The sequence below is a fragment of the Dendrobates tinctorius genome, unplaced genomic scaffold, assembly GCF_039654945.1.
Source record: "Dendrobates tinctorius isolate UK_male_01 unplaced genomic scaffold, ASM3965494v1 ptg000083l, whole genome shotgun sequence".
NCBI classification, from domain to species: domain Eukaryota; kingdom Metazoa; phylum Chordata; class Amphibia; order Anura; family Dendrobatidae; genus Dendrobates; species Dendrobates tinctorius.
Window position 1 is genome coordinate 313,741 of NW_027361751.1, and position 102,957 is coordinate 416,697.

A 102,957-nucleotide genomic window follows, 5' to 3' on the forward strand; every position below is an offset into this window, starting at 1 on the left:
TGACCTGCAGATTTTTCAAAATCCGCGCAGAAAAATCCACAGCACTTCCAACTACGTGTGCACATAGCCTTAGAGGTCTGGTTCAACAGACTTTTGGTAACTTTTTTATCTTTATTTATCTTCATGTCTTCCCCTGTGGTGCCAATGATATATTCTTAAGTGGGAAAGACAGTAGAATTGTGTATATATGCATTATATCTATAGTCTAATATGGTCTGATCCTGCAGATTACTGGTAATTCTTTTCTTGTTTTTTTTGTGCGGTAAGGATTTATGTGCTTTTTTAGAAATTCACTATTAAACATTACGGTAGTTTTTTTAAAGGGTTATATGTACTCACTTGTTTGTCCCTTGAAAATAATATTTACATTAATTGTAATACTGCTTTCAGGGATCTTCTGCGCAGGCAAGTCACTGTGACCTACGGCTTGCACGACAATAAGGTGCTCTTCCCACTTCCTCCCTGCATAGTCATTGCTAGGAACCATGTGTGCATAGCGATGACTATGCAGGGACAAAATTGGGAGAGCATCTTATTGTCGTGTCAAGGGTCCCCTGCTTAGCCAGTGTAGGTGACAAAACCCCCGGTTTTGAGCAGAGGAGGGAATATGTGAAAAAGTCAGTGATAAAGTGCTGGAGGGGAGATATGTTTCACTACATCTAATGGCATCAGTGATACAAAACCCAGGGTTTTGAGGGTTAAGCTAAGTTGCATAATGGGCTGGTTTTTATGTGGACATCCATAGAGTGGGTGGGAGGATATCCACCTTATCTCCATCTGCAGAGCCGGCACCATCATGTGCGGCAGGACCTGCTTGGTGTCCCAGTCATGTAATCAATCGCATGGGGAGGAGTTACATAGTCTGGGGCTTATGGAGCTGGCCTCCAAAGGCAGCCGGGTTCAGTGTCTGGAGAGGAAGTACTCCAGGGAAGTGTTTGTGCCTATATCAAAGGACCTGAACCGTGGACATTGCTATCCCTGAAAGGGCTGATCCTCACTAGGAGAAGGATTGTGTTTTGTTTTGTTAGTCTGTTTTAACCAGAGGGCCGTGTTTAATTTTTACAGTTTGGTTTATGCTGCAATTAATTAAAAAAGCACGTTCTTAAAGAGAACATGTTCCATTTCTACTTCTGTGTCCAGCCGAGTGAGTTGATCTACCACACAGTCCTTATAATTATTTCCTGGCTTTGTACTTTGTGCAAAGTCTTTGAGTGTAGGAGTATGGCAAATACACTTTTAAAATATTTGAATGAGGCCCGCCAGTTGTTGCCTACTTTACAGGGGTCTTTGGATGGCCGTCCTTATAATTTTTTCCTGGCTTTGTACTTTGTGCAAAGCCTTTAAGAGTGTAGGAGTACAGCAACTACACTTTAAAAATATTTAAATGAGGCCTGGCAGTTGCTGCCTTTCAGAGGTCTATGGATGACCCTACTTATAATTTTTTGAAGATTTGCTCTTTCTGCAAAGCCTTTATGAGTGTAGAAGTACATCAACTATACTTTCAAAATATTTACATCAGATACATTTTTATGGATTATATTAATCATCCATACAGTTGAATGCGGTTGTTGTTACAATATGGTGGTATGTTAAATTACAAAAAAGCGTTGAAAAATATTTATTGATTCATTTATTCATTCATAGAATATTACATGCTCTGTGGTAAATTTTGGTGGTATACAACCCTCAAAAAGTGTTCAAAAATTAATCTGGATTCAATTACTCATCTATATATTATTACATCCTCTGGGGTACATTGCAGTGGTATATAACCCTCCAAAAAGTGTTCAAAAATTTTTTGGTATTCAATTACTCATCCATATACTATTATGTGCTCTGCGTTATACTGTGGTGGTATATAACCCTCAAAAAAAAATTCAAAAACTTATCTGATTCAATTACTCATCCGTAGACTATTACAGATTGTAAGGTACATTTCAGTGGTATATAACCCTCAAAAAAAAGCATTAAAAATGTTTCTGGATTCAATTACTCATCCGGGTGGTATATAACCCTTCAAAAAAGCATTAACATTTTTTCCCGCCTTCAATTACTCATCCATATAGTATTATGTGCTCTGGGGTACATTGCGGTTGTATATATCGTCCAAAAAAAAATTGGAAAATGTATCTGGCTTCAATTACTCATCTATGTACTATTACATGTTCTTATCATGATCCAGTTTGGGTTTTGAGTCCTGTCTGCCCTTTTCCTGGTCTGATCATGTCAAGGGTTAACTTTGCCTGGCCTCATTTTGGATTCAGGTTTGCTATTTATTCCTGCTGCGTCCTGCAGGCCATGTCAGTTATACTTTCTGCCTACGGCGTGAGTATCTGACTCTGGTAGTACCCTGATTTGTCCTCTTGCTGTTGCTGACTTTGCCCATGTCTGTTTGTCCCCCACTCCCCGTCCCGACTCAGTGTTTCCCTTTCATGTTTAGGACTCCCTGGTATCTGACTCGGCTTGGACCCTGACCTGCTGCTTGTCTCTTGTCTTTGGCATATCTATTCCTGACCAGTACTGACCCATTTGGTTTGCTTCTGACTCTGTGTTTCTTTATTCCTTTGGTACTGTGCTACAGACTAATATCAACTCGGCTTGTTTGACTATTCCGCTGCCCACCTGGTGGCAGCATCGCTGCTGCACTGCAGGTCTGCTCTTGCTGTGTGCAGTACTCCCTCCACTCTATTGCCATCTAGTGGAGCTTGCATCTACCTGCATAGCAGCAGCGTGACAGTTCTGGGGTACATTGCGGTTGTATATAACCCTCCAAAAAAGCGTTGAAAAAATTATCTGGATTCAATTACTCATCCATATACTATTACGTGCTCTGGGGAACATTGCGGTGGTGTATAACCCTACAAAAAAGCTTTCCAAAATCTATTTGGATTCAATTACTCATCCATATACTATTACATGCTCTGGGGTACATTGCGGTGATATTTAGTTATTACTCGAGTATTACGGTGCTGGGATGTACTTGTTACTCGGTGAGAAATTGGTGGTACTCTAAGGAAAACTCAAATCTCCACCCCTGATTTTTGGAGCCTGTTACCCAGTCAATAAGCATGCGGGGATTGCCTGCGCATCACTGTAATGCCAAAGCCATCTTGTTTGTGGCATTACTGTGATTGGCTGGCCGTGTGACATCATCATGGGTTATAATAGGACAGGCGCTGCCTGACTCAGCACGCTGACGCCATTGCACAGCTCCTTCGTAACGGAGTGAGAGCTTGCTTATTTAGGCCTGTGTGCACAGTATAATGAATCAGAGACCTGTAGTATTGATGTTGGTACTGAAATTCAACCATCATATTAACAGTCCCTTCTAAGGGCTAATCGTTTGCTTTGCTGTTTGTATCACATACAATATGCATTTAGCCTAAGTAGGGAGAGTCGCAGGAGCAGAGAGAGTGGTAGAATATAGTCTGTAGACAGGGATTTGGGCTGCGCAGTTTGTTGGCAAATATATAGCTGCAACTTTTTTGGGGAGTTGAAAAAATTTAATATATTTTGATCCCCTGAGTATTACGTGATTTGTGTTACTATTTGTTTGTTATACAACAAAGCAAAAAAGCATTAAATAATTTCCCTGGGTTAAACTTCTTACCTATACACTAACCTGTTTTCTGGATTATTTTTTTTTATATATAAGAGTATGTGCGCACGTTGAGTATTTGCTTGCAGAAGTTTCTGCATCTCTTGGCAGCAAAAACGCTGCGGAAAATACAAGTTGATTTGGTGCCTTTTTACATGCGTTTTTGCCCTGCATTTTAGCCCTGTGTTTTTGACTGAGGGCAAAAACGCACAAAGAATTGACATGCTGCAGATATAAACGCACATCAAATCCTGAAAGGAAAATTTACTGCTTATGTGCACAGCACTTCAGGATTGTCATAGACTTTGCTGACATAAGGATTCACTAGCGTTTTTGGGCCAATTCTGAACTGAAAAAACGCATCAACTATGCAGGTCTGGATGTAGTGACATTTCTTTAGGGTCGATCCGTCTCTTGTTCGAGCAACCAAGCCCTGTCTCACTCACCTCTCAAAATAAGTCCTGGATCATGCTGATCCCGTGAGACTCAGTACCTTAGGCCATTTCAATGTCCATTCTGGCCACGGAATAGTCTTCGTAATCCCTGTAAATGCAATGGACAACAACCTTCTTTCCAGGGATCAGCTGTAGAGGAAGTGTGGCCCTCTGAGTGTCACCAAACTCCCTGAGTCTAGCAGTTCAGTCACTTGCCAACCATTCATCTTTATGGGACAGGCTTGTGGCCCCTCACTTAGTGGACCGTTGACACTGTAGGCCGGATATGCATAGCATCAACAGCGGCATCCCAGGATACAGTCCATCTGCTCAGAGGTCAGGGGAAAATGGGAGGCTATATGGCCTGGGCTGTGCCATTTCCAGCATATAATGTCGCAGGTTGGAACCTTCGGCATTACCTCCCACGGCACTTTGGACATCCAACCCCGTTTTGGGCCTCCTCCCTATATTGAGACCCCTAGGATCGAGTGGGCTGCCTCCCCAAGGAACCCTCGACCCCCTGATACCTCTCGACCATTCCAACCAGGTCATCAGCGTTTCGAGGATCACCCTGGGCATCCCAAGTCTGTATTGGCCTCAGAAGAGAATGCATGATTCCATCCATCACCACTTGCTCTACAATCTGCGCAGGGCTACAGGACTTTGTCTGCAACCATTTTTGAACCAGGTGCAGTAGATCAAATATTTGGGATTGAGGGGGCTTGTCATGGTGATAAGCCCAGCGGTGGACCCGCTGCGCCATGACAGTCATCGTCACTCCCAAACGCGCCTTGGCGTATTGTAAGCCTAGGCCATAGTAAGACTTCTGGGGCTCGCCAGTTAAGTATGGCACCAACACTTCTACCCATTTCTCTGGTGGAAGGTTCTCCCTCTTGGTTATCATTTCAAAAATGGTCAAAAAGGCTATCCTCAGTCATTTTCTGCAGTGCTCCTCTTACCGCCTTGGAAAAATCATCAGTCGATCTTGCATTCGGAGCTGCCGCTGTGCCATGAACAACCTCTGCAAGTAGATCAAACTGCTGCTGCTGTTGGCAGTGCTGCTACTGTTGAATCTGTTGCTGAAGCAGTTTATTTGCTCTTGTTGCGCCAGCTGTTGTTGTTGGTGCTGCTGCAGCTGGGCTTGCACCAGGTATTTTACCAGGTCCCCCAAGCTGTCTGACATTATTTGCTGGCTTATGGCCACTTTCACCCAGAACATGCAGTACCCTGTAGCCGTCACACGTGTTCCCTTGGAATGCTGCCTGCACTTCTAACACAGTTGTGGGATTGCTACTTGGGTGCATTGTGAGGCAACACAGGAAGCATTTCCATTTAAATGTCCATGCTGGTTTATTGGCGCTTCATATACCAGCCACAAGCAAAGGAAAAATAAACAACCTGTCAGTGCTGGCAAAACAAAGTAAGCAATCCTTGACAATGTCTCTTTAGAGCCAGTCCAGATCATCCAGACTGGATAGCACCCAGTATACACGCCCCCCCGAAGAAGCTAAGTAGCGAAATGCGCATTGGAGTCCCGCTCTCCAAATCACAGTAAGGTTGGTTCTTGGCTTTATCTCATGATTATTATTTATATTGCATATATCTATCTCTCTGGCCAAATCATTATTGGCAGCTGCCATACCTGATATTGGATTAAGGCCCCTTTGTCTGAGGTTCATATTATAGATCTGAATTCAGGGTCGCTTCATTTTCTACAGGCTTATGGACTTATTATGGTAGCAGTCACATTTGAAATCAGGCTATAATTTCTCCTCTCTTGGTTCATTCTGTAGGTCCTTATTTTGGATCACTGAATTATGCACTACTGCACTTTATTGAGAGAAATTTGCACTTTTTCTACATATTTGCAATCATGCACTATTGCACTTTATATGATTACTGAGAGATATCCGCGGTTTCTCATATATATGGTATGTTTTGCACTTTTTTTGTCCCATATTTTTGGTGGGTAATAATTTTTGATTATTTCTTTTTGTGCATCATACAAGGCCCATTCATTGATATATGCAATTGTTTCTATATTGCCAACTGTTTACCTTCCCTTACCTATGTGTGGAAACTAAGGGTACGTGCACACGCTGCGGATTCTGCTGCGGATTGATCCGCGCGGATTTTGCAAAATCCGCAGGTAAATCCGCAGGTCAAAAGACCTGCGGTTTATCTGCGGATTAGCCTGCGGTTTTGCCCTGCGGTTTATCATCTCAACAATGGACATGTCAATTCTTTCTGCGGTTTAGAAACCGCAGCAAATCCGCGCGGAAAAATCCGCACCGTCTGCACAGCAGTTTTTGATTTCCATAGGTTATAATGGTACTGTACACCGCAGCAGTTTCTGCTGCGGATCCGCAGCAGAATCCGCAGCGTGTGCACACACCCTAAGTGTCGCTGATTCCCTTTTGTATTCAACTTTTTGATTTATCTACTATAAATCTGAATTTTATCAATTTTTAGATAAACAATAGAATTACATGTTTTACTTATTGCTCCTGGCTCCACTTTGAGCTTTGATAATATTAGCCTTTTTTCCGGTTTCAGTATACTGGCTGAGTCTAGATATAAAATTAAGGTGGTGCTGGGCTATATACCATATGTGGCTGGGCTATATATACCATGTGGTGCTGTGCTATATACCATGGTGGTGATGGGCTATATACCATATGTGGCTGGGCTATATACCATGTGTAGCTGGGATATATACCATGTGTGCTGGGCTGTATACCATGTTTAACTGGGCTATATACCATGTGGTGCTGGGCTATATATACCATGTGTGGCTGGGCTATATACCATGGTGCTGGGCTGTATACCATGTGTGGCTGGGCTATATATTACCATGTGTGGCTGGGCTATATACCATGGTGCTGGGCTGTATATCATGTGTGGCTGGGCTATATGCCATGTGGTGCTGGGCTATATACCATGTGGTGCTGGGCTATATATACCATGTGTGGCTGGGCTATATATATCATGTGCGGCTGGGTTATATACCATGTGGTGCTGGGCTATATATACCATGTGTGGCTTGGCTATATACCATAGTGCTGGTCTGTATACCATGTGTGGCTGTGCTATATACCATGTGGTGCTGGGCTATATACCATGTGTGGCTGTGCTATATACCATGTGGTGCTGGGCTATATATACCATGTGGTGTGGGCTACATATACCATGTGGTGCTGGGCTATATATACCATGTGGTGCTGGGCTATATACCATATGTGGCTGGGCTATATATACCATGTGGTGATGTGCTATATATCATGGTGGTGATGGGCTATATACCATATGTGGCTGGGCTATATACCATGGTGCTGGGCTGTATACCATGTTTATCTGGGCTATATACCATGTGGTGCTGGGCTATATGCCATGTGGTGCTGGGCTATATACCATGTGGTGCTGGGCTATATACCATGTGTGGCTGGGCTATATACCATGGTGCTGGGCTGTATACCATATGTGGCTGGGCTATATATTACCATGTGTATCTAGGCTATATACCATGGTGCTGGGCTGTATATCATAGTTGTGCTGGGCTATATGCCATATGTGGTTGGGTTATATATACCATGTGGTGCTGTGCTATATACCATGGTGGTGATGTGCTATATACCATATGTGGCTGGGCTATATACCATGTGGGCTGGGCTATATACCATGGTGATGGGCTGTATACCATGTTTATCTGGGCTGTATACCATGTTTATCTGGGCTATATACCATGTGGTGCTGGGCTATATGCCATGTGTGGCTGGGCTATATACCATGTGTGGCTGGGCTATATACCATGTGGTGCTGGGCTATATATACCATGTGGTGCTGGGCTATATATACCATGTGGTGCTGGGCTATATACCATGGTGGTGCTGGGCTATATGCCATATGTGGCTGGGCTATATATACCATGTGGTGCTGTGCTATATACCATGGTGGTGCTGGGCTATATGCCATATGTGGCTGGGCTGTATACCATGTGTGGCTGGGCTATATACCATGTGGGCTGGGCTATATACCATGGTGCTGAGCTGTATACCATGTTTATCTGGGCTATATACCATGTGGTGCTGGGCTATATGCCTTGTGGTGCTGGGCTATATACCATGTGGTGCTGGGCTATATATACCATGTGTCGCTGGGCTATATACCATTTGTGACTGGGCTATATACCATGTGTGGCTGGGCTATATATACCATGTGGTGCTGGGCTCTATATACCATGTGGTGCTCGGCTATATACCATGTGGTGCTGGGCTATATACCATGTGGGGCTGGGCCATACATGTGGGGCTGTGCTGTATACCATGTAGTGCTGAGCTACAGTATATACCATGTGGTGCTGGGCTACATACTATACGGCTGTTATATACCATGGGGGTACATTTTACATTATATTCTATGGGGGAGGCTGTGTTATATAATATGGGGGGCTTCATTATATTCTATGTGGAAGTGGGCTGTATTATATTCTATTTGGGGCTACATTACATTCTATGGGGGCTGCATTAAATTTATTATATTCTATGGGTGGTGATTGCATCATATTCTATGAGGGGGCTACATTATACTATATGAAGAGGCTACATTGTATTCTATGGGGGGCTGCATTATATTGTATGGGGGCTAGATTATATTGTATGGGGGCTTCATTATACTTTATGAGGGGGGCTACATTATATTCAATGGGGGCTGCATTATACTATATGAGGAGGGCTACATTGTATTCTATGGAGGGGCTACATTATACTATATAAGGGGCTGCATTATATTCTATGGGGGGCTGCAGTATACTCTGAGGGGCCTGCCATATATTCTATGGAGGGGCTGCATTATACTATATGAGGGGGGCTGCATTATTTTCTATGGGGGGTTACATTATGTTCTGTGGAGTGGCTGCATTATACTCTGTGGGGTAGCTGCATTATGCTCTAAGGGGTGGCTGCATTATACTATAAGAGGGGTGCTGCATTACATTATATGGGGGGTTACATTATATTATATGGTGGGGCTGCATTTACTCTGTGGGGTGGCTGCATTATACTATATGTAGGCTGCATTATACTGTATTGAGGACCATGGGGAATACAATACATGTACTTCATGGATGTCTATGGCAGTGCATTATACTATATGGAGCACTATGAGGAGTGTATTATACTATATGGAGGACTGGGCAGTGTATTTTAATATATGGAAGGCTATGAGGAGTGTATTATACTATATGGAGGACTATGAGGAGTGTATTATACTATATGGAGGACTGAGGAGTGTATAATACTATATGGAGGACTATGAGGCACATTATATTATATGGAGGACTATGGGGCACATTATATTATATGGAGGACTATGGGGTGTAAACTGTAGATGTGCTGCTGATAACATGATACTGTATGGTGATCTGCTAGGGAACCATTAATGATTGTTCTGTCCCCATCATTCTTTCTCAGACGGTGGAAAGAGGCCGGGAAACAAGTGTTGAACGACTTCAATATTGTCGATCACACTCATTTAGTGGCCTGAACTCAGCGCATGTAAATACAATCAAAATGCTTCTGTGTGATGTGCAATATGTTAGTATTTGGGGCCCCATTTTAAACTTTGCCTAGGGCTCCACTTTGCCTAAAACCGGCCCTGACTCCAAGTTTACATCACAGATGACAACAACCTCTGTGATACATACTTGCCATCAACTATGTGTCCGGTAGCCACCTTACAATAGATACAGATTGTACTAGGGCAAAAACAATTTCTAATATCCCTACCAAAGATATGAAGGAATCACCCAAATAAAACTATCTTGGTGAACCTCACTCTATAGCTTACTGCAATGAAAATCATAAACGCTATTACTCTTAGCAAAGACACAGCTATTGTGTCATGAATTCCTACATGCAGAGGATACCAAAATACTACTAATATTAAGGGAATAGAAGAATCCAGGATATCTATAAACAGGAAGATAGTGAGGAAACACTTAGCTAACCTAAATGAATTCAAGTCTCCAGGTCCAGATGAATTACACCCCAGAGTACTGAAGGAGATAGCAGAAGAAATTTTTGAACCCCGCTCCATAATCTTTGAAAATTCTTGGAGAACAGGAGAAGTCCCAGAAGACTGGAGAAGAGCAAATGTTGTTCCTATCTTCAAAAAGGGGAAGAAGGTGGACCCAGGCAACTATAGACTGGTGAGTCTGACTTCTATACCAGGAAAGATCTTTGAGCAAATTATGAAACAACATGTATGTCAGTACCTGGATAAGAATGAAGTGATTAAACAGAGTCAGCATGGGTTTGTAACTAATAAGTCATGTCAGACTAACTTAATTTCCTTCTATGACGGAATCACTGATTGGGTGGATCAAGGAAATGCTGTAGATATAGTATATCTTGACTTCAGCAAAGCATTTGACAAAGTATCTCATACAATCCTTATTGAAAAAATGACTAAGTATGGAATGGACAAGGCAACTGTTAGGTGGATTCATAACTGGCTTAGTGATCGGACCCAAAAAGTGGTCGTAAATGGCTGCATGTCCAGTTGGAAGAATGTCTCAAGTGGGGTACCACAGGGCTCTGTCCTGGGCCCTGTATTGTTCAACATCTTTATCAACGATTTAGATGAAGGAATTGAGGGTAAACTAATTAAATTTGCTGATGACACAAAGCTAGGAGGGAAAGCTAATACTAGAGAAGAGAGAGAGGATTCAAAAAGATATAAATAAACTGGAGCAGTGGGCAGCAACTAACAGAATGGTTTTTAACAGGGAAAAATGCAAAGTACTACATCTGGGCAATAAAAATGAAAAAAGCATATACAGAATGGGAGGAATAGTGCTAAGCAACAGCACATGTGAAAAAGACTTGGGTATACTAATAGATCACAGACTGAATATGAGTCAACAGTGTGATGCAGCAACAAAAAAGGCAAATGAAATTCTAGGATGTATTAACAGAAGCATACAGTCTTGATCACGTGAAGTCATTATTTCCCTCTACTCCTCTTTGGTCAGACCTCATCTGGAATACTGTGTCCAGTTTTGGGTGCCACATTTTAAAAAAGACATCAACAAACTAGAGCAAGTTCAGAAAAGAGCGACCAGAATGGTGACCGGTCTGCAAAACCTGTCTTATGAGAAAAGGTTGCAGGATTTGGGAATATTTAGTTTGCAAAAGAGAAGACTGAGAGGAGACTTAATAGCTGTCTACAAATATCTCAAGGGCTGTCACATTGTAGAAGGATCAACTTTATTCTCATTTGCACAAGGAAAGACTAGAAGCAATGGGATGAAACTGAATGGGAGGAGACACAAATTAGATATCAGAAAAAACTTTTTGACAGTTAGAGTGATCAATGAGTGGAACAGGCTGCCACGAGAAGTGGTGAGTTCTCCTTCAATGGAAGTCTTCAAACAGAGGCTGGACAGATATCTGACTGGGATGATTTAGCGAATCCTGCTTTGAGCAGGGGGTTGGACCAGATGGCCCAGGAGGTCCCTTCCAACTCTACGATTCTATGATTCTATGATTCTATACTAAACCAAGGTAAGGTGTACATGTGTTTCTATTCCTGTACAGTTACAAAGATCAATATCCCTATATATACAGTATATAGATAAATAAGAGTAACGTACACCTCTAAAACATATTCAATAACCCAATGTGCATATTACCATCCAAGTATGCATATTCTTGACACGTTTCCCCTCAAATAGGTTAATCAGAAGAACCTACTTAGTTTTCAATATGGCAAAAGAAATATGCAAAACTACAGTAGACTTAGCTTAAAATATGGTACAGTCGTTCAGAGTCCAAACAGTCAGAGGGAGTGTACGTCCACGCCTGTCAAAGGATCAGTGTTCCCACTAGCACAAAGTGTGTCATTGGAAACCATTTTATGTGCTGCCCAAATCCTACTGACAGTGCATTACATGTTTAGAAGCAACAGCATGAAGGACATTATATAGCACAATTAAGCAGTGTAGCTGTGAATTCTACTTAGAGGTGATAAGTAACACTTATACTAGCATGCAGTAACAAGAGCTGTGTCTCAGCAACTGACAGCTGCATCAAAGTGGGTAAACGCCAGCAATCAAGTAAACTCCAGTCACTGCTCTGTATTACAGCAGGCACTTGCATTGTATGGCACAGGCTCAGCTCCTGAGCCAGCTCCAAAGAACCCCTGGCCCCCATTACATATATTTACATGATAGCAAATGGTAAAATCTAAATTTTTGGTCTCATCACAGCAAGTCAAAATTCATTGTCAAATACATTTTTGTTCGTCTATTTTAAAGCTGTAAAAATAACAGGCAAATGGTTGGCAAGTAGTAACTACTGAGCCTGGTAGTCACATGGGCCTTTTTGTCTGAATTGAGGAGTTCTTTTGGTGCCAAATCACTTCTTTCTTGTACAGTTCCCCTCTCAGCCTCTTGTGTACAGAATACAACATATCAGACTGCACTACTTGTATGTTACTGGTAACATCTTCTGCACCAGAGCGGACACCAGAGGGCGCGAGTGAGCAGCCAGCACTACACCCAGTGCAGAAGGTGAGTCAGGGTCCAGCCCAGCTACCTGCAGAGGGGGCGGGGCCGGCCATGACGTCAGTCTTGGATAGGAAGCGAGTCATGTGACCGAGAGAGAGGAAGCTGTCCCGGGAGAGAGTGCAGCCTGCAGGTGAGAGTGCTGTGTATGGAGACCGTCACTAATTCCGGGATCAGAGAGGGGCAGAGAGTGTAAAGAGCAAGGTGCGAGTTATAGCGTGAGAGAGAGAAGAGCTGAGGAACTGTCCCAAAGACATGACAGACTGCAGCTTCTGACCTGCCGCACGGCACCCAGAGGTGAGGGCTCTCCAGTCTCTGCTGCGTTATCCAGTCCTTGTCCTGATGGTAATGATGAGTTTCTATTGCGCAGTGGTCTGCAACCTGTGGCACCACAACTCCCAGCATGCCCAGTATTGTAGTAAGACCAGAGCCGCAGACCTCGTGCAGACCGATCAGTCGTCATTGTTTGGGTCACTTCATGTTGAGGAGCGGTGGGCTTAGTATGGCAGATGTGTATTGGGGGCCAACAAAAGTGTCCCCTAAATGACCGGTTAAGTTTTTCTTTCTTCTTTTTTTTCCTTGCGTCTTTGCTTTTCAGCGGCCATTTCTTTTTTCACTTATACAGCTGTATGAGGCGTCGTTGTGAGACTAAATGGGGGGTATTTTTTAGCGCTGCTTTGGGGTACATATAAAATGCTGTCATTTTATGTATTTTTTTTTTACTGTTCACATTGTAGACCAAATAAATGGTTATTACGGTCACGTAGCTAAACAATATGCAAAGCTCTGCTCTGCTGGCAGAAACGCTGTTATCATCCGGTCCGAGACAAGAATTGGCTCTGCCGTGGCTCCTATTCACTACGTAATGCTCCCTCAGGTCCGAGAGAAGTGGTCATACGTCTCTGAAGTCTTCTCCAGGGTCCTCAGCAGTGTCTGGAGAGTTTGGCACTTGACCTGCTCCTGCTAGATTAAAGGGAGGTCCGAAGGCAAAGTAACTTTCATATTAATTCCCTATTTTCTGCTGTAATCTAAACTGTTTCTAATCTACTTGAACTAGAAATTCCCTATTATTCCCTAACTACACTATCTGCTTTTTTTTTCCTATTTCCTTTTTGATGACGCTTCATTTGAGAATTCCATTGCATGTTGGGATACTCAGGCAGTGTCATCAGGGAGCAGAGGGGGCAGTTACTGTCAAAACTACTGCCCTTTCCCTGAAACGAAGCATCATCAGTGATGCTCACTTTAGGGCCTGTGCTCTCCCTGTGCAATGTGCACAATGACAGCGCGCTCTCTGTTGTTGGCTCAGAACTAGAGATGAGCGACTGTTCCGATGTTCACCGAACGGTTTGTCGAGGGTACCCGAACCCCACTGAATTCAATCTGAGGCAGAACCAATTGCGTAGAGAACACCTTAAGGGGGGACAAAAAGCTTCCCAAACAGCTTAAATTAGGGGCAGACACCAGATGAATTACACCCCAGAGTACTGAAGGAGATAGCAGAAGAAATTTTTGAACCCCTCTCCATAATCTTTGAAAATTCTTGGAGAACAGGAGAAGTCCTAAAAGACTGGAGAAGAGCAAATGTTGTTCCTATCTTCAAAAAGGGGAAGAAGGTGGACCCAGGCAACTATAGGCCGGTGAGTCTGACTTCTATACCAGGAAAGATCTTTGAACAAATTATTAAACAACATGTATGTAAGTACCTGGATAAGAATGAAGTGATTAAACAGAGTCAGCATGGGTTTGTAACTAATAAGTCATGTCAGACTAACTTAATTTCCTTTTATGACGGAATCACTGATTGGGTGGATCAGGGAAATGCTGTAGATATAGTATATCTTGACTTCAGCAAAGCATTTGACAATGTATCTCACACAATCCTTATTGAAAAAATGACTAAGTATGGAATGGACAAGGCAACTGTTAGGTGGATTCATAACTGGCTTAGTGATCCGACCCAAAGAGTGGTCGTAAATGGCTGCACATCCAGTTGGAAGAATGTCTCAAGTTGGGTACCACAGGGCTCTGTCCTGGGCCCTGTCTGGTTCAACATCTTTATCAACGATTTAGATGAAGGGATTGAGGGTAAACTGATTAAATTTGCTGATGACACAAAGCTAGGAGGGATATCTAATACTAGAGAAGAGAGAGAGAGGATTCAAAAAGATATAAATGAACTGGAGCACTGGGCAGCAACTAACAGAATGGTTTTTAACAGGGAAAAATGCAAAGTACTACATCTGGGCAATAAAAATGAAAAAAGCATATACAGAATGGGAGGGATAGGGCTAAGTGACAGCACATGTGAAAAAGACTTGGGTATACTAATAGATCACAGACTGAATATGAGTCAACAGTGTGATGCAGCAGCAAAAAAGGCAAATGCAATTCTAGGATGTATTAACAGAAGCATACAGTCTAGATCATGTGAAGTCATTATTGCCCTCTACTCCTCTTTGGTCAGACCTCATCTGGAATACTGTGTCCAGTTTTGGGCGCCACATTTTAAAAAAGACATCAACAAACTAGAGCAAGTTCAGAAAAGAGCGACCAGAATGATGACTGGTCTGCAAACTCTGTCTTATGAGGAAAGGTTGCAGGATTTCGGAATGTTTAGCTTGCAAAAGAGAAGACTGAGAGGAGACTTAATAGCTGTCTACAAATATCTCAAGGGCTGTCACATTGTAGAAGGATCATCTTTATTCTCATTTTCACAAGGAAAGACTAGAAGCAATGGGATGAAACTGAATGGGAGGAGACACAGATTAGATAATAGAAAAAACTTTTTGACAGAGTGATCAATGAGTGGAACACGCTGCCACGAGAAGTGGTGAGTTCTCCTTCAAAGGAAGTCTTCAGACAGAGGCTGGGCAGACATCTGGGATGATTTAGCGAATCCTGCTTTGAGCAGGGGGTTGTACAAGATGGTCCAGGAGGTCCCTTCCAACTCTACGATTCTATGATTCTAAGTGTCCTCAACTGACCCAGAGTACAAATAGTATAATTGTGCAGCATGGGACAGGGCTTGGACCAGCATTTCTATCTGAAACATTGATCAGTAACAGATGGATGAGTGACAGGTCTAGGCCTGGTGCTCTGGTAGGCCTGTCAGATTCAGGCAACACATATGAAGGAGACCAAACTTGGAGTAAAAACATTTCCAAAAATGAGGAGCAACACCAGCAAAAGTGGTATGAATTGACCCTCAGTAGAAATTTGATAATGGCACAGCAGCAGCCAGTCATGGGCCATGCATGAGGTATTAAGGTCTGGGACAACATTTAGAGGGAGGAATTGAAGTTTCAATTAAGATGAGGTGAGTGAGGGATCAGTGTAAGCCTTTGTTTGGAGCCCTGATACCTCATGGTGCCTGTTCTTCTGGTGCACTGGCTGGTCTTGAAAATGTTAATGTTTTTGCATAGACGCCTTGACGTTTCCGGGGTTGGAAGTCTAGAACTGGGATGCACACTGTGTGCCTCATTGCTGTCTTGGGGAAAACCACTCTTAAAATTGTCTACAAGCGTGTTTCGATACTCCAGCATGCGATTGTCCCTTTCAAGGGGGGGAAGCATCTGGTAAAATTTACTCTTGTACCGTGGATCTAACGGAGTGGCAACCCAGTAGTCAGCCCTATTTGTAATCCTAACAATATGGGCATCATGTTGCAGATAGTGCAGCAATAAGACGCTCATGTGTCGGGCTCTTCTATGAGGTCCAAGTGCATGGTGTGTTGGTGGTGGGGTAACACTCAAGTTTGCTTCCTCTGTCCCTCCCACCATCCACGGACAACAGAGAGGGGATTATTACTCTTCTTAATCTCCTGGCTGTTGCACGCCCATCACCTCTTTCTCCTCGTTCTCCTCCATTTGTTCCTCGGCTCCTGCACCTTCACTAACAGTTTGTTACCATGAGCTCCCCTCGATCACTGTAATCCCACCCTCCCATGGCACCCGCCTGTGCGATGACAATCCAGAACTTAGAAATATTGTTAACTCTTTCACATCCTCCTCTGCTTCCACCTCTTCCTCTTGGACCATCACCTCCTCCCGTAGACTAGTCAAAGTGTGTTACAGTATGAAGATGACCGGAATAGTGTTGCTGATGTTGGCATTGTCAGCACTAACCATCTTAGTAGCCATTTTGAAACTGTGCAAAAGGGTGCAGAGGTCCTTTATCTATGCCCACTCTGCACACTTTTCATCACGTCCGTACTTTATTGACCCAGGCTATGCAAAAGGATGTACTGCACAAGGGCTCGTCACTGCTGCCACAGTCACTGCAACATGTGCAGAGTGGAATTTCAACGTGTTGGCACATCGCACATCAAACGGTTAACCGGTAGGCTGAAAGACTTCTGTGGCGATTCAAGTCAATGAGCTACTGGGTGAGATCGGCGGAAGCGAGCACACAGCAACTGTGCTTTCTGCAGCAGCACATTTAGGCTAGAATAGTGCCTGAGAAATTGCTGTACCACCAGGTTGACGACGTGAGGCATGCAAGGCACATGTGTGAGGTTGCCCTGTCATAGGACTGCCACCAGGTTCGCATAGTTATCGCACACGGCCTTCCCTGTCTCCAGGTTCATTGCTCAAACTTGGCCTGGATAGCTATCCACAACTCTTGAGCTGTGTGACTGTGATCTCCAAGGCATATTAATTTAAACATTGCTTGATTGCGGTGAGCCCTGGCTGTGCACTACGGAGGTAGGGGGGTCTCTCTGCACTGTTGAAACGTGTGGCTCATTAAGGGTGAGGTTGAGGGGCACAGGTGGAGGTCGTAGAGGTGGTGGAGTAAGTTAAGTGTTAGATACAGAGGTTTGTCCCGCAAGCCTTGATGATTGCAAGACTTGTGGAGCTGTCCCTTGACTGCCTGCCCTCCCAGCCACTAGAGTCACCCAGTGCCCAGTGAGCAAGATGTAATGCCCCTGCCCGTGTTTGCTCATTCAGGTGCCAATGGTTAAATGAATCCTGACAGACAACAGATTGGAGATGGTGGAGTTCAAGCTCTTAGGCATGTGAAGAAGGAAACATTCTTTTAGAAGACCACAACTGCGGGACCGAGGCTGGCTGCTGTGCTGACCGAGGGTGGAGTAGGGTGTACAAGTCAAAATGTTGGACTGTGAGTGAGATGCAGGCGGAGATGTTACTATGGATTGTGAAAGATGTGTTGTGCTTGGTGAAACAAAAACAGCAGGCATCTCCACTTCCAGAACAGCTAACAGGCTCTCACTCACCCCCACTATAGAGGGTAAACAACTGGAAGTTCTGCGACCGGAGACCTGCCGGTGGTGATGGAGGAGGAAGAAGCAGCAGATGCGGTTGATGGGATGGCCGGTGTTTGGCAAGGCCCCAAGTTCACATTTTAGCGCAGTGTGGTTCCCAGACTAATGCATGTTGATCACACATGTTCATGCATGTAGTAGTCAAATTATTGCAATTTTTGCCTTTATTAAGTCGTTTTTGTTTACAAAGTTGGCAGATAATGTGAGTTGAGTCATCCTTTGTGGTCTCAAAAAAGGCGCAGGCTAGGCAAACCTTGTCGCCATGCAAACTGCAGACTCGCCAACTGTGCTGGCCACAGCCACAGTTGTGCCTGGGGATGCAGTGCTTGTCATGGTTGCATCACTCTTTGTCTATGCGGCGAGCTGCAACATAACCTCCTAGTCTTCCTCCTCCATCCCCTCTGCTGAGCTACTCTGCTGCATTCCTCTGGGTTCACACCAAGTGGGATTTGCACCCTCATCGCCATCCTCTCTGGTCTCCCACTCCTCGCCTTGAGTCACTCGCCTCCTCTTCTTGCCCTGACAGCACAGCACAGTCCGCGTGTGCCTCTGGTATCTGAGTGTCATCAGTATCACCTCCACCCCCAGTGGTTACCGTATGGTGACGAGGGTCTGGATTCTTCTCGGACCCTACTTCGTCTAGCCCCAGATCCAACAGGGAAAACTTTTTGGCATCAGTGCAGATGCTTTTCTCCTCTGGATTCTTTGACTCTTTGGAGCAGACCTCTGATGCCAATGGAATAAAATGTGTGAACAGATCTGCAGACTCTCCCATCTGTGGTTCCCGACAGTCGGGCGGTTGGAAAGCTGTGATGCAGGGGGAAACAAGGGTGATTGAGGTCCCACCTCTGAGGATTGTGCTGTGTGTGATGTTAAGGTGAAGGAAGAGGAGGAGAGGCCACTTGATGCAGCACTTGCCATCCACTGGAGTACATACTCTTTCTGACCCTCATCTACAAGGCATACCGCTGTGCCAAAGAAAGGGACTTGAGTGTCCCATTCATTAACAGATGTTCTCAGTTGTCTTTGGATAGGACAAGACTGTGTTTGTTCAGTAGAGCTTTCAGTAACATTACCACCTAACCCGCATACACCAAGCCTATCCCCCCTTCCACCATGACCTCGCTTTTTCCCCACTCATGTTTTATGTATCCTTCTCCCTCTTTTAGCCAGCTGTTTCACAACCTTAGGCCGACACCTGTCAGTCACCTGTTACCAAATGAACAATTAATTATGTAACCAAAGACAAAAGTGGTCAATATTAACCCCTTCATGACCCAGCCTATTTTGACCTTAATGACCTGGCCATTTTTTGCAATTCTGACCAGTGTCCCTTTATGAGGTAATAACTCTGGAACACTTCAACGCATCTTAGCGATTCTGAGACTGTTTTTTCGTGACATATTGGGCTTCATGTTAGTGGTAAACTTAGGTCGATAATTTTTGCGTTTATTTGTGAAAAAAACAGAAATTTGGCGAAAATTTTGAAAATTTCACAATTTTCAAATTTTGAATTTTTATTCTGTTAAACCAGAGAGTGATGTGACACAAAATAGTTACTAAATAACATTTCCCACATGTCTACTTTACATCAGCACAATTTTGGAAACAATATTTTTTTTTTTTGTTAGGAAGTTATAAGGGTTAAAAGTTGACCAGCGATTTCTCACTTTTACAACAATATTTACAAAACCATTTTTTTTAGGGACCACCTCACATTTGAAGTCACTTTGAGGGGTCTATATGGCAGAAAATACCCAAAAGTGACACCATTCTAAAAACTGCACCCCTCAAGCTACTCAAAACTACATTCTAGGAGATTATTAACCCTTCAGGTGCTTCACAGGAACTAAAGCAACGTGGAAGGAAAAAATGGACATTTTATTTTTTGCACCACAAATTTTCTTTTATCATTAATTTTTTTCATTTTCACATGGGCTACAGGATAAAATGGATTCTAAAATTTGTTGGGCAATTTCTCCTGAGTACACTGATACCTCATATGTGGTCATAAACCACTGTTTGGGCGCACGGCAGGGCTCGGAAGGGAAGGAGCACATTTGACTTTTTGAATGGAAAATATGCTGGAATATTTAGCACTTGCCATGTCGCGTTTGGAGAGCCCCTGTGGGCCTAAGCACTGGAGATTCCCCCCAAGTGACCCCACTTTGGAAACTAGACCCCCCAAGGAACTTATCTACATGCATAGTGATCACTTTGAACCCCCCCAGGTGCTTCACAAATTGATCGGTAAAAAAAAAAGTACTTTTTTTTCACAAAAATTTTCTTTTGGTCTCAGTTTTTTCATTTTCACATGGGCAACAGGATAAAATGGATCCTAAAATGTGTTGGGCAATTTCTCCTGAGTGCACAGATACCTTATATGTGGTCATAAACCACTCTTTGGGCGCACGGCAGGGTCCGTAAGTGAAGGAGCGCTATTTGACTTTTTGAATGGAAAATTCGCTCCAATCGTTATCGGACACCATGTCGCGTTTGGAGAGCCCCTGTGTACCTAAACATTGGAGCTCCCCCACAAGTGACACCATTTTGGAAACTAGACCCCTTAAGGAACTTATCTAGATGTGTAGGGAGCACTTTGAACCCCCAAGTGCTTCACAAAAGTTTATAACGTAGAGCAGTGAAAATAAAAAATCATTTTTTTTCCTCAAAAAAGATTTTTTAGCACGCTATTTTTTATTTTCACAAGGGTAACAGGAGAAATTGGACCACAAAAGTTGTTGTACAGTTAGTCCTGAGTACACTGGTACCCCATATGTGGGGGGGGACCACTGTTTGGGCACATGTCGGGGCTCAGCAGGGAGGTAGTGACATTTTGAAATGCTGACTTTGATGGCATGGTCTGAGGGTGTCATGTTACATTTGCAGAGCCCCTGTGTGCCTAAACAGTAGAACCCCCCCGGCATGTGACCTCATTTTGGAAACTAGACCCCCCAAGGAACTTATCTAGATGTGTGGTGAGCACCTTGAACCCCCAAGTGCTTCACAGAAGTTTATAACACAGAGCCATGAAAATAAAAAATCATTTTTTTTCCTCAAAAAAAAAAAAGATTTTTAGCCCGCAATTTTTTTTCACAACAGTAACAGGATGAATTGGACCCCAAAAGTTGTTGTACAGTTTGTCCTGAGTACGCTGGTACCCCATATGTGGGGGGGACCCACTGTTTGGGCACACGTCAGGGCTCGGAAGGGAAGTAGTGACATTTTGAAATGCTGACTTTGCTGGCATGGTCTGCGGGCATCATGTTATATTTGCAGAGCCCTTGATGTACCTAAACTGTGGAAACCCCCCCACAAGTGACCCCATTTTGGTAACTAGACCCCATAAGGAAGTTGCCTAGATGTGTGGTGAGCACACTGAACCCCAAAGTGCTTCACAGAAGATTATAACGCAGAGCCATGAAAATAAAAAAAAAAATTTTCCTCAAAAAATGATTTTTTAGCTCGCAATTTTTTATTTTCACAAGGGTAACAGGAGAAATTGGACCCCGAAAGTTGTTGTACAGTTTGTCCTGAGTACGCTGATACCCCATATGTGTGGGGGGAAAACCACTGTATGGGCACACGTCAGGGCTCGGAAGGGAAGTAGTGACATTTTGAAATGCTGACTTTGATGGCATGGTCTGCGGGCGTCATGTTACATTTGCAGAGCCCTTGATGTACCTAAACTGTTGAAACCCCCCTCAAGTGACCCCATTTTGGAAACTATACCCCATAAGGAAGTTGCCTAGATGTGTTGTGAGCACACTGAACCCGCAAGTGCTTCACAGAAGATTATAACGCAGAGCCATGAAAATAAAAAAAAAATTTTTCCTCAAAAAAATGATTTTTTAGCTTGCAATTTTTTATTTTCACAAGGTTAACAGGAGAAATTGGACCCCAAAAGTTGTTGTCCAGTTTGTCCTGAGTACGCTGGTACCCCATAAGTGGGGGGGGAACCATTGTTTGGGCACACGTCAGGGCTCGGAATGGAAGTAGTGACGTTTTGAAATGCAGACTTTGATGGAATAGTCTGCGGTCGTAATTACGTTTGCAGAGCCCCTGATGTGCCTAAACAGTGGAAACCCCCCACAAGTGACCCCATTTTGAAAACTAGACCTTCCAAGGAACGTATGTAAGATGTGATGTGAGCACTTTGAGCCCCAAAGTGCTTCACAGAGGTTTATAATGCAGAGACGTGAAAATGAAAAAATAATTTTTTTCCACAAAAATAATTTTTTGGCCCCCAATTTTTTATTTTCCCAAGGGTAACACGGGAAATTAGTCCCCAAAAGTTGTTGTGCAATTTTTCCTGAGTACGCTGATACCCCATATGTTGAGGTAAACCACTGTTTGGGCACATGTCAGGGCTTGGAAGGGAGGGTACACCGTTTGACTTTTTGAACGCAAAATTGGCTGGAATCAATGGTTGCACCATGTCGCGTTTGGAGACCCCCTGATGTGCCTAAACAGTGGAAACCCCTCAATTCTAACTCCAACCCTAACCCCAACACACCCCTAACCACAGCCCTAACCCTAACACATCCCTAACCACAAGCCTAACCCTAATTCCAACGCTAACCCTAACCCTCTTTCCAACCCTAACCCTCTTTCCAACCCTAACCCTCTTTCCAACCCTAACCCTCTTTCCAACCCTAACCCTAATGGAAAAATAAAAATAAAAATATTTTCTTTACTTTATTAGTTGTGCCTACCTATGGGGGTGATAATCGGGGGGTTTATTTACTTTTTCTTTCATTTTGATCACTGTGAGAGTGATCAAAATGAAAGAATGGAATCTGCAGCCGGCAGATGCGGGCGCACTGCGCATGCGCCCGCCATTTTCAAGATGGCGTCGCCCATGAACCGGACCCGCCGGACACCGGGAGCGACAGGGGGACTTAGAAGGTGCCGGGGGAGGTGAGATGGGGTGAGGGGGTTATCGGAAGCTGGCGGGGAGCAGAGGGAATGGGAGGGGGGCAGATGATGACAGCGGCGGCAGATCGCCGCTGTCATTCAGTTGCGGGGGGGGGATCACCGGTGGGGGGGGTGGAATCGGTGTTTCCAGCCATGTCCAATGCTACAGCAGCATCGGCCATGGCTGGATTGTAATATTTCATCAATTTTCATTGATGAAATATTACTATCGCTCTGATTGGCTGTTTCACTTTTAACAGCCAATCAGAGCGATCGTAGCCATGTGGGGGCGAAGCCACGCCCCCTGTGGCGAAGAACAAAGCCCCCTGTATCTGCGGGTCGGATGACCTTTCAGTGACCCCGGTCACCCGACCCGCAGGGGGGCTTTAAAGTCATGACGCCACATAGGCGTCATGGGTCGTTCTGGCACGACTTTTCATGACGCCTATGTGGCATCAAAGGTCGTGAAGGGGTTAAATCGCATTTCCTATCTAGGCCATTAACCCCAAAAAAAGAAGTAAAAAGTGAGCAGTTACGGTATATGCAATAAAAAATAAATTTTATTTGAATAGATAATGAGCATAAAAATAAGGAGAAGAATCAAGAGTGTCACATAACATGTGAGCAGACCACAATAATCAGGGAGAAAAGTTTAATAGTACAAAATAAATCGTGGAGTGAATAAACCCTGGGACAGATGAGCTAGTGTAGCAGAAGTATAGTAGTGAAATACCACAGTCTAAACATTCTAACAGTGTGAGGAGACACCCTAAATAAAGTAATAGCCCTGTGACCATATACTCCAACAGTTCATTGTATCCAATACTATCAGTAAACCCCCAAGTTAGTAAAGAACAAATCCATCATGTGGATTCTAATCCCTCAAAATACAAAAAAGTGCACATGAATGTAAAAATAGACAAGTAAAGACAAAGTGCTAAGTACATATACCTGACAATGAGATGCGGCAACCCCGACGCGCGTTTCGTGCCAGCTTCCTCGGGGCGGTTATTTTGAGTAGGAAATGTAGAGTATAGACTGCACAACCCTATTAGCACAAACTAGTTAGATGCTGGAAGGTCGATTTCACAAAGAACTAGGTCTTCTCTAACTATATGACAAGTTAAATTACAGCATGAGCAGCCTCTCTGTACTGTTACACTGAGAAAATGGCGCCAGCAAAACAACATGTCTGCTTTTCATATGGAGAGGTGTATGTGACTTTGGTAGCCAATGATAGAAGTCCTTGTGTCATGACATTGTGGATGGTTTATGCACCCTGATTGACTGCCAGAATGTACACACATTAAGTTACATATATAAAAAAAAAAGTACACTCCCTCCCCTCATAGAACACGTCCACCCCACTCATCATACAGAACCACTATTCTCACCAAAGTAATAACAACAAAAGTGTTAGTGGAAACACAATCTTTTACCGAACTGTGACCAAGTTTTGCCAACTTTGAGGAAAAATGATTGTGAAAGCGAACATGAATCCGAATGTGCTACGTTCATGCCGAATTTGAGATTGGCAAATATTTTCCTAACAAGTTTGCTCATCTCTACTCAGAACAGCAGTAACGAGCTGGCAACAGAGCGGTGTCCGAATACTCAGAGTGCAGAGACCAACGCCACCCCTGCCATGATGTCTCTGCATGCTGCGTATTGTGACACCACTCTGTGTTTGGCTTGTTACTACAGAGAGCGCACTGTCATTATGCACCGCACAGGGACTAGCCCAGCCTGTGAAACAGGGCACATTGCACAGAGACTAGCTCAGCCCCTGAAACGAGTATGACTGGTGACTCTTCGTCTCCGGGAGGGGGGCAGGGGCTGCTGCGGTGACTGCAGCCTCAGTCCCCCGATGACTCTTAGTTTGACTATATCAGCATGCACTGGGATTCTCAAACGAAGCATCATCCAAAAGGAAGCATAAATAAAAGAAAGGAAAGCAGTTAGTGAAGTCAGGGAGTGATAGAGAATTTTTAATGCAAGTATATTAGAAAATAGTTTAGATTATGGTACTAAGTAGGGATTTAGAATGAAAATTACTTTGCCTTCGGACCACCCCTTTAATCCCATGCTGTAAATTTACACAGGCGCTTTGTCGTTATGAGGTTATTTCCTAATAAAGGTATTATATACTGACCTATGTCTGTCTTATACTCCTGGCTAACTGCACGGATGGGAATTAGGCCGGTTTCACATTAGCGCATTTTCAGCGCGCGCACGGCCGGGGGTAGCTCCGCCCCCGATCCGGCTCTCTGCCCGGCGTGCCCGCCCCTTCCTTGTAGCGCCGCCTCCTAGCGGACAGCGGCGCCTGCGATCGGCGCACCCTATCTTTAGCATAGGGTGCGCCGATCGTGCGCAGGCCGTGCGCTAGTTGCGCTTTGACCTGCGCTGCGCACTTTTGACGGTGCGCCGTGCGCGCCAAAATCAAACTTTTCGGATTTTGGCGCGCACGGCGCACCGTCAAAAGTGCGCAGCGCAGGTCAAAGCGCAACTAGCGCACGGCCTGCGCACGATCGGCGCACCCTATGCTAAAGATAGGGTGCGCCGATCGCAGGCGCCGCTGTCCGCTAGGAGGCGGCGCTACAAGGAAGGGGCGGGCACGCCGGGCAGAGAGCCGGCTCGGGGGCGGAGCTACCCCCGGCCGTGCGCGCGCTGAAAAAGCGCTAATGTGAAACCGGCCTTAGTGTGAAGTTTATCATTTCCTTTCTTTAGATATGTTCTATTTATATTTATAATTTATTTAAAAAGTGAAATGCTGAAGTTTAATAGATTATCTGGATATAGTGTCATGGACTGAATTGATGAACCACCTAGTAAATGTCAGCTTGTAGCTGCCACTTACCCTTTTTCAGACTGTATGAGGTTGTCGCGGGGCTTAATAATATAGTTCTATTTGCAGTAGAAGACAGCAGTAATTACAATAACAGAAAAATGTACAAATAATAAAAACATTTTTACAAACATGTATTTTTTTAAAGTAACAAAAGGTAAAACTATATAAAATTGGACTCCTACAAAGTCCTTATACAACCTGTACAATGGTGTTAATTACGGTATATTAATATTTTTATGGCTCCTCAAATATGATGACAAAGCAAAAAAAAACAAAAAACATTGTTTTGGCAATTAAAGACCAAATAGGTGTGGTCCTTAAAGTGAACCAGTCGGCAGGCCGCACAAACATGTTCTTCATAATAGAGACAGACTGTGCTTCGGGCGGCCTGTGGGCAGGTGTCTTCTTGGTTTCTCTGGCTTGGAGCAGGAAGATAAGACTCTACCTACAGTCCCGCCTTGGAGCCCGGGTATATCATTAGCTGCAAACTTCTAACACCGATTACACAAGACGGATTTCTGCACCCCAGGTATTATTTTAATCAGTTTAGCACTGCCAACCTGACAGTGTCTGTAGGTTACTTAGCAAAATCCTGCTGACAGGTTCTCTGTAAATGCAACCTGTCAGCTGTGGCATTTTCATAGAATACTTAAAGGGAATCTGATTTTTGCCACCTAATCTGACAGCAGCATAATGTAGAGCCATAGACCCTGATTCCAGCGATGTATCATGTACTGGGCGGATATGAGGAATGCGTGCCGTCACCATCTCATTGCCACATACATACTTGTATGTGTGAATGACCGAAGAAGCCAAATGGGGGTAACTCCTGATGCACGCCAAAAAGAATCACACAGTGAAATGGAGTATATAGCATTAAATGGGTCGCACTTACTGTCCCTTAAAATTCTTCTTCTTTATTGAAAAATAGTTAAAACAGCGAATTGCAGGGATGGACGGAATACATCATGGATGACAGCCATTTCTCACCAAATAGGGCTTCAATGGGTCCTGGCAAGAAGAAGAGTTTTAAGGGACAGTGAGTGCGACCCATTTCAGCACTTATTGGGCTGCTTGCTGTAGCTTAGATAAAATCTCTGTTTAATCAGCAGGTTATCACTAGAAGACCAGTAAAAATAATTCCAAGTAGTCCCCCTTATTCATTAGCTCTGTATAACCCTGCACACACCATTGACTACAGCTTTCTGTTCATGTATAGTGTACCCAGAAAACTGCCAATCAGTGGTGTAGGAGGGGTTATACAGAGCTCACCAATCAGGTAACTGCTAGATCTGCAGCATAGAAAACAGTGAATTTATCAAAATGACAGCAAGCAGCTCAGTAAGTGATCTCTAAGAAGATGGAAGTGTTACCTCTGAAAGACACATGTATTGTTGCAACGTATTTTATGTATGACATGTTAAGTAATATGTGTTATTAGGGATGGGTTGTGTTGTGCCCAGTAGCAGGGAGTTAATAGTTGGGGCAAGCCCGGAGTGGGAAGGGGCAGAGACAGTTTCCTGTCAGGAAGTCATATAAGGCCCAGCCTGCAGCTGAAGCAGACCTACTGTCTGATAAATAAGCTGACCCGCATGACTTGGGCTTGCCTTGGGTGAGTGCAGACCAAGCAAATGTATAGCGAGTGTGGTGTAGTAACCACTGTGTCCGCTAGGGGGCGCTGTGTGGATGTCCCAGGAGAAAGGATGAATGGCTTATGTGTTGATCAGCAGTGATACTGCTGAGGTGCTGCTTTAATGTGTCAGGGGAGAAGTCTCCAGGTAACTAGGGAGATGGGTGGGCCTGGTTACCTACAAACCCACCCAGGGGGTATGTTTAAAGAACACTGTTGTAAAGAGTGTGAGTGGTTGAAGGACCTGTGATGAGGTCATAGTCATGTGACCCGGTGGGCGTGGCTATGGACCATATAATGTGGCCAGGGTAGGTCACATGTGGTGAATGCAGGGACCCGATTGGTCCGTTTGGAAGGTCTCGTGTGGTTACCTTCCTGACAGCATGTGGATGCTGTGGTTTAATGGCTGCAAGTGCCTGAGAGTTCCCTGGAGGGAATGAACATCTGCAGTAAGCTGAAGCAGCCATGAGGAAACCCGGACGTGGGTGAGATAAGTGAGGCTAAGAGAGCCTGTATGCTGGACATTGTACAACCTGTGTGAACACAGGGTTTACAGAGTGAAGCTTTGTCATGGACGCTCTGCTGTTTATATGCAGTTTTCAGTTGCTGCTGTAGGTTTATGATGTTGAATAAACCGCATGGACTATGCTTGTTTTGTGGAAAACCCGTGCTAGATCTACTTTTGTGGCTGCCAAGCGAGTATCCCCTACCCAAATGACAGCGCTACCTCGCAATTGGAGAAAGCTATGGGCATTGTTGTAGCCTTGTTGCTAGGAGCAACGGAAGAGGACTGCAAGGTCGGTTGCTAATGGCAACGCTGAGCCAGGAGGGCTGATGGTTGGGGAAGCCACTGCCCAGCTGTGGTTCTGGAACTGTGGGGCGGCCTAGTGAGTAAGGCACTGTCCGGATCGGTGAGCCCAGTGCGGCCGTTTCCCCAGGAGAAAGAGACTTATAGGATACCTCTGCGGTAGAGGGGTCCGAGAACCTGTGCGGCCAGCAGGCGACGGTCGTGAAAACCATGTTGTACTGACCGGGGTCAGTGAGAAAGAGACTGGTGATTGCTACAGGGTGCCTCTGTGGAGAGGAGGTATCCGAGGACCTGTGTGGCCGACACAGCTAACGGACAGGTGTTCGTGTTGTACTGACCTTGGTCAGTGGGAAAGACTGTGTACCTGGAGGGTTCAGTGAGCAAGGTCCTGGAGGGTCAGTGTTGGGAGATTCTAGGAGAAGTATCGGATCCCTGGAGCATGTGGTATGACCTTGGACCTGGTGAGGCATGAGTGTTGGGCAGTCTCAGGCGGAGACTGATGTCCTGAAGAGCACCCGCTAAGCCCCTGGACCTGGTAAGGCCGGTGTGTTGGGAAACCCTGGGAGGAGGGTCGGCTCCCTGAATAGCACCCGTGCGCCCTGTGTGTTGGACGGTCTCAGGCGGAGACGGTGCGTCCTGAATAGCACACAGACAGGACACGTGAGTTTTTTGTGTGGTGTGTTTTCTTTTCTTTTCTCAACTCAGCCTGCGGTGGCTCAGTGGGAGTCAAGAAGGTGACAAGTGGCTTCCTGTAACTCGGGGTTACGAAGGGGACAAGCGGCTTCCGGTAACTCGACAGGGTTATGAAGGGACAAGCGGCTTCCTGTAACTCGGCGGGGTTACGAAGAGGACACCAGCCGCTGTGTGTGTGAACAGCAGCCGGTGGTGTCTGTGATCGGTGACAGCAGGAGCTGTGGTGGTGCCAACAAAGACATGTGTGGTATCGTAAAAGAGACAAACTGTACTGTGTGAACTGTGGCATAAGAAGTTCTGCAGAACGGACATGGGGAAATCCCGAAAGGGGGCGGTGGCCCAAATCGGGGTGGTAGCCCAAAAGGGGGTGGAGTCCCAGAGGGGGTGGTGACCCAAATTGGGGTGGTAGCCCAAAAGGGGGTGGTGACCCAAATTGAAGTGGTAACCCAAAAGGGGGTGGGGTCCCAGAGGGGGCGGTGACCCAAATTGGGGTGGTAACCCAAAAAGGGGTGGAGTCCCAGGAGGGGGCAGTGACCCAAATTGGGGTGGTTCAGGAAATGGCAGCACTGGTTGCCTCACTGGGTATGTCTGGGGAACCGCAGTGTGTCTGTATGAGTTTTGAGGAGTGCGGCATGTATTTTCCAGATAATGACGGGCCTCAGGTGTGTACCGTGATGCTGCACCGGGAAGGAGTCTTTGGTAGACTGGACTCAGAGAGTCCAGGTGACTCTGACAGGAACTCCTCTCGTTTTATCTCTGACTGAGAAAAACGCCAGGGTTTGCTGTAAACATGGTGTCACGGTGAACTATGCAGTTGACCGAGTAATGTTCGAGGGGACCAAAGGTGGTGCGTGCCAAGGGGGCGGGATACTACGGGACTTAGTCTATGCCTTGGAGAGGGGCCGGGACTTTGTCGTGTTTGATGACATATGGCAGGAGGGTGGAGACGTTTCTACTGTTGGCCTAACACGTATTGAGATGGTGACTGCTCCTGACGTGGACAGGTCAGAGGTAGTGTTGAGCATTCCGATACCGCAAGTATCGGGTATCGGCCGATACTTGCTGTATCGGAATTCCGATACCGACTTCCGATATTTTTTCAATATCGGAATTCGGAATCGGAAGTTCAGTTGATTGACGGCCTGACGTCATCATGATGCGCGGTGTGTGCGCATCATGATGCGCCGTCATTTCGGGCCTTCCGGGGGTCTCTGCCGGCCTGCCGGGGGGCTGTGCCGGCCTGCCGGGGGGCTGTGTGGACTGCCCGGGGTCTCTGCCGGCCTGCCGGGGGGCTGTGCCGGCCTGCCGGTGGTCTGTGCACCCTGTGGGGGTCTGTACCGGCCTGCCGGGGGGCTGTGCCGGCCTGCCGGGGGGCTGTGCTGATGTCCGGGGGTCTGTGCAAGCATCGTCCGATGGGACTACAAGTCCCATCGGGCGATGCCTGCTACCATGACAGTGATTGACACATTAGCCAATGATGGGACAGTAGTAGTCCCATCATCCGGCTAATGTGTTAAATGTTAAAAAAAAAAAAAAAAAAAAAAAAAAATACTACATACATACTACATGCATGCTACATACATACTACATATATACTACATACATACTACATACATGCTACATACATACTGCATGCTACATACATACTACATGCATGCTACATACATACTACATGCATGCTACATACATACTACATGCATGCTACATACATACTACATGCATGCTACATGCATGCTACATACATACTACATGCTACATACATACCACATACATACTACATACATACTACATACTACATATATACTACATGCATGCTACATACATACTACATGCTACATACATACCACATACATACTACATACATACTACATACTACATATATACTACATGCATGCTACATACATACTACATGCTACATACATACCACATACATACTACATACATACTACATGCTACATACATACTACATATATACTACATGCATGCTACATACATACTACATGCTACATACATACCACATACATACTACATACATGCTACATATATACTACATGCATGCTACATACATACTACATATATACTACATGCATGCTACATACATACTACATGCTACATACATACTACATACATACTACATGCTACATACATACCACATATATACTACATACATACAATACATTCATACAATACATACATAGACATACAGTACATATAACATAGAGTAACATACTTACCAATACTTGTCACATTGTTCCCCGAAGCCATTGTCTTTCCGGAATAAATATTAACATAACAAACCACAAAAATACTCACCCACGATCCGAAGCAGTCCACGAGTGTGTCCCACGACGATCTTGGGTAGAGAACTGCAGCATCAGATGATGCTGCCGTTCTCTACGGGCTGCAGGAATCCAATGACGGAAGGTAGGTATCCTTCCGCACTGTATTCCTCCGCCACTTAAAAAAAAAAAAAAAGTCCCTAGTCTCACTTTATGCCATTGCTGCGTGGGAATTTCCCACACAGCAATGGCATAAAGTGAGACTAGGGACTTTTTTTTTTTTTAAGTGGCGGAGGAATACAGTGCGGAAGGATACCTACCTTCCGTCATTGGATTCCTGCAGCCCGTAGAGAACGGCAGCATCATCTGATGCTGCCGTTCTCTACCCAAGATCGTCGTGGGACACACTCGTGGACTGCTTCGGATCGTGGGTGAGTATTTTTGTGGTTTGTTATGTTAATATTTATTCCGGAAAGACAATGGCTTCGGGGAACAATGTGACAAGTATTGGTAAGTATGTTACTCTATGTTATATGTACTGTATGTCTATGTATGTATTGTATGAATGTATTGTATATATGTGGTATGTATGTAGTATGTATGTAGCATGCATGTAGCATGCAGTATGTATGTAGCATGCATGTAGTATATATGTAGTATGTATGTTGCATGTATGTAGTATGTAGTATGAATGTAGCATGTATGTAGTATGCATGTTGTATGTATGTAGCATGTAATTTTTTTTTTTATTTTTTTTTTACATTTAACACATTAGCCGGATGATGGGACTACTACTGTCCCATCATTGGCTAATGTGTCAATCACTGTCATGGTAGCAGGCATCGCCCGATGGGACTTGTAGTCCCATCGGACGATGCCTGCACAGACCCCCGGAGCCTGCACAGCCCCCCGGCAGGCCGGCACAGCCCCCCGGCAGGCCGGCACAGCCCCCCGGCAGGCCGGCACAGCCCCCCGGCAGGCCGGCACAGCCCCCCGGCAGGCCTGCACAGCCCCCCCGGAGCCTGCACAGCCCCCCCGGAGCCTGCACAGCCCCCCCGGAGCCTGCACAGCCCCCCGGCAGGCCGGCACAGACCACCGGAGCCTGCACAGACCCCCTGGCAGGCCGGCACAGCCCCCCGAAAGGCCCGTACAGACCCCAGAGAGGCTGTACAAGGGCAGGAAAGGGTTTTTCTTATTCCGATACCGGAAGTCCCATAGACTTGAATGGGACTTCCGGTATCGGAATCGGCGATACCGATACTTTTTTTAAAGATCGGCCGATACCATCCGATACGATACTTTGAAGTATCGGACGGTATCGCTCAACTCTAGTCAGAGGTAGAACTGACCGGAAGAAGTACATCTGCCCAACTGACGGACCTGACGTCTTGTGACAAGACAGATGGTGGTCTGGGAGATGAGGTGACTGGAGTGGACACACGGTCAGAGAGTAACTGGAGGGTTGACTTGGATGATCGGCGTGACTCAGACTCTAGGGGTGACTGTGGCTCTGAGAGAGAAAGGGAGCACAGACTAGATGACCTAGAGAAAGAAGTCTTCGAGCTCAAAGGTCACCTGGCATCGTGGCAAGGTCTGAATAAGTCCCTCAGAGAAGAGGTAGGAGAACTAACAGAAACTGTAAGAGGTCTTCTGCGGGAGAAGAAGTGGGACGAAGACTTACAGCGGCCAGGCCTGAATGAGGAACAGTGTGAAGACAAAAAGAAACTGAAAAGTATGGAAGCAGAGGTGATTCGTTTGCAGACGGAGCTTGCTGCTGCAGAGTGTGCTAAAAGACAAGCACAGCAGGAAAGAGATGAACTGGCTGATGAGATTGCCAACAACAGAGGTGAAGGTGCTCTGGCTTTGGAAGAAAAGAGGCGGTTAGTGTCTCGCATTGTTCAGCTTGAAGAAGAAGTGGAGGAAGAACACGGCAACGTTGAATTAGCCAATGACAAGCTGAGAAAGGCCACACTTCAGGTTGTCCAGATGGATGCTGATCTGAAGACATAACGTAGTAATGCTCAGAAGAATGAGAGTGCCCCTAAGCAATTAGTTCGCCAGAATAAGGACTTAGAAGCAAAGGTTGCACTATTGGAGGAACAGCTTGATGCAGAAATTAAAGTGCGACAATCTGCTAGCAAACAAGTACGTCATACGAAGGAAAAACTGAGGGTTGTACTAAGGCAAATGGATGATGAAAGGCATAATTCTGAGCAGTACAAAGGTCTGGCGGAGGGAAATGATGTGCGTGTGAAACAGTTGAAATGCCAGGTGGAAGAAGCAGAGAAAGAGACTCAACATGCCAATACGTTACACCGTAGGTTACAGTGTGAACTGGAGGTTGCTATAGAGACAGCAGATGCAAAGAACTGTGAGGTTAATGCACTGAAAAGTAAACTTAGATGTGGTGGGGTACCATTTCTTACAAGACACTTAGAGAAAGGATGGTGACTAACCAGTGTCTGACGACGCAGACAGCCCGTGACTGGAGGGTCAAAGCCAATGACCGATGTTCTGACCGCTGGGAGCGGGGGAGGTCTAATGTAGGAACGAGGCCGTATGACAGATGGAGACGGTTCTCTCGACCTTTGGGGCAAGGTGTAGTGAGTGCCCGGTCGCGAGACCCTGGTGTAATGTTGTGTGTTCAACCCCACAAGTTTGAACAGAGGGGGGAGGTATGTGGTGTAGTAACCATTGTGTCCGCTAGGGGGTGCTGTGTGGATGTCCCAGGAGAAAGGATGAATGGCAGAATACTGAATGGCCGTTATGTATCTTAAAGTGGGTTGCTTTGAGATGGAGACTTATGTGTTGATCAGCAGTGTTACTGCTGAGGTGCTGCTTTAATGTGTCAGGGGAGAAGTCTCCAGGTAACTAGGGAGATGGGCGGTCCTGGTTACCTACAAACCCACCCAGGGGGTATGTTTAAAGAACACTGTTGTGAAGAGTGTGAGTGGTTGAAGGACCTGTGATGAGGTCATAGTCATGTGACGTGGTGGGCGTGGCTATGGACCATATAATGTGGCCAGGGTAGGTCATATGTGGTGAATGCAGGGACCCGATTGGTCCGTTTGGAAGGTCTCATGTGGCTACCTTCCTGACAGCATGTGGACGCTGTGGTTTAATGGCTGCAAGTGCCTGAGAGTTCCCTGGAGGGAATGAACGTCTGCAGTAAGCTGAAGCAGCCATGAGGAAACCCGGATGTGGGTGAGATAAGTGAGGCTTAGAGAGGCTGTATGCTGGACATTGTACAACCTGTGTGAACACAGCGTTTACAGAGTGAAGCTTTGTCATGGACGCTCTGCTGTTTATATGCTGTTTCCAGTTGCTGCTGTAGTTTTATGATGTTGAGTACACCGCATGGACTATGCTTGTTTTGTGGTAAACCCGTGCTAGATCTAGTTTTGTGGCTAACAAGCGAGTATCCCCTACCCGAATGACAGCGCTACCTCGCACGAGATACAGGAAATGAAAGAATGTGTGAGTGATTCTCAAGAGATGGGATTTTGGGGCAGGAAACCTAGCAACACAATACTGAGCTTGAAAGTCCAGAAGGTAATGGGACGGATCAGAGCAGGGAACGTGAGAAGAAGAGTGCCCCAGGTGGTAGTTCCAAGACTTCATCAAGCTGAGAAGTTGACTAACGACCATAGTGGAAAAGTAGCTTCCCTAAGGGGAAAAAGGACCCCGAACCACAAGTTGAAGTACAGGGCTCTCACTTACTGACTGTAGCATCGTTATTGGGGTAAGAGAAGTTCCTGAAGTATTGTGCTGGGTTATGGTGAGGACCGAGGACTAGGCAAGGCAGAGCTGTGCATTTATGGGAAGGACGGAGAGCATGTGTATAAAGATGTTCCATGTACTAAGAGAAACATTCATGAAGTTATTCACTCACTATCTGTATTATATCATTCCCACCACCAAGCTATTGTTCCGTAAAAGGCAGTTACCGCCCGCATCTTGTAACAGACGCATTGCTGGATTCCGGCTCTCTGTCCCTATATCATGCTTCTCTCAGATGGTTTAGCAAAAAAATTGTGACAGATTCCTTTTAATTAGAAATGACAGTGGCAAACAATAATACAAGGATGGCTAGTCTTAGATGCAGGTCTCCAGTGCCATCTCCTATTCTATTCTTGACTGATAGGTTTCCCCCTATACACCTGTCTGTCTAGGGGACTGGATGAGAAGCACCCAGGAACTGGCCTTTTGTTGTAGTTAACCTAGTGGCATCATCCATGGTAGTAGTTTTAGACTATGATCAGTTTTAGGCTAATGTTGAGTTTTTGCGGCTTTTTTAATGCAAATTTTAAAGTGTGTTTTACAGTACCAGCCAAACTGTCTTGTTTTTTCCTGACTGAATTGGAAAACTGCTGCGTTTTTTTAAACTGCAGAATGTCACTTCTTTCAGCATATTTGCAGCATTTTTTCACCTATAGAAAGCAATGAGTAAGTGCAAAAACACAGCAACAAACACAGCTATCAGTTTTTGCTGCGTTTTTGGTGCGAAAACCTAAAGAAGTTTTTTTGGGGCACTAAACTTTATCAGCATGCACAAGAGACAATAAAAATGCTGCATATACGCAGCACAACCTGCTTTTTGTAATCTGCTTCTTTACTGCCAAGACAGCAGGCTTCGCCTGCAGAAAAAAAAAAACCGCAGCAAAAACGCAACTTGTGAACATAGCCTAAAACTATGTTTTCTATGGAACACTGCAGCAAAACCAAAGCCAGTGTCTGAATCATGCTACCCTTGGTTTGGACAGCATGAATCCTCTTAACAGGTTCCCTTTAACCGTTAAGCCTCTGGCTGTAAACTAGAAAGTATGCATTCACTGACACCAAGTAGAGATCTGCTATACTGAAACACTAAGTATATTAAAAAGTTATATACACTCGTTTTATGAAATTTTAAATAAATAATTTTTATACATTGTAAAAATGAAAGTTGGATGAATTTCTAAGCGAACATGTTTCGATTTCTAATGATTTGAGGATCTTCTATACATAGCTGGTCTTGATATCCACTTGTTATATCCAGTCTGGAGCTGCTAAGCAGCCTGGACTCCAGACTGATACATTGTAGCAAATTCCCAGACATGTTTGTGTAGCTTCTGTTGTATCTATTGGACAAAGTAAAAGGTAGCTTTTGACTGAGATATTTCCTCTTTGTTGGTTTTCATACTGTCATTTTGTGTTCTTCAAGCATACACAAATGTCTGGAGGAGAATCGTCTTCAGCACCAAGATCCAAACACAGAGCTACAAATGGCCGTGGTGTCCAATATGACCAAGTGCCAGTTGAGTCGTATGAGCCAGGAGGTAATCTGCAGACGTTACAGGACTGCCAGTTGGCTCTGAGCGCAGATCCATTGCCACCACCTCCACTGCCACTGAGTCCTCCATTTGGGACGGACTTCTTTCCAAGCGACAGTGAGGAACCAGTTACTGCACTTGAACTGAGACCTGTACGACGTTTTATTCCAGATTCCTGGAAAAACATTTTCAAGAGTAAAAGAGAAACTGCATGGGAAGAGCCCATTTCTGATATTAACTACATTTCTGGAGGAGAACGTTGTTCACCCCCTCGTTCACCGTCCCTCCCCGCTTCTGGACCTCATGGAAAAAGCTCAGTTGTGGATTCAAAATTGGTTGGAAACTCGTACCGAGACCCATACGGAGGTTCTGGTGGTAGCTACAACTCTAAGAAAGAAGCTGATGCCATGATTGCTGATGATCCATACGCGTCTCTAGGTCGCCAGACGCAGACTGTGAAAACCTATAGTGAGATGGTAGAAGAGTACAACTTGCGATACTCTTACATGAAGTCGTGGGCCGGATTGCTGAGAATCCTGGGCGTTGTGGAACTCTTGCTCGGAGCTGGTGTTTTTGCCTGTGTTACAGCTTATATTCACAAGGACAATGAATGGTACAATATGTTTGGTTATTCGCAGCCATATTCATATTCAGCTAGTTTACAAGGGGGATACTACTATAGTGGCCCCAAGACTCCCTTTGTACTAGTGGTGGCAGGCTTGGCATGGCTGACTACTATAATCCTCCTGGTGCTCGGCATGTCCATGTATTACAGGACAATTCTCCTGGATTCTAACTGGTGGCCACTAACAGAGTTTGGCATTAACATCTGCCTGTTTGTTCTCTATTTGGCGGCAGCCATTGTGTATGTCAATGACACAAACCGAGGAGGACTGTGCTACTATTCCTTTTTCAACAACCCCTTATATTCCACATTCTGTCGGGTGGAAGGGGGTCAGACGGCAGCCATAATCTTCTTGTTTGTCCTTATGTTAGTCTATTTGATCAGTGGACTTGTTTCTTTGAAGCTTTGGCGACATGAGAGTGCCCGCAAGAGACGAGAATATCTTGAACGTGAGGTAAGTTATTTTAGTATTTATTTAGGTATACTGTATTAGGTTAGTGGGTTATTTCCTAAACATTAAATTTTGCGGATTTCTAGGGGTCTGACCACCTGGATCCACAGCAGTCTTTAATGGAGCAGAGGTGCAGATGCCCTGCCTCCTTTACTTTGTCTTTAGAGCTGCCAAGATCAGGTCAACTTTATTCATAGACCATGAATGGAGTGGAAGCTGAGCATGTACACTGTCACTCCATTTCTAGGGGTTGCAGAGTTCCATGATCTGACCTCAGGATTGCTTGGTTCTCTGCAGCTGACCCCCCTGCAATCAGCAAGTCATCCCTTGTCCAAATGGATGAGAATCTTCCTTTCATTTGCTTGGATCAGTGGGTCTCTGCTTTTTCTGCTTCTTTTCTTTTTGGGATATTTTTCATTTTTTAATACTTGATGCAGGGACGTTCTAAAACAACTGCATCATAGGAGTTGTCCAGCCTTAGGCTACAAATCGGACGGCGTGGTTTGCCAGGATTCTTTGGCACCGGTAGCGGGCGGTCTCATGGCCACAAGTAGACTTGCTTTCAGCGATGCCGCACTCATCTAGTTGGCACATGACCGCATGTATGCAAATCACATACTTGCCGTCACATGCCCACTGTTCCCAGAGAATCCTCAGTGCGCACGACGTGCGGATTCACAAGTCTATAGTCACCTTGTCACGCTTTTACCCTAATGCCGGCAACCCCTTTGAAAGTGAATGGATCAATGCTTCCCGAACATAGGAGAGCAGGAATTCAATCGCTGTCTGTGCAACTGCAGCCAGGTATATCTTTCTCTGAAACCCTCTTTCCCCAATTCAGTTGAATGATGGGTTTCTCCTTAGGTGTACACATGTGAGAGACCTGTCAATGAAATCGTGGTGTTGATAAAAGCCGTCCGGGAGCTGCATCGAACCACTCGTATCCCTTCATATGGACCCCGGCTGGTTTGTAAAAAGAAAGATATGCCTGACTGCAGTTGTGCAGCCATGCACTATTTTATGCTTTCTGTGGCTTGGGCAACATGACTCTGACAGGTTCCATTTTAACTTGATGATACATGCCAGTGTACTCTGTTTCCCAATGCAGTGCTTCTACCCTGCATTCTTACTATGATAACCCCTTCTCATACCCCACGCTTGGCCCCGATAAAATAAAAAAAGCTTATACTCCCCACCCATGCTGGCGCCGTTCCAACACTAATATTCCCGGGGCTCTCTCCTGTGGTTGTCTTGACACGTGAGCCTGGCGCCCAAACAGCGCTGGTGTCACTGTCCCCACCTTCATACCGATAAGTGATGAAGTCAGAGCTGCAGCTGCGCTCACATCCTCTTCACTACCTAACTGTATGAAGGTCGGGACAGCGATGCCAGCGCTGATTGGGCGCCAGGCTAATGTGTTACAAGAACCGCACCAGAGCCCTGCGACAATGAGTGCTGATATTGCCGAAACGGCGTTGGTACGGGAGGTGAGTAAAAGCTTTATTTTATCGGGGGCAGACATTTAGATCAAGAAAGGGTTGTCCTAGTAGTGACCAACTCCTTTAAGTGTTAGTTTCTTGGGCTGCGGGGGAGTGATCCAAATCAAATGAGTATACCTTTACAGCTTTTCCTCCTGACTCCCCTCTTATACATGCATGCTTGCCGGGCCCCACCTGCCTGAGTGACACCCACATTTTGGCAAGTTGGAAAAGCTGGCTGAGACACTCCAAAAGCCACAATTTTTTTGCTCAACTTTGGATTTTGAAAAAAAGAAAGGGATATTTCAACCAGTTTTACACCAGAAAACTGCTTGATGAATCTGGCCTTAGTGATGTGTTATCAGAACAGTGAATTGTTACTATTACTTTTATATTAATGATGAATTTTTTTGTGTTCTATTTGGCAGATGAAGTCGCAAGAGTCACATGATTACCCACACAAAGTCTTAGTAAGTATAAAATATAAAAAAAAATTGTCCAGATTATTGGCCTTACTATCTGAACTGGCAGAAATGTTGGATATGTTAATGTGGGTGGCTGTGAGCGCTGCTGTGCAGGAAAAGTGATTGACTAGGATCATAGGACTTGGATCCCAGTAACTTAAAACGTGATGGCGTATCCTGGCCATATTGTCTTCTTAAGTAAGCAATAGTGATGAGCGAATGTTCTTGGATAAGGTGTTATCAGAGCATGCTTGGGTGCTAACTGAGTGTCTTCGGCATGCTCGAATAAGAAGTTTGAGTTCCCGCACCTGCATGTCTCGTGTCTCACCTTATTATTTATTTATATAGCACCATTAATTCCATGGTGCTGTACATGAGAAGGGGGTTACATACAAAGTTGTAGATATCGTTAACAGTAAACAAATTTACAATGACAGACTGGTGCAGAGGAGAGAGGACCCTGTCCTTGTGGACTTGCATTCTACGGGATAGTGGGGAAGAGACAGAAGGTCAGGGGTGCAGCAGCTCTGGTGGTGATGAGGCGGCAGCTCGGGCGGTGGTGAGGCGGCAGAATGGTTATTGCAGGCTGTAGGCTTTCCTGAAAAGATGGGTTTTCAGGTTCCGTTTGAAGGATCCGAGGGTGGTAGATAACCAGACATGTTGAGGCATGGAGTTCCAGAGGATGGGGGATATTGGGGAGAAATCTTGGAGGCGGTCGTATGAGGAACAAATAAGTGTGGAGGAGAGAAGGAGGTCTTGGGAGGATCGAATATTACGTGAGGGAAGATATTGGGAGATTAGTTCAGAGATATAGGGAGGGGACAGGTTGTGGATGGCTCTGTAGGTCAGTGTTAGTAGTTTGAACTGGATTCATTGGAGAATTGGGAGCCAGTGGAGGGATTTGCAGAGGAGAGAGGTGGATTAGTCAGGCAGCAGAGTTGAGGACAGACTGGAGTGGTGCAAGAGAGTTAGCAGGGAGCCAACAGAGGTGAGTGTTGCAGTAGTCAAGGCAGGAGATGATGGCATGTACAAGAGTTTTAGTAGATTGAGGGCTGAAGAAGGGATGGATTCTGGAAATATTTTTGAGTTGGAGGCGACAGGAGGTGGCAAGAGTTTGGACGTGTGGTTTGAAGGACAGGGAAGAGTCGAGAGTTACTCAAAGGCAGCGGATTTCTGGTGCGGGAGAGAGTGTGATGCTGATTACCATAATAGATAGATCGGGTAGGGAAGATATGTGAGATGGAGGAAAGATAATGAGTTTAGTTTTGTCTACATTGAGTTTTAGAAAGCGAGAGGTGAAAAAGGAGGATATGGCTGATGGACACTCCAGGATTCTGGGCAGCAGAGAGGTGACATCTGGGCCAGAGAGGTAGATCTGAGTGTCGTCCGCATACAGGTGGTACTGGAAGCCATTGGACTTTGAGTTGTCGTAGGCCAAGGGTATAGATGAAAAAAAGTAAGGGCCCCAGGACAGAGCCTTGGGGGACTCCTACAGAGAGAGGGTGGGATGAGGAGGTAGTGTGGGAGTGGGAAATGTTAAATGTGTGGTCAGAAAGGAATGAGGCAATCCAGGACAGGGCAAGGTCTTCGATGCCAAGGGAAGAAAGAATCTGTAGCAGTGGGCAATGGTCAACTGTGTTGAAGGCAGAGGACAGGTCGAGAAGGAGGAGGATGGAGAACTGCCTGTTAGCGTTGGCTGTGAATAAGTCATTAGTGATTTTGGTCAGGGCAGTTACAGTGGAGTGGTGGGGGCGGAAGCCAGATTTGGGGATGTCAAGGAGGGAGTTAGATGAGAGGTGGGAGGAAAGTTGAGCATGGACGTGCTGCTCAAGGAGTTTGGAAGCAAATGGGAGCAGTGATATGGGGCGATAGCTGGGCATAGTAGTTAGGTCAAGGTTTGTTTTTTTGAGGATGGGTGTAATGGTGGCATGTTTGACGGCAGAGGAGAAGGTACCAGAAGATAGTGATAGGTTGAAGAGATGGGTTAGGCCTGGGATGAGCGTGTTAGTGAGGTTGGGGAGCAGGTGGCAAAGGATGGGGTCAAGTGCACAGGTGGTGAGGTGTGATTTGGAAAGGAGATGAGTAAGCTCTCCTTCAGTGATGTTGGAGAGGAAGTTTATTAGGGAAGGGGTCTGGTATGTGGCGTGGTATGTGGCGTGGTTGGGGTGGAGGAACAGCAAAGGTTTGTCTTGTTTGGTCGATCTTGTTTTTGAAGTAGGTGGCAAAGTCCTCAGCAGAGATGAGGGGAGTTGGAGGTGGCAGTGGTGGGCGGAGGAGAGAGTTAAATGTGCTGAACAGTTGTTTTGGGTTGTGGGATAATGAAGATACAAGGTTTGTGAAATAGGTCTGTTTAGCAGAGGTGAGGGCTGATTTTAAGGCAAGTGTAGCTTGTTTGAAAGCAGTGAAGTCGTCTGGCAGGCGTGCTTTCTTCCAAAGCTGCTCCGTGACCCTGGATGCTTGTCGAAGTTTTTTAGTGAGGTTGTTGTGCCAGGGTTTCCTATTGACTCGTCGCACTTTGCCATGTATGAGAGGGGCGACTGAGTCTATGGCTGATGTGAGGGAAGCGTTGTAGAAAGTGGTGGCGGTGTCCGTATCATAGAGTGAAGATATGGAGGACAGTGCTAGAAGATAGTCTGAGAGTCTGTGAGTGTCAAGGTGTGCAAGGTTTCTGCGAGGATGTGCTAGTGACTGGACATGGGGGGCAGGTGAGGAGGACAAGGATGAGAAGTTGAGTAGATGGTGTTCAGATAGGGGGAAGGGAGAGGTTGTGAGATTAGATAGGGAACAGAGGCAGGTGAAGATGAGGTCTAATGTATGTCCATCTGTGTGCGTGACTGTGGAGGACCACTGAGTAAGTCCAAAGGATGAGGTAAGTGACAGGAGTTTGGAGTCTGCTGGCTGGTGGGTGTCAATGGGGATGTTGAAATCCCCCATGATGATGGTGAGGATGTCAGCAGAGAGAAAGTGGAGGAGCCAGGTGGAGAATTGGTCAATGAAGGCAGTGGCTGAGCCCGGTGGTCAATATATGACAGCCATTTGGAGGTTAGAGTGAGAATAGATATGGACAGAGTGAACCTCTAAAGAAGGGAGGGTGGGGGGTGGATAGGGTTAAAGGAGCAGTTTTTAGAAAGAAGGAATCCCATTCCTCCACCATGTCTGTTGCCAGGGTGAGGAGTGTTATGAATGAGTCACCTAGGAGGAAAAAACAAAAAGCAAGCTAAGCCCAGAAAACCGGAGAGGTTGGTAACTAGCGGATTGCAGACCCCTGATCCTATCCACACAACTAGCAGTAGCCGTGGAGCGTGCCTACGGTGGTCCTAGACGCCTCGTCACGGCCGGAGAACTAAATAAGCTTAAAGAAAGAAAAGGGAAAATCTAAACTGCCCCAGAGCAGACCCCAAAGCAATAGACAGCCCCCAACATGTATTGTCGGTGAAACCAGATGAAAACACAAACACAGATAGAAAGATAGGCTGAGCAAACGATGGGGCCCTCACTAATTAGAAAGGACAGGAAAGAAAAGCTGCTGTCTGCAATCACGCAAAAAACCCTGCCAAAAAGAATGTCCAACACGTCTGATAGAAAAAGGCCCTGAAGTCGCTAGACTTCAAATCACTATATCAGCACTCAGGTATATTCTGAAGACAGAGCAAAAGAGATCAACTGATCAGAGACAAAAATGGGGATTCAGCCCAGTCCCAGCCAGGGCTGGCTGAACACAAAAGCTAAGTAAACCAGACCCAAAACTCATATGAACAATAGCAGAGAAAACTTAGCTTTAAGAAGGCAGGAACCAAACTGGAAACCAGAAGCCACAGTCAGGAAAAATCACCAGCAAGAAACTAGGGAGTCGGCTGCCTTAAATCCAATCAGAAACTCCTGATGTCCAATCACAGTCCTCTTCCTCAGGTGGCCGGTGTCTGCCATTTAGATCAGCTTCATTACCTCCCTTCACAACCAGAGGGAGTCCAGATAGAGAGCTCACTACTCCTCTGTCAGCACAGCCAGCTCCATAACCCTCACCAGAAGCCAGAGGCAAACCCGAAAATGAGCTTACAACAGCCGCCTGTCATGGTGTGTTTTGGGTAGGTGGTGAAGGAGTTAACTCTGAGAGCCTCTCTGTGGATCTGGGGAGGGTTTTTATAGCTTGAGGGGAGAGCCGTCCCCTGTCTCTTATACTCCTATCTGAGTGTGCCTGACCCTGCTCTGTCTGTGCGTCACGCCAATCATTGTCCGTCTGCCTGGTATTCTGACCCTGCTCTGTTACAGTTTACGTCTCTGGCTTGCTGACTCTGTACCTGCTTTGCCTGTGCTGTGTATGACCCTTGGCTTTGTCTGACCTCCCTCCTGAATATCCCTCCTGTACCGCGCTTGCCCGTACTGTATGACCTTTGGCTTTGTCTGACCTCCCATCTGTATATCCCTCCTGTACCTCGCTTGCCCGTACTGTTTATGACCTCCGTTTTGCCTGACTGAGTTTTTGTATAGTGTCCTGCCATCTCTGAAAGCAGGATGCTAAGCCGCGCCCCCTTGCAGTCACATGACCGTAGGTCCTGTGACTGCTTGCTAACTTCAGCGTCCACAGGTCCTGTGCATCTGTACTTTCCGGCTGTACCTGACCCCGGGCCCCCTACAGTGCGGGTGAGTCCCTGCTCAGCGGAGGCTGCACGCCGGCGCTGTCAGGATCCTGACACCGCCGTAACTCAGTGCAGCAGGGCAGGCCATGTCAAGGGGTGTAAGCCAGGTCTCAGTGAGGGCCAGGAAGGAAAGGTTGCGGGAGGTAAAGAGGTCGTGGATCACGTGGAGCTTGTTGCAGACGGGCACGTTCGCTCATCATTAGTAAGCGACCATTAGCCAAAGTGCTAACTTCCTTTTTGACTACAGGTACTTTTCAAGCAAGAAAACTGTATTACTGACTTAGGCATATTTACGTGTGGAAATAAGATGGTGATTATATTGTGAATACTTTGCATTGCCTAGTAAGATGAAGGTATTTTCTTAAATAATGTATCTGTCTGATTAAGAGAGAGTTATGTTTGACAAAGGATCACTAAGGTGATCACTCAGTAATGCCGGATTCACCGTGCATTGCTCAAGTGCTGGGCACGCTCTATTGACGTCTTTGTTTTCTGCAGGAGTTATGATGTATTTTCCTCATTCCTTTTGGAGCCTCTTTGTGTAGGTTTATCAGGTGAATTGTCCAGAATTTTACAGATGCAATTTTGCATTGTAAACTCTTGGGTAATATGACATCTTCACATGACATATGGTCATATGGACAATTTGGCCACAGATGGGATTATCTTCTGCTAGACTTTGCAGACGTGCAGTATAATGAATGACTGTTATGTATCCACATCCGGCCACTTCGTGGTGTTGAACATGACAGGATGCAAATGATATGCTATTACTGTGATACAGTTGTGGCCAAAAGTATTGACACCCCTGCAATTCTGTCAGATAATACTCAGTTTCTTCCTGAAAATGATTGCAAACACAAATTCTTTGGTATTATCTTCTTTTAATTTGTCTTAAATGAAAAAACACAAAAGAGAATTAAGCAAAAAGCAAATTATTGATCATTTCACACAAAACTCCAAAAATGGGCCAGAAAAAAAGTATTGGCATCCTCAGCCTAATACTTGGTTGCACAACCTTTAGCCAAAATAACTGCGACCAACCGCTTCCGGTAACCATCAATGAGTTTCTTACAATGCTCTGCTGGAATTTTAGACCATTCTTCTTTGGCAAACTGCTCCAGGTCCCTGATATTTGAAGAGTGCCTTCTCCAAACTGCCATTTTTAGATCTCTCCACAGGTGTTCTATGGGATTCAGGTCTGGACTCATTGCTGGCCACCTTAGAAGTCTCCAGTGCTTTCTCTCAATCCATTTTCTAGTGCTTTTTGAAGTGTGTTTTGGGTCATTGTCCTCCTGGAAGACCCATGACCTCTGAGGGAGACCCAGCATTCTCACACTGGGCCTTACATTATGCTGCAAAATTTGTTGGTAGTCTTCTGACTTCATAATGCTATGCACACGGTCAAGCAGTCCAGTGCCAGAGGCAGCAAAGCAACCCCAAAACATCACGGAACCTCCACAATGTTTGAATGTAGGGACCGTGTTCTTTTCTTTGAATGCCTCTTTTTTTCTCCTGTAAACGCTATGTTGATGCCTTTGCCCAAAAAGCTCTACTTTTGTCTCATCAGACCAGAGAACATTCTTCCAAAATGTTTTAGGCTTTTTCAGGTAAGTTTTGGCAAACTCCAACCTGGCTTTTTTATGTCTCTGGGTAAGAAGTGGGGTCTTCCTGGGTCTCCTACCATACAGTCCCTTTTCATTCAGATGCCGACGGATAGTACAGGTTGACACTGTTGTACCCTCGGACTGCAGGGCAGCTTGAACTTGTTTGGATGTTAGTCGAGGTTCTTTATCCAACATTCGCACAATCTTGCGTTGAAATCTCTTGTCAATTTTTCTTTTCCGTCCACATCTAGGGAGGTTAGCCACAGTGCCATGGGCTTTAAACTTCTTGATGACACTGCGCACGGTGGACACAGGAACATTCAGGTCTTTGGAGATGGACTTGTAGCCTTGAGATTGCTCATGCTTCCTCACAATTTGGTTTCTCAACTCCTCAGACAGTTCTTTGGTCTTCTTTCTTTTCTCCATGCTCAATGTGGTACACACAAGGACACAGGACAGAGGTTGAGTCAACTTTAATCCATATCAACTGGCTGCAAGTGTGATTTAGTCATTGCCAACACCTGTTAGGTGCCACAGGTAAGTTACAGGTGCTGTTAATTGCACAAATTAGGGAAGCATGATTTTTCGAACAGTGCAAATACTTTTGTCCACCCTCTTTTTTATGTTTGGTGTGGAATTATATCCAATTTGGCTTTAGGACAATTCTTTTTGTGTTTTTTAATTTAAGACAAATTAAATGAAGATAATAATACCAAAGAATTTGTGTTTGCAATCATTTTCAGGAAGAAACTGAGTATTATCTGACAAAATTGCAGGGGTGTCAATACTTTTGGCCACAACTGTATATGTCACCGGAATATATGTGAGATATGCAGACAATGTACATACTGAGTACATAGAGAGGTATGTCTGGGGAAACTTGCATGGTTGGTTATGTGGATTTCGATGTGTGATTTGCTTCTGAACACTGTCCTAACCATATTATACTGTGACACATTCATTATCTATGCAGTGGGCGCATCCTCACATTTCCTGTGTTTAGCGAGGATTTGTCACCGCTCTTGACATATGTTTTAGTAAATTCTTGTCTTTTCCATGAAATAACAATTCGGGAACCATTTTCTCTTAACTCTGCATTGTGACGTTCCTGGATTATTCCTTCCAGAACTTAATAAATGAATGGGTGAACAGCTGGGTGTTGTTCCCCTTTGTCAAAAGGTATGTTCCCACACAATCTTGCACCGGTCACGATGATTGGACGGTATCACCGTGGAGAAACACACGCCCAACTGCTTACACCCATTTGTCTATTTGTACATTTCTGAGAAGGTTAACAGCAGAACGGCACAATACTGAATTATGAAAAGAGTCTACAGAATTATTTAATGGGGAATGCAAATATTTGTTAGTCTATCTTTATAGAATTGTCAGTTTTTCTGAACTTAATGCTTGATTTTGCTATGTGGCGCTCTAGTTCTAGAGGTTGTATTATACTATATTTGTATAACATTTCTTCACTCCGGAGGCTTTCCTGGTTTCATTTGATTACTTTTTATATGAAGGTACTGACTTTCATTGTTTGTTCAGACTTGTGTCCAATTGTTAAACTAGAAATTTTCCCAATAAAAATTTACAGTTAAAAAAAAAAAAAATAGTTTACGTTCCTCCAAAGTAATCCTTATTCAGTGCTTGCAGTCTTATGTTTCATACATTTCGTCTATAGTAGATCAACATGAGTGCATTTCTTTTATGTAGCTAATTATAGATAGGACTACCCATACCGAAACATAAGAAATGTAATCATGTAGGAATGTGCAGCACAATAGTGGGAGACGGGTTTACCGTGGAATGCGCTAAGCCTGCTGTTTCTTGTTCATTGCACACTCAACATTAGCCCTATCCTAGTAATCACTACCTACAACCAAAACCTAAACAGGAAATGTAAGTATACATCATAATGTACTGTGCACCAGAATCATACTCTAGAAATCTAAGAATATGTATTGAAGTAAAATTAAAGTGGTTGTTCTGGACTTTTTTCTTGATGGCCTGTCCTTAGGATATGTTATCACTATCTGAACAGTGTGTTTACGGCACCCGGCACCCCCACCAATCAGCTATTCTCGGCAGCCATGTGATCAGTTACGGAGCAGAACTACGCAGCTCAATCAACTGTATAGTGGCCGTAGTGGGGTACCACAGATCCACTCTTATTTATTTGAAAGGTCTGTCACACACCATCTGTACAATTTTATTCCACACTTCATGACTTTCAATGCCTATTTATAAGTTTAAACTGTGACCTGTGATGTCTTCTCACTAACCAGGTTTATCGCTGCTCCATTCCCTACCTTTGCATTTATACAGACTTCATTGTCCCTTCTGATTGACTGTACTATAACATGTGTTGTGATTGTTTTAATGTGGCAACATGGTATGCCAAGCCAGGGTAATCTGAAACTTCTCTGGCTGATGCAGCTTTCTGCAATGTGTAAAATGGTGGTGATTTGTGTGAAGTGAAACACAAATTTCCTGGTAGATGGCTGCACTGCCTTTGATCTTGATAATACACAGTAGACCTATACCAGCAGATGACATCGCTCCCCAAACCATCACTGATTGTGGAAACTTCACACTAGACCTCAAGCAGCTTGGATTGTGCCTCTCCACTCTTCCTCTAGACTCTGGGACCTTTATTTCCAAATGAAATGCAAAATTTTCTTTCATCTGAAAACAACACCTTGGACCACTGAGCAACAGTCCAGTTCTATTTCTCCTTGGTCCAGGTAAGACACTTCAGGCGTTGTCTATTGGTCATGAGTGGCTTGACACAAGGAATGCGACACTTGCAGCCCATGTCCTGGATACGTCTGTGTGTGGTGGCTCTTGAATCAATGACTCCAGGAGCAGTCCACTCCTTGTGAATCTCCCCCAAATTTTTGAATTGCCTTTTCTTAACAATCCTTTCAAGGATGCTGTTATCCCAGTTGCTTGTGCATCTTTTTCTATCACACTTTTCTTTCCACTCAACTTTCCATTAATATGCTTGGATACCACTCTCTGTGAACAGCCAGTTTCTTTAGCAAGGAACAATTTGTGGCTTACCCTCCTTGTGGAGTGTGTCAATGACTGCCTTCTAGACATCTGTCAAGGCAGCAGTCTTCCCCATGATTGTGGAGCCTACTGAAACAGACTAAGGGACCTTTTTAGATGATTAGGAAGCCTTTGCAGGTGTTCTTTGTTAATTATTCTAATTTACCGAGATAAAGACTTTTGGGTTTTCTCCTTCGCCTCATTGGGGGACACAGACCATGGGTGTTATGCTGTGGCCAAAGGGAGGCTGACATTAAGTTGAGATAAAAAAGTTAGCTCCTCCTCTGCAGCGTACACCTTCCTGCTGGCCCCAAGTGAACCAGTTCTTGCTTAGTATCTGTAGGAGGCACACTGGTCTGGTCTTCAGACCATTTGTTATTTTAATTTTTTGAATTTTTACCTTTTTCATTTTTTAATCCGGATGAAGGGGCAACAGAGCCTTTCAAGGTTCCGATTTCCCCAAACCAACAATAGGCGAGCACGTTCGAGTGTCACCTCCACGTATCCTCTCCTGCGACATGGGATGCCATGCCTGAGCTTTTTCAAGGACGACTGGTTTCTTAAAGGGCACCGATCTCCCCGCACCGACTTACGGATGATCACATGGAGTGTCGCCTTCATGTATCCTCTTCCACAGCCAGGAATATGCTGGACAACCTGCCCTGCCCATCCTTAGGGATTGAACCCATGGGATGCTCAGAGGCCTCTACATGGCGCCCGTGCAGCCCCCATTGCTTAACCACTTTTTAAAGCGGATGATGCAAGGAGGCGGATGGTCCCTCTCCACTTCCCTTCTAAGGGATGCTGGATTGAGGCATTCACATACCCTGTACCGTCCTGAAGATTACCCATGGCCTCTAAAGCGACCAGATAAGTGACCGACAGTCCGAGGGTCGCCTGGGGAATGCACGCCTCTGCGCTGAAGTTCCATTGCGGCGGCTCCTTGCCGGGACGCGCTCTGCGGTGAGTGCCAGGCCATCGGCCATTCTAGGCTGAGCGTGACTGCTCATGTGAAGCCATGCACAACAAGTTCTGACACAGCCGGACATAGCCCTGTGAAATCCTAGTGGAGCGAACCCTTAGGATACACAGAGGCCCCCCACGGTGTCCGCGCTGCTCCCTCTGCACCACAACTGATGGAACAGCGGTGCTGCAGGAAGCTGGACGATCCTTCTCCACCTCCCCCTCAGAGGGTATGGTGGATTGAGTGTTCCTGCACCGTCTCTGTCGTAGCACTGGCCTGCAGGCAGAGGCTCTGGCGTGACGGTAAGGGGGCTTCTGGGTCGCGGGCCCAATCATTCTTGCCGGGCACTGCTAATCTAGCCCCCGGCTTCGGCCCTTGCTAGGCCGCAGGCAGTCTCTCCGCCCACCAGAAGCACCACGTCGGAGGTCCCGCCCACCTACCTGACGTTTCTCGCCGGTAGGGCATGGCAGAGCCGGGAATGTCAGCGCCTCCCTCGGCGTGCGCCGGGAAGCGCTTGGCCCACGGATTCCTTCCCTGGAGCCGCGCCAGTCAGTAATCTAGGCCCCGGCTTCTGCCTACTTCGGAGGAGAAACCTCTCCCGGAGTGACGCGGCTGTGGTTCTCACGGGAACGCCGTCTCTACGCTGAAGTCCTCATCGCGGAGGCTTCATGCTGGGACGCGCACCACGGTGTGTCAGACACCCCCTCCTGGCTGCCGGGGGGGATCTAATCCCGGCGACCATATTCCTTGCCGGGCTGATTTACGTACATTGACGTGTTGGCTGTGGGACCATGCCCCTCGAGGAGTTATGGTCTGTCAGCAGAGGACTGTCACTCTCATCCTCCACCGGAGTGCGCCGCGGTCCCTCCGTCCTTCAGGTGGCAACTACTAAGCAGCGTGAGGTTGGGCAAGTACCACCGTCCTGCAGACCAGGGTACGAACACCCTTATATCATTTAAAGGGTCATACAACACTGAGGGCAAGGATAGCGCCTATTCAGCGTTAACGAGTGCTGTTTTCCTGGGGAGGACCACAGTCTACAGGGTGAAACCTGGAATATACTGTGTGTGGATGCACATTTGTGTGTGTGTATGTATGTATGTATGTATGTGTGTGTATATATATATATATATATATATATATATATATAAAATATGTGTGTGTTCTTTGACCCTCTAGGTCCCTGGCCAGCCTGCATTCCAGAGGATTGGAATGCTTTTTTTGGCAGTATTTATTCTGGAATTATACCTGCCCTGTGCATGCCCGAAGGGTTGATTCGTGGAGATCCATAGGCCATCTCACCTCGCCATTGTTAGACTCTGTTAACACTGGGCCCAACTTAAGAACCGGAGCGTTCACAGGATCACAGCAGCTGTCGATTAGCAGACACAGGCATTCTACAGATGCGTAGACATCTAGAGAAAGGGCTCACAGTACGCTATTTGACCAACTACGGCTTAAATGTCCGTATGCTCTGTGTCTCGCTTCCCCTTCACCACAGGTTTACAGAGTACAGGAATCTGTATCAGCTTAATGTTTTGCCTGGATTTTGGATTCTCTAGAAATGAAAAAGGAAAAAAAAAAACTGGAAGATTTGTCTTTTTAATGGCACTCAATCAGTTTTCTGAGGGTTAATGCCTGGTTTGTTCCAAATCGTAACATTCTTCCGGTGAACTATACCCCATAATACAGCTTTTACCACACTCCGGGTGGCCCACGGCATAGTTGACCGGCTAAGGGAGCAATGGAATAACCAAATCAGAAGCCTCCGGAATGGAGGAATCCTCCTTGCTTTCAGCTGGTTAGCGGAATCATTGGGTTGAATCCCTGGGCTATCCAGGCCAGGTTGATAGACAATTAAAGGTCCCACAGACCGACACACGAGAGCCTGATTCGTTCCGTTCTGTGAGCCTCAAAACCAGCTCTCCTCTTTTTAGCTGGACGCCCTTTTCACATGCGGCTGGCTGCACCACAGCGGCAAATGCCATCACACTCAATAAGGCATTATGGCTCACGGAATGGAGGGAGGGCGGCACCCACAGAAGTAACTCAAGGCCATAAAAGGAAAGGATAAATGTCTTCCCCAGCAGGGCTTAGAGCATCTTCCCCATTGCCTTCAGCAGCAAATCTGATATTGGTCCTCTCGCATATATCCGGCGCTCTCATTGGCAAGGGATTCCAGTCTTCCCATGGGTCAAGCCAGCAATGTAAGGGTCCTCCCCAAAGTGTCTGGACTTGAGAGAGATAGGTCCCTGACTGTTTTTCACCCAGTGATTTCCAGCATAAGCCGTCGACATAAAGCATTACGGACGGCCGTCTATTTCTGGTTTGTGAGGTCTCTTTTCTTTGTATCCTGTTCATATCGAATGAGCCCAAAGCCTCGGTCTTCTAGATACAAAGATTCCTTTTTTCTTATCGTCCCTCTACAAAATGTTTTTTTCCTTCACGTCTTCCAAAGACCTTAGAACCAGACGCCTAGCATTAGCCTGGGCAAGACGCTGGGACTGACGAATCTGCTGAGCAGGAATCTCTGCGGCTGCAGAAGAATGGAAGACTGCAGAGGAAGTGGCTTGAGATTCTCCCTGTGCAGTGGGGGAAACTCGACGCCTAACAAGTTGGAAGCGCCGACTCATGCGCAGACACGCCCCATTCGTGCGCTGCACTCCCCCTTGGCGTCGCGAGCCTGGACGCTTTGTCATAGCGGTGGAAGAAGGGCTTCTTTTTCGGAGCCATAGATATACAGCATCAGGACAGAGCCATTATTCGATGCTACAGAATGTAGCGATCACCTACTCATATTCAATCTGAAGGACGGATCTGTAGGACCCTCGCTGGATCTTGGCCAAGGCACACCATCCATGAATGGAGTCCCTCCATTCGGTTCTTACCTTGATCGTGAACAGCATCTTCAGTTCACACTCTTTGGCGCTCATCTCCTTTGTCCTTCCGGATTTCTGTGAGGTACGGTGTGGGGAGAGATTGCAATAACAATTGAAGTGATCCTCTTCAATTAATTGTGTTCTCTTCTGGCAGTTGGCGCCAGAAGAATGCTCTCCTCGGCGGCGGTGCCCCCCCCCCCGCACGTCAGATAGCCTCACAGGCGGTGGACATTGAGGTTCTCCATCTATAGCAAGAAGAAAGAATTCTCTTCTGATCTAATCACCAGTGGTGGCTGTCGATACTAGCCTCCTTGGTTGGAGAGCAGTCTTTTTGTATATCCTTGTATTCCAAGTGATCCAGGTTACCGGCACCCGCTCCAGTATTTACTCGTGTATCACTCCATTCGAATCAATAAGGCCGGTTTCACATTAGCGCATTTTCAGCGCGCGCACGGCCGGGGGTAGCTCCGCCCCCGATCCGGCTCTCTGCCCGGCGTGCCCGCCCCTTCCTTGTAGCGCCGCCTCCTAGCGGACAGCGGCTCCTGCGATCGGCGCACCCTATCTTTAGCATAGGGTGCGCCGATCGTGCGCAGGCCGTGCGCTAGTTGCGCTTTGACCTGCGCTGCGCACTTTTGACGGTGCGCCGTGCGCGCCAAAATCAAACTTTTCGGATTTTGGCGCGCACGGCGCACCGTCAAAAGTGCGCAGCGCAGGTCAAAGCGCAACTAGCGCACGGCCTGCGCACGATCGGCGCACCCTATACTAAAGATAGGGTGCGCCGATCGCAGGCGCCGCTGTCCGCTAGGAGGCGGCGCTACAAGGAAGGGGCGGGCACGCCGGGCAGAGAGCCGGATCGGGGGCGGAGCTACCCCCGGCCGTGCGCGCGCTGAAAATGCGCTAATGTGAAACTGGCCTTACATATCTCCACGGTTGTTGGCATGCACCACGGAGGATGTTTTTAAAAGGACTGCCTTCGTTAGGAGAACCCGAATGGGGATCTGATGGCTTCAAGACTGAGGGCTAAGGTACTCAGCAGTCTGAGCCCGGTCTCGATATCCAAAACGCCATAGGGGGGCATGACTGGTTACTCCGTGGCACCAGTTTCGTCTTCCTTTCCTGGCAACGGTCATCACGTAAACAGAGGTAGTGGCCGTTTCCAGTCTCCTTAGGCATCCAGGATTGGTCTTGCCAGACGTGGTATTCAGAGTTACTACAGATCATACATGCTGTCCACAGGTGACTGTTGCATCGTCCAGACATGCTCTGCTAACGTCCAATGGATCACTAGATCGCACAATCTGGTGTGTAACAAGCTGGCTTTCAAAGCCGGGGCTTTAATCTATTCTCCCTCAGGGGTCTCCACTATGGTTGGTGCCCAGAGGCCGACGTCAGGGTGCATCTTTCACCTCTCTTGAACGCCTTCTGTCGCATGGTGTTAGGACCATGGTCGTTCTCTTCGCATCTTCACCGCTCCAGTTCTTTTGAGAGTTTTCTCCAGACTGACATGGACTCAGGTTCGTGACACTCACCTCCCTCAAAGGACAGATCTTACTCTGTTTAAGCACAGGATTGCTCTCAAGACGTAATTCATGACTTTCAGTCTCAGGATTTCTCAGGGGTACCCCCCTACAAAAGTCCGTTAGAAGCCTGTAACATGAATTCGGTTCTGGGTGTGCTTTTAGAGACGCCTTTCAAACCGTTCCAGGATGTCTCGCGGGCAGTTCTGTCTTGGGAAGTCGCCCTTATATGTCGCAGTGTCACTTATTATGCGACGCTTGGAGCTGACAGCCATGTCCTGTTTAGCTCATTTGGTATTTCTCTGCTTCCCAACCTGGATACGATTGTCCTCAGATCGTTTCCGCCCCTTTTTTCCAGCATTGGCTGACCCTTCTATTTTAACAATGATTTTGTCTTGCCCTCTTTGGGCCCGACACTGGTACTTCAGATGGAGGTAGTTACGTACGCCCTGCATGCAATGACGGCTCTCAGGATGTATGTCCTGAGGATGGCATTCTCTTGTAAGCCACTTCAGGGTCACAATAGCCAGAGAAATTAATTTGGCTATTCAGGAGTTATACTACTTTAGAAGCGGCCCATCCCAGTAGGGATTAGGGCGTATTCTACGTGGTCGATGTCCGCCCTCTGGGCCATTGGGTCTCGCATGCCGACCGAACAAGTCTGCAGGTCTGCAAGGCTGCGTTTTGGCTCAGCATTTTCACATACTTGAAGCACTACTCATACTCAGACTTCCACAGTACGGTCCTCGGCAGATTATTCTGCAACAGGCGGTAGGGCACCTTTACTCAGCCACTACATGGGCTTTATCTGTTATATTGTTGCCCACCCATGGACTGCTTTGGGACGTCCCATGGTCTGTGTCCCCAAATGAGGCAAAGGAGAAACAGGGATTTTTGTGGTAACGCACTGTAAAATCCTTTTCTCCGATACTCTCATTGGGGGACACAGCACCCACCCTGTTAGCCTGATGGCTTCTGCTTCTTGTCTCCCATTCAGTGGGTTATACTCTCCCTATACATCTCCTGGTATCTACTCCATGCTCTGGATACTGTGCTGACAGACACAGCTACTCTTCTTACAACAGCTTGCATTAATGTGCCATCCTGGATAAGCTGCACTACCTGAGCAACTTCTGTGGGTTGTAGACACCGCCGCATGCTACTGTACAGTACCTCAAGGGGTGAGAGCAATAAGAAAATGCAAAAGTGACCAGAACAGCCAAAAAGGATGAGAACAGAGAAATGGTCTGTGGTCACGATCTCGCCTCGTGGGGTAAAGATGATTCTGATAAAGGCCAGGAATCAGTCCAGAACTACATGGGAGAACCTGGTCAATGACCAAAAGAAAACTGAGACCACAGTGTCTAACATTACTGTAACACACTATACTGTCATGGATTAAAATTCTGCTGGGCATGCATGGTCCCTTCTGCTCACGCTAGCACATCTCCAGGCGTGCTTGAAGTTTGCCAGTGACCACCTGGGTGATCCAGTGGAGGCATGGGAGAAGGCCATGTGGTCAGATGAGACCAAAATAGAACTTTTGCTATCAACTTCACTCACTGTGTTTTGGGGGAAGAAGGAGGAGTACGGTGGCTTCGGTGTCTATGAGGAAGCACACTTGAAGAGGGAGCTCCAGGGAAAATCCCTAAAAAGCGACAAAAACGCATTTTTCTGGAGGCATCCTGCCCGCAAACCTTCCTTAACGGACCCCCCCACTGCACCAAGAATACCACCATCCTATATTTTCCAAAGAACTTATTTATTTATTTATTTTTCTTTTTGTGCTTGGGGCTGAGGACTAATATCGCCAACCGGAGCCTGCGGGACCTACTGACTCAGGGAAGCTTAAGAACCCTGTACCTGGGCTTATCTTCTGCCCACAATCGCTCCCTATAACCAAGGACCCCACAAAAATCCTACAACATAGACCCCCGGACATTTTGCTGCAGTTGTGGCATCCCTGGCTGACACCAGAGAATAGAGGCACAGCGCCATCGCGCTCAACTCAATATATAGCATGAAACGCCGCATTCTCCCCTCCATCGGTGTCTGAAGGGACCCCCCGGAGATTTCAAAACTCAATAAGATCCCCCAAGTTCCTTCATTGAAGCAGGACCTGGACCTCTACAACCCTGCCTGCAAGGTAATAGCACCGCTGAAGCGCCATTAAAACATACTTGGAGACCTGCTATCTGATTAGTGCAGGTCTCCAAACGTAGCAGGGGACCCCTGGGACTAAACCGCAGGATTAGCACCGCTCTTTGAGGCCATTTAGTGGGGGCACAACAGCGTTATTCGCGGCCTTTAAATTTAGTCCCCGGCTTCACCCTGGCGTTCACTGGAGGCCCAAAAAAGTAGTTCCTCCAAAAAGGGATATAGAGCCGATTTAGGGGGGCCCCACTGGACTGATAATTATTGTATGTGCCTCCCCCATCCCCACTACTAATTGGACCCGCTGGTTTTACCCGCAACTGAGACTTTTAATATTTGCAATTGATGTCTATGGGAAGTAGTTCCGGCCGATTTCTCAGTGCATCAGGAAGTGGCTGATAACAGCGAGACTCAAGTGGAAATAGCTTTAACAATAAAATTTTCTATTCCCTGCCCTAATTTGCACACATAATAAAGGATCCCTTGACTTAGTGGCCTTGATCTTTGCCCCCATTTTTGTGACTGATTATAGTGCTGCCGGCAATCTTGGGCACATAGAGTTAAATTTGCCCGTCCTTCTCACTCTCAATCACGATCATGAGCAACCAAAAATTTAAGGGGAAAAATGTCCCTTCTACCCCAATCAAAACTCAACTGGGGTCACAATTTGACAGACCACAGGGCCGCAGAGATCAAGAAAGAAACAGACCTAGTCTCATCGCCTCTCCCAGGCGTAGGTCCAGATCTCCGCAGAGGGATAAGCCTCGCTTATTGGACTATGGACTCAACAACAATTCTGCAGGCGATAAATCATCCGCTACCAAAATGGATTCCTCTGTAAATTTAAAGAGAACAAACCCAGGAGCCTATAATGAAAAATTTACCTTTTCTGGGAACAATTACGAAGACAAAACGGAATCTAGCGATTCATCCCCAAACCCATCTCCATTAAAAAGCAAAGGAAAATACGAAGACTCTGAGTCCCACAAAGATAAAGGTCCACCAAATCTACTCCCTCCTCTACATTCAGCCAGCTCAGGTCAATCGGGCCATGATGACCTAATAAAAAAATTCTCTCGCATGTTGGATGAGAGATTTGAATCCCATCGTAGGGAAGTGAGATCAGACATGGAGTCCTACTTCCAAAAATACTGCGAGAAAATCGACAGTATAGACAGACAACTGACAAAACATGAGGAGAGGATCAATAGACTCGAGCACAGGTCAACTATTTCCTTTGAAGAAGTGGACAGACTCACCTCAGAGATGAAGCACCTGCGTACTAAGATGGCGGATCTTGAGGACCGGAGCAGGCGAAATAATTTGAAGGTCAGAGGTATCCCGGAAGATGTACCTCAAGAACAACTCTCGGAGCACCTCAAAGCTATCTTTAAATCAGCCCTGCCAGACCTGTCTGACTTGGACCTGACGATAGATAGAATTCACCGTCTACCCAAACCCAACAAGATCCCGGCGGAATTGCCCAGAGATACCATTCTTAAAGTGCATTTTTTCAAAACTAAGGAACGGATCCTTAAATACTTAAAAGATAGAAAAACTTTTCCGGAACCACACGGAGCTCTAAAAGTATTCCCCGACTTCTCCAAAGAGACTTTGGAAGGCCGAAGATAGTTCAGACCAGTGACTACGGCCCTCCGCGACAAGAGAGTCGACTACAAATGGGGATTTCCTCTACGACTGCTGATCTCACATCGGGGCAGGAATATACCAGTCTATACCGTCGAAGATGGAATGGACTTTGTTAGGTCACTTGACAGAGACTGACCAGGCATCCGCTGGAAAAATGTCTTCTAATTAATAGAAGCCTCCGCTTCTCTGCAACCTAGGATTTTCCCTTTTTCCCGTTCACTTTCACTAACCCCCTCTTACTTTTCAGGTAGCTCTACGGACCTACTTGTGTCTATTTTACAGTTGACATATTTGTTGTTGTCTATTCTTTATATTCTATATTTTAGGTTCTAATTTTACAGGATCCAGAGTTCTCTCATTGGATTCTTCAATCAAAAACCCGTCATTGCCCCTGTAACACTCGTAGTTCGTATACTTATTACTGTTAATTACAATATTCAGTGCAATTTTTGCTTTTTAGGTTCAAGACTTGTAAGTTCTCTAGATCTTATCTTGTTATCCAGGTCAAATTTCCTTTACAGGTTCCAGTTATCTAACGGTTAAAATGACTTTTAAAATTGTGTCCTACAACGTGAGAGGAGTAAATAGCCCCCAAAAGAGGCACGCTTTGTGGAGAGAATTAATCAAATCACAAGCGGACATCGCCTGTATTCAGGAGACTAAATTTTTGACAGGAAACCACCCCTACTTTCAACATCGCAGCTTCCCCCATATTTTTGAGGCCTGCAATTCTAGCAAACGAGCTGGAGTGGTTACCCTAGTCAAAAATACGGTTCCATTTGAGGTAATTGAAGATTTTGGTGATGCTAAAGGCAGGTATCACATCTTAATCTGCATTATTAACGGACAAACTAGCACTTTGGTTAACATATATGCACCGAATAGACACCAGGCCAGATTCTTGACGAAAGTGATGAAAAAGGTAACCGAGGTGAGAAAAGGGACTCTCATACTTCTGGGCGACTTTAACACCACTCCAGATAGGACTATTGATTCCACTTCAGAATCCCGACCGGCCTCGAACGATCTGAATTGGTGGCTGGATAAGAATGAACTTTACGACACATTTCGATGTCTAAATTCATCCTCTAGAGAATACACACATTTTTCATCAGTCCACCAATCGGCCTCCAGGATTGATTTAATCTTATCCGACATCTTTTCCCTTATAAAATTTAAAAAGGTCAGTATTGGAGATAGGACTATATCCGATCACTCCCCAGTCATTGGCGAATTCCTCTTTGGGCCGCCATTAAGAAACACCAGAATGTGGAAATGTAACTCTAACATCATACACGATCCCATCCATAAAGCAACAATCCAAAAAGCCATAGACGATTTTTTCCTTGAAAATACCCCGGAGGCTACCAATCCATCTAACAACTGGTGCGCCCATAAGGCCGTCATCAGGGGTATTTTAATCAATATTTCCTCCAAGATCAAAAGAGAAAATAGGGAAAAATTGGATAAACTTCACAAGTCCATACGTGAACAGGAGAAATACATATTAGACCACCCCTCATGTCCCTCTAATAAACAGGCAGAATTGGCAAAATTAAGACAAGACCTACGCAATTTACTTTATTCACCCTATGAAGCAGCCCTTAATTCCTCGAAGTATAAATTCTATTCCGCTTTAAACAAACCCACACGGTATATGGCAAATAAAATTAAAAGACTAAGGATCCACAACAGAATTAGTAAAATTTCATCCATGGAAGGCGATAAAATTCTTCACCATCCCCAGGATATAGTTAATGAGTTTTCCAAATATTATAGCAAACTTTATAATTTGAACACGGACCCCCTATCACCACCCCCAAAAGAACAGGACATCAAATCATACCTGAAAAACATTAAACTACCATCTTTAACCAACGACGATATAGAATCTTTGTCTGCTCCATTCACTACCCAGGAAGTCGAAGACACGATTAAACACCTCGATCTTCATAAGTCACCTGGGCCGGACGGCTATAATAATACATACTACAAAATCTTCAGTAAATCCCTTTCCCCACAGTTAACGAAACTCTTCAACCATGCCTCCGCAATAGGTTCCTTTCCGCCTGAGATGCTGGAGGCCTCCATTACCCTAATTCCCAAACAATCTGGTGACCCCCTATCTCCAAGTAACTACAGACCAATTTCCTTGCTCAATACAGACACAAAATTATTTTCAAAAATCCTAGCAAACAGGTTGAGTTATATACTTCCCAATTTGGTGGCGAACGACCAAATGGGTTTCGTAAAAGGCAGGCAACCAGCAGATGCTACAAGGAGAATACTGGACTCCATCAAACTTACTAACTCCACCAGGTCCCCAACAGTTTTCATATCACTTGACGCCGAGAAGGCATTCGACCGCATCGACTGGTGTTTCCTGAAACATACCTTAATTAAATTTGGGTTCAACAACAATCTCCTTAAAACATTCATGGCACTATACAAAAACCCCACAGCTAAAGTTAACTGCAATAATCACATCTCAGATACATTCGCTATCAATAACGGCACAAGACAAGGATGCCCCCTCTCACCACTATTATTCAACTTAGCGTTAGAACCATTAGTGGAGTCCATAAGACAAAACTCAAAAATAACTGGCCTCTCTACCAACAACCGCCAACATAAACTCAGCCTGTTTGCGGACGACATAATCCTGACCCTTACAAACCCTGTATCATCAACTATGGAAACCCTCAAGGAACTAGAAACCTTTTCAACCCTTTCCAATTTTAAAACCAATAACTCAAAATCCAACATACTACCTATCCATGTCAATCCCGAAGAAACTACTCGCCTAAAATCTTTTTTCATTTAATTGGTGCAGGAAGGAACTACCGTATCTAGGTATTATAATCAATAAAGATTTAAACAAAACTTATTTCAAACATGAAAAAGTTGTCGGACTCGATTCAGAAGGACAGCAATACCTTCAGAGATAGAGACCTGACCTGGTGGGGGAGGAACCTAGCGGTGAAATTGTTTACATTACCTAAAATTCTGTATATTCTCAGATGCATACCACTTCCTATCACCACGGCATGCCTAACGGCCATTCAGTCGCGAATAAACAATATTATTTGGAACCACAAAAAACCAAGAACTGACACCAGAACATTATTCAAAAAGAAACTTCATGGTGGATTTAGTCTTCCGAATATCTCCGCTCATTATTATACTTTGTTAATTAAACAGAGTATACATTGGTTATCAGACACGAGTGTTGCCACATGGCATGACCTGGAGGTAGACATTAACAAAGGTAATCATCTCAAATCTCTGGTTTTCAAAGCCATTTCTAATCTGACTACAAATAACCACACTCACCCGATATTTCAGGCAATTTCCTTGGCCTGGTGTAAAATCTCTAGATTAGATGGCCGTAGCCAAAAAATATCCACGCTGTATAGACTACCTTTAACCCATGTCTATACATTCTTGGGAAAAACTACACCCCCTCACTGGGCTGACTTCAAAATAAATACAATAGGTGACATCTTCAATGGCCCCAACTACTTGAGTTTCAGTTTAATAAAGAATAACTTCAAAGTGCCTTCTTCTTTCTTCCATGAATATTTGTTACTAAGGGAACATATCAAATTATTCTTAAGTAATAAACCTAGATTTACAGAGGCGTCTCTAAAAATTTTGGTTAACCTGCATCACCAAATCTTCTGGGGACATAAATTTATTTATGATTGTTTCAACAAAGACTTGTCTCTTACAAAAAGCGCCCATATGCTCGCTTGGGAGAAATCTCTCAACCTCACTACCTCTGCAGATGAATGGGAGGAAACATTTTCATTATCCAACCGGTCTACGATATCTATGCCTCTCCTGGAATCACACTTCAAGGTATACACCAGATGGTACTATACACCATCTAGACTAGCTCACATAGATGTCTCCAACTCCCCACTTTGTTGGAGAAAATGCGGCTGTAAGGGGGATCTATTACACATTTTCTGGAGCTGCCCTACTGTTACCTTTTGGTCAGGAATTTCCTCTATAATTACCAAACTCTCTGGTTCACCATTTACCTTCACACCGCAATTGGCCCTGCTCTCTCTAAATACCTCTGCCTTAGATAATTCTCTTCAACGAATTGTTATACATATTTGCATGGTCGCCAAAAATGCTATCGCCTTTCACTGGAAAAGTCATACTTTACCTGATGTTGACTTCATTGTCAAACTAATTACACAACACAGAGACCTCAAACTTAAGTTCGCTCTGTCCAACAATAGTTTCGGCCAATTCTACAGAAAGTGGCACAAATGGGATCAATCTTTCCCTCCATCACTTACCTGATTAGCCTTAATATTTAATTATTCTTGGCCTCTGTATTATCTTATATTGGTCTTTATAATGTTAAGGTCAAAGTCATGTTCTATCATAGCACTGTTTGCTTCTACTTTGTATACCATAGTTTGTTGTTTACAATGCTATTTTTTCAAGGGCTGCGTCCCTTGCTTTACTTGGGTCAAATTGTTGCTGCTTTGCAAATTTACGTTTGTTGTTATGTTTACTGCCATACCCTTGTTAAAATATTGGAAAAGGAAAAGTAAAAGGTGCAAAGCTGCCATTCCCAAAAAAAAAAAAAAAAAGTAGGAGTACAAGCCCAAGAACACAGACTCAACCATCAAGCATGATGGGGAAACATCATACTTTGGGGCTGCTTTTCTGCAAAGAGGACACGACGACTGCACCGTATTGAAGGCAGGATGAACGGGGTTAAGTATTGCGATATTTTGGCACACAACCTCCTTCCCTCAGTAAGAGCATTGAAGCTGGGCCAGCATGACAATGGTCTAAAACACACAGCCAGGGCAACTAAGGATTGATTCTGTAAGATGCATTTCAGGGTCCTAGAATGGCCTAGCCAGTCTCCAGACCTGAACCCAATAGAAAATCTTTGGAGGGAGCGGAAACTCAGTGTTGCCCAGCGACAGCCTCAAAACCTCAAAGATCTGGGGAAGATCTGTATGGAGGAGTGGGCCAAAATCCCTGTTGCAGTGTGTACAAACTGGGTCAAGAACTACAGGTAACGTCTGGCCTCTGTAATTGCAAACAAAGATTTCTGTATCAAATAGTAAGTTCTGTTTTTCTATTTCATCAAATACTTATATATAATACTAGCTGAAGAGCCCGGCGTTGCCTGGGCATAGTAACCAACTGTGGTTAGTTATAACAAATTATAATGATTATATTGCACATAAAAACCGTGCATCTAATCCTATCCTGTGTGATACTGACTGCTGAGTCGTGTATCTAATCCTATTCTGTGTGATACTGTCTGCTAAGCCGTGTATCTATTCCTATCCTGTGTGATACTGACTTCTGCGCTGTGTATCTAATCCTATCCTGTGTGATACTGACTGCTGAGCCGTGTGTCTAATCCTATCCTGTGTGATACTGACTGCTGAGCCGTGTGTCTAATCCTATTCTGTGTGATACTGTCTGCTGAGCCGTGTATCTATTCCTATCCTGTGTGATACTGACTGCTGAGTCGTGTATCTAATCCTATTCTGTGTGATACTGTCTGCTGAGCCGTGTATCTATTCCTATCCTGTGTGATACTGACTTCTGCGCTGTGTATCTAATCCTCTCCTGTGTGATACTGACTGCTGAGCTGTGTATTTAATCCTATCCTGTGTGATACTGACTGCTGAGCCGTGTGTCTAATCCTATCTTGTGTGATACTGGGCTCCCCCTGCAGTCTGTGTCAGAGGGTGGTCTGTGTTGGCACGGTAATAAATTGTGTTATTTCCAGCTTTACAGGACGATCACACCATAGAAACATTAAGAACAATAGGCCTCAGTTACCACAACTGTCTACAAAGAAAACTGTTGCTGATAGCAACCAATCACAGCTCATTTTTCATCTTTTAAACAGCTCTGGGACAGCGTGGCGAGTTTTGAGTGGCGACTTTTGTGTTTCGGCTTTTATGTGGCGAGGTTGGTGTATGTGTGGTGAAATGTGTGCTGAGGGTGGTATATGTGTTGAAGCACGTGGTAGTGTGTGGCGCATTTTGTGTGTGTGTTCATATCCCCATGGGTGATGAGTATCCCATGTCAGGGCCTTACCTTAGCAACTGTACGGTATATACTCTTTGGCGCCATCGCTCTCATTCTTTCAGTCCCCCTTGTTCACATATGCAGTTGTCAATTTGCCTCCAACACTTTTCCTTTCACTTTTTCCCCATTATGTAGATAGGGGCAAAATTGTATGGTGAATTGGAATGCGTGGGGTTAAAATTTCGCCTCACAACATAGCCTATGACGCTCTCGGGGTCCAGACGTGTGACTGTGCAAAATTTTGTGGCTGTAGCTATGACGGTGCAGATGCCAATACATACCTACACTTTTGCCCCATTATGTAGATAGGGGTAAAATTGTTTGGTGAATTGGAGCGCACGGGGTTAAAATTTTGCCTCACAACATAGCCTATGATGCTCTCGGGGTCCAGACGTGTGACTGTGCAAAATTTTGTGGCTGTAACTGCGACGGTGCGGATGCCAATCCCGGACATACATACATACATACATACATACATACATACATACATACATACATACACACCCACATTGAGCTTTATATATTAGATATACTGTTTGGTTTAGTACAGTGTTAGATTAGGGTTAGAGGAAATGAGTTACATGATTTGTGCATACACAACATGTGTACTAAAAGTCTGCTTGTTATCTCCTTACACAGGGACATAAAATCTATGCCTGTTGGCATGAGATTAATAAATGCCAAACTGAGCTGTATTTTTCAAGACCTTTGTGGCCCATTTTCATGTCAGGGCATGGCTTTGAGTGAGTTTTATGAAATGAAATAACAGTTTATAGGAATCTTTGGAGCCATTAGTTCGGATCAGTAGAACGTTGTCAGACCACGACTTGTTAAAACATGCCTGGATTGTGTTTAGGAAACAAAGACCTTAAGGGCTCGTTCAAATTTCTGATTTTCACGTACAGAGACATGTCTGCGATTTTTCGTGAACCATGCGGTCCTCTGAGAAATGTCATATTTTGATCTAAGGGTCGGATTAAAATCAGCAATACAAGTCTATGGTTCTGTGAAAAAATTGGACTGCACTTGGACATCCGAGTGTGGTTCGATTTTCGAGGACTGTCAGAATGGAAAAGGTTCAGATTTTTTTTTAATTTTTTTTTCTCCATGTCCAAGAAAAACTGATGAAACTTGGTCCACGCTCTGGCCAACTGGGATCAAAGTGTGATCCAAGAAATCGGTCCATTATTCTCGTACATGGAAAAATCTTGTGTGAACGAGCACTAAGACCCCCATACAGATTGGATAGATTTCGGCCAAAAGTGATGATTTCGGCAGCATGAGCTGACTATCTAATTTATATGGGGGGCCTACAAACTCTTCAGTTTCAATTGCCAATCATTTTGTGCTGCGTGTAGAGTTGAGTGATGCTGTGTATGGGAGAGTTGGTTGAAAAGTTACTGTTGTCCAATCATTAGGCAGACTACTAACTAATGTGTAATTAAAGGGGACCTGTCAGCAGGATTGTGCACAGTAACCTACAGACAGTGTCAGGTTGGTGCCGTTATACTGATTAAAATGGTGCCTGGGTTCATAAAATTCATCTTGTGGTTGTTGTTTAATCTTTAATATCAGTTTTGAGTTAATGATATTAATGATATGCTCGTGCTCTGGGTTAGCCTGTTGGTGCTCTGAGAGGCCCATCCCAAAGCACGAGCATATCAATCAGAGCACCAACAGGCCATCCCGGAGCACGAGCATATCATTAACTGAAAAGTGAAAATAAAGATTAAAGGGGATCTGTCACCCCATTTTAGCCCTATCAGCTGCCGGCACCGCCATCAGGGGCTTATCTACAACATTCTGTAATGCTGTAGATAAGCCCCTGATGTAACCTGAAAGATGGAGGCGCCGGACCGCGACACCCACCGCACCCAACCGCGCCCCCCGGTGAGTATAATCTAACGTGGTTTTTCTTATCTTTCAGGTTTCATCGGCGGGGCTTATCTCCAGCATTACAGAATGCTGTAGATAAGCCCCTGATGGCGGTGGTCGCAGCTTATAGCGCTAAAATGGGGTGACATATTCCCTTTAAACAACAACCACAAGACTGATTTCATCAACCAAGGTATCATTTTAATCCTTATAACGGTGCCAACCTGACACTGTCTGTAGGTTACTGTGCACAATCCTGCTGACAGGTTCCCTTTAAACTGAGCACAAATGTAGTGTTCCTATCTAGAATGGACATAGAATTCTCTCTAGTAAATCTCTTTCTCTGACTTAAACATACCAAATGTATTTTTTTTTTTTTTTTTAAAGAAATTGCTTAACCTTAAAGACATGCTTTATATTTTTTATGAGTAATAGTGCTGGTGATATTTTTGTTTCTCCATGAAACAGGAAGGCAATGGGGCAACTAATGTCACTTTTCATTGTGGAAACAGTGCTATAGATCTCAATTTCATGGATCCCTGTGTGTCTGGGTTTTTAGGAAAATTGCAAATTCAAGAAAATACAGTCAGTTTTGAGTTGTTACAATGTAGCATGGAGCTCCGCTGTTCCCTCTTGTGGCTGCTTCAGGAAAGTAGTTATATAGTTGTAGAACAAGTGCTTCGTATTAAACTACCACCTCTGACATAAGTGTGCCTAATCCTTGCTTATTTTCGACCTTGGGCACAGTTTATTGCCTTTTGGATTTGGGTCAATCATCATTACTTGTGGTGTTTTCTATCCATTTGTTAACCATTATATTTAGTATTGCAGCATTTACTGATTATTGCATAACTTCTTCAGAGCACTGAATGGCAAATCTCCATAGTTCTGTGGATTCCTAATCTGCATAAGTCAATTTAAGCTACAGATATTCTCTGCAGCGTGTGCTCAAGATTTCCAAAACACTTATGTACAAATCACTCGTACTGTAAAATGCAGAATTTGTGCCCTGTGGGTACGTACCCTTTGAGTAAGTTCACACGATGTGTTTGCAATGGAATCTGCACAGTGGTAATATCCACCATAAACTGTGCAGACATTGCTGTGGTTCACACTGTTGAAATGTGGTATAATCCCGCCCGCACCACTGCTGATCAGCTCTATGTGTACACTGTGCATAGGCAGAAAGCTACCAATCAGTGGTGTGGTTGGGGTTATACAGAGCTTATGAATATGGAGGACTAAGCAACAGCAGGTTCACTAGTCCTTTAGTGATAATTTCCTGATTTTGTCTAAGCTACTACAGTAAGCAGCCCAGTAGGTTACACATTGCAAGAACCAAAGTCTCTATCTCTACATTATGCTGTTCTCAGATTAGTTATCAAATGTAAGCCGTCTAAGGGGTAAGGTTTCTCCTTGTGGAGAGTGACATGCCAGCTCGGGCTTGTCAAGGTAAGGAGGCTTATTCGCCGTGCAATGCTCCTCTGGGAAATTTAATATGCAAATTGCCTCTTCAGAGACGAAGGACTTGAACTCTATAGCGCCACCTGTTGGTAGTAGCGATCCTACAAGTAGCAATCAACCCTTTAACAAGTCTTGCAATATGACTTGGGATAAAAGCCAAATCAGAAACTCGGTTTGCAGACACGGTGTTTCGAGCTATTGGCTCTCATCAGTGCAAAGTATGAGAACTGATTTGGCTAGGTGAGAGGCTCTGGACTGAGGTCTAAGGGGTAAGGTTTCTCCTTGTGGAGAGTGACATGCCAGCTCGGGCTTGTGAAGGTAAGGAGGCTTATTCGCCATGTCTGCAAATTGAGATTCTGATTTGGCTTTTATCCTAAGTCATATTACAAGACTTGTTAAAGGGTTGATTGTGACTTGTAGGATCGCTACTACCAATAGGTGGCACTATAGAGTTCAAGTCCTCTTTCTCTCTGAAGAGGCAATTTGCAAAAGTAAGCGGTTTCCACTAAAAATATGCAAGAGTGTTATTCACTTCTTCATGGATTTAAGAAAAAAAAAACCCCATTAAAGATTTCTATAAAAATGATGGAAAAACTTTAAATGTGATCTGTCATGTCAAAAAATGCTATTAGCCTGCAGATATGTTTTGTGACTATAGTGATCACCAGCCTTTCCTTTCATGCTTTTGCTTTGTTTTAGCGTGACGCTTCTGCTGGTAATGACCATCTAGCTACTGATGTCCCAGCAAAGCAAAGAGCTAAACAGCCTCCCGAAATGAGACCTGAACTTGTAAGCGGGTACATTCCAGCAGGGCATATTCCGAAGCCCATTGTCATGCCGGACTATGTGGCGTAAGTAGTGGTCGTGGACCTTGGTATACGGAAAGGATTTTGTGACGTTTATCTCTACTTTTCAGTAAGGCTTCCTTTACACACACGTTTTGGCGTTTTTAAACCCCTCAAACCTTTAAAGTGTTTTTTTTGTTTGTTTTAGTGGTATTTCTTTTTGTTTTGTAACAAAGAGTTTTAAAGTCTCTTATCTTTGAGGATAACTGTGAAGACAAAACAACATACCAAGAGCATAATGCATTATGAAAAACCGTCACAAACCCCAAAAACGAAAAGACTGGAGGAAATTTATCATTCCCTCTATGGCTCTTTTTTTTTGACATTAAAAAGTTGTAGATGATACTTGTGAGACTTTTTGCGACTTTGCCTTATTTTGCGCAGACATCAACCGTTTAACCCATCACGTCAAATTTGCTATAATGTACACCAGAAAAATATAGTACATCATAGCTGAAATATACCCCAGTTCTTAGTTGGCAAAAAATTTCACTTTCTGGTGTACGGACAAAACACAGATGCGCCCCTCCACATTTATTTGTTTTATTTTATTTTTTTTTAGATGTGCGCCTCAATAAATTAAAGCACCTTACTCTAGTCTTACTAGTTACAATTAAAGCCTTGATGGTTTCCTATAAAGAAACTGTTTTCTTTCTTTATAATAGGAAATACCAGGCAATAAAATCAGATGATGAGCGCGACCGATATAAAGCCGTGTTTAATGACCAGTATTCTGAGTACAAAGAGTTATCAGCAGAGGTACAAGCGGTGATGAAAAAGTTTGGTGAACTAGATGCGGTAATGAGAAAATTACCAAGAAACCCAGAAAATGACTACGTGAGTATATGTCTATCATTATAAATATTTCTTATGTTATTCTATTATTGACTCTTATGTATAAGATATAAATGTCTATATACCCTTTATACCCACAACACAAAGTGGTATATTAAAGTAGATTATTTCTAGAGCATGTCCTTTTTAAAAGGTTATTCAGTCCAACCCAGAGGATGTTGTACTTGGCGATGAGAAAAGCCATTGTTTGGTAGAAACTTCTGAAGGTTTCGGCTAGTTCTCTGGTCTGCGGAGTGGCTCTGTTGTTATGATTAATGGATTTCAAGCAATATCACACAAGATCACGCCTAATCCTAACTTGTATTGCCCTAAGAATTTGATGGTGCGGTGAACCTGATGTAACATGTACATATTTTCTATAGATGTAGCTTTGCGAAAAGGAAAAAAAATGTATTTTTTTTTTTGAAATTTGTCAACTTCTTAGTGTGTCTTTAGGGTATGTGCACACACCGCAGATTTGCCTGCAGAATTTTCTGCACAGAATCTGCACCACTTGGCAGAAAAGGCAGGTAAAAATCCGCGCCTTTTTGATGTGGAATATCATGCGTTTTTTTCATGGGGATTGTATGCGTTTTTGTAAGCTAAATAAAGATATGTTATTTTTAACAAAAAAAAAAAAATTGTGATGTAATTTCTGGTCCAACCTCCTCTTTTACATTTGTCCAACCCACACTCCATTACACACACAGACAGGTAGACAAAGATCGATAGATAGATATCTAGATAGATAGATAGATAATAGCAAGGCCAATGTTTATTAATGAACAATGTTTAATTTTGAAAAAAAACAACGGGAAAAAAAATGGCGTGGGTTCCCGCTCAATTTTCTGCACCAGAGAGGGAAAGCAGACGGCCGGGGGCCAATATTTGTAGCCTGGGAAGGGGGGTAATACCCATGGACCTTCCCAGGCTATGAATATCAACCCGCAGCTGTCTGCATAGCCTTTACTGGCTATTAAAATAGGGGGACCCCCAGAAAAATGACATGGGGTCCCCCTATATGTTATAGCCAGAAAGGCTACACAGACAGCTGCAGGCTGATATTCATAGCCTACGGAAGGGGTCATGGATATTGCCCCCCCCAGCTATAAACACCAGCCCGAAGCCGCCCCAGAAATGGCGCATCTGTAGGATGCGCCTATTACAGCACTTAGCCCTTCTCTTCCCACTGCCATGTAGTGGTGGCATATGGGGTAATAAGGGGTTAATGTCACCTTGCTATTATAAGGTAACATTAAGCCCAGTTAATATTGGAGAGGTGTCAATAAGACGCCTATCCATTATTAATCTTATAGTAAGAAAGGGTTATAAAAAAACACACACATAAGAATAAAGTATTTTAATGAAATAAAACATGAGTTTTTCATAATTTTTATTGTACGCCTAATCCATTTGAAGCCATCGATCGCCTGCAAAAAAATAAAATAAACAAACCAACAATATACTCCCTGTCCGACGTAATCCCATTAATAACGATTGTCCCACAACGGTCTCCACTATAGAGCTCTCACATCAGAGATGTGACCGCTCTATAGGCCCCCGATGACACAATGACCGGACATAACCCTCTCGCAGTGTGTCATTGAAGATAAGTGACAGGTGAACTCGGATGACCTGTCGATGGCGGAGTGATACAATGACAGAGATAATCCTCTGCATTGTATTACTGGAGAGCGGTCTTATCAGCTAATGTGATAGCTCTCCACAGGAGATCGTCGTGGGACAAGCATATTAATTGGATTACGTTGGACACAGGAGTATATTGGTGGTTTATTATTTTAATTTTTTTCAGGTGAGTGAGGGCTTTGGGGATTAGGTGTAGATGGTGAGTATGGACACATACTGTGTGTGTATGAGGTTTTTTTTTTTTTTTACATTCAACACATTAGCCGGATGATGGGACTACTACTGTCCCATCATTGGCTAATGTGTCAATCACTGTAGCAGGCATAGCTGGATGGGACTTGTAGTCCCATCGGACGATGCCTGCATACATACGTACATAGCATGGGGGGTGTGGAGACCACAAATTACGACCAAAAGATCCATTAAAATCAAAACATGCTTTATTGAGGAATCACACAGAACGGGAAAAATGGGGGAACATATACAAAGGAGGCAAAGTGCTACAGTGCAAAAAGACACGTGACCAGCCCTTGGCCTAAACTACATATACCAGAGTCTGCAAAAAAAGTTTGCTCACATCATTGCCATTTCTGATAATTGCCATATTGTTTTGACATACACTGATCTTTTACAGTTGTTTTGTTCCTAGGGCCACCGCACCACTTGACTATTTATTACCCTGAGCTAGTCAAGCATCCTCCAAAGAAATCAGAGCAGATCAAACAGAAGTGTCAACTTTTTTTTTTTTTAAAGTTATTGCCACTTTGTTCTTGAGAACAGCAGGGGTCAGAGCTGTCGAACCCCTACCAATTGGATATTTGATGAATTTTCTAGTAATTTTATCAATGTCTGTGCACCAACTAAAAAGGAATCTGTCAGCATGATTTCACCCCCAAACTATCTAAATGCACATTTAACTCTTTCAAAGATGTCACATCAGCTCTATTCTTTGCCCAGAGCAGCCACCTCCTGTGTGACTTGAAGCAGAAGAGCGTCAGTCAAGCAGGTGGAGGCAGCGTTGGGCAGTGAATAGAGCTGGAGTGACAGAGGTTTTCATATCTACAAACAGCTGTTCGGCCTCATTTGAAGATAAATTCAAAAGCTGATTTCTCAATAATGGAGGAACGGATCAGCCATGTAAAGGTATTGCTGGATTTGTTTTAGGCAATGTCAGTATTTTACCTCAGTATTTGTAAGCCAAAACCAGAAGTGGAACAATCAGTATAAAAGTATAATAGAAACATGTCACCACTTGAGTATTTTTCACCCTCTCCTGGTTTTTGGTTACAAATACTGATTTGAAATACTGACCAAATAATGAAGGTGTAAATGTGCCCTTGGAAAGCGCTACATGCGTATATACCATAAATGGTTTAGGGGCTTGTATAGTGCTGACAGATTCTTTTAAATCACTTTTCTGCAGAAAATAATTTTAATATAAATGTGTGTACATTACTATATAATATCCTTTAATAACTCTGAAGGCCGGTACATCGTTCTTTAATATTTAGGTAGTAGTACAGGTAAAACTTCTCCAATCGTTCCTAGGATGATCCTCACTGAAGGGACTTTAGTGTCATATCTCGGTTTGTAATATTTTGGTTCCTGATTACTAAGCAGAGCCTCCTTTTAGTGATTCAGCGTAGTGGTTGGATAATTCAGGCATGAACAATGCTGTAGTAGTCTGGAATGTATTACCGTAATGATAATCCCTGCATTCTCATCAATGTGGCTCACCACAACGTGGTGGTGATTGCTTTCCTGCCGGCAGAACAGACACGGTCAGAAAACTAATGCCTGCTAGGAGTAAAAATCATCCCTCCACCCTGCTTACACCCATGTCTTTTCTTTGTATGATTTGCTATATACATTAGCTGAGGTCACCTTCAGTGCCCCTATACAAATGTATGGGGAGATTACCATTTTTATATTTTCCTAACGTCCTATTATTACTGCAGGTAATTTTACAGCTAATCAGTTAATAGTCTCCACAGCAAAGACCTGAGGAGTTAAATTGAAACCTACAACTAATTTTAATCACAATGCTAAAAAATTGAAATCTTCCTTAACCCCCCACGTGATTATCACAGCTGACACCCAGCACTATGTGTCAGGGGTGGTCACGGACCACCCCGACACGTTAACCCCTGGCACACTGCGATCAAACACGATCGCAGTGTACCGGGGATTTAGGGAAGCATCGGCAGGGAGGGGGCTCCCTCCATGCTTCCCTGAGACCCCCAGAGCAGCACGATGTGCAGCGCTGCTCCGGGGGCTTCCTTCCCTGCAGGTCCCCGGATCCAAAATGGCGGGGACCTGCAGCAGGCTGCGTTTGGCACAGGTCGGCGCACCGTCAAAAGGACGCATGCGCCGCCAAACGCATACTGCGCACGGCCTGCGCCCCCAGTGATAAAGATAGGGGACGCAGGGCGCATGCAGCGTCATGCGCCGGTGGGCGGAGCTACAGGCGGAGGCGCGGCAGGGGGCGGGGCTTAGCGGCGGCCGTGCGCAGGCCGTCGCTGCGCTCAAACGCTAGTGTGAAACTAGCCTTAGCGTGTGACAGCTGCCAAACATAAAAACCGCCATAAATAGTAAATCAAACCCACCGTTATCACCCCCTTAGTTAGGGAAAAATAATAAAATTTAAAAAATGTATTTATTTCCATTTTCCCATTAGGGCTAGGGCTGAGATTAGGGTTAGGGGTGTGTTGGGGTTAGGGTTTGAGTTAGAATTGGGGGTTTCCACTATTTGCGCACATCAGGTGCTCTCCAAATGCAACATGGCATCTGATCTCAATTCCAGCCAATTCTGCGTTGAAAAAGTCAAATGGTGCTCCTTCCCTTCCAAGCTCTGCCATGCGCCCAAACAGTGGTTTACCCCCACATATGGGGTATCAGCCTACTCAGGACAAATTGCAAAACAACTTTTGGGGTCCAATTTCTCCTGTAACCCTTAGGAAAATAAAAAATTGGGGGCAAAAATATCATTTTTGTGGAAAAAAAATGATTTTTTTTATTTTCACTCCCGGGCGTTATAAACTTCTGTGAAGCACTTGGGGGTTCAAAGTGCTCACCACACATCTAGATAAGTTCCATGGGGGGTCTAGTTTCCAAATTGGGGTCACTTGTGGGGAGGAGTTTCAACAGTTTAGGCACATCTGAGGCTCTCCAAACGCGACATGACACCCGCAGACCATTCCATCAAAGTCTGCATTCCAAAACGTCACTACTTCCATTCCGAGCCCTGACGTGTCCCCATACAGTAGTTTTCTTCCACATATGGGGTATCAGCGTACTCAAGACAAATTGGTCAACAACTTTTTGAGTCTCCTGTTACAATTGGGAAAATAAAAAAAATTGGGGACTAAAAGATCATGTTTGTGGAAAAAATGATTTTATTATTTTCACGCCCGGGCATTATAAACTTCTGTGAAGCCCTTGGGGGTTCAAAGTTCTCACCACCACACATCTAGATAAGTTCCTTGGGGGGGTCTAGTTTCCAAAATGGTGTAATTTGTGGGGGGTTTCCACTGTTTTGGTACATCAGGGGCTTTCCAAACGCGACATGGTGTCAATTCCAGCCAAAAAAGTCAAATGGCGCTGCTTCCCTTCCGAGCTCTGGCATGCACCCAAATAGTCGTTTACACCCACATATGGGGTATCAGCGTACTGAGGACAAATTGCACAATAACTTTTAGGGTCCTGTTACCCTTAGGAAAATAAAAATTGGAGGTGAAAAGATAATTTTTGTGGAAAAAATATGATTTTTTTAATTGTACAGCTGTACGTTATAAACTTCTGTGAAGCCCTTGTGGGTTCGAAGTTCTCGCAACATATCTAGATAAGTTCCTTGGGGGTCTAGTTTCCACAATGCGGTTACTTGTTGGGGGTTTCCACTATTTAGGTACATCAGGGGCTCTCCAAACGTGACATGGCGTCCGATCTGAATTCTAGCCAATTTTGCATTGAAAAAGTCAAACGGCGCTCCTTCCCTTCTGAGCTCTGCCATGCGCCGAAACAGTGGTACCCCCACAAATAACAGGTATCAGCGTACTCAGGACAAATTGCACAATAAATTTTGCAGTCCAATTTCTCCTGTTACCCTTGGTAAAATAAAAAAAATTGGACCTGAAGTAATTTTTTTGTGAAAAAAAGTTAAATGTTCATTTTTTTTTTTTTTTTTAAACATTCAAAAAATTCCTGTGAAGCTCCTGAAGGGTTAATAAACTTCTTGAATATGGTTTTGGGCACCTTGAGGGGTGCAGTTTTTAGAATGGTGTCACTTTTGGGTATTTTCTATCATATAGACCCCTCAAAGTGACTTCAAATGTGATGTGGTCCCTAAAAAATAAATGGTGGTGTAAAAAAAATGAGAAATCGCTGGTCATTTTTTAGCCCTTATAACTTCCTAACAAAAAAATTTTCGTTCCAAAATTGTGCTGATGTAAAGTAAACATGTGGGAAATATTACTTATTTAGTATTTTGTGTGACATATCTCTGTGATTTAAGGGCATGAAAATTCAAAGTTGGAAAATTGCAAAATTTCCATTTTTTTCACAAATAAACGCAAGTCATATCAAAGAAATTTTACCACTAACGTGAAGTAAAATATGTCACGAGAAAACATTGTCAGAATCGCTGGGATTCATGGAAACGTTTCAGAGTTATTACCTCATAAAAGGACAGTGGTCAGAATTGTAAAAATTGGCCCGGTCATTAACATTCAAACCACCCTTGGGGGTAAAGGGGTTAAATAAAGACATATACACACACACACACACACACACACACACACACACACACACACACGCGCGCCTATGTAGGAGCATTAACATAATTAACCTACATATGCTGTAACAAAAAAGCAACTGTCAGAAATGTGCATGAAATGCAATATCTGTTTATTTAAAAAAAAAAAAAAAAGTAAAAAATTGCATGGGCTCCCGCATAATTTTAACTAGCAGAGGGAAAACTGACTGCTGAGGGCAGATGTTAATAGTCTGGGAAGAAGCCAATAGCCATAAAGGTTCCCAGGCTATTAATATCAGCTCACAGATGTTTGCTTAGCCTTCACTGGCTAGTTTACAGGGGAACCCCAGAAAAAAATTAACATGGGGTCCCGCTATAAAATCAAACCAGCAGAGGTTACGTAGAGAGCTGTGGGCTGGTATTAATAGCCTGGGAAAGGGCCATGGATATTGGCAACCCCCCATGCTAAAAACATCAGCTTTCAGCTGTTCCTGAAATTGCGCATTTTATAGATGCGCCAATTCTGGCACTTAGCCTCGCTCTTCCCACTTGCCCTGTAGCGGTGGCAAGTGGGGTACATATTTGTGGAGTTGGTGTCATCTTTGTATTGTCAGGTGACATCTGCCTACAGGTTAGTAATGGAGAGGCATCTATAAGACACCTATCAATTACTAACCTGATACAGTAGTTACATGGTAAATAAAGACACAGCCAGATAAAAGTTCTTTATTTGAAATAATCACACAGACTCTTTTATTGAATCTTAATTAACCATACTTGCTGAACGCCTAATCCCAGACGCCCTTGTCTCCTGCAACAAAAATAAAATAATGAACCAACATATAATAATCTCTGTCCGACTTAGTCCTTTGCCAAGTGTCCCACGATGATCTCGCGTATAGAACAGTCACATCTGGAGATGTGACTGGTCTACCCGGCCTCCGATGATACACACTGACAGGAGATAATCGTTCCCTCAGTGTATCACTGGGAGTTCACCGAAGTTCATGCTCTCACTTACGGCACCGCTGCGTGAAAATTTTCTCACGCAGTGGTGCCACAAGTGAGAGCACCGGATCTGATGAGGTGATGAACTCTGGTGAACTCTCATGGTGGCGCAGTAATACACTGGGGGAGTGATCACCTCCTGTCAGTGTATCGCCGGAAGCCAGGTAGAGTGGTCACATCTGTTCTACACATGTGAGATTGTCCCATGACAATCATTATGAAATGGACTACAGCAGAAAGGTAAGTATACGTTGGTTTATTATTTTATTTTTGTTGCAGGAGACGAGGGTGTCGGGGATTAAGTGTTTGGTGAGTATGTATTGTGTATATAATGATGTAAAAAAAATTTTTTTTTTGTTTAACAATTTATCTCTCCCATCATTGGCTCATGCTGTAACTCATATGTGACAGCAGATATATTCGGATGGGAGTAGTAGTCCCATCAGACGACGCCTGGGTGTACACACCCACCCGCGTGCCTATTCTCCGCCCACACACACTTCCTCCTTCTGACATCAATTCCTTTCTGCAGCGTTTTTAGCACACAAATCTGCAGTAAATCCGCAAACCTTTTTACACCTGTGGTTTGGCTGTGGATTTGACTGACTCCATGTAAGTCAATGGGTACAGAAACGCTGCAGATCTGCAAAAACAATTGACATGTTGCAGAAAATAAAACACTGCAAATAAGGAGGGAATTTTCCGCAACATGTGCACACCAATTCTGGATTCCCATTGATTAACATTGCTTGAGCAATCCTTTGCAGATTTTGTGCAATTCCGCGTAGAAAAAACTCTGCGGATCCACAGCAAATCCGCAACTTGTGCTCATAACCTAAAGCTTTGTAGCTCTTCAGAGTAAATCCTACCAGGCAGCAATCACACAGTCAGTATCTGATTCCTGTTCTCGTGGTTCGTGCAGCATTATTCTGATGACCGGTTCCCTTTAACTATAAGAGCACACATAGTAATTTTGTTTAGTAACCTATGTTGTGTGAAAACTTTAAATTAGCTGTCTAGGGCTTTCATATTGATGACCTAACTGTAGTAGTATGGTATAACATTGGTGAGGGTCCGACACCCGGCACTCCCACCTATTAGCTGCTATCTGCTCTGGTAGTGGCTGGATGTTTGGCGTGCAATACCGCAGCTCCATACGTTTAGTGGCTACCTTCAAGCACTGATGTTTGTCTCCCATTCAAGTGTTCATGTGTGAGTCTATGACAACGACTTTAACTTTAAAATAAATGTTATGTCTCATCAGTTCATTCTCTCCTACCCTCTCTTATAATCACGAGGGTAAAGCCACATCAACGCCTCTTTGCCATGACCATGATGTAATTCAGTTTTACAAACCAGAAGTAGCCACTGCCAGGTGACTGCCGGCTTCTTTCCCCTGCTGTAACTGCTGATTGCTGGGGCACCTTGCTTTACAATTGAATTCTTGGGAAACAATACATATGTTATACAGAGCTCCACCCTGCCAGCAATATATAAATAGTAATGTATTAATCATAGTGGGAACATTGTAAAGATTTTCCTTGGAGTTACATCATCTCTGAGCAGAGGCAGGGTGACGAGGCCTACAGTATCTGGTAATACCGCCTGCAATATGGAAAAAGTATGCACGTGATATCTCACTGTGATTGTGATATCGTCAGGAACGATGGATGTACGAGGGTGCACAACATTTTACCAGTCCAGTACACTGTAATACGTGTTCTATCAGGACAATCCAGAAGATCGTTTCCAGCTGTTTTGTCACGTGTGACAATAAGGTGTAATCACTATATAGGGAGTGTGATATTTACCAGCGCCAGATTACACCTCAGCATGTAATATGCATCTGCCCACACTACAGCAGCTGACTAATTGCTGTTTCTACTAATAACATCAATTCCAGAGCTCCACCCATTTCTATGTAATGCTTCTGATGTCGGCTATTAGGACAGGACTTAGTATTTGAAACAAAGACGTAAACCTTTTTATTTTTTTAACACAGCAACATCCATAAAAAATCAGGAAGAAACCCAATATACCACGAGTATCATTGATATAGATGCCAAATGGCTTAGACATAGGGCCAGATTATATCATTGAGACTCACATTTTTATATTAAGATTCACATTTTGTCCGCCAGTCTTGATGAGGGGTATCCTGGAGTAAGAGGCGCACGCCTCTCAATGAATTGACCACATCCTAAAAGTGTATTACTCCACCACCAGAAATGTTACTCTTTTAAGGACTGATGCAAGTTACACCACAACTTTTGATGAATTTGCCAAGCCCTGTCCCATTCCAGCTCTGCTCACTTTGACAGAGCTGGTTCAACCTGTTGCACAAACACCAACAGTCACCAAATATGAAGGTACAAAACAAAAAAAGGGGGAATAATGCCTCACCGTGTGAATTATGTGTAGCCTCCAATACTGCAGTTAGGGTCCGAAGTCATTTTGACCACTGGATAAATAGACGAAAAAAGTGGATCCACCTACTGGATTGCAATAAAACAAACCTCCTTTATTTCACATCATTAAAAAATAGTCCAGACAAGTTAAAAACAGGATGATATTCAGACGTGTTCCTGGCATGTGGGTCGCCCCTCACACCCAGGGCAGCGGGGTACTCGGTACCGGGCCGGTGTCAGGGGGATGTGTCACAGCAGCGGTGACCCGGTCTGTGGCCCTGGGCGCCCAATATCAATAGCGGTGATGTTAATAGTATAGTTTATATGGATAGTTCATGACGCCACCCGTGGTGTTTGGCAAGTAAGATGTTGAGCCAACGCTGCATGCAGATCCACTGGGACTGATGGTGTGGTGCAGCAAAGATGGTGTAGCTCCCCACAGGTGGAGCTGTAGTCCCAGGGAAGTGTAGGTGCAATGGATGAGGAGATGCAAAACAGAAGCCGCGGAGACACCATCACATGTTTCTCAACGCAAGCAATGACCAGCCAGGTCTTTCCCCGGGAAGGAACAACCACGGGAAGGGCAGTCTCCAATGAAGGAAACCACCTATGCCAAAACATGGTATCCATCCACAGACAGCTGTTTCGGGGTATTGCCCCTCATCAGTGTGGAGTAGGAAACTGGCTGGTAGGAACAATGCCTAGTAAGACTGTGAAAAATGAGGATGAATGAACTCATGGAGATCAACATCCAACACTGCGGAGACACCATCACGTGTTTCTCAACGCAGTGACCAGCCAGGATACCATGTTTTGGCATAGGTGGTTTCCTTCATTGGAGACTGCCCTTCCCGTGGTTGTTCCTTCCCGGGGAAAGACCTGGCTGGTCATTGCTTGCGTTGAGAAACATGTGATGGTGTCTCCGTGGCTTCTGTTTTGCATGTTTTGCATATTTCCCATAAGGGATGGGGGCAGTGCTCTAGAATCACTGCGTTGAGAAACACGTGATGGTGTCTCCGCAGTGTTGGATGTTGATCTCCATGAGGTCATTCATCCTCATTTTTCACAGTCTTTTACTAGGCATTGTTCCTACCAGCCAGTTTCCTACTCCACACTGATGAGGGGCAATACCCCGAAACAGCTGTCTGTGGATGGATACCATGTTTTGGCATAGGTGGTTTCCTTCATTGGAGACTGCCCTTCCCGTGGTTGTTCCTTCCCGTGGAAAGACCTGGCTGGTCATTGCTTGCGTTGAGAAACATGTGATGGTGTCTCCGCGGCTTCTGTTTTGCATGTTTTGCATATTTCCCATAAGGGATGGGGGCAGTGCTCTAGAATCACTGCGTTGAGAAACACGTGATGGTGTCTCCGCAGTGTTGGATGTTGATCTCCATGAGTTCATTCATCCTCATTTTTCACAATGGATGAGGAGAGGCGCAGAATGGTATAGATGCTGGTACCCAATGTAGCGGTGCTGAAGGTGTTAGCGACGAATGAATGGAGGACACCAGGGCTTGTAGTTTCAAAGCTTTACTCACAGTTCGTGGTACCCACTGGTGCCCGCCTCCGTGCCGTGTCCTCCGGGGTAGAGACTCAACCTCCCGGGCAACCTCTCAGGGTTCTCCTCTCCAACACTCCGCCAACATGTGCCTTTCCTGAACAACTCCTCTATTGCGCCTTTTAGTGTGGAGAACTCCAGTACCGTAGTTCTCTGGAATTCCTCCTGTCAGATATTCCTAGAACCTCACTTGTATGACAGACAGCTGTAGCCTCTATCGGGGACTCCTCTCAGAGTCCTGGCTCGCAAATCGGTTGCTGTTGTGTCCCAAGTCTTGGATGGGAGTAGTGCATTTACAGCCAACTACTCCACCGATGTCTGCTGCAGAACCGTAAGTGTCCATACAACCTCGGGGACCGGGCCCCGGCCTTGCGCTGAGAACCTATAGGCAGGGTTCCTCTTCCAACCCACAACTCCTCTCTGTTCGCCGCGCTGTTCCTTCTCCCTCTTATGGAAGCTTAGGTTGCAGGTCTACGTCTTTCTCCTTGTCTTCTCTTTCCCGTGCCAGCTGGCTCAGATCACTGAGGCAGCTGCAGCACTCTTTCTAAACTGAACTCAAACTGAACTCAAAACTAACTTCAGAACTGAACTCCTCTCGCCTGACTTCCCGTCAGACTGACCTTCTTCTCTGGGACTCACCCCAGACTGACCTACTATCCTCAACTTTCCCTCTCTTTTATACTAACTCCACCCACCTCCCAGCACATCTTGTGTTACGAAGCAGGGTTCCACGAAGGGTGCTCTGCTACACCCATCCTGAAGCTGCTAGGCGGACCTACTGAACTATCCTGTGTGTGGGATGCAGGTGTTGGAGTGTGGAAAGGAGTTCCCAACTTACCTAGTTGATGGGGCACTACACCTTAGGAAAAGGTGCAGTACCTCTGTGGCGACTGGGCCTCAGGGGCGCCACATATGCATATTCTACGACTAAGGGCTTCGGCCAGAAATGCGTCAGTCATCCTGTTTTTAGCTTGTCTGTACAATTTTTTTCTTTATGTGAATTAAAGGAGAAGTTTTTTATTCAATCCAGTTGGTGGATCCACTTTTTTCGTCCAAACATGAGGGTGTTTTATTCATGAATTGGGCCATTGTGTTTTTTTTTTTTTTTTTATTCTAGCTATCATATTGATCGTATGTAAAGTAATTAGCCATTTACAGACTAGATCTCCTATGTTCCTAAATGATCACTAGGTTATCCTTGACAAACTGATCATCACAAATGCGCTCTACAAGTTGTATACACCACAACTTGTCTTCTATGGATGCTATTATATTATTTTATAGTGAAATCTCTCTATACAACATTTTAAATACACACCTAAATACATGAAGCGAATACTACAAGGGTAAAATGCTGAAAAAAAGTGCAAATCTCTTATGTGAGCCCACCGCTGTTCGCCCGATACGGCGACTAACGGGGGTCCCGCCGCCACCAAAACGTGACGGACAGCGGACCCTGTGTCACCACTATGTCACAATCCCACCACTGACACCGGTGTATCAGCGGACGGAGGGGCGAGACACCCTGCCGGCACACGGCTATCACAGGGACAGTGGGGGCTTATCTTAGTTATCCCACCACTGGCACCATGTGACCAAAAACATATCCAGCAAGCTAATCTCGCTCTAAAAATTTGCCGCCGGGGGGTTATTTTGGGTGCCCCACCGCTGCTATCAATCTTCTAAGTACTGCGGGGATTTATGTATATCCCACTTTCTCAGTTCCACTTTGGAATTCGCAGCTCTCCGGCGCCCCCCGGGGCGGCACAGTGGCCGTCCTGCGTTCGAATCCCACCAAGGACAACATCTGCAAGGAGTTTGTATGTTCTCCCCGTGTTTGCGTGGGTTTCCTCCGGGCACTCCGGTTTCCTCCCACATTCTAAAAACATACTAATAGGGAATTTAGATTGTGAGCCCCATCGGGGACAGTGGTGATAATGTGTGCAAACTGTAAAGCACTGCGGAATATGTTAGCGCTATATAAAAATAAAGATTATTATTATTATTATTATTATTCACGCAAAATAACTAGAATTCCAAAGTTGCGTTTGTATATTTCCATATTTCGCACTTATACAATGGAATCTTTTTATTAAATGCCAGGTATGCAACCTAAACTTTCTGTTTATAAGGGGTGGTGTACTAAAATTCGTGTTTTTCTTACTTTTTCCAGGAATATGAACGAATTTCCAAGGTTCTGCAGGAATATCAGAAGAAAAAGAACGTGAGTATATTCAGTGCACATAGAATCATAGTGACGAGAAGAGATTCTGGTCTCTTCATTCATCTGCTAAACTGAACATAGAGAAACATAATTTTACAGCACTTTAATCATTTGTCGTATTTTAATTCTATAATAACTGAATTGCAACTAAGCCATTCTAACCTCGTTTTATGACTTCCCGACTGGGCACTTTTCCTTTTTTGTGCCTATGCTCCCTTTGAATGGAATCTGTCAGAAACATTACCCCTGCACAAGCCAAGGTAGTGCAGAATAGGGCAGTGTGAAACTTTTGTCAAATATCTCTCATGAAGTCAATCCAATGCGCTGAAATTTGACTTTTTTTTTATTTTTTTATTTTTTTTCTGTATGTAAAATGTATCCCTCTCAATATTTTACCCAGCCCTGTGCACGACCTCTGCTTACCCGAGAATACTATTACTGACAGGTTCCCTTTCTTGAAGGCAGTTATACTAATCTGAATACAGCGTGCTTTCCTTTTCTGTTTTTTTTCTGGACTGATGTGACTGGTGCGGTAGCGGGATGGGCTACTGGGATACGAGTTAGGGGTGGTAATTATTGCTCAACTGAGTCCTATACTCTGCTCTTAGGCCTGACTATGATTTATCCAGACCTGCCCTGAGAAATCGTATTTGTCCACCCAGCTTAAAAGTAGCAATCTCCAACAACAATATGTTACTGGCTGTAATGCAGAAATATACTGTGGTTGGCTAGAAAATAGCACATGTATAATATTTCAAGGGATGGTCCACTACTCAGACAACGCCTTCTCAATCCCTATGTATTCCCCTTGATAACCCCTTCATGACCAAGCCTATTTTGACCTTAATGACCAGGCCATTTTTTGCAATTCTGACCAGTGTCTCTTTATGAGGTAATAACTCAGGAACGCTTCAACAGATCATAGCAATTCTGAGACTGTTTTTTCGTGACATATTGGGCTTCATGTTAGTAGTAAATTTAGGTCGATAATTTTTGCGTTTATTTGTGAAAAAATCAGAAATTTGGCAAAAATTTAGAAAATTTCGCAATTTTCAAATTTTGAATTTTTATTCTGTTAAACCAGAGAGTTATGTGACACAAAGTGGTTACTAAAATAACATTTCCCACATGTCTACTTTACATCAGCACAATTTTGGAAACAAAATTTTTTTTTTGTTAGGAAGTTATAAGGGTTAAAAGTTGACCAGTGATTTCTCATTTTTACAACAAAATTTACAAAACCATTTTTTTAGGGACCACCTCACATTTGAAGTCATTTTGAGGGGTCTATAGGGCAGAAAATACCCAAAAGTGACACCATTCTAAAAACTGCACCCCTCAAACTACTCAAAACTACATTCAGGAAGATTATTAACCCTTCAGGTGTTTCACAGGAACTAAAGCAACATGGAAGGAAAAAATGGACATTTTAATTTTTCCAACAAAAATTATTTTCTTTTAGCATCAATTTTTTCATTTTCACATGGGCAACAGGATAAAATGGATCCTAAAATTTGTTGGGCAATTTCTCCTGAGTACACCGGTACCTCATGTGTGATTATAAACCACTGTTTCGGCTCACGGCAGGGCTCAGAAGGGAAGGAGCGCCATTTGACTTTTTGAATGGAAAACATGCTGGAATATTAAGCGGTTGCCATGTCGCATTTGGAGAGCCCCTGTGTGCCTAAACATTGGAGATCCCCCACAAGTGACCCCATTTTGGACACTAGACCCCCCAAGGAACTTATCTACATGCATAGTGATCACTTTGAACCCCCATGTGCTTCACAAATTGGTCGGTAAAAAAAAAAATACTTTTTTTCACAAAAATTTTCTTTTAGCCTCAGTTTTTTCATTTTCACATGGGCAACAGGATAAATTGAATGCTAAAATTTGTTGGGCAATTTCTCCTGAGCGCACAGATACCTCATATGTGGTAATAAACCACTGTTTGGGCGCACAGCAGGGTCCGGAAGGAAGGAGCGCTATTTGACTTTTTGAATGGAAAATTAGCTCCAATCGTTATCGGACACCATGTCGCGTTTGGAGAGCCCGTGTGTGCCTAAACGGTGAAAACCCCCCACAAGTGACACCGTTTTGGAAAATAGACCCCTTATGGAACTTATCTAGATGTGTAGTGAGCACTTTGAACCCCTAAGTGCTTCACAAAAGTTTATAACGCAGTGCCGTGAAAATAAAAAAAAATTTTTTCCTCAAAAAATTATTTTTTAGTGCGCAATTTTTTATTTTCACAAGGGTACCAGGATAAATTGGACCCCAAAAGTTGTTGTCCAGTTTGTTCGGAGTACGCTGGTACCCCATATGTGGGGGGGGGGGGAACACTGTTTGGGCACACGTCGGGGCTCGGAAGAGAAGTAGTGACATTATGAAATGCTGACTTTGATGGAATGGTCTGCGGGTGTCCTATTACATTTGCAGAGCCCCTGGTGTGCCTAAACTGTGGAACCCCCCCACAAGTGACCCCATTTTGGAAACTAGACCCCCCCAAGGAACTTATCTAGATGTGTGGTGAGCTCTTTGAACCCCCAAGTGCTTTACAGAAGTTTATAACGCAAAGCTGTGAAAATAAAAAATCATTTTCTTTCCTCAAAAAAATCATTTTTTAGCTCGCAAATTTTTATTTTCACAAGGGTAACAGGAGAAATTGGACCCCAAAAGTTGTTGTCCAGTTTGTCCTGAGTATGCTGGTACCCCATATATGGGGGGAACCATTGTTTGGGCGCGCGTAAGGGCTCAGAATGGAAGTAGTGACGTTTTGAAATGCAGACTTTGATGGAAAGGTCTGCGGTCGTCGTTATGTTTGCAGAGCCCCTGATGTGCCTAAACAGTAAAAAAAAAACCCACAAGTGACCCCATTTTGGAAACTAGACCTTCCAAGGAACTTATCTAGATGTCTGGTGAGCACTTTGAACCCCCAAGTGCTTCACAGAAGTTTATAACGCAGAGACGTGAAAAAAAAAAATCATTTTTTTTTTCCACAAAAATAATTTTTTAGCCCCCAATTTTTTATTTTCCCAAGGGTAGCAGGAGAAATTAGACCCCAAAAGTTGTTGTGCAATTTTTCCTGAGTACGCTGATACCCCATATGTTGGGGTAAACCACTGTTTGGGCACATGTCGGGGCTTGGAAGGGAGGGAGCACCGTTTGACTTTTTTTGGAACGCAAAATCGGCTGGAATCAATGGTTGCACCATGTCACGTTTGGAGACCCCCTGATGTGCCTAAACAGTGGAAACCCCTCAATTCTAACTCCAACCCTAACCACAGCCCTAACCCCAACACATCCCTAACCCTAATCCCAACACACCCCTAACCCTAATTCCAACCCTAACCCTAATTCCAACCCTAACCCTAATTCCAACCCTACTTCCAACCCTAACCCTAATGGAAAAATAAAAATAATTTCTTTATTTTATTTGTTCCTGCCTATGGGGGTGATAAAGGGGGGGTTTATTTACTTTTCATTATATTTTTATCACACTGAGAGTTTATCACAGTGATCAAAATGAATTAATGAATCTGCATCCGGCGGGCGCACTGCGCATATGCCCGCCATTTTCCAAGATGGCGGCGCCCATGAAGCAGGACGGCGGGACACCGGGAGCCGGAGAGGGACATCGGAGGTACATCGGAGGTACAGGGGGGTGAGGGGGGGTCGGAAGGTGGGGGAGCGGAGAGAAGGGGGAGGGGAGTGGATGTGCTGCCGTCAGTCGGTATCGGGGGGCCGATCGGCCCCGTGAGTCGTGGGGGAGGGGGGGTCGGATCTGGGTCTCCAGCCATGTCCGATGCTACTGCAGCATCGGCCATGGCTGGATTGTAATATTTCATCAATTTTCATTGATGAAATTTTACTATCGCTCTGATTGGCTGTTTCACTTTTAACAGCCAATCACAGCGATCGTAGCCACATGGGGATGAAGCCACACCCCCTTTGGTGAAGAACAAAGCCCCCTGTATCTGCGGGTTGGGTGACCTTGTAGTAACCCGACCCGCAGGGGGGCTTTAAAGTCATGACGCCACATAGGCGTCACTGGTCGGATTGGCACAGGTTTTCATGATGCCTATGTGGCGTCATTGGTCGGGAAGGGGTTAAATAACACCTATACTTGTCTCTGTTGCCGGCACGGATCGTGCAGTGTCGGCACTGGCTCTTCCAGGGATTGCGTGACATTGTTAGACTCTCCCAGGAATAACGTGACATTATGTCACATGATCCCTTCAGCCAATCAGTGGCTGCTTCACTCTTCCCTCCTTGGGACCTAACTGACATTTGGAGGAGGTGAGAGAGTGGCCGCAGCTCTCACTTCCTCCTGACTGACTGCATGTAACGCAAGACGAGAGATCCAGTGCCGTTACTGCTGGAACAGCGCCTGCATCGGAGGTGAGGTAAAGCTGCTTTTATTTTACTTGGAGGAAATTAGTGATTGAGAAGGTGTTGTCCCAGTAGTGGACAATCCCTTTAAATAGCGTTGAATGGAACTATATTTATCTTTTCCAACAATATCAGTTGGACATTAGACTACGTCTTCTTTCTCAACACAAAATGAACTTTGAGCATCCAGCCTGTTTTAATGTTGGCTGTTTAACACTGGTCTTTGTACAATATGTGAATGATTGTGCCGTAACGGTGAAATGCAGGCTAACTAATACATTTGTTTCTTAATAGGATCCTACATTTTTGGAGAAAAAGGAGCGCTGCGAGTATCTGAAGAACAAGCTCTCTCACATTAAGCAGAGAATTCAGGAGTATGACAAGGTCATGACCTGGAATGATGGATTTAATTAGCATTTGGGAAGAGTAATTTTTGCAAATGGCGTCATGACACTTTTCTCTCGTTTGAGTTGTGGCTTTTTTTTTTTTTTTTAAACAAAAGTCACTATTCAGTGCAGGAACTATCACACAACCAACACCAAAGATGGACGATGACACCTTAAATTATAATGGGATCCATTAGGTTCTGTCTCAGTGACAGCAAGAATAGTCAAATGTGAGCGGACATCTGTCTTCTTTAATCGTTGCAGAATATTTTACATATTGTACATAATATTTTATTGTGAAAATGTTTAGAAGCTACTTATATGGAAGCCTGTGTACATCCATTTATAAATAGTACTTATGTGGGCAATGATGTAATTAAAAAAAAAATATTTTGTATTTTTTTTCTTTTTTCATAGTTTTTAATTATCTGTAATTAACGTTTTGCAGCTGTGACCAATTAGTGGGAACACTTGTCATTTCATTTACCTATTTCTGGGGCATACTTTGTAATAATGAGACGTAATCTCTACAGATAAGTGATGTAATATTTTTTTCATTTTACAAATAAAATGTCTATAGTTTCCTTTTTTATTGCTGGCATGGTTTATTTTTATACCTAAAATTCGATCTATTATATTACAAACTTGATAATTTTGTTAGATACTTCACCTCTGCTTTGCCAGAGAATTTCCTACCCTTTCTATCTAGGTAGATTTTTTATTTATTTATTTATTTTTTAAAATTTTCATGGATAGGTATTAGGGTGTGTGCACACGCTGCGGATTCTGCTGTGGTTCCGCAGTGGATTTGGCCGCTGCGGGTCCGCAGCAGTTTTTGCTGCGGTGTACAGTACCATTATTCCCTATCTGCACCCACAGTGCAGATGGTGCGGATTTTTCCGCACAGTTTTTCTGCGGTTTTGAAACTGCAGAAAGAATTGACATGTCAGTTCTTTCTGCGGATTCCGCTACGGTTTGCCATCTCCTCCATTGAGGAGATGAAAAACTGCAGAGCAATCCGCGGGTAAAACCGCAGGTCTTTTGACCTGCAGATTTACCTGCGGACTTTACAAAATCCGTGCGGCCAAATCCGCACTAAAATCCGCAGTGTGTGCACGTACCCTTAGGCTGCGTTCACACGTTGCAGTTTTATCGCGTTTTCGCGGCGGTTTTTAACGTGTGATTTTGCCACGAAAACGCAAAAAAAAGCATCCCATGCAATCCTATGGGATTCCGCAATGCTGTGCTAATGCTGCGGAATTTCCCGCGGCGGAAACGCATCGCGGAAAAATACGCAGCATGCTCATTAATTTGCGGAATCGCGGCGATCCCGCCCACGTAGGAATGCATTGTTCTGCTTACTTTCCGAATGTGGCTGTCCCCACCATGCGAAAAGTAAGCAGAACATTTGCGGATGGTACCCACGGTCCGGAGGAGAGGAGACTGTCCTCCGGGCTCTGGGTACCATATCCCTGTAAAAAATAGAATTAAAATAAAAAAATTGGGTTATATTCACCTTCTGCGATGTCCCTCGCAGCGTCCCCAGGCTTCAGCGATACTACACGCGGCAGCTCCCGTTCACAGAAATGCATCGTGAGACCACGACGTCATCAAAGGTAATTTCGCAATGCATCACTGGGAACGGGACCTGCATAGGCAGCCTCAATAGTAAAAAGTTGGTCACACAAGTCAAACACTATGTTTGACGAGTGTGACCAACCTGTCAATCAGTTTTCCAAGCTGTGCTATAGATCGCTTGGAAAATGCTAGCATTCTGCAAGCTAATTACACTTGCAAATCGCTAGTTTTTCTGTGGGAAAATCGTGGCAATTAAAAATGTGATTTTCCCGCGGAATGGAATTCCAGAATTCGTGCGGTAACTTCCGCGGGAGTTCCGCTACGTGTGAACATAGCCTTAGCCTTTTGTTCTTTTATGGACTAGAACAGGATACATAAAAAAAAAAATTATACTGTAACATGACATTAGATTTTTAAGTGCGAACACGATCGTTACACCTCTGCTCCTTGGCTGAAAAATCGCTGTTTTACTCATGAACCTCTAGACACATTATCCAGTATGTTGTATAGCTTGGCTAGTGCAGTGTGAAACTGGTAACATGTACCCTTTAACCAACAGAAATGGATACATTTTTTGTTGTTTCTGTTTATATTTTTCCATATAGTCATATAATGTATCAGCTCCTTTCCTCACTGCAAAAATCATACAGTTTTGGGCAGGACTATTTTTCAGCAGTTGTGTGTCCTGACTCGCTGAACAGCTGCTGACTATGCAGGCTATTTATCAAATCTTGTAAGGAAAAACCTTATTTTTAAAAGGGTGTGGATATCTGGCCAGTGTTGTGAAATTATTTAGGGGAATGTGGGTTTTTTGTTTTTTTTGTTTTTTTTTCAAATCAGATCTTTTTTTTTTATTGAAAAACAAGCCATGGTTACATACACTTTCTCTCTCACCCATGACAGCACCACGGAGAGAGGGGGTCCGCCCATCAAGGACAGGAACCTACAGATAAAAAGGTGGCACCTCTCCTCCGCCCCCAGTTGGGTTCCTGTCCTTGACGGGTGACCCGTGGAACTAAAAGCAGCGGCAGCAGCTTACCGGAGATGGAAGAGGAGTCCAGGGCCGCCCCGTTCGCGGTCCGGCAGCGGGGAGGCCCCTGTCGCGGCGGGGTCGGTTCCTGAAGCCGCCACTGCTGCAGCTGATGGGCTGTTCAGGGTGAGCGGGCAGGGGAGGACTGAGCCGCCACTCCGGAGAGGAGAATGGGGCTGGGAGATGCCGGCACGTGCGGACAGCGCCGTGGTACAGAGGTGTACCAAGATGGCGCTGCCCCGGAAATGAAGCGACGACTTCCGGGTCCCCGCGGTCAGCGCATGCGCAGTGCGCGCTCCCCGGGGCACAGCGGTGCAGGCCGGGAGAAGCAGGTGACGTCATCGCCGGGAAATTTAAAAAGGAACGCTGGAGCTGCTCCATGCTGGAAGCGTCCTGTGAACATGGAGGACAGCGACCAGCACGAGCAGCAGCCAATACAGCAGCAGCAGCATAGGCAACACCACCATCGCCGGCAAAAAGATAAGGACGGGCGGGAGAGCCGGTCCAGTAGTCACTCCATGCAGCGGAGCAAATCAACTGCAAGGAGCAAGTCACCTGCCGTGGATCGCCCAGTGAGGGATTTGAATCCACCTCCAGAACCAGTACCTGCAACCGCGCAAAGGGGGTAAGTGATCTACGTGACTGTTCCTCATTATAATAGACTTCTGTCCCTTATTAGGGAAAGAAGAAAGAAAAAACAAAGAACAGGGAATGCCCCACCTGTAAAAGCCCGTTACCAGCTTCCTGGGATAAAAAACTATGCGACTCCTGCATACAGGAAGTTCTTTGTGACGAAACCCCGGATTACGCCTCAGATCTAAGAGCAGTAATCCGTTCGGAGTTTCAGAATGCCCTTTCATCCATAAAACGGAAAGGGAAGGGAAGAAAGAGGGACACTGTAATAGAATCCCAGTCGGAGATCTCAACATCAGGGGAAGTTACCTCCCATACTTCAAACATCGACTCGTCATCCTCTGATGAGGAAACAGAGGGGGTGCCATTGTTTCCCCCTGGATGAGGTTGATGCATTAGTAAAGGCAGTAAGGTCCACCATGGGGGTGGAAGATCCCCGGCCCGATAGATCAGTCCAGGACATAATGTTCGGGCGACTGGGCCAAAAGAGACGGAGAGTGTTTCCATTAAATGAGAACGTACAGGGCTTCATAAACAAAGAATGGGAGAGACCAGATAGGAAGAACTCCACGGTTCCCTCTCTTAAAAGGAAATACCCATTTGATGAGGAAGCATCCACGTCCTGGGATAAAGCCCCCAAGCTAGATGTGGCGGTCGCCAAGGCTTCAAAGAAATTTGCACTCCCCTTTGAGGATATGGGTACTCTGAAGGACCCATTAGACAAAAAGGCGGATACCCTACTCAAGGGCACCTGGGAATCAGCAGGAGGAAATATTAGGCCAGCGGTAGCGGCAACCTGTACCTCCAGAGCCCTCATGGTGTGGGTAGACTGACTAGAGAAGCAGCTAAGGGAAGGTACACCCAGGGAAAAGATCCTAGAATCCATTCCTATGATAAGGGGTGCAGCGGCCTTCTTAGCTGACTCTTCGGCTGATTCGGTAAGGTTGTCTTCCAAAACGGCAGCCCTGTCAAACGCAGCCCGAAGAACGCTGTGGCTAAAATGTTGGCCTGGAGATTTACAAACTAAAATGAAATTATGCGCCATCCCTTGTGAAGGGAAATTCCTGTTTGGAGAGACTTTGGATGACATCCTTGAAAAGGCGGGGGACAAAAAGAAAGGATTCCCAAATCTAGGCCCGATAGGCCCCACAGGCTTTAAACGGTCCTTTCATAACAAAAAATTCTTTCAGAGGAGACCCCCGAGAGAACAGAAATGGGACAACAGAAGGAAGAACTGGGGGTTCTTCTTGGGTAATTCGTCCCGGGACAAAAAGCCCTCCAAGTGACTGTTTGCCCAGGGTGGGAGGGAGGCTAAGCTTTTTTCTCCCAGCCTGGAAGAAAATATCGAACAACCCTTGGTTGCTAAATCTGATAAGATCAGGGTTAAGGATAGACTTTCTCTCTCTCTCCCACCTCAAAAATATATAGTGACCCCACTAAGATCATCAAAAAAAGAACAAGAAGCCCTTGAAAAAGAGGTCCTAAGCCTGTTGAACAAAAAGGTCCTCCAGGAGGTTCCCACGCAGGAGAAAGGCAGAGGATTCTACTCGCCTCTCTTCCTAATAACCAAACCGGACGGTACCTTCCGGACAATAATAAATTTAAAAAGACTGAACGATTACGTCAAAAACGAAAAATTCAAAATGGAGTCGATCAAGTCGACCATCAAAATTCTCTTTCCACATTGCTTTATGGTGGTATTAGACCTCAGCGATGCCTACTATCATGTCCCCATCCACAAAGACTCCAGAAAATACCTCAGACTGGCGGTCTCTATAGCAGGCGAAATAAGGGAATTCCAGTATAGGGCCCTGCCATTTGGGATCTCGGTAGCCCCGCGAGTCTTCACGAAACTAGTGGCAGAGATGATGGCTCACCTAAGAGAACAAGATGTTCTAATAGTTCCATATCTGGACGACTTTTTAATAGCGAGCAACTCAGCCCAAAGATGCAGGGAACAGAGGGACAGAGTGATGGGCACTCTAAAAAACCTCGGATGGCTCCTAAACCTAAAAAATTCAAGGCTGGAGCCTAGGAAAGTCCAGGAGTTCCTAGGCCTGACACTAAATTCAAGCACCCAGGAGTGTTACCTGCCAGACCACAAAAAGGAGAGAATCGCTCACATGGTAGCAAGAGCAACGCAGAACCCTTCCATGACACTAAGAGAAGCAATGTCTCTGTTAGGGTCCCTCTCCGCATGCTTCATAGAATCATAGAATCGTAGAGTTGGAAGGGACCTCCTGGGCCATCTGGTCCAACCCCCTGCTCAAAGCAGGATTCGCTAAATCATCCCAGTCAGATGTCTGTCCAGCCTCTGTTTGAAGACTTCCATTGAAGGAGAACTCACCACTTCTCGTAGCAGCCTGTTCCACTCATTGATCACTCTAACTGTCAAAAAGTTTTTTCTAATATCTAATCTGTGTCTCCTCCCATTCAGTTTCATCCCATTGCTTCTAGTCTTTCCTTGTGCAAATGAGAATAAAGTTGATCCTTCTACAATGTGACAGCCCTTTAGATATTTGTAGACAGCTATTAAGTCTCCTCTCATGCTTGCCGGCGTTTCAGTGGGCGCAGATACACACGAGAGATCTCCAATGGGATGTGTTGAGCAACCAGTCGGTATTAGGAGGTCACTTGGAAGGCTATGTTACTCTAAACTCAGAAACTATTCGTTCCCTAGCTTGGTGGGGGAACAGAGACAACCTGTCCAAAGGGATTCCCTGGGTGATAAAAATCACACACATAATCACCACAGATGCCAGTCCCGCGGGATGGGGAGCACACATGAGCAACAGGGTGGCTCAGGGGGAATGGGGAGGTCAGGAACTAAAAGCCTCCTCAAACCAAAAAGAACTGCTGGCAGTAGGCTACGCCCTAAAACACTTTTTTACCAGTATTAAGAGGCCATCATGTCCGCATATTCTCGGATAATCGAGTGACGGTGGCCTACATAAATCACAAGGGGGGAACCAAGTCCAGAACACTAATGAACACATCCTCTGAAATATTCACGCTAGCCGAGGAAAACCTACTATCCCTATCGGCACTACGCATACGGGGAGCAGAGAACCAGACAGCAGACTTTCTAAGTCGCACCCAGCTACATCAAGGGGAGTGGGTTCTAAACAGTCCATTTTTCGGAAGATCGTAAAAATGTGGGGGACCCCGGACATGATTTGTTTGCCGACCACAAAAACAAAAAAGTGGAAGCATTTTGTTCCCTAGATCCCAAGGGGAATCCTCGGACCCTGAATGCGTTTATGCTTCCGTGGACACAGGGCCTAATGTATGCCTTTCCGCCGCCCATTCTCATCCCGGCAGTAATAAGGAAAGTCAGGGAAGACAGGGCACGAATGATATTGATAGCCCCCTTTTGGCCAAAAAGAACTTGGTTTTCATGGCTGAGAATGATGTCAGTATCCGACCCCTGGGTTCTACCAGATCTCCCCGACCTTCTGTCTCAAGGTCCCGTGCTACACCCTCGAGCAGTGAACCTCCATTTAACAGCATGGAATTTGAAAGGGCACTGCTGAGGGGGAAAGGGTTCTCAGAAAATCTGGTTCCCACGCTACAAAAAAGTAGGAAACCGATCACAACCAGGGCCTATGGTAGAACTTGGAGGAAATTTCTATCCAGCTCCGGGGCAAGGGTTCAGGATGGAATGCAAATTGATAAAATCCTTGAATTCCTGCAAAAGGGGTTAGAACAGGGGCTGGCGACTAATACACTGAAGGTAGAGGTAGCGGCTCTAGGCGCCCTTTATAATCAGGATGTGGCAGGCGACTCTTGGGTAACACGATTTATGAGGGCCGCAGCCAGGTCTAGACCAATAACCACCCAGAAGATACCATCATGGGATCTAAACCTAGTATTGTCTGCCCTAACAGGACCCCCATTCGAGCCCATTCAGTCAGCTCTCCTGAAAACCTTATCATTAAAAACGATACTATTAGTGGCCCTAACATCCGCTCTCAGAGTGAGTGAAATTCAAGCCTTGTCAGCGATACCCCCATTCACTAAAATCCTGGGCGATAGTCATATTAAGACCTGACCCAGCATACCTACCTAAGGTGTCAACACACTTTCATAGGTCACAAGAGGTAGTCCTTCCTTCCTTCTGCCCAAACCCTAGGAATAGGGGAGAGAAAAAATTTCACACTCTAGATGTAAAGAGGTGCCTAGTTCAGTACCTAGAGGCCACCAAGGGATGTAGGAAGGAAGGGTCTCTTTGTGTGTTTCCAGGGACCTCAGAAGGGGCTCGAGGCATCCAAGAGTACCTTAGCAAGGTGGATAAAGGGATGTGATTGCCCTGGCGTACTCATCCAGTGGGAATACCATCCCGGAAGGTTTAAAAGCCCACTCTACAAGAGCAATGGCGACCTCATGGGCAGAAAGATCAGAGGTATCAATAGAGCAGATCTGTAAGGCGGCCACCTGGTCAACACCTTCCACCTTTTTCAAGCACTATCGCCTAGATCTAGCCTCTACGTCTGACCTGACCTTTGGGAGAAGGGTCCTTCAGGCGGTGGTCCCTCCCTAAGCTACCAATCTCTGAAATTCTCTCTGTGGTGCTGTCATGGGTGAGAGAGAATAGCTTAGTTACTCACCGATAACGGTGTTTCTAGGAACTCATGACAGCACCCGCTTATTCCCCCCCTTTCACGTGTGCGGTGAGCACGGTTTAATGTGTGTAGAGTCTTTTTTTGTTAGACACGGGGCTTCTTATGCAATATTATAACGCTATGTATATACTTTTGTTGTTAACTAACTGGGAGACCCTCTGATGCTCTGTAACCAACTGGGGGCGGAGGAGAGGTGCCGCCTTTTTATCTGTAGGTTCTTGTCCTTGATGGGCGGACCCCCTCTCTCCGTGGTGCTGTCATGGGTTCCGAGAAACACCGTTATCGGTGAGTAACTAAGCTATTTTCCAATGCTGACAGCACATATCAGATACAACATATATATCAAATCCATACAGACTTATTAGGTTATACCTTTTCCATGTAACCAATTTACCTTCCCATCCCCCCTTTCCAACTCCCAACACCTTGCCAGAGAATCCCGTCTCTATGTCCATACACTCCCATATTCCATCACGTTTGAGCATGAATATGATGTTACCACTAAAAGTTGCTACCGTAGAAAAATTCTATCTTTAATCAGCTGATCAGATGGTAATCCTGGAGAATCTAGCCATGGTCCCCATTACCCTACATGCTTGTGCATCGCATTACGTTTCATATACACTCCTTTTTCCAACCAGATATTACTGTTTATCCTACCCTTCATTTCCATGATATTCGGGGGTCGGGAGTCCAGCCAATGGAATGCTATAAGCTTGGAATAAAACTCTGCCAATGCCTATAGCCAGGTGAGACTCCGGGTCAGTGCCATCCTCCAGTAGCCCCAGCACACATACACGAGGATCTACTGCGAGTTGTATCCCAAATACTCTATCCACCAGAGAAAGAACCCCCCCCCTCCAATACGGGCCTATCTTTGGACATTCCCAAAACATATGCAATAGATGAGCTTCCCCACACTCGCATCTAGGGCATTTTGCATCTGTTCGCACTCCACTCTTATGTAGGAACCCGGGCGGTCCTGTAGACTCTGTGAATCAGGTAGATCTGTGAAAGTCTCTGGGCTTCGCACGGTGACAACCTAGGAACATTTGCCAGAATCTCCTCCTATTGTTCACTTGTTATAGGGCCCACCTCCGACACCCACCTAGAGTACACCCTTATAGGGGGCTTCTCCAACTGGTTTATTAACATATGTGTAATATATACTGGATATCATACCCTTTTTATGGGTTGCTGAAGTTATATCTATTAGGGGGGTGATGCTGTAGCTTCAGATCTGTGTTTCCCTGTGTAGCCAGGGCATGTCTGATCTGTAAAAACTGATAAACAGGTATGAGGTAAGCCAAAATCTTCTTGAAGTTGTTGGAAACTTTTAAAAGGAGAATTGTTATATAACTGGTTAATCATACATATACCCTTTCGCTCCCAGTTGGAGAATCCCCCAGTCTAAGCAACTCACTATATTTGGGATTATTCCAGATCGGTGTATATTTTGTACATTCTGAGATGTCCATGTATTTTCTGCCCCTATCCCATACCTTGTACATCAATGCCAAAGTGGGGGCAAGGGTTCCCGAACCAGGCAAAGCTCCAGCCTCCAAAAAGCACATTGGCAGCATCCATCCCGAACATTGCACCAGAATATCACCCACTTTCCCAATATTTTCTTTACTACCCCACCCTTGGAAGTGTTGTAACTGAGATAAAATAAAGTGTACAGTCATGGGTCAGGGATCGCTAATCCGCCATCATCTTTATCAAGTTGAAGAGTCAACAGTTTAATTCGAATGCTCTGTTTTCTCCATATTAACTCTCTAAAAATGGTTTGTATCTTACGGAACTCAGGAGGAGGAATCCAGCAAGGCGCATTGTGTAATATGTACAATAATTGGGGCATTAACACCATTTTTATAAGATTTCCTCTGCCAATCACCGATAAAGGTAGTCTCAACCAGGCATTTACTTTCATCCTAAACCAAACCAATAAGGGGTCTATAGTGGTATGTAGTCCTTGGGTCTATTGCTTACTATTATTCCCAAATATTTAAATGTATCTCTAATCTGTATTTGTGACTGTTCTAGCTCTTGGGATATAGGCATTGGATCTACTGGCATAAGGACCAATTTATCCCAATTGATCGGGAATGTAGATTTTAATACAGTTTTGTATCATCATTTTTTCATCATGTTGCTATCCATTTGTCCTGTTTTTACAACCGTACGACATCAGTTTTTACACATCAACAATAAAAATAAAATTGTATAAGACCAAATACATTTTTCTATTTTAATTTCAATAGATCATTAAAAACGGATGCCATATATGGATTAGGTCGATATGACATCTGTTCATTTTTCTTTTAGCACGCCTACTGAGCTTGATGGGTCAGATCCGAAAAATGGATTACACTAATACATGTGGCATGTTGTCTGGTTCTGTCCTTAAAGGAAATCTGTTACCAGGTTCTTGTTAACTCATTTGATAGTAGCATAATATAGGGCAAATGACCCTGATTCCAGAGAAGCATTACTAAGGCTACTTTCAGACTTGCGTTACCAGGCGTAGCGTTCGGCCGCCGGTAAGCTCCGCCCCCGGCCATGCCCCCGGCCATGCCCCCTCCGGTCAGCTCCTCCTATGGTCGCATGACGCTGCATGCGATCAGGGTACCGTATATTTAGCGTTTGGTACGCTGGCCGTGCGCTGGTATGTTTTTGCCGGCGCATGTGCCCTTTTTGCGCTGCGCCGAGCGCACAAAAATGCAACAAAGTGCATTTGGCGCACGTCGACCAAATGCACCTTGTTGCATTTGGCCGCCCCCAGCGGCGCCCCTCCGGTCAGCTCCGGAGGAGCTGACCGGAGGGGGCGCGGCCGGGGACGGAGCTTAGCGGCAGCCAAGCGCTGTGCCTGGTAACGCAAGTGTGAAAGTAGCCTTAGTTTACTCTGTTGTAGATGTAGCAGTGCTCATAAAGCTGCCCCCCGCTCATACCACTGATTAGCAGCTATCCATTACTTAATCTTAGTTATTCAAGGGTTAAATAAACACACACAATAAGAACAAAGTATTTTACTTAAAGAATACACTACACAGTTTTAAAATCGTTATAATACTCCAGTCCTAATCCCATATTGAAGCCATTGTTCTCTTGTAAAAAATAATAAACCAACAATATACATAACCTGTCCGGCGATCAGTCACGTCCCACGGCGTAAATCCATCTGGGGGGGTTAATCAATTTACAGCTGGAGCGCTGCTAATGCAACAGCTCCGACTGTAATGTAAAACTACTGGGGAATGAATGGAAGCAGCGCGCACAGGCTCTGTGACATCACCGATTGTTAGTGAGCATGCGCCGGCTGCTTCACATTCATTCCCCAGTAGCTTACAGTCGGAGCGGCTGTATTAGCAGCGCTCCGGCTGTAAACTGATTAACCCCCCGGGTTGGTTCACAAACAGAGGGGGACCCCACGTCGAGTTTTCATTCATTCTCTCATGCTCGCTGTTGCCGGCAGGAGAGAAGAATGACAGCCGCGTTCAGCACCAGCCGCCGGGGAATAGCAGCTTACAGTAGCGCTTCTTCCCCAGTGGCCACCTGTGAACACGGAGGACAGTGTGTACTGTTCTCCATGTTCACATGTTCAGCACATTTTGCGGACCGTGCACTCCCACAAACACTGACATGTCAGCGTGTTTTGCACACGGACATGTGCAGAGAACCATTCATGTTAATGGGTGTACGTGTGTTAGTGTCTCCGGTACGTGACAAAACTGTCACTAAACGTACCGGAGCCACTGACGTGTGAAACAGGCCTCATATTGTTTGTCTGCTCGTTTCCACATCTACAGATACTTGCCAGGTGCTGAAGATAGCTCACATCACTCCCCTGTTTGCGCTGCGATCAGCGCTAGCAGGGGACCATGTTGAGAGTTGTATTGAACTGTTAACAGCGAGAGCAGGCGGCATCAGATGGGAGTATACATCAGTCGCCGCCTGCGCTATAAATAAATTTTAAAAAATAATGTCCCCCATCATTTTTGACAACGAGCCAAGCTAAAGCTGGGAGCTAGTATTCTCGGGCTGGTAAAGGGCCATGCATATTGCCCCTCCCCCACCTTAAAAATAGCAGCCCCAGAAAAGGCACATCTATTAGATGCCCAATTCTGATGCTTTGCCTGGCTCTTGCCACTTGCCTTGTGGCGGTGGCAAGTGGGGTTCATATTTGTGGGGTTGATGTCACCTTTGTATTGTCCAGTGACATCAAGCCCACAGCTTAGTAATGAAGAGGCGTCTACAAGAGAGCCGTCCTTTTTCGGGACTACGAAGAGATTCGAGTAGAACCCTAAAAACCGTTCGTTTGCAGGAACGGGAACGATGACCCCTGCGGAAAGGAGGGAGGAGACGGCCTGAAGGAACCCTGGAATCTGTGATCTCTGTCTTGGGGATCGAGACAGAAAGAAGCGACTGGGGGAGAAGAAAACTCGATTTTGTATCCGGATGTGATGATTTCCCTAACCCAAGCGTCGTCGATAATGGATAATCATGCGTCTTTGAAAGAGGAAAGTCTGCCTCCCACCCTGGAAAGATTTCCAGGTGGGGGTGACCCGTCACTTAGATGAAAATCTGCTGGATCGGGAGCCTGAGGACCTGGAGGGCTGACCTCTGGATCTCCAGCGGGGAGCTGGTTTATAAGAAGGCTTTCTCCAGTCTCTGGAAGCAGGATGCCGGTACTGCTAGGATGAACCTTCTGCGGGAGAGGAGGGGCGAAAGGACCTAAATGGCCGAGAAGCCTTCCTGTTAAAGAACCTCTTAGGGCGGGACTGGGGAAGGGAAATGCTCTTTCCACCAGTGGCATCCAAGATTCGCATTCCACGACTTCAACCAAAGAATGCGACGTATGGCTACTATGTTGCTGTTAGCTCTTGCTACGCACCCAGCCGCGTCCAAGGAGGCAGCCAAAAGGTATTTGCCCGCATGACTAAATTGGTCTGCTAAATCCGCCAGCTCGTCCTGAGGGGCTGCTGCTGAAATGTGTTTGCGCAGAATCTTTGCCCAAGCCGAAATGACCTTCGCCACCCAAGCGGAGGCGAAGATAGAACAGAAGGAAGCGTCGGATGCCTCAAAAATTGACTTAGCCAACAACTCTATTTGCCTGTCTGTTGGATCTTTAAGAGAAGCTCCTCCATCCGGAAGGGAAAGAACCGTCTTAGAGGAAATCCGAGAAACTGGTGGATCTACCTCGGGAGCTTTGGTTCATTTCGTGACTAGATCTGCATCGAAGGGATATAGTACATCTGAGTACTTGCGGCCTGAAAAACGTTTCTCAGGATGTTGCCAGTGATTGGCTAAGGAAGTGTCGAACTCTTTGTGATTAGGAAAGGTTCGAGATGGAGGCCTCGCTTTCTTAAAGGAAACAGGGCATTCCTGAGGGGGTGCCTTATCCTCCTTTATCTTGAGAGTTTGGAATATAGCCGATATGAGACTACCATATCCCGAGTTCTAGCTATGTTGTCCGCTTCTGAGTCAGATCCAGATTGGGAATCGTCTGACCTAGGATCGTCTGTTGAGGATGGAGACAAAGAGCGTAGCCTGGGAGAAGCGGAGGGACCCTGCGAACTGGAAGAAGAGCCAGACAGGACCCGCTTCCTAGAGCCCCTACCCGGCTTGTCTGTCTGAGGGTCGCGGTCAGGTGCTGGCGACTCACCGTGAGAGGCGGTCGGCACACAGGTGGCTGCAGATAGCTGGGGTAACCGCTCTAAGACCTGGACCAGAGATTGAGACACTTTCGTGAGATCAGAGACTGACTGAGACATCGCCACGGCCCACTCAGGGGGTGGGGTGCTCTCAACCCGGGGCTCGGAGTGCTCCTGAGGGGCAGACATGGAGGAAGGGCTGCAGGACGGACAGAAGGGAGACGACTGACCTGATACCCACTTCTTTTTACGGCGCGCGCAGGCGTAGTGAATAGCGGTGGGTCCTAGAGCAGAGAGCCCCTGCAGGATTGGGCATATGTCAAGGGGTAGAAACACTGCCTGATGTGGAACTGCGGATGGGAGCTAATTCTAGCGTCAGCTGAAGCAGCGCCGAGCCTACCAAGGTTCAGATGCAGAAAAAAACAGCGTTGTGTCCCCCAGGAAGAAATCTTGTGAAGAGGCAGGAAGAGACGCTAGCGGTGGGCGGGGCTTAATCGCCAAGCCCTGATTGGAAGAGGACCGAGGAGGGGGCGCAGTAAATGTCCCACTGACAGGGCTGAAGTGAAAGCAGCACTGTGATATGCTGTAAAAGTGCGCGAAGAAAGCGCGCGCAGGGAAAGGGGAGAAGCTTCCTTAACTTTTTTTTTTTAAACGAAAGTGAAAGTGCTCCCTCTGCCCTCATGAGCGATGGCGCGCCCGGAGCAAAGAAACCACAGGGACAGGACCCACAGAGACCGGGAGGCCACAGGGATAGGAAAGTCACAGGGACAGGGCAGCCACCGGGTAGGATGCTGCCTGTGGAGGCCACCGCTGAACCCCCCGATGATGAGCGCGTCTAACAGCGCTTGGAGAAGGAAAACAGGCGGGAAATTCAAAAAGGGAGAAGGGTACTGATCCTGATAGCGTGGTGCAGGGCTGTATTTTAATACAGCGCAGTACTGGCTGTAACGCTGCAGGGCTAGGGTCCATATTTGAGAGCGGGGCTGGAGGGGACATCTGGATCCGCTTACCTGACATCCTTGAGGAGGATGACCGCAGGGGCCCACGATAGCCAGCAGGCCGCTGGGAGAAACGATCCTCAGTACCCGCACTATGTCCGTATGGTGCAGAAGACGGCTCATGGTAGGGGAAACGTCACCGCTGGCGACTGCCGTCTTCCTCTCAGCCCTGTCCCGGGAGAGGGGTGAGGAGGGTACTCGGCTAGGACCGGCCACCGTTATAAGCCCTTAGCACCCGAGGGTGATAGGGGAAGGTCCTGCCTGCGGTCCTGAGAGTTGCGATGTGGGCAATACCACATTGCTAGCTCAGCCGCATTAATAGGAAAAGCAGGATGAACTCACATCCCGTTTCCTGATGCTGTATCTGGAAAAGAAAGGGGAAATCATTATAAAACACAACTAAAACCTGAAAAGAAAAGGATTAAATGCGGATCTGGGGAGATCCCGGTCCGCCTCCTACAGACACTAAGCACAAACTGAGGTGCTTGGTGCCTGTCGGTGGGTGTATACTGCAGGGGAGGAGCTAATTTTCTTGTTTTGCATAGTGTCAGCCTCCTAGCAGCAGCAGCAGCATACACCCATGGTATTCTGTGTCCCCCAATAAGGCGATAAAGAAACACAGTTTTCCGTTTTCTATTTAAAACTAACAAACACAGTCAGAATCAACTAACGCCCATTCCATTGAAGCCCTCATCTCCTGAGGAAAAAAAACAACCCTATTCCTCACCTGTCTGTCGTTCTGTCCATTGCTGTCCAAGTCTGGGGATAAACAGTTTTCAATATGGATGGTGCCAAGATATGCGAGAGTACCTGTCCTTTTTTATTTAAAAAAAATAAACAATACTGTGTTTTGTTTTTATTTCAAATAAAGGACTTTATTAAAGGTGACATCAACCCCTCTATTCTTGATAACCGACCTTGCCAAAGCTGACAGTTGAGGATTGCAGCACCCAGCTGTCATTTTTCTTAGCTGGTTATCAAAAATACAGGGTAACCACACGTCTTTCTTTTAATTATTTATAGGGCAGCTAATGAATACTCCCATCAGCTGCCGCCTGCTATTAACAGTTGAATACAAATCTCAACATTGCCCTCTGATTGCAATAATGTGAGCTGTCTTC

At 45.1% G+C, this 102,957-nt stretch overlaps 2 protein-coding genes across 3 annotated transcripts; both read left to right on the forward strand.

The window, feature by feature from the left end:
• The first annotated feature begins 12,576 nt into the window (after positions 1-12,576).
• On the forward strand, positions 12,577-87,913 carry MARVELD2 (MARVEL domain containing 2). 2 transcript variants are annotated; one of them, XM_073584025.1, is made up of 7 exons: positions 12,577-12,728; positions 36,258-37,445; positions 39,349-39,390; positions 67,969-68,120; positions 68,780-68,951; positions 82,493-82,543; positions 87,230-87,913. In XM_073584025.1, the coding sequence occupies exons 2-7, from the start codon at positions 36,267-36,269 to the stop codon at positions 87,347-87,349; spliced, it is 1,716 nt and encodes a 571-aa protein (XP_073440126.1). In that variant the 5' UTR covers positions 12,577-12,728; positions 36,258-36,266; the 3' UTR covers positions 87,350-87,913. The 2 variants fall into 2 exon arrangements, with proteins under 2 accessions (XP_073440126.1, XP_073440127.1); XM_073584026.1 differs by lacking the exon at positions 12,577-12,728 and adding an exon at positions 12,735-12,892.
• On the forward strand, positions 27,257-33,650 carry LOC141097214 (uncharacterized). The gene is made up of 2 exons (XM_073584332.1): positions 27,257-29,786; positions 32,393-33,650. The coding sequence occupies exons 1-2, from the start codon at positions 29,601-29,603 to the stop codon at positions 33,062-33,064; spliced, it is 858 nt and encodes a 285-aa protein (XP_073440433.1). The 5' UTR covers positions 27,257-29,600; the 3' UTR covers positions 33,065-33,650.
• Positions 87,914-102,957: the final 15,044 nt, after the last annotated feature.

Coding starts and splice junctions, on each gene's coding strand:
- LOC141097214 (XM_073584332.1), top strand. CDS start 29,601: ATGTTCGAGGGGACCAAAGGTGGTGCGTGCCAAGGGGGCGGGATACTA. Junction 29,787..32,392: donor CTGACGTGGACAGGTCAGAG/GTAGTGTTGAGC, acceptor CTCTAGTCAGAG/GTAGAACTGACCGGAAGAAG.
- MARVELD2 (XM_073584025.1), top strand. CDS start 36,267: ATGTCTGGAGGAGAATCGTCTTCAGCACCAAGATCCAAACACAGAGCT. Junction 37,446..39,348: donor GAGAATATCTTGAACGTGAG/GTAAGTTATTTT, acceptor TCTATTTGGCAG/ATGAAGTCGCAAGAGTCACA. Junction 68,121..68,779: donor GTCATGCCGGACTATGTGGC/GTAAGTAGTGGT, acceptor TCTTTATAATAG/GAAATACCAGGCAATAAAAT.